Here is a 144,179-nt window from a genome sequence, read left to right on the forward strand (position 1 = left end):
TGAGGCTATATACAGTAGTGAGGCTATATACAGTAGTGAGGCTATATACAGGCACTGGTTAATCGGGCTGATTGAGGTAGATATGGTTAACGTGACTATGCATATATGATGAACAGAGAATCGCAGTAGCGTAAAAGAGGGGTTGGCGGGTGGTGGTTGGGGGGACATTATGCAGATTGTCCGGGTAGCCAATATGCGGGAGCACCGGTTAGCGGGGCTAATTGAGGCAGTATGTACATGAATGTAGACTTAAAGTGACTATGCATATATGATAAACAGAGAGTAGCAGCAGCTTAAAAGAGGGGTTGGGGGGGGGTATAATGCAAATAGTCCATTTGATTAGATGTTCAGGAGTCTTATGGCTTAGGGGTAAAAAAACTGTTGAGAAGCCTTTTGGTCCTAGACTAAGCGCTCCAGTACCGCTTGCCATGCGGTAGCAGAGAGAACAGTCTATGACTGGGGTGGCTGGGGTCTTTGACAATTTTTTTAGGGGCTTCCTCTGACACCGACTGGTGTAGAGGTCCTGGATGGCAGGCAGCTTAGCCCCAGTGATGTACTGAGCCGTACGCATTACTTTCTGTTGTGCCTTGCGGTGGGAGGCCGAGCAGTTGCCATACCAGGCAGTGACGCAACCAGTCAGGCGCTCGATGTTGCAGCTGTAGAACCTTTTGATGCCAAATCTTTTTTGTTTCCTGAGGAGGAATAGGCTTGTTGGTGATGTGGACACCAAGGAACTTGGAGCTCTCAACCTGTTCCACTACAGCCCTGTCGATGAGAATGGGGGCGTGGCTCGCTCCACTACAGCCCTGTCGATGAGAATGGGGGCGTGGCTCGCTCCACTACAGCCCTGTCGATGAGAATGGGGGCGTGGCTCGTTCCTCCTTTTCCTGTTGTTCACAATCATCTGCTATGATTCCTATGTCCATTAATCTATGATGTTGGCTACCTTTGTCCATTCCTATGTCTATGAAGATACTTCACCTGAAGTTTTGACATGAGATGGATCCTATGCCAGCATAAACGAGGCCTATACCCTGGTTTTAGAGTTCAATGATGGATGGGATCAACAAGTGGTAGCCTACATCAGCCATTCTGGACACACATCTATTCTATTCTGGATTCACACGTCTTGCTGTCTTTCTAGGGCTTGTGTAAATGGCATGCAGCTACCACCACCTATTGGCCATGAAACTAAATTGCATTGGTATTACCTCTTCCACAAATGCAATAAGTGGAAAATCAAGACACTTCAGTATTGCTCAATAGTTATTGCCTGTATTTAAGTTAATTTAAGTACAAAATTGCCAGCAAATCAACAGAAATTCCTATCTACTTTATTTTGACGATGTTTAATAAGTGTATGTCATAAAGTATAAAAAATCAAGAGAATCGCACACTCCATATTTAAAGTCCCAGTTATTTATTGGGTAAATCACCAACATTTCGGCATCACTGTGCCGTCTTTACATTTACATTTACATTTAAGTCTTCAGGGTGGGGGTTATATATGGAGTGTGTGACTCTCTTTATTTCATATAGTTTATAGTTTATTCGCCGTTATTCAGTACCTCCACACAAAATCATTGTTCTGGGTGTGCGACCAGCTCATGTTTTGTATTCTAATAAGTGTAAGTCAAAATACAAATGTATCATCAACAATGACAGGACAGACGAATGGGATGATTGTTGTTGTCAAATCCACGTGCCCAGTTCTAAAGTCCCGGTGGCTACTTAATGGTGTTTACCTAAACCTCATACCAAACCAAGTGTTGATCTAAGCTACTGTGGGTCAAAGCTTGTCTGAAAAAAACTGTTCGGTCTTGCTTCCAGTTGTTTTTCTTCTTTAGCCAACTTCCTACTAGATCAGCTAGTCCAATATTCCACACCCTAAAGGAGAACCTAACCTGGGTACTGTTCCTGAATTCCCTGCATCATTGTCTTGACAAACAAAACTAATTAGACAATGGCATGAATTTGGCAATGCAGATGCACACTGGCACTAATGTAGAACCATATCTATACAGTATTCACTGTAGGTTTTTCAATTCAGTTTACTGTGACGTGAACCGAATGCCTCTTTCAATCAAGTGTAAAATCAATTATAGGTTATTGCAAATCCAGGGTTATTGAGTGCTGTCTTAAGGACATATTTACAAACCTTTTGCTCATCTATTTACAGAGCCAAGTCACTGACTAAAGAAAAAAAAATAACTGGGGCTATGTCCCAAACAGCACCTTATTTAACTTAGGGCCCTGGTCAAATGTAGAGCACTATATAGGGAATTTGGGAAGCATTGGAGATGTCATTTGGGACGCATGCTTGGAAATGTTTCATTTTTCAAAATGTAAGAAAAGGGATTTGAAAGGGGATGAACAGGTAATCACATGATCTTCCATTTTCTCCTACAGACATGCCACCCATGATGGACGTAAAGGGCGAGCCAGGGCCCCAAGGAAAACCTGGACCAAGAGGCCCAACTGGGCCCTCGGGACTTCCGGGAAAACCAGGGCTGGGGAAACCAGGTCTCAATGGCCAACCTGGCCTTCAGGGGCCTCCAGGCTTTCCGGGCATTGGGAAGCCAGGACTTCCGGGTCTCCCAGGAAAAGGGGGAATTAAGGGGATGACTGGGAATAATGGCGAGGTTGGACTCCGGGGTGAACCAGGCCCCAGAGGACTTCCAGGTCAACCAGGTCTCCCCGGCCCAGCTGGCCTGTCTCTTAATGGCAAACCTGGCCTTCCAGGTGGGAGTGGCCAACCTGGGTCTCGTGGAGAACCAGGACAGAAAGGTGGGCCTGGAAATCCTGGGGAGCGTGGACTCAAGGGAGAGAATGGCAATGGGAATCCTGGATTGCCAGGAACCAGGGGCCCCAATGGGCTCAGGGGCCCCCCAGGGCCAGCTGGTAATCAGGGCATGGGAAAACCAGGACTTGACGGGCTTCCTGGTCCTTCTGGGCCTAAAGGGGACCAGGGGCTCCCAGGAGGAATAGGAGAGCCAGGGAAGGCTGGAGGTCCAGGGCTGCAAGGCCAGCCAGGATCCGTCGGATTGGGCAAGCCTGGTAATGATGGATTGCCTGGAGGACCCGGTCCACTTGGGCCTAAAGGTGAGCCAGGACAGCGGGGTTCTCCAGGGTTTCCTGGAGGTCCTGGCTATGGCAAACCTGGTCTACCAGGGACAAAGGGAGACAAGGGCCTTTTCGGGGGACCAGGCGTTCCTGGAGATAAGGGAGAGCCTGGGATGGCAGGACAGCCAGGAGACATGGGCCCAGATGGACAGCCAGGACCACCAGGAATACAGGGCCCCATGGGGCTTTCAGGAAAACACGGCATGCCTGGCCTGAAGGGAGATTTGGGTCCACAGGGGCATCCAGGTCTGCCAGGGATCAGAGGGGACCAGGGTCCTGGTGGTATGTCTGGAAAACCAGGCATTCCTGGAGACAAAGGGCTCCCGGGCCCTAACGGGGCTATCGGAAAACCTGGGCCCAAAGGCGAGGCAGGGCACATAGGCCTGCCAGGAAATCCAGGTCTGTTAGGCAATCCTGGACCAAAAGGGGAGCTTGGGTTTGTTGGGTCTCCAGGACCAAGAGGCCAGTCTGGAATCCCCGGTCTGCAGGGGCCTTCAGGGCCAATGGGGCCACAGGGTATCCCAGGTCTGAAGGGCGAACCTGGGCTGCCGGGTCTTCCAGGTCTGGGCAAGCTCGGAGAAAAAGGAGTTCCAGGTCCCCAAGGTCCCCCAGGAAAGCCCGGCAACTCTGGATTCAACGGCAACCCCGGCCCTCCAGGGCCCCCCGGGCCCCCTGGCCCTGCAGGAAACGGACAAACCGGGGTGGCTGGGCTAACGGATTCAGGGCTGGGTGGGGACGAGGTACCAGACGGGAGGAACGGAAAACCACAGTTTGGCCGTGCAGATCTCTCCGCCACCCTGGCTCCCGCGTTTACCGCCATCCTCACCACAGCCTTCCCTCCCTCTGGGACGCCCATCAAGTTCGACAGGACCCTGTACAACGGGCAGAATGCCTACAACCCTGCCACCGGTATCTTCACCAGCCCCATGTCTGGCGTCTACTACTTTGCCTACCACGTGCACGTAAAGGGATTCAGTCTGTGGGTGGCACTGTACAAGAACTATGTTCCAGCCACATACACCTACGACGAGTACAAGAAGGGCTACATGGACCAGGCGTCCGGTAGCGCCGTCCTTGAGCTGAAGGAGAACGACCAGGTGTGGATGCAGATGCCCTCGGATCAGGCTAACGGGCTCTACTCCACCGAATACATCCACTCGTCCTTCTCAGGGTTCCTGCTCTGTCCCACATAATGGCCTGCTAGTCAACTATCACCTAAGGTGCCTTCTGATGTCCCTGTATCAAAACACCGGCAGCCAGAATAACACCACCTGTATAATGTTATCATCAACAACATCAACAACGACAGGAAAAGACGTTGTGAACAGAAGATGGAGAATTCAAAAGCAGGAGAAGGATACTTCATGCTGTGCTCTGTTTTTTATCTCTTTCTTTAAAATGTCTGTTTTTTTATTTTTACTTGTTTGTTTTTTTAGCTTATATTATTATAATTATTATTATTGTCATAATTGTTATTATTATTATTATTTTGTCATCGTTGTCTGTATTGTTGTTGTTTATTGGATTCGGACTATTAAGTACCTTACTTTGTCTAAGTAACATTTATTATGCTGCGTTCATAACTATTTGGGAAGGTGGTAAATACCATTTGGATGCAATCACGTTCTTTGAACTCATTGAGAAACGTCGATTGGCTAACAGCTATCGTGCTTGTAAAATATTATGGTGTTTAAAAACCATATTAATAGCTTGCTTTTTATAAATAATGTTTTGTTGTTGCATTTAACTGTCATAAATACTGTTATAATTTCCTTAGTAGGTGACGTTGGAAGTCAGCATGTGGGAGAAGTCGGAGCTCAGCGATGATAGACGAGTTTCCCACTAGTAATTACCAGTTAGAGGAGCTTTAAATTGTTTTTTTTTTATCCAGTCGTATGTGGTAAATACAACCTTCCCACTTGGTTATGAACGTAGCATTAGACCTACCCATGTGACTGCACATCCTACCCAAATGCTCTGACATCAGTAGGATGAAATCGTCAGACCCTGGGGCTCTGATTGGTTCCCCTGGCTGCAGTCACTTCCTGCACAAAAACCTCCCATTTTCTTCTGTGTGCGCGTCCTTCCTATTTAAATCAATATTTCACATAAAGATGTACCATTACACATACAGTATGAAGTGTATATTCATTAAACAATTCCTTATGTGAAATAATATCCAATACTTTTCACTTTACTTAAAAAAATGTTTTTTAAATGACCTGTTATAGGGATCGATGGATCATTGTTTATCAGTATGCTCTGATGTTTTGACAGTCAACTTCTAGTTGTCTGTTGGGTGCTAATTTTCTGGTTTTGGATCATGGCTATGACTTGACCAATAAGAAGTCATTGCTGGTCATTCTAGAAGGTGACGGTTTTGGATCATGGCTATGACTTGACCAATAAGAAGTCATTGCTGGTCATTCTAGAAGGTGACGGTTTTGGATCATGACTATGACTTGACCAATAAGAAGTCATTGCTGGTCATTCTAGAAGGTGACGGTTTTGGATCATGGCTATGACTTGATCAATAAGAAGTCATTGCTGGTCATTCTAGAAGGTGACGGTTTTGGATCATGGCTATGACTTGACCAATGAGAAGTCATTGCTGGTCATTCTAGAAGGTGACGGTTTTGGATCATGGCTATGACTTGACCAATGAGAAGTCATTGCTGGTCATTCTAGAAGGTGACGGTTTTGGATCATGGCTATGACTTGACCAATAAGAAGTCATTGCTGGTCATTCTAGAAGGTGACGGTTTTGGATCATGGCTATGACTTGACCAATAAGAAGTCATTGCTGGTCATTCTAGAAGGTGACGGTTTTGGATCATGGCTATGACTTGACCAATAAGAAGTCATTGCTGGTCATTCTAGAAGGTGACGGTTTTGGATCATGGCTATGACTTGACCAATAAGAAGTCATTGCTGGTCATTCTAGAAGGTGACGGTTTTGGATCATGGCTATGACTTGACCAATAAGAAGTCATTGCTGGTCATTCTAGAAGGTGACGGTTTTGGATCATGGCTATGACTTGACCAATAAGAAGTCATTGCTGGTCATTCTAGAAGGTGACGGTTTTGGATCATGGCTATGACTTGACCAATAAGAAGTCATTGCTGGTCATTCTAGAAGGTGACGGTTTTGGATCATGGCTATGACTTGACCAATAAGAAGTCATTGCTGGTCATTCTAGAAGGTGACGGTTTTGGATCATGGCTATGACTTGACCAATAAGAAGTCATTGCTGGTCATTCTAGAAGGTGACGGTTTTGGATCATGGCTATGACTTGACCAATAAGAAGTCATTGCTCTATCCAACTTGTGTAAGATCCACACAAAGCAGGGGACACATAGAGACAGCAGTATTAAACATGGAAGAGTAACCATGCTTTCCCCCGTTTTCCTCTTCTTTGAAAAAGCATCAATAGTAACCAGTAACCTAAAGAATTATAAATACTGTATATAGAACACATTAAATAGACAAATAAATAAATCTATGAATAAATGTGTAAGTTAATCATTATATTAATAAATAGATTATGCGTCAGCTAATAGACAGAAATTGTGGGCCAAATGCGTTCGGATCAATGTCATGTTTCCCTGCATCGATCCATTCTGTGGGTATTCCCATTTACTACCTGCATTGCAGCTCCCATGTCACCCTCATTTCGTGCTCTATGGCACACACATATTGATGACATCACTGCTTCTTGTGTCCGCTAACGCCATGGCTGTGGCCGAGCAATCAATGCCCTAGTACCTTTCACATTAACATTTAGAGTGAACGTTCTGAGGGATAGCTCACATTAAAAGCCTCATTCTGTCTACAAACTACAAAGCACATCACAACTACAAATCACATTAACAACTGGCTAAAGGCCATCCAACCTGTTTCTACAGAGTAACCCTTTCAAGGTTCAGATGAAACCCAATGGGTGCATTGGGTGCAGTTCAAATGATCTTACACAACGCTCCCAGTATTTGGTGCTATAGTTATCTCATTGTAATGATAAATGTACAGTAACAATGCATAATCCTCCACAAGCCTCAGTATAACATAAAGGCTATACATTAATTTTCCACCTAAAGATACATCCGCAACTAAAATGGTTTGTCCATTGCTTGGTTAAATGGAACATCTGATGTTGCCACAGTATATTCCTTGTGGAAGTCCTGTGACAGGATATGAAAGGTTAACTTTTGGAAATGACCATACATGAAACTCCATAATAAGTCATGAGAGAGAGAGAGAGAGACAGAGAGAGAGAGAGAGAGAGAGAGAGAGAGAGAGAGAGAGAGAGAGAGAGAGACACTGACAGAGAGGGAGGGAGAGAGAGACACTGACAGAGAGGGAGGGAGAGAGAGACACTGACAGAGAGGGAGGGAGAGAGAGAAAGAGAGAGAGAGAGAGAGAGAGAGAGAGAGAGAGAGAGAGAGAGAGAGAGAGAGAGAGAGAGAGAGAGAGGGAGGGAGTGAGAGAGAGAGAGACTGACAGAGATGGAGGGAGGGAGAGAGAGACTGACAGAGAGGGAGGGAGGGAGAGAGAGAGACTGACAGAGAGGGAGGGAGGGAGAGAGAGACTGACAGAGAGGGAGGGAGGGAGAGAGAGAGAGACTGACAGAGAGGGAGGGAGGGAGAGAGAGAGAGACTGACAGAGAGGGAGGGAGGGAGAGAGAGAGAGACTGACAGAGAGAGAGAGGGAGAAAGAGAGAGAGAGAGAGAGAGAGAGAGAGAGAGAGAGAGAGAGAGAGAGAGAGAGAGAGAGAAAGGAGGGAGAGAGAGAGAGAGAGAGATAAAGAGAGAGGGAGTGAGAGAGAGAAAGAGAGAAAGAGAGAGAGAGACTGACAGAGAGGGAGGGAGGGAGTGAGAGAGAGGCTATGTGGTTGTGAAATTGTTCTTGCATAACAGTTAACATGGCTCTGTTATTTCTGGGAGAAACGGTGGGACAAGGGTGAGAAGGGTGTTTGCTGTGTGTGTTCTCCTAGTGCAGTACAGTGTTTCTGTCTGTATCTATTTTTTAACTCCCAGCCGTTAACATTTTATCTGGGTGAAAGATGAACTGCAGAGACCATAGAACATGCTTTCTGTGTCATGCACTTCTAGTTAATACTCCACCACAGTTTGGAATTGAAGACCTGATGTGGTTCAAATAGGACATGTGTGTCATCATGTATGGTCCTATAGCTTTGGTCAATGCGCAAAGAGAATGATTTGGTTTGGTAGTAGTAGTGGGCTACACATCATGAAGGTTACCCAAATACACATGTATGATCCTATAGCTTGGTCAATGCGCAAAGAGAATGATTTGGTTTGGTAGTAGTAGTGGGCTACACATCATGAAGGTTACCCAAATACACATGTATGATCCTATAGCTTGGTCAATGCGCAAAGAGAATGATTTGGTTTGGTAGTAGTAGTGGGCTACACATCATGAAGGTTACCCAAATACACATGTATGATCCTATAGCTTGGTCAATGCGCAAAGAGAATGATTTGGTTTGGTAGTAGTAGTGGGCTACACATCATGAAGGTTACCCAAATACACATGTATGATCCTATAGCTTGGTCAATGCGCAAAGAGAATGATTTGGTTTGGTAGTAGTAGTGGGCTACACATCATGAAGGTTACCCAAATACACATGTATGATCCTATAGCTTGGTCAATGCGCAAAGAGAATGATTTGGTTTGGTAGTAGTAGTGGGCTACACATCATGAAGGTTACCCAAATACACATGTATGATCCTATAGCTTGGTCAATGCGCAAAGAGAATGATTTGGTTTGGTAGTAGTAGTGGGCTACACATCATGAAGGTTACCTAAATACACATGTATGATCCTATAGCTTGGTCAATGCGCAAAGAGAATGATTTGGTTTGGTAGTAGTAGTGGGCTACACATCATGAAGGTTACCCAAATACACATGTATGATCCTATAGCTTGGTCAATGCGCAAAGAGAATGATTTGGTTTGGTAGTAGTAGTGGGCTACACATCATGAAGGTTACCCAAATACACATGTATGATCCTATAGCTTGGTCAATGCGCAAAGAGAATGATTTGGTTTGGTAGTAGTAGTGGGCTACACATCATGAAGGTTACCCAAATACACATGTATGGTCCTATAGCTTTGGTCAATGCGCAAAGAGAATGATTTGGTTTGGTAGTAGTAGTGGGCTACACATCATGAAGGTTACCCAAATACACATGTATGATCCTATAGCTTGGTCAATGCGCAAAGAGAATGATTTGGTTTGGTAGTAGTAGTGGGCTACACATCATGAAGGTTACCCAAATACACATGTATGATCCTATAGCTTGGTCAATGCGCAAAGAGAATGATTTGGTTTGGTAGTAGTAGTGGGCTACACATCATGAAGGTTACCCAAATACACATGTATGATCCTATAGCTTGGTCAATGCGCAAAGAGAATGATTTGGTTTGGTAGTAGTAGTGGGCTACACATCATGAAGGTTACCTAAATACACATGTATGATCCTATAGCTTGGTCAATGCGCAAAGAGAATGATTTGGTTTGGTAGTAGTAGTGGGCTACACATCATGAAGGTTACCTAAATACACATGTATGATCCTATAGCTTGGTCAATGCGCAAAGAGAATGATTTGGTTTGGTAGTAGTAGTGGGCTACACATCATGAAGGTTACCCAAATACACATGTATGATCCTATAGCTTGGTCAATGCGCAAAGAGAATGATTTGGTTTGGTAGTAGTAGTGGGCTACACATCATGAAGGTTACCCAAATACACATGTATGATCCTATAGCTTGGTCAATGCGCAAAGAGAATGATTTGGTTTGGTAGTAGTAGTGGGCTACACATCATGAAGGTTACCCAAATACACATGTATGATCCTATAGCTTGGTCAATGCGCAAAGAGAATGATTTGGTTTGGTAGTAGTAGTGGGCTACACATCATGAAGGTTACCTAAATACACATGTATGATCCTATAGCTTGGTCAATGCGCAAAGAGAATGATTTGGTTTGGTAGTAGTAGTGGGCTACACATCATGAAGGTTACCTAAATACACATGTATGATCCTATAGCTTGGTCAATGCGCAAAGAGAATGATTTGGTTTGGTAGTAGTAGTGGGCTACACATCATGAAGGTTACCTAAATACACATGTATGATCCTATAGCTTGGTCAATGCGCAAAGAGAATGATTTGGTTTGGTAGTAGTAGTGGGCTACACATCATGAAGGTTACCTAAATACACATGTATGATCCTATAGCTTGGTCAATGCGCAAAGAGAATGATTTGGTTTGGTAGTAGTAGTGGGCTACACATCATGAAGGTTACCTAAATACACATGTATGATCCTATAGCTTGGTCAATGCGCAAAGAGAATGATTTGGTTTGGTAGTAGTAGTGGGCTACACATCATGAAGGTTACCTAAATACACATGTATGATCCTATAGCTTGGTCAATGCGCAAAGAGAATGATTTGGTTTGGTAGTAGTAGTGGGCTACACATCATGAAGGTTACCCAAATACACATGTATGATCCTATAGCTTGGTCAATGCGCAAAGAGAATGATTTGGTTTGGTAGTAGTAGTGGGCTACACATCATGAAGGTTACCCAAATACACATGTATGGTCCTATAGCTTGGTCAATGCGCAAAGAGAATGATTTGGTTTGGTAGTAGTAGTGGGCTACACATCATGCAAAGAGGAGAAATGTCAAATAGACACGTGGGAAATGTATTCAAAGTAAGACGACAGTAATGTTGGAATAAAAACATGAAGGTTTATCGTGAAGACCTTAATTTTACAGTGACATTGGGCTCAATGTTATATCATACAGTATATCACACTCCCTTGCTGTAAGTTTAATGTAGGGGCATCATATAGTATGTTTCCATCATTAGATATATTTACTATTGGTCATCAATGGTGAGAATACACCATTTAGACTGCCCTGATGCTATTCATGGTGGATATAGCAGAATGGTAGGTAGCACCCATTTATTTTCCTAGATTTTGAGTTCTCTTTCTGTAACAATACCCAAGAGTAGAAGTTGTATTCAGATTGAGAACCTGAGGCCAACATTCATTCACAATGGTTATCCAGGTTCCTGTGGTAAATAAGAAGAATAATGACTGTAGGGATATTGCTTTGTTGTCTGCATATTAATACACTTGCTGTATAGCTGTGTCTAAAGAATGATGTTTTTGAAATGTTCTGGAGAAACGGTCATCGGTTTTGACTGAGTTGAGCCTTGTGTCTCACGTTCAGTGTTTTAGGTTTATCCAATGCACTCTCACTAGTCTCGGTGCCCCTAATCCTCTCATCAGAACCTGAACATCCTTAAGCAAAGTTTGTGTATCATTACTGTTGTGTAAGTCTACTAGTCAATTCAAGACTTGTTCTTGTTATGTACTGTATATCAGACATTCGGAAAGCCATTTTTGAGTGGTGTGGTCGGACAGACTGTTACTCTCCTTTTGTCTATTCCTTGTCATAGACAATTTCACTTGGTTTCAGAGCTTGCAGTGTGTGCAAATAATTTTTCCCAAATGTACTGCCTTGATCATAAACCGATTAGACTTGTTTTCTACTCAATGATTAGAAAAACTATAAAAAATACGCCTTGCTTCGGTTTTAAGGGATATTTGTTTGTTATAGTTTGGAGATAGATGTTATAGTTTGGAGAAAGATACAAATGAGATAGATACAAATGGACATTTTAATTTGCACATGACCTTAATGAAGATGTCTTTATACATTTGTGATAATTTAACAGTAACGCCAAAACCGCCCACCGAAGCCTAGATGGTATAAATGGTATTTAACAGCATTGAACGAGATCATTTAGAACACCTAGTTAGCATTCTAGCATTGTTCATGAAGGATTCTTTTTGTGGATTTAAAAAAACATGTTTTTTTTGTGTAATGTACAATGTATCAACCTATAGGATTTTTTTGTCTTATACATGGCTATTGTGTGCCCTCTATGCAATATGGGTATAAACTGCACTCTTTTTGATTGAAAATGTTTTGTCTGCTTATACAAAATCTACAGTACTTGATTGTATTGATACCAAATCAATAAATACTTTATTGTATATCTGTGTTGATTTTTTCTAGATTCCACATCCATGTGAAACACACGTCACATTTGGTTACAGGGAGTATTAGTAGTGTATGCTTACTGTGTCTGGGGCTTAGTATAAAACACTGTACATAGGCTATCCAATTTGCTCTCAGAATGGTATGTACTGTACCAATGAAGATATTGGCCTCAAGTCACTCTGGAGAATAACCAGTAATGTGTATGGTGTCTTATCTAGAAGAGAGCCACCTGATGGTATCAATGTTCCATGGTCTGGTAAGGACTCCACTAGACTGAGCATAACAACCACATCTACATCCATCAAACAGGCGGTGTGTTTTTGCCTGTCACACACACACACACACACACACACACTGGAAGCAAGAGCTGCTACTCTTCACAAAGATGTCCAGTTGGGAAAAGTGGGGTGGCCTTTCTAGTCTGGCTGAAGCCACTCACATGACTCACAAGGAGGGAGAGCTACGACACACTGGTCTGGACAGGAGGCTGTTGTTAATGCAGAATTCACACAGAGTTGTGCTTTTGTTTCTGGCTGAACATTGACTGGTTCTCTCAAATGTATTTTTCTTTCCAGGGAAATTGAGACCTCATGTGGTTTGGATTTGAAAATCCAACAGTTGCATTTGAAGGAGCTGTGTGGTTGTCCACGTGGTTTTGAGTGAGAAAGACACAGAAGAGAACCAATCAGGAAAAAATAACATTCTCCTCATTATTGACGCATCGTGCCGACAACATCAAAATAGCCTTTCCAGACTGAAGTCAGGAGGACTTCGAGTTAGGTGTTAGCAAGACTTTTACCTGATCATAGCGAACGTAGATTACGCAGGCCTAAATCAGCTACAGTAGTTAGCTAGCTAGTTAATTATGATGTCAAAATAATATCATAGCTATTATTTTATTTTATGTGAGTTTGTTCTGCTGCTGTCTCTTAATTGACTACTTCCCTGTACCTGACCACGAGAGACGACAAAACACGCAACTCAGAAGTACTTCCAAGATGATGTAACTTTTATTGGTAATCACCATCTAGTCTCTGTAGACATCCGCGTTGTCTCCCACAATGTTTTTGTTTGTTTGATTACTACTACTACTCACCACCAGGGGGCGTCTGTATCAGCTGTATCCCTTACTGTAGCAGCAGTACACATTCCTTCGGTGAGAGAAGAAAACGGCCGCGTGGGGGACTGGTACATTTCAAAAATTCAAGAGTTTATGTGAAATCAGCCAGTTCAATGGGTAATCTGTTACAACAGAGAAAATATACTAAACATAAAATAAACTGTATTCCATTTTTTTAGTAGTATTATTATTATTTTTTACCAATCTGCGAGGGTGTTCAGTTCAATTAAACGTTTGCTATGTTGCGTGACCGTTTGTACTGAACAACACGTTTCCCCAAAACGTTATTCAACATACTTTGAGTTATGTTTCCTCCTTTTGGTGGGTGTGACTGGAAGCAATGAGTGACGTATTTAAATGGCAGTGGAGCGTTCCCCAAACCACAACCAAACCCCTCTCCGTTTTTCAACTGGTCGTTCAGAACAGTTTCCGTTTCATTGAATGTTGAAATACGTTTTTTTGTACTGAACGCAGCCCTGGGCTCTATCTAATATATAATAATATATGCCATTTAGCAGACGCTTTTATCCAAGCGACTTACAGTCATGTGTGCATACATTCTACGTATGGGTGGTCCCGGGGATCGAACCCACTACCCTGGCGTTACAAGCGCCATGCTCTACCAACTGAGCTACAGAAGGACCTCTATCTGTTCAAGAGTCTGGGTCTCAACCTCATTTTATGTTGATATGGGTGTTTTGGGTGCAAGTAAGCCTATATAGTGTTGGCACATTTGTCAAAAGCTACTTTATTATTTTAATGACAATGACAATGCTTTGTTCAATGTTCTGTTTCTCATAAGAATCCCCATTATAAAGGGACAGTCCAATTGACCACTAGGTGGTGTTTATGTCTCACTAAAAGGTAATATGGACCAAACCAGAGGACCTATTTCGTTAATTGAGAATAATGTCCGAGAATAACATGATTTATCATATTGGATACATATTCACACATGGTTTTACTATTATATTTCCTTTGTTCATAACATGACATTAGATTAATCAATGATGAAGCCATATAGAGAAAAACCAGCTATGGGCTGTGTCTGACCAATATTTCCTATAGCCAATCACACAAAACAAGCGATTACGTCATCGCTTGGCTGTTTGTTATACTCGAACATGGCTAGTAAAACAGGACAAGGCTTGGCTGGAGGTAATCTAACTATGTGGACCAAAATGGGTGCGTTTGAGTTTTAAGGCGAAAGCAACAGCCTGTAGACAAATGTCCAGGATTGAAGTCAGGTGCATCTGCCACAGATGAAAGTTGGACAATAATGTGGTTTCCCAAAAGCAAGGCTCAGATCAACATGGCAGTGTTGCCATTGTTTATAAAAGTTTATCTTTATAATGCCGATTTTTATTTATTTATTTCACCTTTATTTAACCAGGTAGGCAAGTTGAGGCAAGTTGAGAACAAGTTCTCATTTACAATTGCGACCTGGCCAAGATAAAGCAAAGCAGTTCGGATGTCATAAGGTGAATGCACCAATTTGTAAGTCGCTCTGGATAAGAGCGTCTGCTAAAATGACTTAAATGTAAATGATGTAAATGTAATGATACATACAACTACACAGAGTTATACATGGAGTATAAATGGAAATAAAGATGGCTGCATCCCCCATATCACACAGTAACCAATTGAAATCATGTGTGTACATTGTACAATCAATCTGTGAGAAAGAGCATCAAAAATCACATTAATTTGTATATATCAATTGTATACATGAATTGCGGAAAAGTTGGATTCTGTTTCAGTCATGTCTTTGGTCACATTCACATGGGTAAAAAACACACCCGAATGATTGGTTGGCAATTGAGCCTCCCACAATACAGGCGATGGATGCAGGATGACGTTGGTGAAGAGCAACTGCAGAAATTTGCAGTAAAAATTGTATTACTACCTTTGGACCACATTATTAATATTTTTGTCTAATTCATGCACTCAACATATACACATAAGTGGACAACTGGTAAATAATGCTATACACTTTGAAAGGCGTTGAACAACGACGGCCAGACTTGACAAAAATGATCCGCTCGAAAACTCCGAATGGCTCAATTTACCAAATCTTGAGTCCTGATGCTCGTCACTCAGATATTGGTGATGATGAGTCGGAGCATTTATAGTCGGAACAGGTAAAGCGGAAATGTCCGATATGCTGATTCGTTGAACGCGGCACGTGTATAGGTACAACCAGTTACCAAATCGGACATTTCTGAGATTCCTCGTTCGGACTAGCACATGAACGCGGTATTACCATTGCTCAACATGAAATAAAGAATATATCTCGAGGATTCTAGTTTAATATTACAAAAAAAAACGAATATTGCCTATTTGTTATACATTGTTGTTTTGTGATCCCTGGTTTTCTTGCGTTCCGAGTGACGTTAACGAGATTACCACCTTTAACTCCTCCCAACAGTTCTGATGTGAGCTCTCTCACCCACAAGAGGAACTAAAAAGATCTGACAGCAGTTACTGCTCCCCATCCACATTCTCCGGGATAGTCACTGGTTTTCAATGTCCAGCCTGCTCTTTGTAAGTAAGAACGCTTGTTCATATCGTTATACATTGTCACACACACAAAAAAAACAACTATTTCACTACAGCGTCAGTCTTATTGGGAAAAAAGTAGCTAGCTAAGGCTAACCTGCTAACGCTGGGATATGGCAGCTAAATACATCGTTTTCCAACTCTGCAGCTTCGCCGATCTACAGAAAATGTTGGCAAAACACCAAGGTTCGTCAAGTTAAATTAAACATTTTAATGGCGAACGAGTAGTAGGCTTTATCGAAAAAGCCTTAACATCGACAACAGCTAACGTTAGCCAGTCAGCTGCCGGTTTCCTGCGTAACGCCGGTAACTAACGTTCGTTTAGTTAGCATGCAAGCTAACCACGCTAACGGACGCGAGCTAGCGAACTAGCAGGTATTGTGGTTAGTCAACCAACTACGTCAATGTATTACTCGGAACTAGTTTTGTTTCTGTTAATACACCCCGATAGTGCTTTGTTAGTGCTAGCCAGCTATTCGTTTGACCCACACTAACAGTTACAACCCAATGTGTCCCATTTTTATTTTCTGAACTGCCTTGCTTGTAACCGGCTGGTTAGCATAACTTTAGCAGGGTAGCTAGTTGCATGCCTTGACAGACGGAGCAGGGGCTAGTCAACGTTGTTGGGTAAACATTAAAGTTACTTACAAACATCGGCCTATTTTACAAGACATGCGGAACCGTTTCTTGTGTCAATGTTATATTTTGTCCTCTATATGAATTAACTGATCTAGAAGGCTTGCTAGCCGAATATAATTAGCCTGTTTGCTAAGTTGCTAGGTGATGAGTCTACAGTACCCACAGATGTATAGCTATACGTATTGCTTCTAGCTACCTTAGCTACATGTGAACAGGAACAAGGGCAACTATCTGTAGCCTAACTACCCAGTGTTGTACTGGAAACGTCGCTGTCTGGTTTCGATGTACAGATTTTTAGGTCGGTCCTACCGTTGACTATGGACCGGTGTAACATGATAACGTTACCCGAATGCACTTGTCTCCTGTTGCCAAGGCTTCACGCACACTGCCGAGCGCACGGCAACATTGTCAGAGGAAGCGAGATTGGATGTTAAAGGTAACATACACTGTACAAGCTGTCCAATTTTGTATCCCAGGTGTTTAAATCGAAACAAATACATATTTTGAGACATGGTTGTTGTCTTGGGTTCTCATCGGGTAATGTCTGGCTAACTAGTTAGTAGGTAACACTCAAACAAAGGCAAACGTATGTTCTGCTCTCTGGTTTTTGTAACACTCAGTCAACAATTCAGAGACAAGTGGACTTGAGGAAATGCATTTGGGGAGGAAGTTGACTTGAACAGCTGTGAAAGTCATAGCTATCTTGCCATTGAAATCTGCTTAACTAGTTGCCTAAATTGTAAAAAACATCAATCTACACACAATACCTCACATTGACAAAGCAAAGCAGGGTTTTGGACATTTTTGCAAATCTATTCAAAATAATGGAAATATGATATTTCCATAAGTTCAGACGCTACCCTACCTGGGCTGGTAGTTAGCCTAGTAGTTAGAGCGTTGGGCCAGTAACCGTTAGGTTGCTGGATCGAATTCATGAGCTGACAAGGTGCCGTTCTGCCCCTGAGCAAGGCACTTAACCCACTGTTCCCAGGGCACCGACGACATGGATGTCGATTAAGGCACACCTCTCTGATTCAAAAGGGTTGGGTTAAATGCAGAAGACACATTTCAGTTGAAGGCATTGTTGTACAACTGACTCTACTTTGTTGAGGCACCTTTGGCAGCGATTACAGCCTCGAGTCTTCTTTGGTATGATGCTACAAGCTTGGCACACCTGTATTTGGGGAGTTTCTGTGTGTAACTATTTAACTGTACTAGAATGCTTAAATGATCGCAAACATTTTAAATAATTATTATTATTTTTCTTTGCAAGGAAAATATCAGATATCGTAGTGGCCAAAAATGGTCATGTTGGTGCATCCCTAATGGATTCAATAATTTTGTTTAACTCCGGTAGGGCAACATCTGATAAATAGTGTGTACCGGGGCTGGACCAGTCGGCGAAAGCCAACAACATCCAGGACAGAGGACTGTTGATTGTTGACAGAATTCCATTATCTTGGCGTTAATGGGTTTCACCTTTGCGTTGTCTCACTGAAATGTTCTTACTCTTTCAAATGACTACTGGACTTGAACTTTAGTTGTTGGAAGTGTGCGCCTAATATTTTCCTGTTTCTATGTGTAGCGCTGTATTTTTCGTGGCGTCACTATGTCACCTACTTTATATAGGTATGCATGTCAATTTTGACATCGGTTTTGCACATCGGTGTTTAACTAGACATCGGGTCTATGCCAGTGTTGGCATTTTTATCTAATATCGGCAGACTCCGATATGCTCAGTGATATATCGTGCATTCCTGGAATCCGTTTTTAGAATAAGGCTGTAACGTAACAAAATGTGGAAAAAGTCAGTCTGAATGCACTGTATATCATAAATATAATCTGTATCAATTGACTGACTGTAAATCCATTTCCTGTAGGACCATGATAGCTTATTTTATTGTTTCAAGTAGGGTTCTCACGGTACCAGTATCTATGTCAAAAAATAAAACAAAGCAGACAACTCTTTTTGGATCTTTAAAAAAATAAATAAAATAATGCCTGTATTCAAAATATTGTGTGCTATAGTTTGGAAAAGAAACTGTGACATCGGGCTGTTTTGTCTTCAACACCTAGACTGTTTTCCTCAGGAAAGTTTGTTCGCTTCATGTTTTGTTTTCTTTCTACGATACCTCGGAGTATGGATATAATGGTGTCGTGACAACCCTAGTGGGTTTCACTGAACTGCTTTATCATAAAGCTAATTGACGTACAAGGCTGGAGCCAGGAGCTGCTCTGGAAATAGCTCCCTTCAGCCAACCCACATGTATACAGCCTGACGCCAAGGGCAAGCTTTCAACGGCCAGGCATGGAGGGCCTCATTCACCAGATTCCATGCTACGCATACCGGTATCACATCCCACTCCCTGTCTGTATGTCTTCTGCTGTACAGTATATTGCCTTGATTCAGGTTAGCTTCGGGCACAGGATGCATCCCAAATCACCCTGGCCTATTCCCTACTCTACTTTTGATCAGCTCATTTTGAGACACAGCCACACATCTAGGATCATCGCACCTGCCCAAAATTATAGCCTTGAGTTTTTATGGAGGAACATTACAAAAGTGACTGATCAGTCTGGGCTTGAAGTGTTGATCCCTCTCTCTGGGGCTTGGATTGGCAGTAAACATGGTGTGAGTCATCGTGAAAACAAATGTTTGCTCACATGCCGCAACTGAATTGTCTGCTTTGAACACTGATCGTCTTCTCAATGCTGGATGGTACTAGACATTGCTGTGGTCCATTGTCATTTGGTCTACATTACTACTTTAGTTGTTGTGGCCAGAATTGTATATTTTATTGTCAAATAGTGAAGTTTTCTTTTTTTATGGGAACCTGATGGGTGATGTCTGTTGCACAGCCGACACTTTGCTAAATGGTGTGACATTTGGCACACAGAGGAAGGTTCCCCTCTCTCTAGCAGCATAAAGAAAGACGAGCGTGACAACAGGGGAAGTCTTCAGCCTTGGTTACTGTAATTGAGAAAGCTGTGACTAGCTGTGGCAGGTACAGTAACATGAGGCTAGGCAAGGGTCACCGGGGGGGGGGGGGGGCTGCTGTCTGTGTAGCTGGCGCTGGGCCTGGTTTGACCACAGGGTGCCTGTGTCTGATGAAAGGTGGCGTTGATGAGCATGTCATGTCTTCTAGTCTGCCTTGTGTAACAGATTAGCCCATTTATGTGCTCATGCCCCTGGGGCTCTGGCTGGAGTGTTTGAGAGAGGATCTATATCCTCTGGTTTGGTGCGTGTTTTGGGGGAGGAGGGAGTGCTCTGCACTCGCTGGTCCTGAAATCCACTTGGCTCTCTCTCTCCACCATGTCCTCCTATGAACACTCAAGGGAGGCCCACAAGTCTGGGATCAGATTACACCACACTTAATCCTACATTTAACCATTGGCTATATCTACATATCTGATTCTGTGTTTCAGTAGGTAGTGTTTCCCTACACCACGCTGACACTGGCTATTATTCCTCTGCTATTGGTACTGTTTACTGTAGGCTGTCATTGTAAATAAGAATTTGTTCTTAACTGACTTGCCTAGTGAAATAAATACAATTCTCTGGTTATAAAGAGGGAGGGCTAGCCAGCACTGACACCTCTTCTTGATTCTGCTCCCACCTTCTTGTAACAGGAATACAGGATATTCTACTGTGATGGTATTTACAGCAACCATCTTTCCAGTTAGAATCTGGTCCTAAAATTACCACTCAATAGGTAGTTTATTGTGCGCTCTCTGGCAATGGCATTGACAAATTTAGTTTGGCGTTGACACTTTTTGTAGACACGAATGTTTTGCTGTTGTCTTGGTTGGTCTAGACTCTGGTGACTGACTGTGTTTTGGAACAAGCCTGGTTGCTTAAACAATTCTTAAATTGCATTGCCACCACTTTCTCTGCTCTCAGCGGTGGCCTTTTCTATTCAACCAGCTTGTTATTGTTTATTATTAACTCTGCGTTGTTGGGGACACGTAAGTCAGCATTTCACTGTTAGTCTACACCTGTTGTTTACGGAGCATGTGACAAAAATAATGATTTGATTAAGAAGCGAGATGTTTGGCTTCTTACAACCTGTTGCATGGACTTACTGTGGTGCAGACCTGAAGCCCGATCTGTCAGTATCTGCATTTTTACAGCATGTACATAGTAACCAGCAAAATAGAAATCAATCAGGCATTTTATCAAAACGAACACATGAAGTAAATAGCCCACATTATTTAAAACAATTCATGAATTGAGTTTTTCAGGTTTCTGTTTTTTTCTAAATATATATTTTGTGCATTGCACACGGGGGCGTTCTCGTTGCCTCTTCAGAAAGCTTCCATCTGGTAGATGTGTGCATTGCACACGGGGGCGTTCTCGTTGCCTCTTCAGAAAGCTTCCATCTGGTAGATGTGTGCATTGCACACGGGGGCGTTCTCGTTGCCTCTTCAGAAAGCTTCCATCTGGTAGATGTGCCTCTTCAGAAAGCTTCCATCTGGTAGATGTGTGCATTGCACACGGGGCGTTCTCCTTCTTCAGAAAGCTTCCATCTTGTGTGCAGAAAGCTTCCATCTGGTAGATGTGATGCATTGCACACGGGGCGTTCTCCTCTTCAGAAAGCTTGCCATCTTCAGAAAGCTTCCATCTGGTAGATGTGTGCATTGCACACGGGGCGTTCTCGTTGCCTCTTCAGAAAGCTTCCATCTGGAAAGCTAGATGTGTGCATTGCACACGGGGGCGTTCTCGTTGCCTCTTCAGAAAGCTTCTGGTATCTTGCACACGGGGCGTAGATGTGATGTGTGCATTGCACACGGGGCGTTCGTTGCCTCTTCAGAAAGCTTCCATCTGATGTAGATGTGTGCATTGCACACGGGGCGTTCTCTTGCAGAAAGCTTCCATCTGGTAGATGTGTGCATTGCACACGGGGCGTTCTCGTTGCCTCTTCAGAAAGCTTCCATCTGGTAGATGTGTGCATTGCATTGCACGGGGCGTTCTCGGAAAGCTTCCATCTGGTAGATGTGTGCATTGCACACGGGGCGTTCTCGCCTCTTCAGAAAGCTTCCAAGATGTGTGCATTGCACATCTGGCCTCTTCAGAAAGCTTCCATCTGGTAGATGTGTGCATTGCACACGGGGCCTCTTCAGAAAGCTTCCATCTGTTGTGTGCATTGCACACGGGGCGTTCGCCTCTTCAGAAAGCTTCCATCTGGTAGATGTGTGCATTGCACACGGGGCGTTCTCGTTGCCTCTTCAGAAAGCTTCCATCTGGTAGATGTGTGCATTGCACACGGGGCGTTCGTTGCCTCTTCAGAAAGCTTCCATCTGGTAGATGTGTGCATTGCACACGGGGGCGTTCTCGTTGCCTCTTCAGAAAGCTTCCATCTGGTAGATGTGTGCATTGCACACGGGGGCGTTCTCGTTGCCTCTTCAGAAAGCTTCCATCTGGTAGATGTGTGCATTGCACACGGGGGCGTCTTCCTCTTCAGAAAGCTTCCATCTGGTAGATGTGTGCATTGCACACGGGGCGGCTTCCATCTGGTAGATGTGTGCATTGCACACGGGGCGTTCTCGTTGCCTCTTCAGAAAGCTTCCATCTGGTAGATGTGTGCATTGCAGAAAGCTTCCATCTGGGGTGTGCATTGCACACGGGGGCGTTCTCGTTGCCTCTTCAGAAAGCTTCCATCTGGTAGATGTGTGCATTGCACACGGGGCTTCCATCTGGTAGATGTGTGCATTGCACACGGGGGCGTTGCGTTCTCTTCAGAAAGCTTCTCTTCACGCGGGGGCGTTCTCGTTGCCTCTTCAGAAAGCTTCCATCTGGTAGATGTGTGCATTGCACACGGGGGGCGTTCTCGTTGCCTCTTCAGAAAGCTTCCATCTGGTAGATGTGTGCATTGCACACGGGGGCGTTCTCATTGCCTCTTCAGAAAGCTGTGTGCATTCCATCTGGTAGATGTGTGCATTGCACACGGGGGCGTTCTCATTGCCTCTTCAGAAAGCTTCCATCTGGTAGATGTGTGCATTGCACACGGGGGCGTTCTCATTGCCTCTTCAGAAAGCTTCCATCTGGTAGATGTGTGCATTGCACACGGGGGCGTTCTCATTGCCTCTTCAGAAAGCTTCCATCTGGTAGATGTGTGCATTGCACACGGGGTGTGCGTTCTCATTGCCTCTTCAGAAAGCTTCCATCTGGTAGATGTGTGCATTGCACACGGGGCGTTCTCATTGCCTCTTCAGAAAGCTTCCATCTGGTAGATGTGTGCATTGCACACGGGGGCGTTCTCGTTGCCTCTTCAGAAAGTTGCATGAAATTTGAAACCCCCTGATGCATTTTGTTCATGTCTTATGATAAACTTTGGCTAATTAGTAAATGTTCAATACATTTAGTTGATTCCCTACAAATGTCAACACTTTTCTGAATATTGTTGAGTATTTTAAATGGATTCCACTACCTATTGTTCCTGCAGTGATGATTCACCATCTTCTAATGTTTATATAATTTATCTTCAGATAAACGGCAAGAAGCCGTGTGCCTGCTACCAGTAGCCTATGCAAATGAGGGAGCCAAATGAACAGCTCTCTCTCCGATGTGATTCGGTAGGCTACACTGCATGGTGAGACGATTCACTCCAAGTTGAGCATCACTGTCTAGCAATCCACCGACAGCAAAAAAAAAATAGAAAGCATTTTCTTTGGTTTATTTGTCCTGATGCAATACTTTATTCGGGCACCTTTTTATAAACTAGTTAACGCTTGCTGTTCAGTTGTCAGAGTAAATACCCTACTATGCTCTACTACTCTGTGTGGCTGGCTATGTGAAACACAAATAAAATGGTTCTAAATAAATGTGTGAAACAATAAGTTGTGGATTTCAACTCATCGTTACTACTTCCATTACATGGGACTTGATAATTCATGAGCATCATTCCCCTCCATGTAAAGAAATTTGACTGCAACAAGAGATCTGTATATAATGAGGAGATGCTCATGTCTCCACCTTAACAGTGGGAGTGTTTGTCCCAAAGGTGGGAAGGCAGGCGTCAAGCTTTAGGTCCAAAATAAACCCATAGAAATGCATTGGGCTTATTTTGGACCCATTTTTGCGAGTTTAACCTCTCGCTTTTTTTCGTCTGTTTTCCTGTCATCCCTCACTTTGACTGACTGACCGCCTATCCTCTCAATAGATTGTGAGAAGATGCTTATAGTTTATTGTAGTGGGAGAGGGCTCAAAGGATGAGTGAATAGAAACTTTTAAAAGGAAATTAGCCTAGTTAATGTGAAGGGGAAAATGAGTATGTGACCGGCTGATTACTTGACGCCAATGGAAAACACTGGGTTAGGAGCTGTAGGCGGTAAGCTGGTCTTAAAACTGTTGGTAAGCCTTGTCCAAGCCAGGAAGGCTTCTGCCCTATGGGCCAATCTCCTGTTTTATCTAGCGTGAGGCAGCATTATGTAAAAGTACACCCCCTGGACAGGATGCAAAGTCCAATACAGTAGCTTCTCTCTTTTCTCTCGCTGCGCCTCCTGGTGCTGCGCCTCCTGGTGCTGTGCCTCCTGGTGCTGCGCCTCCTGGTGCTGCGCCTCCTGGTGCTGCGCCTCCTGGTGCTGCGCCTCCTGGTGCTGCGCCTCCTGTTTGTCGGTGTTAATATTTTTTTCCCCTGGAGGGACAGGAGCTGGTCCCGATGGAGCTCCTGTCTGTCCACTCCAGAGATACTCACTTGTTATGGCAACAGGCATTCCTTGTTCTGACTGTTTTTGGGTGGCATCTGGAGTCTTCGATCCTCAGGCTGTGATTGCATGGGCTAGGCCAACCGCCAGGCCATGGGAGGATGAATGACTTGAGCAGAGTTGGCTCAAGGCTACTTTCTCAAGGTGATTGGTCATAGGATTATGACGCATAATATAGTCAATCTGAACACTCATACCTGACTGCCACAGGAAGTGGCTGTCACATGTTATGTCTCCCTCCCTGTTAATATTAAGTCCCTTGGTTCTGTTTGGTTATATGAAAACTTGGTCTAAGATCAAACCATAAGGCCTAAATGGTGTGCGTTCGTGCCGTTCTGAAAATGCCTTCAGTAAAATAGGTAACTATCTTAAATTGAAGTGAAAGTTCAAACCAAACCCTGTAGACACGGAACCTCCCAGTCTCTCCTCTTAACATTAGGAAACCCCAGTCCTACTAAAGGTCCAACAGTCTCTTCCAGCCCACGTAGAACAGGACGGCAGACCTGATTTTCAAAATCTATTGAAATAGTTAGAAATACTTCATTTGGGCTTGATTTGAGTTTGCCTTGTGCAAGTCCCAAAATGGCAAACCCCACTCACCTGTCACTCTAAGACCGGCTAAAGAAAACACTGTGGTATTTGAACCCGGGTCTGCAGGAGAGGAAGGTGACCTACCTCCCTTCACTAACTATCTGACCAGGGCTGGTTAGGCAGCCCGACCCGGGATGCCAGCCTTCTGGAAGGGACCTGATTTTAGATTGGTGACTGGAGATTATGACTCATTTAAAAAGCTCAGAGGCAGTTGCCTGGTGACTCCCTTCTAGCCCACTTTCCACCACAATGGCACTGTCTAGCATGCTCTGAGGCAGGGAGGGGAATTGAGTACGAGAGTTCTCACGCCACATGTTGCAGACTACACTATATATACAAAAGAATGTGGACACCAATGTCCCCTCTAATGTTTTCAGGCACTGAGCAAATTTCAGGTCTGCTGAGCGCAAACCTCACCGTTGTGAAAATTCTGTGCAACTGTGGATACAGTGGCTGTACCCGCTTTAAGCCAAGTAGGCTTCTGTGGCTATTTGATTATAATGTAGGCTTACCAGAGTGGCTTACCATCCCAAAGAATGGGAAAAATGCATCCCATAACATTTTAACATGGAAATAGCTGTTCTGTCATTCAGCCTACAGTAGCAGCCAATGTTTGGTGGTCAATGTAGTCCTACATTCCATGAGACCTTTGAAATAAAACATGCAGGACTTGACAATAAGCTGTTCATCCACTTATCCTTCAGACAAGGTGACAGAAAATGTGCTTTGATGCAATAAACCATAGCATTATTACCGAGAATCAAACAAATGATACTACCCTTTGCTTATTGGCTGCTTAGCTTATTCAAGGCTGTCGCCAAATATAACACTGCCCACTGACTCTCTTTTAAAAGATGTCTATAATTCACTCTTGCTGTCCACAAATGATCTATAACTGGGCTAAGAACTCACAAACTAGCAAAGGGTATGTGCACATGTGGTTACATGCAGCTCTTGCTTTTATCTCAAAACAAGCGCGTTTACTCAGGACCTCCGCTGTAAACACAGTCCAGTTCAAAGTGAATGGCACAGATCCATACATGGCAATGGTCTATTTGCAGATAGGCCTACTGAAGCGCTGATTGGTTATGCCGCACCGGTCTGTGTAGAGCACCGTTTGAGTCGTGAGCAATAGAATTAGAATCCTATGCCGACACGCGTTCTGCCTACAACAAAATCTCTCCCACAATTAGTTTTTTGTTTCGGGTTATGTTGCATTGAAAGTGGATAATATTGCGTTGATTCGATCGAAATTGCCACAGTAATGGGAAACGTTAATGGTGTTAACTAACGGGGAAAATGAGTGAAGTTCAGACTTGTGCTTCTCTCCGTTGGCAGATATTTCTCCTGTGCTCTGCAGAATGGGGTGTAGTCTAATGGGAATAGTCTCGGGCTACTGCGTGCCCACTCACATGCAGCTTAGAGGTAACATTGGTGGACACCTCTTCAAATGAGTAGATTTGGTTATTTCAGTCACACCTGTTGCCGACAGGTGTATAAAATTGAGCACCTAGCCATACAATCTCCCTAGACACACACTGCAGTAGAATGGCCTTACTGAAGAGCTCAGTGACTTTCAATGTGGCACCGTCATAGGATGCCACCTTGCCAACAGGTCAGTTTGTCAAATGTATCCCCTGCTAGAGCTGCCCTGGTCAACTGTAAGTGGAAATGTTTAGCAGCAACAACGGCTCAGCCGCAAAGTGGTAGGCCACACAAGCTCACAGAAAAGGACCGGAAGAGTGCTGAAGTGCGTAGCGCGTAAAAATCACTTGTCCTCTGTTGCAACACTCACTACCAAGTTCCGAACTGCCTCTGGAAGCAGTGTCCGCACATCTGTTCATTGGGAGCTTCAGGAAATTGATTTCCATGGCAGAGGAGCTGGAGGAATAATGGTCTGGGGCTGTTTTCCATGGTTTGGGCTCCTTGGTTCTAGTGAAGGGAAATCTTAATGCTACAACATACAATGATGGTTCTGTGCTTCCAACTTTGTGGCAACAGTTTGGGGAAGGCCCTTTCCTGTTTCAGCATGACAATGCCCCTGTGCACAAAGCAAGGTCCATACAGAAATGGTTTCTCGATCGGTGTGGGAGAACTTGACTGGCCTGCATCAGTGCCTGGCCTCACCAATGCTCATGGCTGAATGGAAGCAAGTCCCCACAGCCTCGTTCCAACATGTAGTGGAAAGCCTTCCCAGAAGAGTGGAGGCTGTTCTTGCAGCAAAGGGGTGGACCAACTCCATATTAATGCTCGTGATTTTTGGAGTGAAATGTTTGACGAGCAGGTCACTTTTGGTCAGGTAGTGAACTTTGACAAGTGTAGCTTGTTCCTCTTTCACTTTCACGCCCCCTTTCAGTCACTGGGGTCGTTCACGCCCCCTTTCAGTCACTGGGGTGGTTTTCACGCCCCCTTTCAGTCACTGGGGTGGTTTTCACGCCCCCTTTCAGTCACTGGGGTGGTTTTCACGCCCCAGTCACTTCAGTCACTGGGGTGGTTTTCACGCCCCTTTCAGTCACTGGGGTGGTTTTCACGCCCCCTTTCAGTCACTGGGGTGGTTTTCACGCCCCTTTCAGTCACTGGGGTGGTTTTCACGCCCCCTTTCAGTCACTGGGGTGGTTTTCACGCCCCCTTTCAGTCACTGGGGTGGTTTTCACGCCCCCTTTCAGTCACTGGGGTGGTTTTCACGCCCCCTTTCAGTCACTGGGGTGGTTTTCACGCCCCCTTTCAGTCACTGGGGTGGTTTTCACGCCCAGTCACTTTCAGTCACTGGGGTGGTTTTCACGCCCCCTTTCAGTCACTGGGGTGGTTTTCACGCCCCCTTTCAGTCACTGGGGTGGTTTTCACGCCCCCTTTCAGTCACTGGGGTGGTTTTCACGCCCCCTTTCAGTCACTGGGGTGGTTTTCACGCCCCCTTTCAGTCACTGGGGTGGTTTTCACGCCCCCTTTCAGTCACTGGGGTGGGGTGGGTTTCAATAGTGGTTTAGTAAAAACCCTGGGGGTGAAACTCTGGTTGTTCTGCTCAGGATGAAACACGTCAACAGTGACCTGGTGTTCCTTTAGAAATGTTAGAACTTTCAAATCACTCCGACCTGGGACAGGTGAATGTGGCAACTGTGCTGCTTCCCAAATTGCATTCTATTCTATTCTCAATTTTTGTTTTATACGGTTACATATCGGGATATTATCTTTGACGATGTTTTGACTATCGCTATTATTTTTGTGCTAGTTGTCTGTACCTGCACCAAAACTCCAGTATTTGTCTGTCATAGCTTGTTCTCCATCTTCTTTTTTTAAATAGGGAGCCAATTTGTTTTAGGCACTTTTTTTGCATGACTGATCAACACTGGTTTTCTCATGGCTCTCTTGTCATTCTGCAGCAGACATGTGGTGAGCAATAGGTTTGGAACACAGAATCCCAATAAAATCATAGTATCAAATTGTTTTATATATATATATATAATCAAGAGAAGTGCAATACATATTGTATAGTCACTTCGGTATTGTGAGGTCCCTAGCAATTTCCAGCCCTACTGTTCCCTATACAGTGTACTGCTTTTGACCAGTAACCTTTCTCTCCAGTCCCGGCAGTGCGAGGCATTACTTGTTTTTTCTCCTCATGTTTTTGTAGTAAATATTTCAGTTCATTTTTTTATTCCTGTGACCACCAACCTGGGATCTCCTCAAAGAAGGATTCTAAGGCACTCACAGAATGCAGTCAGGCAGGCCTCTGGAATGGGTGTGTTGTCACAACACCAGAACTTTGACTTTGATACCAGGTTTAGTATCACTTTACTCAATACCAAAACTATACTCGATGCTAAAATGATACCATGGCAAAAGACAGATTTCCCACAGGTTTTTCAGGTTTCTGCTCTCAAAGCATACTTTTTAATAGAAACACATTGCCTATTCTAAATCCACAAGAATGCTTGAACCACTTCAGGGGACCACTTTTGAGTCCCGGGGGGGATCGGGCAGGAGAAAGGTCGGGCCCGGGGAGGGGGTGAACCAAATAATCAAAACATTTTGTAAACATTTTGTCACATGTGCCGAATACAACAAGTGTAGACCTTAGTGACATGCTTACTGACAAGCCTTTAACTAACAATGCAGTTTTAAGAAGAAGAAAAAAGTATTTACTATAAGAAATGAAGAATAATAATGTAGAAAATAAGAAATATAACAAGTCATTCGAACTAGAGGTCGACCGATTTATGATTTTTAAATGCTGATACCGATTATTGACAATTACAATACTGAATGAACAATGAACACTTATTTTAACTTAATACATAAAATCTATTTAGTCTCAAATAAATAATGAAACATGTTTGTTTTAAATAATGCAAAAATAGTGTTGGAGAAGAAAGTAAAAGTGCAATATGTGCCATGTAAAAACACTGTTTAAGTTGATTGCTCAGAACATGAGAACATATGAAAGCTTGTGGTTCAATATTCCCAGTTAAGAAGTTTTAGGTTATAGTTATTATAGGAATTATGACACGTCGACTATTTCTCTCTACTATTTGTATTTCATATACCTTTGACTGTTGGATGTTCTTACAGGCACTTTAGTATTGCCAGCCTAATCTCGGGAGTTGATATGCTTGATGTCATAAACAGCGTTGTGCCTCAAGCATTGCTAAGAGCTGCTGGCACATGCAGTAAACTGCTGTTTGAATGAATGCTTACGAGCCTGCTGATGCCTACCACTGCACAGACTGCTCTATCAAATCATATATAATAAATACACAGAAATTCGAGCCTTAGACATTAATAATGATCAAATCCGTTAAACTATCATTTCGAAAACAAAACGTCTAAATATTGCTGTTACATTGCACAATCTTCAATGTTATGTCAAAATTATGTAACATTATGGCAAATTAATTACTGTCTTTGTTAGGAAGAAACACAGTTCGCTATGAGCCAGGTGGCCCAAACTGTTGCATATACCCTGACTGTGAACGCAAGAAGCAGCACAATTTACATGCTAACATGCATTTATTTTAACTAAGTATGCAGGTTTAAAAATATATACTTCTGTGTATTGATTTGAAGAAAGGCATTGGTGTTTATGGTTAGGTCTGGCCATGCAGCCTTGTCAATGTTGACCTATTTAAAGGGTTTACTTGGCTAAGGAGAGCGTGATCACACAGTCATCCAGATCATCTGATGCTCCCATGCAAGCTTCAGTGTTGCTCCCATGCAAGCTTCAGTGTTGCTCCCATGCAAGCTTCAGTGTTGCTCCCATGCAAGCTTCAGTGTTGCTCCCATGCAAGCTTCAGTGTTGCTCCCATGCAAGCTTCAGTGTTGCTCCCATGCAAGCTTCAGTGTTGCTCGCATGCAAGCTTCAGTGTTGCTCGCATGCAAGCTTCAGTGTTGCTCCCATGCAAGCTTCAGTGTTGCTCCCATGCAAGCTTCAGTGTTGCTCGCATGCAAGCTTCAGTGTTGCTCGCATGCAAGCTTCAGTGTTGCTCGCATGCAAGCTTCAGTGTTGCTCGCATGCAAGCTTCAGTGTTGCTCGCATGCAAGCTTCAGTGTTGCTCGCATGCAAGCTTCAGTGTTGCTCGCATGCAAGCTTCAGTGTTGCTCGCATGCAAGCTTCAGTATAGTAGTTATTTAGCTTGTCTGGTAGGCTTGTGTCACTGGGCAGCTTGCGGCTGTGCTTCCCTTTGATTCGTAATAGTTTGCAAGCCCTGCCACATCCGACAAGCGCCATAGCCGGTGTAGTATGATTAAATCTTAGTCCTGTATTGGTCCGTAAGAGGGTATAGTGGATTTCTTGTAAGAGTCCTGCCACTTGTTGCTCAGTGAGGATGTTGCCTATAATTCATGGCTTCTGGTTGGTGTATGTATGTATGTTCACTGTGGGGATGAAGCCAGTGACTGATGTGGTGTACTCCTCAATGCCATCGGAAGAATCCCAGAACATATTCCAATCTGTGATAGCAAAAACAGTCCTGTAGCTTACCATCTGCGTCTGACCACTTCTTTATTGAGTGAGTCACTGGCATTTCCTGCTTTTAATTTTTTCCTTGTAAGCAGGAATCAGGAGGCTAGAATTATGGTCAGATTTGCCAAATGGAGGTCAATCAAGGGAGAGCTTTGTAAGTGTCTATGTATGGAGTAAAGGTGGTCTAGAATTATTATTTTTTTCCTCTGGTTCCACATCAAACATGTTGGTAGAAATGAGGTTAATCGGATTTGAGTGTCCCTGCATTGAAGTCCCGAGCCACTGGGAGTGCCGCCTCTGGATGAGTGGTTTTCTTATGGCCATATACAGTTCATTGAGTGCGGTCTTAGTGCCGGCATCGGTTTGTGGTGGTATGTAGATGGCTACAAAAATACAGATAAACTCTGGTATAAACTCTTGGTAAATAGTGTGGTCTACAGCTTATCATGAGATACTTTACCTCAGGCGAGCAAAACCTCCAGACTTCCAAAATATTAGATTTTGTGCACCAGCTGTTATTTACAAATATACACAGACCTCCACGCCTTGTCTTACCGGAGGCAGCTGTTCTGTCTTGCCGATGGACCGAAAACCCCGCCAGCTATCTAGGTCGTTGTTCAGCCACTACTCGGTAAAACACACAATATTACAGTTCTTAATGTCCCGGTGGTAGAATATATTTGATTGTAGCTCATCCAGTTTGTTATCCAATGATTACACATTGGCTAATAGGACTGATGGTAGAGGGGGATTACTCACTCGCCGTCGGATCCTTACAAGGCACCCTGACCTACGTTCCCAAAATCTCTTTTCTTCATGCGAATCACAGGGATTTGGGCCTTGTCGGAAGTCTGAAGTAAATCTGTCGCATCCGACTCATTAAAGAAAAAACCTTTGTCTAGTTCGAGTTGAGTATTCGCTGTCCTGATATTCAGAAGCTCCTTTCAGTCATAACAAACGGTGGCAGAAACATTATGTACAAAATAAGTTACAAATAATGTGGAAAAACCGCACATAATAGCACAATTTGGTTAGGAGCCCGTAAAACGGCAGCCATCTCCTCCTGCGCCATCTCTAATATATTGGTAAAATGATTTGACAAATTTGACCATGCATATAGCCTTTGCATGGTCCATATTATCAGGTATGCTATTAGCAATACACTTTATCACCTGTAGCCCAACTGATGCAACATAGCGGCTATAAATAAATAGGCTGGATGGGGTTGCCTATTGGAATAATCATTAGTAGATTAGCAGCAAAACAGCAAAAAAAATCAGCTGGCTGATGGAATGAAAACAACATTTCAACGCTTTGGTTGGCTGGTGGTTCAGACAATTACATTGCAGATTGGAAACATTAACATTTTGCGAATTCCATTCTGTGCGGGCATTGCAAAATTAATTTATGCATGTAATTTATTCATTTCATCCAAACTGCTCATGAGCGCCTTTATAGCCTGGCGCTAAAATAGAACTTGGTTCTATTAGTGATGCTTGATGCGCTGCAAGTCCCGCCTCTCCCATCTCATTGGTTTTAAGAGCACATACCCACGTGGTTGATTGAAAGATGAACTGTGGTCCATACTCCAGTATAGTTGGTGGTGGTAATATACCTTAAATTTGGTTTTGAACCTCCAGAAGAAGAAGTTTGGTTTCCCCCTTAATCTGTGGATTGTCAGAGTAGAGAACAAAATGGGTAAAAATTCTACAAAGATCCAGAAAAAAAGGTTAGTGTTTTTCAGGTAAATTAACAACCCAGTGTTTTATTTCCCAGGCCAGGTTGTCTAGCAACAGTAAGCTAGCTAGCTAAATGGCCATGAATGTGTCATGTGTTTCGAACTGTCCCCAAATTAAAATAGTTGGTTCATAGTTTTTGGTATTTCTACCTACGTGTCCTGATCACATCTGGTGTGGATGGTCAAAATCAACATGTGTCAACATGTCCGGTCTAGTCAGCATGTGACATAAGGCTACCAGCCATTCATGCATTTGAGTGTGTGGAGCCGTGAACTGTACATTATTTATGTGTTGCTAAAATTTTCTAATTTGTCCATGCGTAGAGTTTATGTTCCCTCTGCAAATGTGAGATTATGACACGTTGCCAAGTTCACTGTCCCTGGATAGCCTAGCACGTGCAACAATAGCCTAGCACGTGCAACAATAGCCTAGCACGTGCAACAATAGCCTAGCACGTGCAACAATAGCCTAGCACGTGCAACAATAGCCTAGCACGTGCAACAATAGCCTAGCACGTGCAACAATAGCCTAGCACGTGCAACAATAGCCTAGCACGTGCAACAATAGCCTAGCACGTGCAACAATAGCCTAGCACGTGCAACAATAGCCTAGCACGTGCAACAATAGCCTAGCACGTGCAACAATAGCCTAGCACGTGCAACAATAGCCTAACCGTAGACATAGAGGTTATGATAAGGGTATAGGCTACAACATCACCGTGGAAACAGGTGATGCGTGGTGAAATCCCCAGTTTTGAAGGACAACGTGGTAGATGGTTACATTGCCACCACAAAGTACAAGCCAGGTAGGTCTGTTTGTTTTTGATAACTGTCTTTTGTTCCTAAATATATAAAAAATGCCACTTCATGAAAAGTGACAATCACAAGAGGGTAGAGCATATTTCTTAGGTTGCTTGTTAGTTGCAGAATTTCAGTGTAGCAATTTCAATGCTTTTATTAGCATTTAGGAGTTTGTACTACACAAATTGAATCATTGAATTCCTAAATTGAACTTGTATTTCATGATTTGAAAGTTAATTGAATGAATATTGCATTCAGTTTAATTTAGTTGAATATTTTATATATTCAATGTCAGTATTTTAAATATTGCATTCATAGTTTGCAAACTTAATACAGACAATCATTTCAACTTCTCAGATTGTTTTCCAAGTTCAGTTCCCTCAATTCAGTTTCAAAACCAGAGACAACTTCTGGGTACTTTGCCAGCAAGAAATGGTAGAAGAGAACAGATATAATCAAACACTCAATTTGTTTAAAAATGTTTCTGCCGGTTTCTGAAGCAAATGTATGCTGAGATATATTTTCTTCATATGAATTTGGCTCTGCCGTTTGGGCGTTAAGCTTATTGTGACTCCATTTCTGACAGTGAAGACTCCTTTAACGTGGTCGTGCCTTCTGTTCCCCTCTTATGTTAGAAGGGACACGTCAGAAGGGAGTGTGTCAAAAACGTAACTCGGCCCCTTAAACAATACAGTTGAATATCCCTGTCATAGCACTTCTAAGGATGGCTGTTCCACTCACTATTTAATGTTGCTCTTGTGAATGGCTGGGTTTGAACCGGGTGTCTTGCATGTCTAGGGACTGTTAGCCCAATTAGCTAAAGCTGCTAGAATGTTTTTGTTACCAACCCGGCAGTGGCTACTTTGTTCTAAGAACCAGCCTACATTCTCTGTCACAGAGGAATTCAATAAACAAAACAAGAGGCCCCCTCAAAATTCCTATCATTCAGTCACACAACTATCGCTTTCAGCCGGAGACACCTGTATGCTAATCCTCAACGTCCAATCTGTTGACTTCATTCAGAGGCGTTGCTAGACTAGTGCGACAGTTCGTTGTTTCTCTCTCAGCCTGTGTGCTGCTGCAGGTGTGTTGTGGGGTGGGCAGTCCTGCTCATGTTCTGACATGTCTCCTTTCTTATTCCCTCACTGTCATGAGGGAGTGAGTGAGGGAGGAAACAAAAAAAGGTTTGACGGGAGGGAGTGAAACCGGACGATGTGTGCAGTCCTTGGTTGATCCTAAATGCTTCCAGGAAGGCAGGGGGTGGGGCAGTCAATAGTACAACTTCCTGCAAGTGTTTGCATTTCCCCATGGTGACATGTCAACACGCCTGCCTGCTCACGTTCCACCCCGCTCTGCTCCTCTCTGGACTCTCAGCCCAGCTGGAACAAAAACCTTGTCTTTATGAAGCGTAGGTCTTTTTCCGCTCTTTTGACCCAGTAGTGGCATTTGTCCCTCACTCGTGTTGCGTTTTGGCTGCAGTCGACTGAGCAAAGACATGACTGAAACAGGAACCAACTTGCTGCGATTTATGTATACAGTGGCTATATACAAATAAATGTCATATTTGAGGCTCTCACTAATTGACTGTACAACACAGATTATATTATGATTCCCGTTTGTGGGTGTGATATGGGTGTTTATTTCAACGTTATAAAGAAAGCATTTTTACATACAATGTCAACACTGCAATGCTGATCTGAGCCTTGCTGTTGGAAAACCACATTCGTGTCTGCCTTTTGGCTGTAGCAGATGCACCTCTCTCGACTTCCTGTCTTACCACTCAGTATCTGCACTGCTGCTCGTGGCAACGTCTTCTCGCTGAGTTTGTCTTTATAACTTAAAGGTAATCTCAATGTGACCCACCTGATTCAGAAGATTTTAAAACTTCATTAGAAGAAAAAAACAGATTAAACCCCATTAGATTTGAGTCAAGATAATAGTTTCAGTAGTTTTTTCCCCCCCAAACAGGTTAGTTTTTGTTGTATAATAACCTTGGTGTGAACCACAGCCGTATCAGTCTGCCTCGTGTTATTTGCCATCTGTCTCCTGTGCACTCGTTTGCAGCATCTTTCTCGGTCTTGTGCCAATGCTCTTTTGAGCAATCTTGTTCCTTCGTGTTCCCTTTTCTTTTTAAGTTTATTTCTCTCTCATTCCTTTTGAAGTTTATTTCTCTCTCATTCCTTTTGAAGTTTATTTCTCTCTCATTCCTATCTCGCTCGCTCCCATCTTGTGTAAAATGGCAAGAGTATGTTGACTACACAGATACTGTAGGAGTAGAATTCCATTGGAATGAAGTGCACCCTACCAGTCTGTCCTCCATCCTTGGGTTGTAGCCTATTCACTAGGCACGCTGTATGAAAACGTTTTACAAATGAAAATTAGCAGGTTGTCTAATCCCTGCTTGTTCCAGTCCCTTTTTTAAATTCTGTTTTGGCGCTTAATCATTACGAAGAACCTGTGCCGTTCTGAAGGGCCAGCTAGTTGCTGCTTGTTAAACAAAATTACATAAAAAATAACAATTTAGTCAGTTCGCAGATATTATACAGAGCAGATACATTTTCATACTGTCCCCCAGACCTTGCAGGATCCCCGTGGAGGCCTCGATCTACTGTAGTCCTATCAGAGCACTCCAGGAGAATGTTCCTTGTCACCTTGGCTGCAGTGAAGGGTTACATACACTGGCCTGGCTATATATTTTTGAGTGAATATCTATGTCCTTAATCCGTATAAAGGAGGACATGTTACTTACTTGTTGAGCAAAGTCAAAGTTGTAATGCATCCTGATGTCTGCCTGCTGGTTCAAGACTACAAAACCACAGGTCTTATCAGGTGGTCTTGCAGTCAGCAACCATCTTTTGGTAGACAGACCACTAACTCTGAACAAGCAGGATATGCTGCTCTTGCTTCTTCAGCTTGGCTGACTTAACAGCTCCTGGCAGATCAGGTCTGAAGACCTGATCATTGTTCCTCTGGCACTGCCAGAACAGGTCTGTCCTGGGCTTAGTGCTTTAGATGTGGGGCAGCAACATTTCTCCACAGGTTCCTGAAGGAAGACAGCCCGACTACACTTACCTCTGGAAAATACAGAAATACTTTGAGGTCAATAAACGTAGTGCCAATCATGTTAGACATCAATTAAATAATCATACCAAGTGTTGTCATTGATTCCTTGTAGACATGCCACACTGCTGTTTTTGTCACATGGGATGGCAGCAGCTTTCCACCAAGGTGTTTCTCCTGGGTGGTGTCCTGGTAACACTATTGCATTATCCTCTGTGTAGTTCTTGAAGTTCACCACTCACTACAAATTCTCATACTTCAGGTGTAATCGGTGCTTGATTGGGCCAGCTCTTTTTGGTGGGAGGCATGAGACCATTCTCCTTGTATGACTGGTGGAGGAGAGACGGGCGTGTTCTGCTGCTGAAAGACACATTTCAGATACAAATATTTTAGCATTATTATGCAATAGATAGCCATAATTACTGACACACACCTGGCTAACCTAATGGGTCATCAGCTAGCTAGCTAACTTGGGTTATTTTGTTTAGACATGTAGCTAGCTAGCTAAACAATGAACCATAGAGTATTAGCAATACAAACCGTTTGTCACAAGTTAACCAAAAAGTTTCAATGTTAGCGAGCTAACATTAGGCTCCAACTAGCAATGCGAAATGGAATTCTGAGGTAACATTACTACACACAGATCATACATGTAATGTCAGCTAGCTATCTAACAGTAAACGTTAACTTTCTGACAATTAGACCCGTATAATATCTAAAACTGTAGCTAGACTCTTACCAGTAAACATGGATGGTAGACTGCAACCCCTTTTGTTAAATAAGACATCCTGTGTCGTTTCCATTTTGTTGGTACAGCTTGTTTGGCCCGTTGTGTCAAGCCACTCTGGTTCACACTGACCGTGTGCATTGCCATAAGAATCCTCTTAAGTTTCAGCCCCCACCCAAACTCTGACCATTTTACTCGCCCTAGCAGAGCTGGTTAGGCTGTTTTTCATGTTCTCCAGAGCGTTGGTGACTGTGTGCTCCAGGCAACAATTTTAATTCCGCTTTGTTTGCTGACCATAACTATCACCGGCCATATTTAACGGGTGTTGAGCGTTGGTAAATTCATCAGTTGTTCTGCGCTCTGGCACACTGAGACGAGAGTGCTCTGAAACAGTTGTTGCAGTGACGTTCTATTGAAATGGATGCTTGCATAGTGGAGTCGTAAGTTTTACTACGCAGTACTTTATTTTTAGACAGGATTGCCTACACATACTGACCAGCTCAAGTAGACAGAAGCACGCTATAGGGCAGAGCAATACAAACTCATCTCTCGGCATGTCCAGCCCACTCATTAGCTCAGCCAATCATGGCTAGAGGGAAGGTTGCTCTCTTTGTTGCTTAACCAAATAGGCTCATAATTTAACAATGCTATTCATATTTACGGATGGCATACACGTTTGTTAATTAGGCACATTAAAGTTCACATGTACGAGAAGGCAGTTCTGCCCCCAAAAAACTTTGCAAATAAAGTTACTTTCAAACAGTTTGATCTAGTGACCTGCGACATGCCTAGTTTCCTGAAACGGGTCACATGACTATAGATTCTGTTTTTTTCTCCCCCATAACTATCTGGTAGTGCTAGTTTGTATTCATTTGAAAGTCAACAAATGCGTAGTGCTATTTCAGTATCTGAATACATAAGCCTTTCCTGTTGCCTTTTTGTTTCTGTAAGATTTGTCTGCTGACCTACCTAGTTACCCATGTTATTTACATTTTTCGCTAATGCCCTACAAGAGCAATTAGTCAAGTGCCTTGATCAAAGGCACATCAACAGATGTTTCACCTAGTCTGCTTGTGTGTTTGAACCAGCCAGCTTTCCGTTACTGGTCCAACACTATTCACTGCTAGGATACCTACTTAGACCCACAATGTTATCGTGACCTAAACCCATGTTCCAGCAGATTCCTCTTGCCTAAATCTTCAGCACAGCACAGCCACCATAGGAACCTGGTCAAAAGTAGTGTACAATGTAGGGAATAGGGTGCCCTTTGGGACTTGGGTCCGTGCCAGTGGCTCAGCTGGATTTGTAGTAAAGATATGGGGGATCTGAGGAAGGGGATTGGGGGACTGTGGTGGATATATTAGTTATTCAAAACCCCTACTGATCCCATATGTTTCTCCCTGTTCAGGGATGTCTGAGGTGTAGAGAGGAGGGTTGACATGGTAATCTCAGGTGGTTTGTGTTTCACTCCTCATAGATGTTAGCTAGGCTATAGCCTAGCATATTGTAGCTTGAAATCCCACAGCATTTATCCCTTTCACGTAGAGAATACGTAAGAGATGTCAACAGCAGTGTTCTGGATGCTGATTTGGATGAGCAATGTTCCAAGTCGTGCTGTGTTGGCTGTCAGACACCTATGCCTGCTAACAGTTCCATCTGAAAATGATCACTGTGCCTCTTCACAATATCCTATTCATGTTGTCTGAATCATCTCTCGTATATATCTCCTCTCACTCATTATTTCCCCTTGCTTCCAGCCTAGCATTTAGTGTGGTACAGTGGGGTGAGTATAAGCCTAGCATGTAGTATGGTACAGTGGGGTGAGTATTAGCCTAGCATGTAGTGTGGTACAGTGGGGTGAGTATTAGCCTAGCATGTAGTGTGGTACAGTGCGGTTAGTATAAGCCTAGCATGTAGTATGGTACAGTGGGGTGAGTATTAGCCTAGCATGTAGTGTGGTACAGTGCGGTTAGTATAAGCCTAGCATTCAGTGGGGTTAGTATAAGCCTAGCATGTAGTATGGTACAGTGGGTTGAGTATTAGCCTAGCATGTAGTATGGTACAGAGCGGTTAGTATAAGCCTAGCATTCAGTGGGGTTAGTATAAGCCTAGCATGTAGTATGGTACAGTGGGTTGAGTATTAGCCTAGCATGTAGTGTGGTACAGTGCGGTTAGTATAAGCCTAGCATTCAGTGGGGTTAGTATAAGCCTAGCATGTAGTATGGTACAGTGGGTTGAGTATTAGCCTAGCATGTAGTATGGTACAGAGCGGTTAGTATAAGCCTAGCATGTAGTGGGGTTAGTATAAGCCTAGCATTTAGTGTGGTGCAGCGGGGTTAGTATAAGCCTAGGATGTAGTATGGTACAGAGCGGTTAGTATAAGCCTAGCATGTAGTGGGGTTAGTATAAGCCTAGCATTTAGTGTGGTACAGTGGGGTTAGTATTAGCCTAGCATTTGGTGTGGTACAGCGGGGTTAGTATTAGCCTAGCATTTGGTGTGGTACAGCGGGGTTAGTATTAGCCTAGCATGTAGTGTGGTACAGCGGGGTTAGTTTTACATTTACATTTAAGTCATTTAGCAGACGCTCTTATCCAGAGCGACTTACAAATTGGTGCATTCACCTTATGACATCCAGTGGAACAGTCACTTTACAATATTGCATCTAAATCTTAAAGGGGGGGTGAGAAGGATTACTTATCCTATCCTAGGTATTCCTTAGGTATTAGCCTAGCATGTAGTGTGGTACAGTGGGGTTAGTAATTAGCCTAGAATTTAGTGTGGTACAGTGGGGTTAGTATTAGCCTAGCATTTAGTGTGGTACAGCGGGGTTAGTATAAGCCTAGCATTTAGTGTGGTACAGTGGGGTTAGTATTAGCCTAGCATTTAGTGTGGTACAGTGGGGTTAGTATTAGCCTAGCATTTAGTGTGGTACAGAGCGGTTAGTATTAGCCTCGCTGTCTGCCTGCCTGACTTCGGAATCAATGTTTCACGTTTGAATTTCTATCTCTGTGGTACCATACATTGAGTGAACGGTGCCTAGAAAAAAATTCTTATCCAGTCGAAATCATGCATCATCACCATTATCATAGATATATCCAAGTAAATGCCAATAGGGGCGAAAACTCACAGAACTGCAGCTAGTAAGGTGTCATTCAAGGTTCAGTGTTTGACATGACTGCGTTAGCGGAAGTTGGCTGGCTAGCTAGCAAGTGACAACCATTTTGTTTAGAATGGACGACCAGTTCTTTTGCATAGCAACTATGCAAAAATAATGAATGATTTTGTTGCGCCTGTAGCAATATGACCAAAATAACTAATAACCAGCTTTTTGTCTGGACTATATCTTCTGATGGAAGAATGAAATAGTTTGAATTGACTTGGTTTGAATGAAGATGTGTGTCATTGTTATTTGAGTAGGTTGGTACAAAAGCAAAAAGGCATGCGAAACAGTGCTGCATCATGAATACAGTCATGGGGCGGCAGGGTAGCCTAGTGGTTAGAGCATTGGACTAGTAACCGAAAGGTTGCAAGTTCAAATCCCCGAGCTAACAAGGTACAAAATCTGTCGTTCTGCCCCTGAACAGGCAGTTAAGCCACTGTTCCCAGGCCGTCATTGAAAATAAGAATTTGTTCTTAACTGACTTGCCTGGTTAAATAAAGGTTTAAAAAAAAAAAAATGGGTAAATGCTATCGTGTCGTGCCGATCAACGCCATTTACCTGTGACTGTAATCCTGATACAGCACCGCCTCTTACCTGTGACTGTAATCCTGATACAGCACCGCCTCTTACCTGTGACTGTAATCCTGATACAGCACCGCCTCTTCTGCTTAATTGTTAGTCGATTAGTGTTCCATTGAAGTAGGTCTTTCCTGTGGTTTTGTCTTCCTGGCAGTCTTTCTCACTGGCACCTATCCCACTGCTGATCATGCCAGCCTAGTACATGTGACCTGTCAAACACACAACTCACTCACCACTGCTTACCTTACTAACATGCAAATAAACCTCAGTCCCATTATTTCTCCGTCAGTCAGTTGTTTTGTAATTAGGCTAGGACTCTCGGTTTTATATATATCACACACATTTACATTTACATTTAAGTCACACACACGGCTGCTTTGCCTTCATATCTAACCTAGTTTTCCCCAGCCAGGTGCCCCTGGCTGAACTCCTGTCTTTGTCATTACCTGTTGGTTGTTCTCTGATACTGGGCTCATTCTCACCCTCTATACACCTACTTGTGCTGAGCTATTTGTGCTTTTTGAGGTTGGTTTGGTTCTGGTTGGATTATGAAGAAATTCACGGATTTCAGTTTCAATGTATTATATTTTTACATTAAATGCACTTCATTGTGGGTTGAATGCTGTAACACTGTCAATAAGAGTTCCATGATGACTGTGACTAAATTATGGTTATCAGTTAATAACTATTTATTCACATTACTTGAATAAAATATTTCAAGTGTATATTATGTTTGATTTGATGACTTTATTATTAATATATAATAATAATAATAATAATAATATATGCCATTTAGCAGACGCTTTTATCCAAAGCGACTTACAGTCATGTGTGCATACATTCTACGTATGGGTGGTCCCGGGGATCGAACCCACTACCCTGGCGTTACAAGCGCCATGCTCTACCAACTGAGCTACAGAAGGACCAAGTCATCTCATCTCTATAGAGCTGCAGCCGATGCTGTCTGACAAAATCACCATTTTAGTTCTTTGAAGTAAATAAGGCATTCTAATATTACTGCTGAATACCATCCATCAATATCTTAGATACCTCGCGGAGCATCTGCTCTCAATCAGGCTCGCAATGCATTCTGGTCATTGTGTAGTTAACACATTTTCTGCTCTAAATTGTGTAGAATATTAGCCTGTTGGAAACGGCTCTCTACTAAATCACACAGTTTGGGTTGATCTGATTGATCTCTAAAGAAACTGCAGTGAGAAAATGCACATTGAGCTCACAGGAAGAAAAAAAATGAAATTCAAATAATTGAACCTTCGTCAAAAAATAATAATAACCAACATGTTGTTTAATGGCTCAGCACTAGCCACTACCCTCCCCGTTTTGTTTTAATGTATTTTTCACTCCCCTGCCGCCCCTCCCTCAGTGTGTGATATTGTCCTGAGAGTGGCCAGCCAATTGAGGCTGGTGGGTCTACTATGCTCCCTGCCTAGCAGTGTCGTACAGTGCAGGCCCACCAGGGGAGCACGTGACTGCAGATCGACTGTCTCTGGGCTGAGCTGACTATGCCGCGGCGTCTACGTCCAAAACTCAAAAGCACATCCTATTCCCTTTATGCTGCACTACTTCTACCAAGGGGAATAGGGTTTAATTTGTGACGCAGCCAGGGCCTGTCTCAGCTAGGCCCCAGTACTGCAAGTTTACTCACTCACTTTTCTCCCAGTTTAGCTTCTATAGGCAAGGGGGGGTGAATGTGCAACCTAGCTGTTCTTTCTCAGGATAAGTGTGGCTATTTTAGTGGTGTGTGTGTGTGTTGTACTATTCTTCCTAGGTTCATATAGACCTAGGCTAAGCCTCATATCTCTAGGTATCAGGTGAAGGAAAATAATGTAGCTAGTTGAACTATTTGTTAAAGTGCTGAGTGGACACACAATGTGTACCCAACAACATTCAGTCCAGCTGAAAAACAAAGAGACGTGTTGGAACTACAAACGGGGGAACTGGTTATGGTGTATGTGGAACATAGCAGGATAACTGATCAGCTTGTGACTTTTTGTTCTCCTTCATGAAGACTTTGGCAGTAGCTGTGAGGTAATGACACGTTATGCTAATCATAAAGTAGTCTAATTATATAAGTTGTAGGTTAGACAGAAAGAATGAAGCGCTCCTAACTCAGTTGAACTGAATGCTGTTGTTTTGTGTGTAGGCCTAGCTGTCTTGGCCATTTCAGTTTTTTTTTTTTTTTGTTAAAATGAGTTAATGGAAATTGACCAATATTGACTTTTTAAATGATATTAGTCTAGGCCTGTCTTTGTCATCTACGTATGATTAGGCTACAGGATTCTGCCTGATGTCAGTCAGTTTCACACCCACAGTGTTCCTATCCCTACAGTACGTGTTGTATTTCCTGTGTGGTAAAAAACACATGGTCTTTACAGACTGACTTGATGTGTTTGCTCTCCGCTCCATCTGTGCGGACAGCTGGGTGTAATTGCAGAAGTACTAGTTTGCAAATATGGCAGAGTTATTTGCATGAGTTTCCGGCAATGTTGTGGAAGCAGGGCTGGTCTGGCCTTACCACAATGTGGCTGCCATGGGCTGGTCCTCTAGCTAGTGCCACGCAGAGAGACAGGCCATGACTGGGGGCTGGTCCTCTAGCTAGTGCCACGCAGAGAGACAGGCCATGACTGGGGACTGGTCCTCTAGCTAGTGCCACGCAGAGAGACAGGCCATGACTGGGGGCTGGTCCTCTAGCTAGTGCCACGCAGAGAGACAGGCAGGCCATGACTGACTGGGGGCTGGTCCTCTAGCTAGTGCCACGCAGAGAGACAGGCTATGACTGGGGGCTGGTCCTCTAGCTAGTGCCACGCAGAGAGACAGGCTATGACTGGGGGCTGGTCCTCTAGCTAGTGCCACGCAGAGAGACAGGCCATGACTGGGGGCTGGTCCTCTAGCTAGTGCCACGCAGAGAGACAGGCTATGACTGGGGGCTGGTCCTCTAGCTAGTGCCACGCAGAGAGACAGGCTAGAGGGGGCTGGTCCTCTAGCTACCACGGCTATGACTGGGGGGCTAGTGCCACGCAGAGAGACAGGCTGACTGGGGGCTGGTCCTCTAGCTAGTGCCACGGCTATGAGAGACAGGCTATGACTGGGGGCTGGTCCTCTAGCTAGTGCCACGCAGAGAGACAGGCTATGACTGGGGGCTGGTCCTCTAGCTAGTGCCACGCAGAGAGACAGGCTATAACTGAGGTTCCTTGGCTTCCTCTCCTTTCCTCCATATTAACCTGAGACATCTAGGGGACTATTATTAGGGAGAGAGGACCTTGACACATGGAAGTCTATATGCTGACACCACTTATCTGGTGAGTAGAGCCCAACCCCTGTATTCTCATGTTTGAAGACACTCCAAGCTGTGGAGTGTCTACAGGCTGTGTTTTGCAGTGCATTATGCTTAGTGCTCTTTGGAGCTGGTAATTAAAGGCGTCGGGGAGAGATTTACTCTAGAGAACTAGTGTCTCCTTTGAACAGTGGCACTGATGCTGGCACCAGGAGATTATACATCTAATCAATGTATGTCACATGTGCCAAATACGAGTGTAGACCTTACTGTGAAATGCTTGGTTTCCATCAATGTAATTATGTGCGCCATTTCCAATTCCCATATTTAAAAAAAATACATTTTCCTATATTATTTTCCCCTAACCCTATCACCCCTTCCCTAATTGGAGTAAACTAATGGACAACATCACTTATGCTTATACATACTATATACATTTTATGGACACAATACATTTTAGTCATTTTTTGATCCCAGCCTTCAGCTCCACTCAACCCCTCCCGTCTATCTCTTAACACCATCTATTTTTATTCTATTAGCCAGATCTTTTTCAACTGTGATGTTTCACAAAAGTTCTGAATGTTTCTACTTATAGCAAATATTTGCTATATTTAATTTACAAAGAGAATTATCGATCGATTTGACTGACTCGCACAGCAGTGCTATTTTCAGGGTTAGCTCCAACTTTCTATAAAAATGTATTGTAATAAGAATTTCTTTCTTTGGGATATGTATACTGAATATGTCCACATCCCCATCAGACCACACTTTATTGGTCAACTACACGGTAATGTCAATGTTTCATTTTTTTTTTCGTGATAAATGTACTATTTTACGTATTGATCATAATTTGGTTGTAACCCAGAGAGGTTAAAGTATCTAGATCCTCAGACTGACGGTTGTTCTGTTCTTGGCTCAGTGGGCGAGACGACTGCTCTACACCGGCGCCTCGACAGATTGAGAAAGATGTGAGGAGAGCTAAAATTATCTATTTCACTTGCTTTGGCAATGTAAACAGATGTTTCCCATGCCAATAAAGCCCTTTGGATTTAGAGATGGGAAGATGTAGAGGCCTGTGGGGAAAGGAGGAAGACACTAGTTGAATTGGAACATATTGCTCCCAAAGATAAAACATTAAATAAATGGGAGAATGAATGTAGTGAAGCGATGGGAGACCCGAAAAGGAGATGTGCTGAGTGAGGGATGAAAAGAGAAGGAGAAAGACTGAGGGACGGGGAGGTGAACGGGGGACCGTGGGAATGTGACAGTCTGCTGGTGTGAATCACTGCTGACCCATAATCCTCACCTTGTGACTACTGCTTTAGACACTGCTGCCGAGGTCCAACCTCTGTCTCCCTCTCTTTTGCTCTCCTCCACTCGCTCTCACCTCTCCCCTCCCTTTCCTTCCAACCCCTACTTTCACCCTCCAACCCCTCTCTTCTTCCCTCCTCTCCCCCAACCCCTCTTCTTCCCCACTCCCTCACCCTCGTAGTGTGTGTGACTAGCCAGTTTGTGGCGGCTGTGTCCAGACGCTTCAGATCTTGGCTGATGATCAGCCGGTTAGAGGTGAGGGCAGGCCGTAAATGATTTATGAGAGGCTCTCTTGAAGCCAAGAGCTCATGGGTGTCTGTGTTGTCTGTCTGCATGATCAGGCTGTGTGTGGCTGGATACAAAGTCAGAAATAATAGGTCATTATAACACCTTAGTACAAAGCTGATAATGGTTCTGATAATGGGGTTAATAGCCTCCACATGTGGAGTCATATTTCTGATGTAATGAGTTTCTCCAGTTTCCCCAACAAGATTTCTCTGCGTCGTCTTGCTCTTTAAGAACTTCAAGAGTGCCTTGCTAAAAGGTGCCTGTGTTGTCTATTTCAGTTTACCAAACCACATTATACTCTCTCCTCCTCCCTCTCATTTTCTCTCCTCCACATCCTCTGTCTGTCTGTCTCTCTCTCAATTCAATTCAAGGGCTTTATTGGCATGGGAAACATGTTAACATTGCCAAAGCAAGTGAGGTAGATAATATATAAAGTGAATATATATCAAGTGAAATAAACAATAACAATTAACAGTAAACATACGGAAGTTTCAAAACAATAGACATTACAAATGTCATATCAGTGTTTTAACAATGTACAAATGGTTAAAGGACACAAGATAAAATAAATAAGCATAAATATGGGTTGTATTTACAATGGTTTGTTCTCTCTCTCTCTCTCTCTCTCTCTCTCTCTCTCTCTCTCTCTCTCTCTCTCTCTCTCTCTCTCTCTCTCTCTCTCGCTCTCTCGCTCTCTCTCTCTCTCTGCAGTGTTATAAGCATAAATATGGGTTGTATTTACAATGGTTTGTTCTCTCTCTCTCTCTCTCTCTCTCTCTCTCTCTCTCTCTCTCTCTCTCTCTGCAGTGTTATAAGCATAAATATGGGTTGTATTTACAATGGTTTGTTCTTCACTCTCTCTCTCTGCAGTGTTTCTGTGTTGATTTGGACCATCCATATATGGCGAATGTGAGCGTCAGTGGAGACTTCTGCCAGGCACAGCACCTCGCCTTCGTGGACAAGTGAATCGTCCGCCCCCCTCAGGACTACGCTACCCAGAAGCCCCCCTGAAGCCAGCACACTGGGAACCTCTGTCTCCTCCAACGTCCCCTGGGATATCGCGTAGTCCAAGGCCAAATTGCCCAGCTCTGTCCCCTGAGCGGCCAATAAGAAAACTGCCTAGTTCTCCTCTACTTCCTGCTTTCTCTCCCAGAAGCCAATCACATACCACTCTCCTGAATGGGGTAAAATCTGAATGTCCGATTGGATGACTGGTGGATAGTCTCTGCATTAGTTTTTATTTTAGTTTATTTATTTTGAAATATTTTTTTACACCCCCCCGTGGAGTCTTGTGGACAAGATCATCCAGTTTTTTGTTGCCCCACTTTTTATGTAAACCTTCTTGTTGCCGTCCACACGCGTTTCCCACACCATCCTCCACCTCTTCCCTTCGTTGTCCTGTTTTTATTTATTTTTTTAACCTACAGAATTCTACAAGTCCTTGCTGACATCTGAGCCAAAAGTAGTCATCCTTCTTGCAAGAGAGATTCTAAGTATTTAATTGTAATTGTTTTCAAAGCCGTCTCGCCAACATGAACCGCCCTGCAGCAGTGGAGATTACCTACGAGGGCATGAGGTTCCTCATCACACACAACCCCACCAACGCCACGCTCAACAAGTTCACTGAGGTGAGGCCGCCGTGTGTGTACATGTATAACCATTCAACGCTCAAGTTCACTCTGGAGAGACTTACACATACATCTGACGACGTGCATCAATATCCTCACCAATACCGACAATAACAAACTCACTTCAACCAACAATTAAACAAGCATTTTAGAGTATACGTTTTTTTCTCTCTCTCTCCCTCGCTGTGTCTCCCTCGCTGTGTCTCCCTCGCTGTGTCTCCCTCGCTGTGTCTCCCTCGCTGTGTCTCCCTCGCTGTGTCTCCCTCGCTGTGTCTCCCTCGCTGTGTCTCCCTCGCTGTGTCTCCCTCGCTGTGTCTCCCTCGCTGTGTCTCCCTCGCTGTGTCTCCCTCGCTGTGTCTCCCTCGCTGTGTCTCCCTCGCTGTGTCTCCCTCTCCCTCGCTGTGTCTCCCTGTGTCTCCTCGCTGTGTCTCCCTCGCTGTGTCTCCTCGCTGTGTCTCTCTCGCTGTGTCTCCTCTCGCTGTGTCTCTCTCGTGTGTCTCCCTCGCTGTGTCTCCTCGCTGTGTCTCCTCGCTGTGTCTCCTCGCTGTGTCTCTCTCGCTGTGTCTCCTGTGTCTCGCTGTGTCTCCTCGCTGTGTCTCCTCGCTGTGTCTCGCTGTGTCTCCCTGTGTCTCTCTCGCTGTGTCTCCTCGCTGTGTCTCTCTCGCTGTGTCTCTCTCGCTGTGTCTCTCTCGCTGTGTCTCTCTCGCTGTGTCTCTCTCGCTGTGTCTCTCTCGCTGTGTCTCTCTCGTGTCTCTCTCTGTGTCTCTCTCGCTGTGTCTCTCTCGCTGTGTCTCTCTCGCTGTGTCTCTCTCGCTGTGTCTCTCGCTGTGTCTCTCGCAATCGCTGTGTCTCTCGCAATCGCATCGCTGTGTCTCTCTCGCTGTGTCTCTCTGTGTCTCTCTCGCTGTGTCTCTCTGTGTCTCTCGCAATCGCTGTGTCTCTCGCAATCGCTGTGTCTCTGTGTCTCTCGCTGCTGTCTCTCTCGCTGTGTCTCTCGCAATCGCTGTGTCTCTCTCGTGTCTCTCTCTGTGTCTCTCGCAATCGCTGTGTCTCTCGCAATCGCTGTGTCTCTCTCGCTGTGTCTCTCGCAATCGCTGTGTCTCTCTCGCTGTGTCTCTCGCAATCGCTGTGTCTCTCTCGCTGTGTCTCTCGCAATCGCTGTGTCTCTCTCGCTGTGTCTCTCGCAATCGCTGTGTCTCTCTCGCTGTGTCTCGCTGTGTCTCTCGCTGTGTCTCTCGCAATCGCTGTGTCTCTCTCGCTGTGTCTCTCGCTGTGTCTCTCTCGCTGTGTCCCTCGCAATCGCTGTGTCTCTCTCGCTGTGTCTCTCGCAATCGCTGTGTCTCTCTCGCTGTGTGTGTCTCTCGCTGTGTCTCTCGCTCGCTGTGTCTCTCTCGCTGTGTCTCCGCAATCGCAATCGCTGTGTCTCTCTGTGTCGCTGTGTCTCTCTGTGTCTCTCTCGCTGTGTCTCTCTCGCTGTGTCGCTGTGTCTCTCTCGCTGTGTCTCTCTCGCTGTGTCTCTCTAATCGCTGTGTCTCCAATCGCTGTGTCTCTCTCGCTGTGTCTCTCTGTGTCTCTCTCGCTGTGTCTCTCTCGCTGTGTCTCTCTCGCTGTGTCTCTCTCGCTGTGTCTCTCTCGCTGTGTCTCTCTCGCTGTGTCTCTCTCGCTGTGTCTCTCGCAATCGCTGTGTCTCTCTCGCTGTGTCTCTCTCGCTGTGTCTCTCTCGCTGTGTCTCTCGCAATCGCTGTGTCTCTCTCGCTGTGTCTCTCTCGCTGTGTCTCTCGCAATCGCTGTGTCTCTCTCGCTGTGTCTCTCGCAATCGCTGTGTCTCTCTCGCTGTGTCTCTCTCGCTGTGTCTCTCGCAATCGCTGTGTCTCTCTCGCTGTGTCTCTCGCAATCGCTGTGTCTCTCTCGCTGTGTCTCTCGCAATCGCTGTGTCTCTCTCGCTGTGTCTCTCTCGCTGTGTCTCTCGCAATCGCTGTGTCTCTCTCGCTGTGTCTCTCTCGCTGTGTCTCTCTCGCTGTGTCTCTCTCGCTGTGTCTCTCTCGCTGTGTCTCTCGCAATCGCTGTGTCTCTCTCGCTGTGTCTCTCTCGCTGTGTCTCTCTCGCTGTGTCTCTCTCGCTGTGTCTCTCTCGCTGTGTCTCTCTCGCAATCGCTGTGTCTCTCTCGCTGTGTCTCTCGCAATCGCTGTGTCTCTCTCGCTGTGTCTCTCTCGCTGTGTCTCTGCAATCGCTGTGTCTCTCTCGCTGTGTCTCTCTCGCTGTGTCTCTCGCAATCGCTGTGTCTCTCTCGCTGTGTCTCTCGCAATCGCTGTGTCTCTCTCGCTGTGTCTCTCTCGCTGTGTCTCTCTCGCTGTGTCTCTCTCGCTGTGTCTCTCTCGCTGTGTCTCTCTCGCTGTGTCTCTCTCGCTGTGTCTCTCTCGCTGTGTCTCTCTCGCTGTGTCTCTCTCGCTGTGTCTCTCTCGCTGTGTCTCTCTCGCAATCGCTGTGTCTCTCTCGCTGTGTCTCTCGCAATCGCTGTGTCTCTCTCGCTGTGTCTCTCGCAATCGCTGTGTCTCTCGCAATCGCTGTGTCTCTCGCAATCGCTGTGTCTGTCTCTCAGGAGCTGAAGAAGTTTGAGGTGAACACGCTGGTGAGAGTGTGTGACGCCACCTACGACAAGGCCCCAGTGGAGAAGGAGGGGATTGAAGTTATGGTGAGGATAACACGAATGCGTGCACACACACTCCTTGAGGGCAGTCAGAATTTATACTGAACCAAAACCGGATCCCTTTGTTTCCTTCCGAGGAATTGAGGGTAGTTGGATACACTTTCTTTTTCATGGAATGTCAAATAAAACAGGTGGGGTTGCCCCTCTGGAGAAATTCTGTTAGTTGAGAACAGAGGAAGTCTGCCTCCCGCAGTGTGCTGAGCGAATGGGTGGAGGAAAGGAAGGAATCTCTGGCTCAGATCCAGATGAATTGGGCTCCACCCAGGCCTTCTTGCTCTGTGTGTTTCTCTCTTACTGTATTGTACAACATTATTTTATTCAGCTGTCCCACAGGTGATTCAGGAAAACCAGAGACCCTTTGTGTTTGGGAGAGTCCTTGATAGTGATCACCACCCCTGGTCCTGGAGTGTTCCTCTCCCCATTCTGCCTGTCACTCTCCAATGCATTGGATGAAATGTTTGAGAAGGATAGCAGAATTTTGAAAGCATGGCTGATTGGCAAACTACAGTGAAAAGCAATTAGTAACACAACCCTTTCAGTTCTTGTCTTTGTCACTTTTCAAATATGAAACAGGATCTGTGACAGTTGCCTACATAAAACTGGCCCATGATATCATAGGACAGACAGAGAGAGAGAGAGAGAGAGAGAGAGCGAGAAGGCTGCGACAGGCAGAGGATGATATGGGAGAGCGAGATGTGCTAAGCCATAGCTGAGACTGAGTCAGCACAAGTACAGAGGCTCAGATGGTCAGGCTGTCTGCCAGCACACACACACACACACACACACACACACACACACACACACACACACACACACACACACAGTACTTCAGCATATCAAGCTTCCCAACTTAGACACACATGATACAGCTGCTCTGCTTCAATCAGGCTTTGAATCCTGCACTGCCTTTGAGCATTGTGCACTGGTTAATCTTTAAGTCTGTTGACTCACCCGTGGGTCAATCTAAGTAACATTAATAAATACATCTGTCTATTTAAGATAGAGATGGGGTTGCGTCTCCATCCACCGCAGCAGCCTACGGCGGGCTTCCGTATTTGCGGTGGAAGGTGGCCGTGTTTCAGCGGTGTTTGTCAGACCATGAGACTTCCTGAAAATTGGCCTTCTCACAACTTCTGTAGCATCCAAACAGTTTGACTTATAAAACTATTATGACCCCTCTATGGAAAGGGGAGACTCTCACAAACATGATGGAGTTCACCGTTTTGCTCTATGACCCCCACAAATGTCACGAGACTAACCAGAAGGTAACCCCCACAAACAAATGGAAGTATGGCGGTAGTTTTAAGCAAACAAAGATATTTCCTTAGTTTTCTTATAAACTCGGCAAACTTAATGTGTAAATATTTGTATGAACATAAGACTCAACAACCTGAGACAAAAGCTGAACAAGTTCCACAGACATGTGACTAACAGAAATGGAATGTGTCCCTTAACAAAGGGGAGGTCCAAATCAAAAGTAACAGTCAGTATCTGGTGTGGCCACCAGCTGCATTAAGTACTGCAGTACATATTTTCCTCATGGACTGCACCAGATTTGCCAGTTCTTGCTGTGAGATGTTACCCCACTCTTCCACCAAGGCACCTGCCAGTTCCCGGACATTTCTGGGGGGAATGGCCCTAGCCCTCACCCTCCGATCCAACAGGTCCGATACGTGCTCAATGGGATTGAGATCAGAGTTCTTCGCTGGCCATGGCAGAACACTGATATTCCTGTCTTGCAAGAAATCACACACAGAACGAGCAATATGGCTGGTGGTATTGTCATGCTGGAGGGTCATGTCAGGATGAGTCTGCAGGAAGGGTACCACATGAGGGAGGAGGAAGTCTTCCCTGAGGATGTCTTCCCTGTAACACACAACGTTGAGATTGCCTGCAATGACAACAAGCTCAGTCAGATGATTCTGTGACCCACCGCCCCAGACCATGATGGACCCTCCACCTCCTAAATGAATCCCGCGCCAGAGTACAGGCCTAGACGGAACGCTCATTCCTTTGATGATAAATCCGACCATCGCCCCTGGTGAGACAAAACCGCGACTTGTCAGTGAAGAGTACTTTTTGCCAGTCCTATCTGGTCCAGCGACGGTGGGTTTGTGCACATAAGCGACGTTGCCGGTGATGTCTGGTGAGGACCTGTCTTACAACAGGCCTACAATCCCTCAGTCCAGCCTCTCAGCCTTTTGTGGACAGTCTGAGCACTGATGGAGGGATTGTGCGTTCCTGGTGTAAATCGGGCAGTTGTTCTTCCCATCCTGTACCTGTCCCGCAGGTGTGATGTTCGGGTTTTCCGATCCTGTGCAGGTGTTGTTACACGTGGTCTGCCACCGTGAGGACGATCAGCTGTCCGTCCTGTCTCACTGTAGCGCTGTCTTAGGCGTCTCACAGTACGGACATTGCAATTTATTGCCGTGGCCACATTTGCAGTCCTCATGCCTCCTTGCAGCATGCCTAAGGCACGTTCACGCAGATGAGCAGGGACCCTGGGCATCTTTCTTTTGGTGTTTTCCAGAGTCAGTAGAAAGGCCTCTTTAGTGTCCTAAGTTTTCATAACTGTGACCGTAACGTCTCTAGGCTCGATGGGGCGCTATCCGGACGTGAAAATACCTCCCTCTAGACTAGAGGTTCATTGCCTACCATCTGTAAGCTGTTAGTGCATGTTCATTCATTGTTTAACGGTTCATTGAACAAGTATGGGAAACCGTGTTTAAGCCCTTTACAATGAAGATCTGTGAAGCTTTTTTGGATTTAAGAATTACCCTTGAAAGGCGGGGTCCTTCATCTCCTAGATATAGGACACATATTATTCATTTTCTGGCTGTGTTTTTTGCCATTTATGAAAATTATTCAATGTGTTTCTATGGCCTATAGTAGGGAAGGCCAAATTAAATATTTTATTCAATTTAAATGTATATTTTTATACTTAAAGGGTTCTAAAAATGTAAAATCAAATTGCTAAATTATCTATGGTAAGACCATCTTCAAACAATTCCATATGTTAGCTTAGTACCTAGCCCTTGGTTTGATCCATGTTGACGTTCTTGTCCCTCTTCCTCTGCAGGACTGGCCCTTTGACGATGGTGCCCCACCCCCCACCAAGATAGTGGACGACTGGTTGAACCTGCTTAAGACCAAGTTCAGAGGCGAGCCTGGCTGCTGTATTGCCGTGCACTGTGTGGCGGGGCTGGGTCGGTGAGTGTGTTAACCTGGTTAAGTGTCTAAGTGGGCCAGGTGAGTTTAATGAGTAAGTGGCCTTGATTACAATGTTTCATGTTAAGCCTGGTTCTCTGTGGTCTCCAGGTTCCATGATCTGCTCTGTTCTGTTGGCTTCTCTCTTTAGCCTACATATCCCCCATGTCTTACCAATCTGTCTATTAACCTGCTAGCAATAGACTGGTGCTTCTGTGGTTCTACCGGCTATTCTCATCCCCACTTTATAGCTAGCTTCTCTGCTGTCGGCACCACTGTCTCTGTTAAGCTATCCTGCTATTCTTTTTCTCCAGTGTATGCGCTTGATTCATTCTCTCTGTTAGTGTTGGCCTCTGTCTCGCTTTGTCATACTGGTTCTCCAGGCTAGAGTATGCTTTAGCCTCCTCATCCTCTCTATAGCTTCTGTGTGATTAGGTTTAGCCTCCTCATCCTCTCTATAGCTTCTGTGTGATTAGCTCTGGCCTCCTCATCCTCTCTCTATAGCTTCTGTGTGATTAGCTTTAGCCTCTTCACCCTCTCTCTATATCTTCTGTGTGATTAGCTTGAGCCTCCTCATCCTCTCTCTATAGCTTCTGTGTGATTAGCTTTAGCCTCCTCATCCTCTCTATAGCTTCTGTGTGATTAGCTTGAGCCTCCTCATCCTCTCTATAGCTTCTGTGTGATTTAGCTTTAGCCTCTTCATCCTCTCTATAGCTTCTGGGTGATTTAGCTCTGGCCTCCTCATCCTCTCTCTATAGCTTCTGGGTGATTAGCTCTGGCCTCCTCATCCTCTCTCTCTAGCTTCTGGTTGATTAGCTCTGGCCTCATCCTCTCTATAGCTTCTGGGTGATTAGCTCTGGCCTCCTCATCCTCTCTCTCTAGCTTCTGGGTGATTAGCTCTGGCCTCATCCTCTCTCTCTAGCTTCTGGGTGATTAGCTCTGGCCTCATCCTCTCTCTAGCTTCTGGGTGATTAGCTCTGGCCTCTCTCATCCTCTCCCTGTTAGCCTGGTTCTCCAGGGTGTGCTGCTGTACACCATTCCACAGAGGGCTGTGTGTCTGCGGGTTTTTGCTTCTCCCCTGTACTCTAGGTCTTAATTTAATAGAAAAAGAAAAACAGCCCTCCGTGGAATGAGTTTGACACCCCTGCCATAGAGATACCCCTTCCCGCAGTCTGCCAAGACGGGTTCCACACTACTCACGCCTGTCCAGGGTTATTGATTCAGTGCATTGCTTAGACCTGTATTTCCCACCTCCAGTAACCCCAACAGCCCACCTCCAGTAACCCCAACAGTACACATTTTTGTTGTAGCCCCAGACAAACATACCTGATTCAACTCATTGAGACCCTGATGATTAGTTGACAACTTGAATCAGGTGTGCTTGTTTCCTTGTGGGGACCAGCGAAATGTCCCCACTTGTCCAAATGGTCCTTGTTTGACTATCCTTGTGGGGACTTCTGGTGCACACACACACACACACACACACACACACACACACACACACACACACACACACACACACACACACACACACACACACACACATTGCTGTGGGCTCTGTAAGCAGTGGTGCTGGTCAGACAGACCTGTTTTTCTACATGAATCTCCTGGTGCTGTGTTTACTGCAATCCTCAGGGCCGGCAGCATTCTGATGCTCTTATTCACGCCAGCCAGCCACAGCCTTTAGAGACTCAGGGCGTGGGAGGGGTTGTTAGTGGTTGTTTCTCTCTCTCTCTCTCTCTCTCTCTCTCTCTCTCTCTCTCTCTCTCTCTCTCTCACTCTCACTCACTCTCACTCTCACACTTGCACCTTCTCACTTTCTATCTCGTGTCTGCCAGGGTTTCCGTTAGCCGGTAATTGCCGGTATTGAGCGATACATTAAAAGCCGATTTTAAATAAGGTTGCTGTCGGCTAGTCAAAACAATCCTGTTGCGAAGTCATTTTATTAATTAATGTAAATATCAGTGGATGTAAATACATTTGACCGTCATGCTTATTGGTCTATAGGTTAATTATTTTTTTAAATTTTCGTTAGTCATGTTAATGCTGCGCGCATAGCATATAGCGCTTATTTTAGCATATAGCGCTTATTTTAGCATATAGCGCTTATTTTAGCATATAGCGCTTATTTTAGCATATAGCGCTTATTTTAGCATATAGCGCTTACTTTAGCATGTAGCGCTTACTTTAGCATGTAGCGCTTACTTTAGCATGTAGCGCTTACTTTAGCATGTAGCGCTTACTTTAGCATGTAGCGCTTACTTTAGCATGTAGCGCTTACTTTAGCATGTAGCGCTTACTTTAGCATGTAGCGCTTACTTTAGCATGTAGCGCTTACTTTAGCATGTAGCGCTTACTTTGAGTGGAATATCTTGTCAGACAGCGCTAGCGCTACTGCTACTGCTGCTTTTATAAGCCCAGTCATTGCGCAACCATTCTAAATGCAATTGTATGTTAACTGTTTTTATGGCCATGATTTGAAAAGAGCTACTATTTTTATTTCTCAACTGGTAATTGAAGTGCGCCTCCGATTCGCCATTCAAGTGCAAAGGCAATGGTTGGCAGGCTATCAGCACATCACCCACCACCGTGCAATGTGAGCTGGAGGTAGTATGCATTTTGAAAACATATACTTAATTGTTTTACTTCATTATTAGGCATGGCTTGTGTTAAAGTAGGCTAGGCAAAATCTGACCATAGAAAGGCAATTAATTTATCAAAACTTACTCATATGCCATGCCTTCCCATGTCTGGAAAACACTGCCATCAGACACACACAACTGACTCACCTATCACAATTTCACAAAAACATGAAGACATGGCTAAAGGTCAGTCAGATTTGTGAACATAACCCCTAGCTGCTTTCCATGTTGTCTGTTGTCTATAGCTTGTGAGGTGTGGAAATAATTTGTTGCTTTTATGGGTTTTGTCTTTTTGTGCTATGTTGCTCTGTCTGCATACCATGTTGCTCTGTCTGCATGCGTATGTCCCATGTTGCTCTGTCTGCATGCGTATGTCCCATGTTGCTCTGTCTGCATGCGTATGTCCCATGTTGCTCTGCGTTTGCTCACTGCTCATTGATTGTATTGTAATTATTTGTAAAAACCTGCCCAGGGACTGTGGTTGAAAATTAGCCGATTGGCTAAAACTGGCACTTTTACTGAAACGTTGATTAATGTGCACTGTCCCTATAAAAATAAATACAAAGTCAAAAAATGAATTGCTATTGGTTTTCATATCAACTTTCATTGTCCAGAAGCCAAAGGCCCAATCTTAGTCATATTAGCAACCCATTGTAGTTGTTGCCTGTTTAGATTACTATTCTAAGTTTCTGACAGATGTATCTGACACGTGGAACTGCTTGCATCAGGTGCTCTGTTTACAATGGTGTTTCCCCGCAAATTAGTTTGAAAATTATGTTTTATTGGCTGATCATTACAGGAGTTGCATGTTCTGTTTAGCTAAATTACCATCATCAAAATGTGATTTCTGTCATTCTGCGCAACGTGGGTAGAATCCCTAATGGTTTTATGCACCCAAAGTATTGACTTAACTCATTTTGTTACGTTAAAGCCTTATTCTAAAATGGATTCAATTGTTTTTGTCAATCTATAAACACTACCCCATAAACAAAAACACTAAGATTTCTTTTCTCTCATTTATGCAAAATAAAAAACTGATCACATTTATATCAGACCTTGTACTTTGAAGCAGCTTTGGCAGTGATTACAGCCTCGAGTCTTCTTGGGTATGATGCTACAAGCTTGGCACATCTGTATTTGGGGAGTTTCTTCCATTCTTCTCTGCAGATCCTCAAGCTCTGTCAGGTTGGATTGGGAGTGTTGCTGCACAGCTATTTTCAGGTTTCTCCAGAGATGTTAGTCTGGGCACTGGCTTGGCCACTCAAGGACATTGAGATTTGTTCTAAAGCTACTCATGCGTCGTCTTTGCTGTGTGCTTAGGGTCGTTGTCCTGTTGGAAGGTGACATTTCGCCCCAGTCTGAGGTCCTGAGCGCTCTGGAGTAGGTTTTCGTTAAGGATCTCTGTACTTTTCTCTGTTCCTTTCCCTCGATCCTGACTATTTTCCCAGTTCCTGAAAAACATCTACACAGTATGCTACCGCCACCATGCCAGGTTGCCAAGCGTCATGTCTGGAGGAATTCAGGCCAAAGAGTTCAATCTTGGTTTCATCAGACCCGAGAATCTTGTTTCTCATGGTCAGAGTCCTTTAGGTGCATTTTGGCAAATTCCAAGCGGGCTGTCATGTGGCTTCTGTCTGGCCACAAAGGCCTGATTGGTGGAGTGCTGCAGAGATGGTTGTATGTCAGTGACCATTGGGTTCTTGTCACTACCCTGACCAAGGCCTTTTTCTCTCGATTGCTCAGTTTGGCTGGGCGGCCAGCTCTAGGAATTATTGGTGGTTCCAAACTTCTACCATTTAAGAATGATGGAGGCCACTGTGTTCTTGGGGACCTTCAATGCTGCAGACTTTTTTTGGTACCCTTCCCCAGATCTGTGCCTCGACACAATCCTGTCTCGGAGCTCTACAGACAATTCCTTCGACATCATGGTTTGGTTTTTGCTCTGACATGCACTGTCAACTGTGGGACCTTATATAGACGTGTGTGCCTTTCAAAATCATGTCCAATCAATTGTATTTACCACAGGTGGACTCCCAAGTTTTAGAAACATCAAGGATGATCAATGGAAACAGGATCCACCTGAGCTCAACTTCGATTCTCATAGCAAAGGGTCTGAAATACTTGTGTAAATAAGGGAATTATTTTATTTATATATCTCAGCAAACAAAAGAGTCCCTTTTTCAGGACCCTGTCTTTCGAAGGTAATTATTTTAAGTCCAAATAACTTAACAGATCTTTATTGTAAAGGGTTTAAACACTGTTTCCCATGCTTGTTCAATGAACCATAAACAATTTATGAACATGCACCTGTGGAATGGTCGTTAAGATACTAACAGCTTACAGACGGTAGGCAATGAACCTCTAGGCTAGAGGGAGGTATTTTCACATCCGGATAGCTTCCCATTGAGCCTAGAGTCACAGTTATGAAAACTTATGACACTAAAGAGGCCTTTCTACTGACTATGAAAGATGCCCAGGGTCCCTGCTCATCTGCGTGAACGTGCCTTGGGCCTGCTGCAAGGAGGCATGAGGACTGCAAATGTGACCTGAGCAAGAAATTGCTATGTCCGTACTGTGAGACGCCCAAGACGGCACTACAGTGAGACAGGACGGACAGCTGATCGTCCTCACGGTGTAACAACACCTGCACAGGATCGGAAAACCCGAACATCACACCTGTGGGACAGGTACAGGATGGCAAGAACAACTGCCCGAGTTACACCAGGAATGCACAATCCCTCCATCAGTGCTCAGACTGTACGCAATAGGCTGAGAGAGGCTGGACTGAGGGCTTGTAGGCCTGTTGTAGACAGGTCCTCACCAGACATCACCGGCAACAATGTCGCCTATGGGCACAAATCCACAATCACTCGACCAGACAGGACTGGCAAAAAGTGCTCTTCACTGATGAGTCGCGGTTTTGTCTCACCAGGGGCGATTGTCGGATTTTTGTTTATCGTCGAAGGCATGAGCATTACACCGAGGCCTGTACTCTGGAGCGGGATCGATTTGTAGGCGGAGGGTCCGTCATGGTCTGGGGCGGTGTGTCACACAGCATCATCGGACTGAGCTTGTTGTCATTGCAGACAGTCTCAACGCTGTGCGTTACAGGGAAGACATCCTCCTCCCTCATGTGGTACCCTTCCTGCAGGCTCATCCTGACATGACCCTCCAGCATGACAATGTCACCAGCCATACTGCTCGTTCTGTGCATGATTTCCTGCAAGACAGGAATGTCAGAGGAGAAGATGCACTGTAGTACTTAATGCAGCTGGTGGCCACACCAGATACTGACTGTTACTTTTGATTTGACACCCGCTTTGTTCAAGGACACCTTATTCCATGTATTCACATGTCTGTGGAACTTGTTCAGTTTGTCTCAGTTGTTGAATCATATGTTCATACGAATATTTACACATGTTAAGTTTGTTGAACATAAACGCAGTTCACAGTGAGAGGATGTTTTTTTTTTTTTTTTGCTGAGTTTAAACATACATTTGCAAAAAAAAATCTAAACCGGTTTTCGCTTTGTCATTATGGGGAATTGTGTGTAGATTGTAAAAAATCTCTTTAATCCATTTTAGGAAAAGGCTGTGGGAAAGGAAGGCATGAATACTTTCCATATGTGCTATAGGTCCACATTTCTCCATTCTTCCCAGTCACGTTGTCCAGCTCCACATTTTCCTAACGGAAACCCTGGAATGCACAAAAGGGTGCTCGTTCTCATATTCCCTCTATCACTGTCCCTCCTCTCCCTCTTCTCTCCTTCTCTCTGAAAACCCACACAAGAATGCTCTGTCAGCTTTGAGTTTTGACATTCCGGGCAGTCTGTCTGGGAATTTAAGTTGCGGTGCATTTTTTTTCTTCTTGAGAGGTTTGCTTACAGTAACACTTATCACACTTTGTGTGAATGTGATGCCCCAGCGGGGTTGCAGTGAACCCAGGCCACCCCCTGTGGGTTTCCCAGGCCAGTGTCTCAGCTTTACACTACACTGCTACCTACATAACCATGACACAACATGCTTTACACTACATCCCTACATAACCATGAAATAGCATGCTTTACACTACACTGCTACCTACACAACCATGACACAGCATGCTTTACACTACACAACCATGACACAGCATGCTTTACACTACACAACCATGACACAGCATGCTTTACACTACACAACCATGACACAGCATGCTTTACACTACACAACCATGACACAGCATGCTTTACACTACACAGCCATGACACAGCATGCTTTACACTACACAACCATGACACAGCATGCTTTACACTACACAGCCATGACACAGCATGCTTTACACTACACAGCCATGACACAGCATGCTTTACACTACACAACCATGACACAGCATGCTTTACACTACACAACCATGACACAGCATGCTTTACACTACACAACCATGACACAGCATGCTTTACACTACACAGCCATGACACAGCATGCTTTACACTACACAACCATGACACAGCATGCTTTACACTACACAGCCATGACACAGCATGCTTTACACTACACAGCCATGACACAGCATGCTTTACACTACACAACCATGACACAGCATGCTTTACACTACACAACCATGACACAGCATGCTTTACACTACACAACCATGACACAGCATGCTTTACACTACACAACCATGACACAGCATGCTTTACACTACACAACCATGACACAGCATGCTTTACACTACACAACCATGACACAGCATGCTTTACACTACACAACCATGACACAGCATGCTTTACACAACAACCATGACACAGCATGCTTTACACTACACAACCATGACACAGCATGCTTTACACTACACAACCATGACACAGCATGCTTTACACTACACAACCATGACACAGCATGCTTTACACTACACAACCATGACACAGCATGCTTTACACAACAACCATGACACAGCATGCTTTACACTACACAACCATGACACAGCATGCTTTACACTACACAACCATGACACAGCATGCTTTACACTACACGACCATGACACAGCATGCTTTACACTACACAACCATGACACAGCATGCTTTACACTACACAACCATGACACAGCATGCTGGCTGGTATTTGTTGCTTGCTCATTTGACATGTATATTGTGTCTGTGCTGTAGAGCTCCAGTCATGGTGGCCTTAGCGCTGATTGAAACTGGGATGAAGTATGAGGATGCGGTGCAGTTCATACGACAGTAAGTACCACTAACTTCCACACCAATGGAGGCGGGGGAGGCTTGTATGATATCAAACACATGTTAGATACTGTTCCACTCCAGCTGTTACTATGAGCCTGTCCCTCTGATTTTAAGTGCCATTAGCCACCACTGTTCCACACAGGGCATGGAGCCTAACCAATGTTTCTGTGCTGTCGAACATGTACTGTCATGTATTCTCTTCATTAGTTTGTTAGAATTTGCCCAGGGCACATATTGATTTGTGTGGATATTGTTGCATATGTGCTGCATGGTCTCTTGTGACATTATGAGACCACCTTGTTGTTTTTCCTCCCTCCCCTCAGGAAGAGACGTGGAGCGTTCAACTCCAAGCAGCTTCTTTACCTGGAGAAATACAGACCCAAGATGCGTCTGCGGTTCAAGGATGCCAACGGCCCCAACTGTTGTGTCCAGTAAAGTGTCTGTGCAGCGTCTCATCAAGAATACAGCAGCTAGTGGGAACAACATTATTCCAACCAAGGGGAGAGAGGACCTATCAGTAATTATTGTGATTTGTTACCACTGAGACATGGCTAATTGATCACAGAATCAATTAATCAATGAGCGAACGATTACATTTGAATGAATGCAAATCTAGGGGTCCAACCAGCCGAACCAATGAACAAGAAGGTCAACGCACACAGATATAGGCCCGCCTCAAAGTTACCAGTGTCATAACACGGGCACATAATTTTTTCAGCATTTTTATTTTCAGCTTTGAATCATGGGATAGCTCTTTATTTTACACCTACATGGAAGTTTAACAAACAAAATCTACAAATGTTAAAATGGTATCAATATTGACGATTTGTTTATTTTTCTATTAATGATATGAATTATGGATTTGCCCAGGGTTATGTACCTTTTTTTAAATGTTTGTAAACCCTTCAGCACATTAGAAGAAAAATGACAAATTACTGTCCATTTGGCTATTGATGTATTTTTGTACAACACAAAATCTCTGAAAAGTTCCACTGAAAATGCAGTAATATTTTTCTCTCTACCCCACTTGCTTGATGTCACTTTTTAATTACTGGGTTGGCTGGGTTTTAAATATGTCCGCTGTATTTATTCACTGGCTGTAACTAGCAAGGCAGTCTGGGGTTGGGGGCAAGGACACTTTTCTGTTTCTCATTTTATTCTAGAGCCATGTTTTCATTTTCTTAAAAAAATAATTAAATACAATCTTGCGGGAGTGCAATATTCAGTCCACCTCGGAAAAGACCCCGAACCCCCTTATGACCATCACACACAGAGCCAGTTTCACAGGAAGACACTTGACTAGTCTTACTGTAGGTACTTTTTTCTATTCACCAAGGCTGCTTACTGGGTTTCCAATAGGACTTTCCTACAATGACTGTGCATGCGCGCGCACACACACACACACACACACACACACACACACACACGCATGCACACACACGCATACAATGATCTCAACCGTTAATCCCTAGTCTCACTCTGAAGGAAAAGAAAGCAAATGGTCAGTTTCTTTTTATCATCTTACCCATTTTGAAGATATCCTCAATTCCTATTGGTTTTAAAAGAAATAAAGAAATGGAAATAAGATTTACCTTGTATGATGTTTCCTCACCTTTTCCACATTTTAGAGCATTTGAAACGACCACCTATATTTTGTTTGGTCTACTTGTCTTTTCCATTCCTGCATAACATTTTGTGGCATGAGGAATTGAGGAGTCACGCTATCATGGCAAATGTATCAATCATCTCTTTGATATGGATCACATCTCATCACCAGGCAAGGTGATCCTGAACGCGCGGCAGGTAACCAAGTGGTTAAGAGCATTGGGCCCATAACCGAAAGGTTGGCTGGTTCAAATCCCTGAGCTGACTAGGTGGGAAATCTGTCTGTGCCCTTGAGCACAGCACTTAACCCTAAATGCTCTGGATAAGCGTGTGTGCTAAATGACTTGAATGTTACCCACAAGTCAAAAGGAACAGAGGACATTCAACCAATACTTGGGAGGCCCGGAGCTTCAGGCTAATGTATGGAAAACCACCATGGGGTGTGAACAGCTGGGGGCCTTTATCAACTGTGCGTAAATCTCTTATTCTGGCGCGCATGGAGAGTAGGATTTGCATGCGCAACAAATTATTAGGATTGATCAAACTGTCTTGTGCAACATACGCATGCTTTCATTCACAGAATACTATAACACCCCCCCCCCCACCACCACCACCACCTAGAAAAACCCTGCATTCACATGATGGTAACCACCACAACGCCGTAATTTGCTTTAGAAAAAGCTGTTTATTCTATCAAGAAACGAGCATCACTAGGACAGCTGGAGCGAACCTGATTGGTAGAGTTTGGCATTACTGATTTAAGGAATAAACGAAAGGAGGGTGGTTTGGTGTATAATGCAAACATCTAGCAACCCAAAAGGTTGTGCGTTCGAATCTCCATAGACAATTTTGGCAACTTTGTAAACGCATGCTATTTCAAATCAAATTTTATTTGTCACATACACATGGTTAGCAGATGTTAATGCGAGTGTAGCGAAATGCTTGTGCTTCTAGTTCCGACAATGCAGTGATAACCAACAAGTAATCTAACTAACAATTCCCAAACTGTCTTATACACAGTGTAAGGGGATGAGGAACATGTACATAAGGATATATGAATGAGTGATGGTACAGAGCAGCATACAGTAGATGGTATCGAGTACAGTATATACATATGAGATGAGTGTGTAGACAAAGTAAACAAAGTGGCATAGTTAAAGTGGCTAGTGATACATGTGTTACATAAGGATGCAGTCGATGATGTAGAGTACAGTATATACATATGCATATGAGATGAATAATGTAGGGTAAGTAACATTATATAAGGTAGCATTGTTTAAAGTGGCATAACATTTTAGAAATCTACTTAGCGTGTTAGCTAACCTTTCACCTAATCCGTTTAGCTAACCCAATCGTAACCTTAACCCTCTTAAATATAATTAGCGTCATAAAAAAATCCCAATTAAAAAATGTGTTTTAAGCTAGATATCTCAATGTACTGCATCCACTGATATCTGCATCTTCGGTGGAAGTTGGCAGCGCTACAGCAGTGTTTGTTAGACCATGAGACATCCCGAAATCGATCTTATGAAAAGGTCTGTAGCGTTATGCCCCCTGCCCTCTATGGAAAGGTTAGACTCTCACCTACATGTTGGTGGTTTTGCTCTATGGACCTCACAAGCTTCACAGGAAGCATTTGATGTCGGTACCGCCGATCGGTCAACTTCTGTCGAACGTCCGGATAGTTAGGGCTACACTAATATATGACCCCTTTAAGGAAAGGTGAGTCTCTACCACGTTGTTTTGCTCTAGGACACACACAAGCCTCGGCTGAAGGTGTCCAGGCACCAGTTCCAAAAAACGAATGGAAGTAGTTCAGGGGCAAAATATGTGTACGTGTTTAAAAAAAAATAGTTTTCTGATCTTTCAGATATAGGGCAGACAGACCATAGACTACAACATATGGACGATGACATCACCCTATTGCTTCCTATGACAATGCTCAGTGGCGTATTTAATAATCAGGAAGTTTTATTTCAGCGTGTCGCCATCTTGCTATATGGAGGGATAAGGTGAGGGGTTGGCTAACAAGTAGTCCATATTTTGTACAGTCTATGGGCTGTCTGAGAGAATTAAGATCCGGAAACAAATGTTTGTACACATTTCAAATCAAATATTATTGGTCACATACACATGGCTTCCACAACTGCATAATACACACAATTCCAAAAGGGATGGAATAATATGTACATAAATATATGGATGAGCGATGGCATAGGCAAGATGCAATCGTTGGTATAAAAGACAGTATATACATATGAGATGAGTAATGTAAGATATGTAAACATTATTTAAGTGGAATTATTTAAAGTAGTGATCCATTTATTAAAGTAGCCAATGATTTGAGTCTATGTAGGCAGCAGCCTCTCTGTTAGTGATTTAAACCCTTTTTACTAAACTACTTCCATATATCCTTCCATTCATTTTTTAAAATTGGTACCGGGATACCGTCAGGCGAGTCTTGTGAAGCTTGTTGGCATCCTAGAGCAAAACAACATGTACATGTTCGTGAGAGAAACATTGCATGCACAGTTTGAGCTACTATAAGAACTGACGTTGCAGGCTAGCTCAGTGCTGCCCCCTCTGACGTATCTCAATGTGAAGGTCAACCGAGGTACTGCAAGCTAGCTCAGTGCTGCCCCCTCTGACGGAGTATCTCAATTTGAAGGTCAACCGAGGTACTGCAGGCTGTCATAACCCACGAAACTGTCTTTATAAAGTAATCGGTTCAAGGACAAACATCTGGGGAAATAGAAGCAATTATTGGTACCATGATTGTATAAAACAAATATCCACAAATATTAAGCACGAAGATAGCTATTTCCCCATTCACTAAAATCAGAGATCCAGTTTTCTGGAAACAACACCTGCAGTACCAAGGTCGGTCTTCAACTTGACATCCTCAATGTGAGGGGACAGACACCTTCAAAACCAAATCCCTTTAGATTTTTTGGGGACTCTGTTTTTCCATGTATGAATCTGTTATTCAATGCGATTCTATGGGCTCATAGCGGTAAGGCCAAATTCAATGTTTCTACATGATCCTTAGTTTTACCATCTTAAAACAATCAATATCCTAGCTTAGAATAGTAGATACACTTTCCCTTCATGTTCAACAAAGATAAATACTAACCTTTGCACAAAAACTGGCACAGTCGTCTTTGATAAATGAGCCCCCTGGAGAAGACTGCCCAGAACGGAGTGCTATGGAGAGTTGTCAACCTATATTCCCTGTGGAGCAATGGGACTAATAAGTAAGCTTCACATCAAACACAAACACTTCCTCTCAAGTAGCCTATTTATTTGCAGTTTAAGTATCTACAGGTTGGACGAGGGTCAGCCATCATATTATTGGCCAAATATGGTGTACTCCTTTAGTGGGTCTTTCTGTCCACAATATGTGTTTGTGAAAGGTTAGGGTTTTGAGTTTATACATTAATTGATGATTTAAAGAGGTAGGCTAGGTAGTGCGGTTGAACCTCAAGTAGAAGTTACCTGAAGTTGGGAATGACAACCTAACAAGTGATATTTTGCCTTTTCCGTCACTTTCTGATTAGCCTGTCTGACGCGCGACCCACGTGACTACAAAGCCATCTGTCTTCGGGAGCTGGCGTCCGCTCGGACTTTCTGATATCAATGAGGACCAACCGCCCTCTGCTGTTTGTACAATGAATTACCAAGGCTGACGCTACTTCATTTGCGATCTCTCAGCTCAATATCCATGAACAAATGCCTGTTTTAATAATGAATTAGCCCTCCTGATAAAGGATACTGTTTGATATATCTGAACATCTTTAAAAATGTCATAGGTCATCGCTTTATTCGTAGTCAAAATGCAACAACCAAGGGCATGCCCGCCACACCTCACCTTGTCAATGATTTATCTTCCAACTTCCAACTATAATGGCTTGGTGGCACCTTAATTGGTGAGAACGGGCTCGTAATGACGAAATATATGGAATGGTATGAAATACATCAAACGCATGGTTTCCATGGTTTCCAGGTGTTTGATGCCATTCCATTTGCCCCATTCTGGACATTATTATGTGCTGTTCTTGTGCTTGATAGTCCACGTCACTCTCTGACCTCGTTTGCAGCCACTCCTCTTTTCCCGGTATTTCCCGGGCTCTCCCTGTGCTCGTTGTTATGTTCGTCACTTGTGTCCTTGCCCTCCGGACCGGTGACTCACCACGTGAAGCGCTAGGGACACCGGCAGACGCTGACGGGAGAATGAGTCATCGTATCAGCACTCACTGCGAGCCAAGACCACCTACAAGCGGAACGCGCGTTGCTCTGAGGCGGAAATAATACAAGTCGAGACTAGATGTATGAATAATAGTATCCTACAATAATAGTGGGCCATAGGCCTCTACAGGTTTTGCAATCCGTGACGCAGTAGGCTAATGAAATCCTAAAACGTAGTTTATTCTAGCATGGAATTTATGGTATCCCATTACTGTCATGAAGTTACCTGTGGTTCATTAAAACAGTTGCTTTACTCCTTGTTGTGCCACATATGGGAGAGGCTATAAGGACACTACAGACCTGAAAAACGACTAACCAAAACTTAAAATTGACCCTTACCTTAACCTAATTTGAAGGAATTCTGAAATTAAATATCGGTTTGCAGGTCAGGAGTATCCATATAGCCTTTACTGTCATGGATCACTGTGTCATGTTGGATAATGAGAATGTGGGTAAGCAAGGCAGGGGCCCTGTTTCAATACGATAGTTTAAAATGCATCCATCCTTCCTTGTATCAGGCGCTGTGGGCTATGTATTCATCGTCTCAGAGTAGCAGAACTGATATATTATCAGTTTCCCCAGTCTGTTTAAATCAAATCAAATTTGATTGGTGGTGTACACATATTTAGTAGATGTTATTGCGGGTGCAGTGAATGCTTATGTTTCTAGCTCCAACAGTGCAGGATACCTAACAATACAAAACAATACACACCAAAAAAATGTCAAGAAAGAAATGAAGAAATATCAGAAAGAGAAATGTCAGAATCCAGAATATATATGTCCAATTTGTAAGTCGCTCTGGATAAGAGCGTCTTCTAAATGACTTAAATGTAAATGTAAATATGTGAAATAATGCATATTTATATTCCGGATATTGCTCATTGTGTGTGTGTGTGTGTGTGTGTGTGTGTGTGTGTGTGTGTGTGTGTGTGTGTGTGTGTGTGTGTGTGTGTGTGTGTGTGTGTGTGTGTGTGTGTGTGTGTGTCTGTGTGTCTGTGTGTCTGTGCGTGTCTGTGCGTGTGCGTGTGCGTGTGCGTGTGTGTGTGTGTGTGTGTACAGATCATTCGGAAAGTATTCAGACCACTTTACTTTTTCTACAGCCTTATTCTAAAATGGATTAAATTATACTTTTTTTTCGTCATCAATCTATGCACAATACCCCATAATGACATCACAATACCCCATAATGACATCGCAATACCCCATAATGACATCGCAATACCCCATAATGATATCACAATACCCCATAATGACAAAGTGAAAATAGGTTTGTAGAATTTTTTAGCAAATTTAAAAAACAGAAATACCTTATTTACTTAAATATTAAACATTTCCGAATGTACTGTATAATGTAGAAGTTTCTCAGAGCACATAAGACAGAAACAATTGATCAAAACATACTACTTAATCTGTGTTTTATATATTAATTTCCTGCATCAAATATTGATGACAATAAACGCGTTTGCTTTTCAAATTAGGAAGAGGCTATCAAATATTTCAGACACACAGCTCATTATGGTCTAAAACGCAAAACTGTTCTTATATCAGCACACTTACTCCGAGGGCTTTATGAATGCTTCCCCTGACTTGTATTTCATTGGGGTCAAATATTAAGTGGATTCCTTCATTCCACCACATTTCCGGTCCTCTTAGGAGCAATGACTTAATTGAAGGGAGGAAGGAGGGATACATTTTCTAAGTATCCCAACAGATCCTATGTTTGGGTTTGGGCCTGATTTGATACAGTCATAAACACACAGTGTTTAGCATTAGCATAATGCAGAGCACAATTATAGGTAGCTATAACAGTTACACTGTGAATCCATCCTGCCCCTTAAAAAATTCATGCTCGCTCTCGGCTTCTTTCCCTTAATGAGGTGTGTGTCAGAAATATTTGATAGCCTCTTCCTCATTTGAAAAAGAAATGCGTTTATTGTCATCAATATTTGATTCAGAAAATGAATATATGTAAAACACATAGATTAATTAGTATGTTTTGATCAATTGTTTCTGTCTAATGCGCTCTGACTACTTCTGCAGTAGAACTCCCTGCAGGCTAAGCTGGCAGGCTGGCACGTTTCATTCTCTGGCGCTGCGGAGCAAAACCATTTCATTTTCAAAGCGTGTTTTAGCATCTTTAAAGACTCCACACAGTCAAAATTTAAATGATTGGTTTACCCATACCGGGGGTAAATATACATTTTGTTCTGTGAAGTGGATGTTTCTCATATAGTGGAATTGTCGCTGGAAGGGGGAACATAATAAATACCCAAATATGAGACTAGATACTTATGTCTGTTTGTCTGGCTTCCATAGACATACACTATGTCAGTTAGCCTAAGGCTGTGTCAGTTAGCCTAAGGGTTAAGAGCGTTGGGCCAGTAAGGTTGCTGATTCCAATCCCTGAGCTGACGAGGTGAACAATCTTTTGATGTGCCCTGTAAATTGCGCTGAATAAGACCATCTGCGAAATGACAAAAATGTGTAACGTCATCTCCCTTTTCATCCTCATTGACATGTAGTAGCAATGTGTGAATATAGATCATCTGCTAGTAATCAGGTGAAGACCTGGAAAGTCCATATTGACTGTATTGAAATAAACCATTTCAGATTAATATCCTTATTGATTCCAATGCAATTTGTTGCATATTTGTTTTTTAAACCACAAAATAAAATGTTAACAGCAGAACCCAAGCTGACCTCAACCTATTGGGAACAGGTCTGCTGCGTAGTAATTTACCATGTGTATCAATAGGACTGGGAGTTTGTCCCGGGGTAAATTACCATGTGTACCTATAGGACTGGGAGTTTGTCCTGGGGAAAATTACCATGTGTATCAATAGGACTGGGAGTTTGTCCTGGGGTAAATTACCATGTGTATCAATAGGACTGGGAGTTTGTCCTGGGGTAAATTACCATGTGTATCAATAGGACTGGGAGTTTGTCCTGGGGTAAATTACCATGTGTATCAATAGGACTGGGAGTTTGTCCTGGGGTAAATTACCATGTGTATTAATAGGACTGGGAGTTTGTCCTGGGGTAAATTACCATGCGTATCAATAGGACTGGGAGTTTGTCCTGGGTTAAATTACCATGTGTATCAATAGGACTGGGAGTTTGTCCTGGGGTAAATTACCATGTGTATCAATAGGACTGGGAGTTTATCCCGGGGTAAATTACCATGTGTATCAATAGGACTGGGAGTTTGTCCTGGGGTAAATTACCATGTGTATCAATAGGACTGGGAGTTTGTCCTGGGGTAAATTACCATGTGTATCAATAGGACTGGGAGTTTGTCCTGGGGTAAATTACCATGTGTATCAATAGGACTGGGAGTTTGTCCTGGGGTAAATTACCATGTGTGCCAATAGGACTGGCAGTTTGTCCCGGGGTAAATTACCATGTGTATCAATAGGACTGGGAGTTTGTCCTGGGGTAAATTATCATGTGTATCAATAGGACTGGGAGCTTGTCCTGGGGTAAATTACCATATGTATCAGTACAACTGGGAGTTTGTGCTGGGGTAAATTACCATATGTACCAATAGGACTGGGAGTTTGTCCTGGGGTAAATTTCCATGTGTATCAATAGGACTGGGAGTTTGTCCTGGGGTAAATTACCATGTGTATCAATAGGACTGGGAGTTTGTCCTGGGGTAAATGACCATGTGTATCAATAGGACTGGGAGTTTGTTGAGGGATACATTACCATGTGAATCAATAGGACTGGGAGTTTGTCCTGGGGTAAATTGCCATGTGTAACAGTAGGACTGGGAGTTTGTCCTGAGGTAAATTACCATGTGTATCAATAGGACTGGGAGTTTGTCCTGGGGTAAATTACCATGTCTATCAATAGGACTGGGAGTTTGTCCCGGGGTAAATTACCATGTGTATCAACAGGACTGGGAGTTTATGTCGGGATAAATTACCATGTGTATCAATAGGACTGGGAGTTTGTCCTGGGGTAAATTACCATGTGTATCAATAGGACTGGGAGTTTGTCCTGGGGTAAATTACCATGTGTATCAATAGGACTGGCAGTTTGTCCTGGGGTAAATTACCATGTGTATCAATAGGACTGGGAGTTTGTCCTGGGGTAAATTACCATGTGTATTAATAGGACTGGGAGTTTGTCCTGGGGTAAATTACCATGTGTATCAATAGGACTGGGAGTTTATCCCGGGGTAAATTACCATGTGTATCAATAGGACTGGGAGTTTGTCCTGGGGTAAATTACCATGTGTATCAATAGGACTGGGAGTTTGTCCTGGGGTAAATTACCATGTGTATCAATAGGACTGGGAGTTTGTCCTGGGGTAAATTACCATGTGTAACAGTAGGACTGGGAGTTTGTCCTGAGGTAAATTACCATGTGTATCAATAGGACTGGGAGTTTGTCCTGGGGTAAATTACCATGTCTATCAATAGGACTGGGAGTTTGTCCCGGGGTAAATTACCATGTGTATCAACAGGACTGGGAGTTTATGTCGGGATAAATTACCATGTGTATCAATAGGACTGGGAGTTTGTCCTGGGGTAAATTACCATGTGTATCAATAGGACTGGGAGTTTGTCCTGGGGTAAATTACCATGTGTATCAATAGGACTGGCAGTTTGTCCTGGGGTAAATTACCATGTGTATCAATAGGACTGGGAGTTTGTCCTGGGGTAAATTACCATGTGTATTAATAGGACTGGGAGTTTGTCCTGGGGTAAATTACCATGTGTATCAATAGGACTGGGAGTTTATCCCGGGGTAAATTACCATGTGTATCAATAGGACTGGGAGTTTGTCCTGGGGTAAATTACCATGTGTATCAATAGGACTGGGAGTTTGTCCTGGGGTAAATTACCATGTGTATCAATAGGACTGGGAGTTTGTCCTGGGGTAAATGACCATGTGTATCAATAGGACTGGGAGTTTGTCCTGGGGTAAATTACCATGTGTATCAATAGGACTGGGAGTTTGTCCTGGGGTAAATTACCATGTGTACCAATAGGACTGGGAGTTTGTCCTGGGGTAAATTACCATGTGTGCCAATAGGACTGGGAGTTTGTCCCGGGGTAAATTACCATGTGTATCAATAGGACTGGGAGTTTGTCCTGGGGTAAATTATCATGTGTATCAATAGGACTGGGAGCTTGTCCTGGGGTAAATTACCATATGTATCAGTATAACTGGGAGTGTGTGCTGGGGTAAATTACCATATGTACCAATAGGACTGGGAGTTTGTCCTGGGGTAAATTTCCATGTGTATCAATAGGACTGGGAGTTTGTCCTGGGGTAAATTACCATGTGTATCAATAGGACTGGGAGTTTGTCCTGGGGTAAATGACCATGTGTATCAATAGGACTGGGAGTTTGTCCTGGGGTAAATGACCATGTGTATCAATAGGACTGGGAGTTTGTCCTGGGGTAAATGACCATGTGTATCAATAGGACTGGGAGTTTGTCCTGGGGTAAATTACCATGTGTATCAATAGGACTGGCAGTTTGTCCTGGGGTAAATTACCATGTGTATCAATAGGACTGGGAGTTTGTCCTGGGGTAAATTACCATGTGTATCAATAGGACTGGGAGTTTGTCCTGGGGTAAATTACCATGTGTATCAATAGGACTGGGAGTTTATCCCGGGGTAAATTACCATGTGTATCAATAGGACTGGGAGTTTGTCCTGGGGTAAATTACCATGTGTATCAATAGGACTGGGAGTTTGTCCTGGGGTAAATTACCATGTGTATCAATAGGACTGGGAGTTTGTCCTGGGGTAAATTACCATGTGTACCAATAGGACTGGGAGTTTGTCCTGGGGTAAATTACCATGTGTGCCAATAGGACTGCGAGTTTGTCCCGGGGTAAATTACCATGTGTATCAATAGGACTGGGAGTTTGTCCTGGGGTAAATTATCATGTGTATCAATAGGACTGGGAGCTTGTCCTGGGGTAAATTACCATATGTATCAGTATAACTGGGAGTGTGTGCTGGGGTAAATTACCATATGTACCAATAGGACTGGGAGTTTGTCCTGGGGTAAATTTCCATGTGTATCAATAGGACTGGGAGTTTGTCCTGGGGTAAATTACCATGTGTATCAATAGGACTGGGAGTTTGTCCTGGGGTAAATGACCATGTGTATCAATAGGACTGGGAGTTTGTTGAGGGATATATTACCATGTGAATCAATAGGACTGGGAGTTTGTCCTGGGGTAAATTGCCATGTGTAACAGTAGGACTGGGAGTTTGTCCTGAGGTAAATTACCATGTGTATCAATAGGACTGGGAGTTTGTCCTGGGGTAAATTATCATGTGTATCAATAGGACTGGGAGCTTGTCCTGGGGTAAATTACCATATGTATCAGTATAACTGGGAGTGTGTGCTGGGGTAAATTACCATATGTACCAATAGGACTGGGAGTTTGTCCTGGGGTAAATTTCCATGTGTATCAATAGGACTGGGAGTTTGTCCTGGGGTAAATTACCATGTGTATCAATAGGACTGGGAGTTTGTCCTGGGTTAAATGACCATGTGTATCAATAGGACTGGGAGTTTGTCCTGGGGTAAATTACCATGTGTATCAATAGGACTGGGAGTTTGTCCTGGGGTAAATTACCATGTGTATCAATAGGACTGGGAGTTTGTCCTGGGGTAAATTACCATGTGTATCAATAGGACTGGTAGTTTGTCCTGGGGTAAATTACCATGTGTATCAATAGGACTGGGAGTTTGTCCTGGGGTAAATTACCATGTGTATCAATAGAACTGGGAGTTTGTCCTGGGGTAAATTACCATGTGTATCAATAGGACTGGGAGTTTATCCCGGGGTAAATTACCATGTGTATCAATAGGACTGGGAGTTTGTCCTGGGGTAAATTACCATGTGTATCAATAGGACTGGGAGTTTGTCCTGGGGTAAATTACCATGTGTATCAATAGGACTGGGAGTTTGTCCTGGGGTAAATTACCATGTCAATCAATAGGACTGGGAGTTTGTCCTGGGGTAAATTACCATGTGTATCAATAGGACTGGGAGTTTATGTAGGGATAAATTACCATGTGTATCAATAGGACTGGGAATTTGTCCTGGGGTAAATTACCATGTGTATCAATAGGACTGGGAGTTTGTCCTGGGGTAAATTACCATGTGTATCAATAGGACTGGGAGTTTATGTAGGGATAAATTACCATGTGTATCAATAGGACTGGGAGTTTGTCCTGGGGTAAATTACCATGTGTATCAATAGGACTGGGAGTTTGTCCTGGGGTAAATTACCATGTGTATCAATAGGACTGGGAGTTTGTCCTGGGGTAAATTACCATGTGTATCAATAGGACTGGGAGTTTATGTAGGGATAAATTACCATGTGTATCAATAGGACTGGGAGTTTGTTGAGGGATAAATTACCATGTGAATCAATAGGACTGGGAGTTTGTCCTGGGGTAAATTACCATGTCTATCAATAGGACTGGGAGTTTGTCCTGGGGTAAATTACCATGTGTATCAATAGGACTGGGAGGTTATAAGTCGCTCTGGATAAGAGCGTCTGCTAAATGACTTAAATGTAAATGTAAATGTTTATGTAGGGATAAATTACCATGTGTATCAATAGGACTGGGAATTTGTCCTGGGGTAAATTACCATGTGTATCAATAGGACTGGGAGTTTGTCCTGGGGTAAATTACCATGTGTATCAATAGGACTGGGAGTTTGTCCTGGGGTAAATTACCATGTGTATCAATAGGACTGGGAGTTTGTCCCAGGGTAAATTACCATGTGTATCAATAGGACTGGGAGTTTGTCCCGGGGTAAATTACCATGTGTATCAATAGGACTGGGAGTTTGTCCTGGGGTAAATTACCATGTGTATCAATAGGACTGGGAGTTTGTTGAGGGATAAATTACCATGTGAATCAATAGGACTGGGAGTTTGTCCTGGGGTAAATTGCCATGTGTAACAATAGGACTGGGAGTTTGTCCTGAGGTAAATTACCATGTGTATCAATAGGACTGGGAGTTTGTCCTGGGGTAAATTACCATGTCTATCAATAGGACTGGGAGTTTATGTAGGGATAAATTACCATGTGTATCAATAGGACTGGGAATTTGTCCTGGGGTAAATTACCATGTGTATCAATAGGACTGGGAGTTTGTCCTGGGGTAAATTACCATGTGTATCAATAGGACTGGGAGTTTGTCCTGGGGTAAATTACCATGTGTATCAATAGGACTGGGAGTTTGTCCTGGGGTAAATTACCATGTGTATCAATAGGACAGGGAGTTTGTCCTGGGGTAAATTACCATGAGTATTAATAGGACTGGGAGTTTGTCCTGGGGTAAATTACCATGTGTATCAATAGGACTGGGAGTTTGTCCCGGGGTAAATTACCATGTGTATCAATAGGACTGGGAGTTTGTCCCGGGGTAAATTACCATGTGTATCAATAGGACTGGGAGTTTGTCCCAGGGTAAATTACCATGTGTATCAATAAGACGGGGAGTTTGTCCTGGGGTAAATTACCATGTGTATCAATAGGACTGGGAGTTTATGTAGGGATAAATTACCATGTGTATCAATAGGACTGGGAATTTGTCCTGGGGTAAATTACCATGTGTATCAATAGGACTGGGAGTTTGTCCTGGGGTAAATTACCATGTGTATCAATAGGACTGGGAGTTTGTCCTGGGGTAAATTACCATGTGTATCAATAGGACTGGGAGTTTGTCCTGGGGTAAATTACCATGTGTATCAATAGGACTGGGAATTTGTCCTGGGGTAAATTACCATGAGTATTAATAGGACTGGGAGTTTGTCCTGGGGTAAATTACCATGTGTATCAATAGGACTGGGAGTTTGTCCCGGGGTAAATTACCATGTGTATCAATAGGACTGGGAGTTTGTCCCGGGGTAAATTACCATGTGTATCAATAGGACTGGGAGTTTGTCCCGGGGTAAATTACCATGTGTATCAATAGGACTGGGAGTTTGTCCCGGGGTAAATTACCATGTGTACCAATAGGACTGGGAGTTTGTCCAGGGGTAAATTACCATGTGTACCAATAGGATTGGGAGTTTGTCCCGGGGTAAATTACCATGTGTATCAATAGGACTGGGAGTTTGTCCTGGGGTAAATTACCATGTGTATCAATAGGACTGGGAGTTTGTCCTCGGGTAAATTACCATGTGTATCAATAAGACGGGGAGTTTGTCCTGGGGTAAATTACCATGTGTATCAATAGGACTGGGAGTTTATGTAGGGATAAATTACCATGTGTATCAATAGGTCTGGGAGTTTGTCCTGGGGTAAATTACCATGTGTATCAATAGGACTGTGAGTTTGTCCCGGGGTAAATTACCATGTGTATCAATAGGACTGGGAGTTTGTCCCGGGGTAAATTACCATGTGTATCAATAGGACTGGGAGTTTGTCCTGGGGTAAATTACCATGTGTATCAATAGGACTGGGAGTTTGTCCTGGGGTAAATTACCATGTGTATCAATAGGACTGGGAGTTTGTCCTGGGGTAAATTACCATGTGTATCAATAGGACTGGCAGTTTGTCCTGGGGTAAATTACCATGTATATCAATAGTTTGTCATGAGGTAAATTACAATATCTATCAATAGTTTGTCATGAGGTAAATTACTATATCTATCAATAGTTTGTCATGAGGTAAATTACTATATCTATCAATAGTTTGTCATGAGGTAAATTACCATATGTATCTACAGAACAAGGACTTTGTCCTAAGGTAAATTACCTTATGTATCTACAGAACAAGGAGTTTGTCCTGGGGTAAATTACCATGTGTATCAATAGGACTGGGAGCTTGTCCTGGGGTAAATTACCATGTGTATCAATAGGACTGGGAGCTTGTCCTGGGGTAAATTACCATATGTATCTACAGAACAAGGAGTTTGTCCTGGGGTAAATTACCATGTGTATCAATAGTTTGTCCTAAGGTAAATTACCATATGTATCAATAGTTTGTCCTGCGGTACACTATATATGGTACACTATATATACAAAAGTATGGAGACACCCCTTCACATTAGTGGATTCGGCTATTTCAGCCACATCCATTGCTGACAGGTTTATAAAATCTAGAACTCCATAGACGAACATTGGCTGTAGAATGGCATTACTGAAGAGCTCAGTGACTTTCAACGTGACACCGACATCGGATGCCACCTTTCCAACAGGCCAGGTTGTCACATTTCTGCCCTGCTAGAGCTGCCCCAGTCAACTGTAAGTGCTGTTATTGTGAAGTAGAAATGTATTGGAGCAACAACGGCTCAACCGCAATGTGGTAGGCCACACAAGCTCACAGAATGGGAACACTGAAACGCATTGCGTGTGAGAATAATCTCTCCTCGCTTGCAACACTCATTACTGAGTTCAAAACTACCTCTGGAAGCAACCTCAGCACAATAACTCTTTGTCTGGAACTTCATGAAATGGGTTTCCATGGCCGAGCAGCCGCATACAAGCATAAGATCACCATGCAAAATGCCAATCGTAGGCTGGAGTGGTGTAAAGCTCGCTGACATTGGACTCTGAAGCAGTGGAAACACATTCTCTGGGGTGATGAATCACACTTCAGCATCTGGCAGTCTGACGGACCAAGCAGGGGTTGGCGGATGCCAGGAGAATGCTACCTGCCCGAATGCATAGTGCAAACTATGAAGTTTGTGGAGGAAGAATATAGGAATGGGACTGTTTTTCATGTTTCGGGCTTAGCCCCTTAGTTCCAGTGAAGGGAAAGTTTAACGCTACAACAATTCTGTGATTCCGACTTTGTGACAACATTTTGGGGAATGCCCTTTCCTGTTTCAGCATGACAATGCCTTCGTGCACAAAGGGAGGTCCTTATAGAAATGGTTTGTTGAGATCAATGTGGAAGAACTTTACTGGTCTGCACAGAGGCCTGACCTCAACCCCATCAAACACCTTTGGGATGAATTGGACCACCGACTGTGAGCTAGGCCTACTCGGCCAACATCAGTGCCCAACCTCATTAATGCAATTGTGGCTGAATGTTCCAACATCTAGTGCAAAACCTCAGCAGTAGAGTGGAGGCTGGTATAGCAGCAAAAGAGGGGCCAACTCCATATTAATAATTATGATTTTGGAGATGAGATATTCGATGAGCAGGTGTCCACGTACTTTTGTAGTGTAAGTTACAATATGTATCAATAGTTTGTCCTGAGGTAAATTACCGTATGTATCAATAGGAATAAGAGTTTGTCTTGAGGTAAATTACCATATGTATCAATAGTTTGTCTTGAGGTAAATTACCATATGTATCAATAGTTTGCCTTGTGGTAAATTACCATATGTATCAATAGTTTGCCTTGTGGTAAATTACCATATGTATCAATAGTTTGCCTTGTGGTAAATTACCATATGTATCAATAGTTTGTCTTGTGGTAAATTACCATATGTATCAATAGTTTGTCTTGTGGTAAATTACCATATGTATCAATAGTTTGTCTTGTGGTAAATTACCATATGTATCAATAGTTTGTCTTGTGGTAAATTACCATATGTATCAATAGTTTGTCTTGTGGTAAATTACCATATGTATCAATAGTTTGTCTTGTGGTAAATTACCATATGTATCAATAGTTTGCCTTGTGGTAAATTACCATATGTATCAATAGTTTGTCTTGTGGTAAATTACCATATGTATCAATAGTTTGCCTTGTGGTAAATTACCATATGTATCAATAATTTGCCTTGTGGTAAATTACCATATGTATCAATAGTTTTCCTTGTGGCAAATTACCATATGTATCAATAGTTTGCCTTGTGGTAAATTACCGTATGTATCAATAGTTTGTCTTGTGGTAAATTACCATATGTATCAATAGTTTGTCTTGTGGTAAATTACCATATGTATCAATAGTTTGCCTTGTGGTAAATTACCATATGTATCAATAGTTTGTCTTCTGGTAAATTACCATATGTATCAATAGTTTGCCTTGTGGTAAATTACCATATGTATCAATAATTTGCCTTGTGGTAAATTACCATATGTATCAATAGTTTTCCTTGTGGCAAATTACCATATGTATCAATAGTTTGCCTTGTGGTAAATTACCGTATGTATCAATAGTTTGTCTTGTGGTAAATTACCATATGTATCAATAGTTTGTCTTGTGGTAAATTACCATATGTATCAATAGTTTGCCTTGTGGTAAATTACCATATGTATCAATAGTTTGTCTTGTGGTAAATTACCATATGTATCAATAGTTTGTCTTGTGGTAAATTACCATATGTATCAATAGTTTGCCTTGTGGTAAATTACCATATGTATCAATAATTTGCCTTGTGGTAAATTACCATATGTATCAATAGTTTGCCTTGTGGTAAATTACCATATGTATCAATAGTTTGCCTTGTGGTAAATTACCGTATGTATCAATAGTTTGCCTTGTGGTAAATTACCGTATGTATCAATTGTTTGCCTTGTGGTAAATTACCATATGTATCAATAGTTTGCCTTGTGGTAAATTACCGTATGTATCAATAGTTTGTCTTGTGGTAAATTACCGTATGTATCAATAGTTTGCCTTGTGGTAAATTACCGTATGTATCAATAGTTTGCCTTGTGGTCAGGGAACACAAATAACAGAAATAATACAAATACAGTGTATTTGGAAAGTATTCAGACCCATTGACTGTTTCCACATTTTGTTACATTACAGCCTTGTTCTAAAATATGTTTCCCACCAATCTTTACACAATACCCCATAATGACAAAAATATACATTTTATTAAAAAAAATTGCAAATAATAAACGGAAATATCAGATTTTCATAATTATTCAGACCCTTTACTCAGTACTTTGTTGAAGCACCGTTGGCAGCTATTACAGTGTTGAGCCTTCTTGGGTATCACGCTACAAGTTTGGTACACCTGTATTTGGGGAGTTTCTACCATTCTTTTCTGCAGATCCTCTCAAGCTCTGTCGGTTAGGATGGGAGCGTCGCTGCACAGCTATTTTTAGGGTCATTGTCATTCATCAATGATCTCTCTGTACTTTGCTCTGTTCATCTTTCCCTCGATCCTGACTTGTCTCCCAGTCCCTGCTGCTGAAAAACGTTCCCACAGGACGATGCTGCCACCACCATGCTTCACCGTAGGGATGATGCCAGGTTTCCTTCAGACATGATGCTGCCACCACCATGCTTCACCGTAGGGATGGTGCCATGTTTCCTCCAGACATGATGCTTGGGATTCAGGCCAAAGGGTTCAATCTTGTTTTTCATGGTCTGAGAGTCCTTCAGGTGCCTTTTGGCAAACTCCAAGCGGGCTGTCATCTGCCTTTTACTGAGGAGTGGCTTCTGTCAGGACACTCTATCATAAAGGCCTGATTGGTGGAGTGCTGCAGAGATGGTTGTTCTTCTGGAAGGTTCTCCCATCTCAACAGAGAAACTCTGGATATCTTTCAAAGTGACCACTTTGAAAGTGGTCACCTTCCTGACCAAGGCCCTTCTCCCTCATTTGCTCAGTATGGCTGGGCGCCCAGCTCTAGGAAGTCTCTTGGAGGTTCCAAACTTCTTCCATTTAAGAATGATGGAGGCCACTGTGTTCTTGGGGACCTTATATCCTGCAGAACCTTTTTGGTACACTTCCCCAGATCTGTGCATCAACACAATCCTGTCTCGGAGCTCTACGGACAATTCCTTCCACTTTATGACTTGGTTTTTGCTCTGACCTGCACTGTCAACTATAGGACCTTATATAGAAAGGTGTGTGCCTTTCCAAATCATGTCCAATCAATTGAATTTTCCACAGGTGGACACCAATCGAGTTGTAGTTATATCTCAAGGATGATCAATGGAAACAGGATGCACCTGAGCTCAATTTCATGAATCATAGCAAAGGGTCTGAATACTTATGTAAATACTGTATATCTCTTTTATTTTAAATATGTTTGCAAAAATGTCCGAAGCTGTTTTCGCTTATTTTATTATGGGGTATTGTGTATAGATTGATGAGGATTTTTTTTCAATTCATTTTAGAATTAAGCTGTAATGTAACAAAATGTGGAAAAAGTCAAGATGTCTGAGTATTTTCAAACAACAACGTGATATTTGTTGCAAACAACAATCTGTATCTCATGAGAGAGAAAAATATAGAAAAATATGTTTTTGAAGCTGATCTGGTCTTTTTTGTCCAAAAAAGGCCAGTCAAAAGTGGCACAATAAATGGCAGTATGCAATCCATCACATTGCCACTAGATGGCAGTATGCAACCTGTCACACAGCCACTAGATGGGGATATGCAATCCATCACATTGCCACTAGATGGCTGTTTGCAACCAATGACATAACCGCCAGATGGCAGTAGCAGCACATGAGAATGAATGAAGGTTCAGCGAAATGCAGCACTCAGGAAGAGGAGTCTTGTGTTGAAAACTGTGATGCATCATCCCTGGTAGCACATTGGACACTGCCAATCTGGCAAGTCATACTTACCACTGTATCCACGGCGATGTTAGCTGTTAGCATTCAGCAGTCAAGCCTTCCTGGTAATCAATTACCACCATTTAGATTAGTTTACGGCACTGCAACCAGCTTGCAGGCTATCAAACAACCACAGTATTATTTACAGTAAGATAAGGTCCACATAACTGTAGATGGTTCACAGTGAACTTTCTACAGCTTATACATTGTGGAATATCATTTGAATAATACATTGAGCTATTGTTGGAAATGCTTGTCTGTAGGAGTAGACTAATGTCATCAATGATACTCATTGTAGTTGTCATCTGTAGAATTATTAACCATAACCTATTTATTTAATTAACAGAAAAGACAGTAATATCTCTCTCTCTCTCTCTCTCTCTCTCTCTCTCTCTCTCTCTCTCTCTCTCTCTCTCTCTCTCTCTCTCTCTCTCTCTCTCTCTCTCTCTCTCTCTCTCTCTCTCTCTCTCTCTCTCTCTCTCTCTCTCAGGAAGAGAACATTAGAGAAAACATTTTAAAATATATTTTAGATTCTTCAAAGTAGACATCCTTTGCCTTGATGACAGCTTTGCACACTCTTGGCATTCTCTCAACCAGCTTCACCTGGAATGCTTTTCCAACAGTCTTGAAGGAGTTCCCACATATGCTGAGCACTTCTTGGCTGCTTTTCCTTCACTCTGCGGTCCAACTCATCCCAAACCATCTCAATTGGATTGAGGTCGGGTGATTGTGGAGGCCAGGTCATCTGATGCAGCACTCCATCACTCTCCTTCTTGGTCAAATAGCCCTTACACAGCCTGGAGGTGTTTTGGCTCATTGTCCTGTTTAATTACAAATGATAGTCCCACTAAGCGCAAACCAGATGGGATGGCATATTGCTACAGAATGCTGTGGTAGCCATGCTGGTTAAGTGAGCCTTGAATGTGGAGGTCATCCATTCACCTATTCTGCGTCTCACAAAGACACGGCGGTTGGAACCAAAAATCTCGAATTTGGACTCATCAGACCAAAGGACAGATTTCCACCGGTCTAATGTCCATTGTTCGTGTTTCTTGGCCCAAGCAAGTTTCTTCTTATTATTGGTGTACTTTAGTAGTGGTTTCTTTGCAGCAAATCAACTATAAAGGCCTGTCTCCTCTGAACAGTTGATGTTGAGATGTTACTCTGTGAAGCATTTATTTGGGCATCCTTTCCTGTGGTGGTCCACATGAGAGCCAGTTTCATCATAGCACTTGATGGTTTTTGCGACTGCACTTAAAGAACCTTTAAAGAACCAATGTTCTGTTTTGACTGACCTTCATGTCTTAAAGTAATGATAGACTGTTATTTCTCTTTGCTTATTTGAGCTGTTCTTGCCATAGTATTGTCTTGGTCTTTGTTGTCTGTATACCACCCCTACCTTGTCACAACACAACTGATTGGCTCAAAAGCATTAAGAAGGAAAGCTATTCCACAAATTTACTTTTAACAAGGCATGCCTGTTAATGGAATTGCATTCCAGGTGACTACCTAATGAAGCTGGTTGAGCGAATGCTACGGGTGTGCAAAGCTGTCATCAATGCAAAGGGTGGCTACTTTGAAGAATCTCAAATATAAAATATATTTTGATTTGTTTAACACTTTGTTTTTGGTTACAACATGATTCCATATGTGTCATTTCAGAGTTTTGATGTCTTCACTATTATTATGCAATGTAGAAAATAGTAAAAATAAAGAAAAACCCTGGAATGAGTATGTGTATCCAAACTTTTGACTTCTACTGTATGTAATATCCTGTGTTGTAATGCCCTGTGTTGTGTGTTGGTTGGATCTATGTAATATAACCTATGGTCTTGTTGCTTGTTGTCGCCATGGTATTTAATAACATGTTAGGCATATTATTTCCCAGCGGAGATACAGTCAACTAAAGTCATCTCATTTAGAGACTGTGTATATGCTTTTTCCTTTAATGCACTCTAATAGGCGGCCATATCAATAGGTCTGCTGCAGCCATCAGAGGCAAGTCCATTGTGACACGCCGTTTGTTAGATGGTTGACTTAACGAACGTGCTCGCTAATTGGCCATTTGTTGGATCTCTATTCATTAGCGGCTGGGGTCAGCCAGGCCCAACAGGCAGGTGTCCACTCTACAGAGCATGTTTTTCTCTCTCTCTCTCTCTCTCTCTCTCTCTCTCTCTCTCTCTCTCTCTCTCTCTCTAAGGTGGTTCTCAGTACGGCACGTCGCCACAGACCTTTCCACTTCAGTACACACCTCCTCTCATCTCTCCCACTGTCTAATTAGCCGCTGTTCCGTCTCTCACTCCCACTGGTGTCTAAATAAAAGGATGCAGGGCACACAGCCTTGACTGGAAGAGAGAGGGTTTGTGTTTTAAAGTTGAACTTTTACTGGTCGTATGTACAAGGTACAGATGGTGTACACCATCCAACTAAGTGCTTGCTAAATGGTCCACAGGGAGTCAAACAACCTGCCACACCTCCATATCGCCTTCTCTCTCTCTCTCTCTCTCTCTCTCTCTCTCTCTCTCTCTCTCTCTCTCTCTCTCTCTCTCTCTCTCTCTCTCTCTCTCTCTCTCTCTCTCTCTCTCTCTCTCTCTCTCACACACACACTCAATCAATCAATCAATCAATCAACGATCATACTACTGTTTTCTAACAATCCTGTCTCCTTTGACCTGAAGATGTGTAGATGGCACTGCAGAGATGGATATCTGCAGTCACACAGGCTCCTTTCCTAGGATAGCTCTAGACATCAAATCAGCTTCAAAAACAACCTCTATCTGGATAAAGATTTCGAATTCCACAAGTCAGCAACTGTAGATGCACTGCTCATCCTGTACCAGGCCCTCATCCCTGGGATTTAAAAAGGAAGAGATGGCGCTATAGAGGCAACCGAGCAGTCTCCATGACGACACTACATTGTGACGACACTACGCCTCTACCCTCCGTTCTATTGGCGAACATGCAATCACTAGAGAGCAAACTGGACGAGCTCCGTTGGAGACCATCCTATCAACGGGACCTGAAGAACTGTAATATCCTGTTTCTCCGAGTCGTGGCTGAACAAGGACATGGATCATATACATCAAGCTGTTTGTTTCTATGCATCGTCAAGACCGAACGACAGCTTCGGGTAAGGTTAAGGGAGGTGGTGTGTGCCTCTTTCTTACCAGCTGGTGCGCAATCTCTAATGTTAAGGAAGTCATTAAGGTTTTGCTTGCGTGAGTGAGAACACCTAAAGGTAGTTTTCAGTCTATATATTTTTTAGTTGGACGAGAGCACCTACGTGAGAATGCTGTTCATTGACTACAGCTCAGTGTTCAACATCATAGTGCCCTGCAACAACACACCCACCATGCTGACCCTCAACACGGGGGCTCCTCAAGGGTGCATGTTTAGTCCACTCCTATATTCCCTGTTCACCCACAACTGCGTGGCCGTGCACGACTCCAACACCATCATTAAGCTTGCTAAAGACATGACGAGGATTGGCTTGTTCAGCGGCAATGATGAGACCGCGTATAGCAGGGGTGGGCAACTCCAGTCCTCGAGGGCCTGATTGGTCGCACACTTTGTCTCCATCCCTAGCAAACACAGGTGATTAATCAAATTGCATTCTAAACTGATGATCATGATTAGTTAATTATTGGAGTCAGGTGTGTTAGCTGGGTCTGGGGCAAATCTGTGACACCAATCAGGCCCTCGAGGACTGGAATTGCCCATCCCTGGCCTATAGGGAGGAGGTCAGTGACCTGGCAATGTGGTGCAAGGAAAACAACCTCTAGCTCAACGTCAGCAAGACAAAGGAGGTGATCATAGACTACAGGAAACGGAGGGCTGAGCACGTTTCAAGTTCCTCTGTGTCCACATCACTAAGAAATGTTCATGGTCCACACATACCAACACAGTTGTGAAGATACAACAACACATACAACAACAACACCTCTTCCCCCTCAAGAGGCTGAACATTTTTGCATGGGCCCTCACATCAAGTTTTACAGCTGCACCATTGAGATCATCTTGACTTTCTGCATCACCACTTTGTATGGCAAATGCTTGGCATCCGACCGCAGGGCACTACAGAGGGTAGTGCGTATGGCCAAGTACGGGGGTTGAGCTCCCTGCTATCCAGGACCTCTATACCAGGCGGTGTCAGAGGAATGCTATAAAAATTCTCAAATAATCCAGCCACCCAATTCATAGACTGTTCTCCCTGCTACTGCACGGCAAGTTATGCCGGTGCAACAAGTCTGGAACCAACAGGACCCTGAACAGTTTCTACCTCCAATTATATTGTTAGTAGTGGTGGTTAACTATTTATCTGTCTGCATTGACCCTTTTTGCAGTTACTAACTATTGTTTATGGTCTATCCTGTTGCCTAGTCACTTTATCGCTACCTACAGTTCATTAGTATTCAGACCCCTTGACTTTTTCCACATTTTGTTACGTTACAGCCTTATATATATAAAAAAAATGTAATTGGTTTTGTCCCTCATCAATCTACACACAATACCCCAGAATTGTTTGCAAGAAATACAAAAAAAAGTACTCAGACCCTTTACTCAGTACTTTGTTGAAGCACCTTTGGTAGCGATTACAGCCACAAGTCTTCTTGGGTATGACATAACAAGCTTGGCACACCTGTGTTTGGGGAGTTTTTCCAATTCCTCTCTGAAGATCCTCTCAAGCTCTGCCAGGTTGAATTGGGAGCGTTGCTGCACAGCTATTTTCAGGTCTCCCCATAGATGTTAGATCAGATTAAAGTATGGGCTCTAGCTGGACCACACAAGGACATTCAGAGACTTGTCCCGAAGCCACTCCTGCTTTGTCTTGGCTGTGTGCTTCGGGTCGTTGTCCTGTTGGAAGGTGAACCTTCACCCCAGTCTGAGGATCTGCGCTCTCTTGCAGCAGGTTTTCATCAAGGATCTCTCTGTACTTTGCTCCGTTCATCTTTCCCTCGATCCTGATTAGTCTCCCAGTCCCTCCCGCTGAAAAACATTGACACAGCATGATGCTGCCACCACCATTCTTCACCGTAGGGATGGTGCCTGGTTTCCTCCAGACATGACGCTTGGCATTCAGGCCAAAGAGTTTAATCTTGGTTTCATCAGACCAGAGAATCTTGTTTCTTACTGTCTGAGAGTCCTTTATGTACCTTTTGGAAAACTCCAAGCGGGCTGTCATGTGCCTTTTACTGAGGAGTGGCTTACGTCTGGCCACTCTACCATAAAGGCTTGATTGGTGGAGTGCTGCAGAGATGGTACTCAGTACTGGTACCCCTGCACATAAACTCAGTACTGGTACCCCTGCACATCGACTCAGTACTGGTACCTCTGCACATCGACTCAGTACTGGTACCCCTGCACATTGACTCAGTACTGGTTCCCCTGCATATCAACTCAGTACTGGTTCCCCTGCACATCGACTCAGTACTGGTACCCCTGCATATCAACTCAGTACTGGTACCCCTGCACATAAACTCAGTACTGGTACCCCTGCACATTGCCTCAGTACTGGTACCCCTGCACATCGACTCAGTACTGGTACCCCTGCATATCAACTCAGTACTGGTACCCCTGCACATAAACTCAGTACTGGTACCCCTGCACATTGCCTCAGTACTGGTACCCCTGCACATCGACTCAGTACTGGTACCCCTGCACATTGACTCAGTACTGGTACCCCTGCATATCAACTCAGTACTGGTACCCCTGCATATCAACTCAGTACTGGTACCCCTGCACATTGCCTCAGTACTGGTACCCCAAAACATTGACTCTGTCTGTACTGCTACCACGTGTATATCGGAAAGTTATCATTAATCATTGTGGGGGTTTTCTATTTTCTCTGTTGCATTGTTGGGAAGGACCTGTAAGCATTTCACTGTTATTCTACACCTGTTTTTTTACCAAGCATGTGACAAATAACATAAAATGTTTTGACCTAATTGTACTCTCCCATGTATAATCTTCCTATCTCCATTGATTGCTAGGTGATGCGTTGCCCATTGACTGCCAGTCAACCTGCCACGGTAAGTGCTGGTGCGTAAAGTGGATGAGAGAGATTGAGGATATCGATAGAGAGGAGATCCCTGCATTGTTCCATTGTGGGTAGATCAAAGTGCTGTTTTTATGATCCTACCCTAGAATATACTGACCACCAGACAGAATGAAAAGCCCCTTAAGCCAGTCCATTATGGGATAAAGGGACGTGGGGGAGGAAAGATGGGAGATCTACGGTGTAATTACAGCCAGAGCCTTCCACACAGCCTTGGACATCCAGAACATCTGTATTACTACACTAGCTGCTTCCCCTACTTCTCAAGCTCATTCTTTTGGTCATATCTCATGTTATTTGTCACATGCTTGGTAAACAACAGGTGTAGATTAACAGTGAAATCTTTACTTATGGTTCCTTTTCCAACAATGCAGAGTTAAAGATAAAAAATAGAAACAGTGACACAATGAATAAATACACAGTAAAAACAAAAATGAGTCAAAATACTATACAGTATAGGGAGTAGAAAATAACATGGCTATATACAGGTAGCACCAGTAGGGGTATGAGGTAATTGAGGTGTAGGGGTATAAGGTAATTGAGGTGCAGGGGTGTGAGGTAATTGAGGTGCAGGGGTATGAGGTAATTGAGGTGTAGGGGTACGAGGTAATTGAGGTGCAGGGGTATGAGGTAATTGAGGTGCAGGGGTATGAGGTAATTGAGGTGCAGGGGTATGAGGTAATTGAGGTGCAGGGGTGTGAGGTAATTGATGAACCCGTTGTAGGTGTTCCTCAGTGCGTCTCAGATGAACCCATTCTAGGTGTTCCTCAGTGCGTCTCTGATGAACCCGTTCTAGGTGTTCCTCAGTGTGTTTCTGATGAACCCGTTCTAGGTGTTCCTCAGTGCGTCTCTGATGAACCCGTTCTAGGTGTTCCTCAGTGCGTCTCTGATGAACCCGTTCTAGGTGTTCCTCAGTGTGTCTCTGATGAACCCGTTCTAGGTGTTCCTCAGTCTGTCTCTGATGAACCCGTTCTAGGTGTTCCTCAGTCTGTCTCTGATGAACCCGTTCTAGGTGTTCCTCAGTGCTCATTCTAGCTTCTTTTATAGAATAAAGCAGACGCAGGGATGCGTTCAGTCAGTGACAGACATCTGTTCCGATACGTCTTTGTACATCAATGCCAAATTCAAATCTCTCTTCTGCATCAGAGCCTCCAGAAAGTTATAATCAAAATGACCCCTTTGAACTTCGAGGACCAACAAAGTAACAAAATTAAAAAAACTTATGAACTCGAGTTCATATTTTTGCTTTGTTACTGTAAAGAATAAGTTGTAAATGGGTTATTTGATGTGCTTTTTTACTGTAAAGAATAAGTTGTAGATGGGTTATTTGATGTGCTTTGTTACTGTAAAGAATAAGTTGTAGATGGGTTATTTGATGTGCTTTGTTACTGTAAAGAATAAGTTGTAGATGGGTTATTTGATGTGCTTTGTTACTGTAAAGAATAAGTTGTAGATGGGTTATTTGATGTGCTTTGTTACTGTAAAGAATAAGTTGTAGATGGGTTATTTGATGTGCTTTGTTACTGTAAAGAATAAGTTGTAGATGGGTTATTTGATGTGCTTTGTTACTGTAAAGAATACGTTGTAGATGGGTTATTTGATGTGCTTTGTTACTGTAAAGAATAAGTTGTAGATGGGTTATTTGATGTGCTTTGTTACTGTAAAGAATAAGTTGTAGATGGGTTATTTGATGTGCTTTGTTACTGTAAAGAATAAGTTGTAAATGGGTTATTTGATGTGCTTTGTTACTGTAAAGAAAAAGTTGTAAATGGGTTATTTGATGTGCTTTGTTACTGTAAAGAATAAGTTGTAGATGGGTTATTTGATGTGCTTTGTTACTGTAAAGAATAAGTTGTAGATGGGTTATTTGATGTGCTTTGTTACTGTAAAGAATAAGTTGTAGATGGGTTATTTGATGTGCTTTGTGACACAGCTTCACAATGAGTTGAGTACAGCGGGATATCATCTCAGTTTCTTCTTTTTCTATAGTTGATAGCGGTTTCTAAAAACACATTTATACACTATGGAGCTGCTTTGAACTTGTGTCCTATTAGGAAAATACAGATACATTAGAATACTTCCCAGAGTGTTTTAGCCATAGGGTATCACAGGGTACTGCGTATCCACCTGCCAATTTAGTCAAAGCATCATCCATTCTATCCAATATTTATGGGTTCTGTGTGTGTGTGTGTGTGATATTTTGTGCACCAGTGTGTGTCGTGTGTGAGAGAGCTGTAAACACAGGCATCATTAAGTGATTGCTGATGGCGAATGTAGCACACAGAGAAACACTTGCATAGTTAATGTGGTGAGTCAGGACTGCAGGTTACAATCAGAGACGGGTTAAGGGATAATAGAGGAGAGAGAGAGGGAGGAATGAGAGAGAGGGATGGATGAAGAGGGGGAGCATGGGATGGAGGGAGGGCTATTCAAATAATGGAGCCACATTATACAAGTTAGGAGGACTGATAGGGGAGGAAAGAGGATATTGTAATTTGCAACTGATTTTGCATCTCATACTCCACAACTACTTTAGTTGTGACACACAAACACACTCATGCTTAAGATGTCCTCATGCTTCCCACCCGAAAAAGTTCATGCATATGACATTTTGTGACGTTTTTTTGTTTGTGAACACAAATATTTTCTCAAGGCAAGCCGGAGTTGCTAGCCCAAAGTCAGTAGCCTCTTAGGTGATTGGTAAACAGTAGGAATACTTGTCATTCAACGAGATGCAGCGTTTTCATGCACACTTTTTCACTTGATAAATACTGAACCCCAAAAGAAATACAAATGTTTATAGATTCATTCGGACTATTTGAGGAAGTGAACACTGGTTATGGCATCTCAAGATGGACAAACAGTACTATTGCCGCTTTTTTCAAGAAAATGTATTGTATCAGGATCAAGGGTGTGAGGTTTCCACATTACCAAGTTTAATAACAAAACAGGCACTAGTAGCACAAGTAGAATGCTAAGGGGAAGTTTATTTTTGTACACGGGGAAAGAAGGTCAATTCACCAATCACCTCACAGTCCACAAGCCGTTCTCTTTGTCCTTTCCTTTTCCTAGGGCTAATTCTCACACTTGGGTTCTCAGCCAATCCGGTCCGGTACACAAGAGTCCTGACAGTCCAGGTCCCAACGTGTAATCTCACAGATAGTATGCTCTCTTCTCCCACTCTTCTCACATTCTTCTCCCACTCTTCTCCCACTCTTCTCCCACTCTTCTCCCACTCTTCATATCGAGCATGGTTCTCTCCTTATCTTCACTGTTGTGCAGGCTGCTTCCTCCTTTTATCCCCAAACCCTCCCTGGCTTAACGAGTTAGAGTCTTGCCTCGTTGGGGCAGGAGGTCCATATAAGGCCCGGAGGTGGAGCCAACGGACTGTCAGATATCTCCTTCAATCACCACTCCCCTCACCTCTCCCTGCCAGCTGCCACAGTATTTTAAGGGAGTATGTGAGCACGCTGGTTCGGTTCGCCTTGTTGATGGTAATAGGAGGGGGTGGTGGTTGTAGGGCAGATGGAGTTTCCTCCATGCAAATGTGGCATTAGTGTATTCAGCAATGTATTCCCGGGTGTGACCTTGCCTTGCTGCTAATATGCAAGGGCCCTGGTGATATTGGAGGCAATTTCCTTCCTGAGCCAGAAACCAGATGTAGAAATTAACAGCAGAGAGAAGGGAGGATCAAGCAGAGAGAGATAGAGGGGTCTGTCGGTGCATGCTTTTGTGTGTGTGTTCTGCATTTGTGTGTGTGTGCGCATGTACCTTTATGTATGTGTCTGCCTTTATAATGTTATTTAATTGTCTATCTAATAACACATCCTTCACACTGAGCTCATTCTATTGTGCATTCTGTTACTGCCACAGTGTGAGTCAGAAGAGGTCTTGGTCCCCGTGTGTCTCATCGGGCCCTCAATGCAGGACTCTTGTCTTATCAAGGCCCTGTGTGTCTCATCAGTCCCTCTCTGCAGGCATCTTATCTTATCAAGGCCCTGCGTGTCTCATCAGTCCCTCTCTGCAGGCATCTTGTCTTATCAAGGCCCTGTGTGTCTCATCAGTCCCTCTCTGCAGGCATCTTGTCATTTTATTCCAAAGAGAACCTGCGTCCCAAACGGTACCCTATTCCCTTTGGGTCCTGGTCAAAAGTAGTGCACTATAGAGGGAATAGGGCTCTGGTCAAAAAGTAGTGCACTATAGAGGGAATAGGGCTCTGGTCAAAAGTAGTGCACTATAGAGGGAATAGGACTCTGGTCAAAAGAGGTGCACTATAGAGGGAATAGGACTCTGGTCAAAAGTAGTGCACTATAGAGGGAATAGGGCTCTGGTCAAAAGTAGTGCAACATAGAGGGAATAGGACTCTGGTCAAAAGTTGTGCACTATAGAGGGAATAGGGTGCCATTTGGGACAGCAACACAACCCACTGGGCTCAGATGTCAATTCAATGTGTATTCCACATTGGTTCAATGTAATTTCATTAAAATGATGTGGAAACCAGATTGATTCAACCAGTGTGTGCCCAGTGGGATTATGGATACCCATTATTCCATGACTTTCTAGATGAGTACAATGTGCACCGTAACCTACAACGCAGTGCTTTTTATTGAAGTGATTTCTCGGAGGGAAAGCTTATTGATAACATATGACATGGAATGGCATAGTCTCTCTCAAACTTTTTCTCAACATCCTCCCTCACTCACTCGCTTAACCGTGTTTCCCTAATCCCCGGCTCTGGCTCCACTGAGGGGAAGATAGTAATGGCTGGTACGGAGTGAATTAAATGGGGTCAAACACATGGCAACCATGTGCTTGATGTGTTGGATAACATTCCCTTCACTCCGTTCCAGCCATTACTATGAGCCAGTCCTCCCCAATTAAGGTGCCACTAGCCACCTGTGTCTTGCTCCTAGTGTCACTCCTCTCCTCCTCTCATTAGCTTTGAGCTGTAAACAGACTGGCTATAAACTGTGATAAACCGAGGGGACTGTGTGCAGAGGCCTTCACTCCCGAAGGGCCCTCAGGAGTAACCCACAGTACGGTGACAAGGTGTGGACTTGACTAAGTGACAGGAGAGAAGCTCTAGGGTGTGGATGTGTGTGTATCTGTGTGTTTCTGGAGTTGTCTCAGTTGACACGAGAGGAGCTTTAGGCAACCATGACAACCTGTGACTGACTGGCAAAGTCCAGGATTAGAACTAGCAATTCATTACTGTCAAGGAACACTCACTAGTTCATTGTTGTGGGGGAAATGTATGTTAAGGAATTGTTAGAAAATACTGTAGGAGAATGTTTCTCCATATGGCCTCGTATATGGGCCAAGGGAAGTCAGAATAAACACAGTTTTGTGTAACACATTGTAAAATAAAATAAAAAATACAAAAAAATGTGGTGTATAAGAGTTGTCAAACACGGCAGAAAAATCCCATCTCACACAAGTTTGTACTGCAAAGAAAAAGGAGAAAGAAGTTCTACCACGTGTCCCACTAGTACTACAGTCAGTAAATATCAGAGACAATCTCTCCCAACCTCTATTCCTCTATTCCTCCTGGTCTCCTTCCTTCCCTCTCTATCAGACAGCCTCGAAGTCTGGGAAGAAGCAACACATTATCCGATTCCTGCTGTCACATCCCTCAACACACACACACAGCTGACAGCATCTCACTGCTCTCCCGGCACTATATATATTTCATAACATGGCGTGTAGCCTTGTGAGATATGGGAACTGATTGTATTTGTGGGAAGCCTTGGTGGGCCCCTTATCACAGTGATTGAAATACCACAGTTGGCATAAAGACACCAACTACAGACTGACCTCGTACATGTAAACAGCTAATAGAGCGTCTGAACAAGTCTATGTAGGTCTCTGTACCTTTTCAATGTTCCATCACTATGTTGTTACACTCTATGACCTGTGTACCTGTATAATGTAAACACAGAAGAAGCTAATGCCTATTGTAACAGGTAAGGTTTCTGAAAAACATACGGTATGTTGCTTGTCATATACAGTGGAAGTCGGAAGTTTACATACACCTTAGACAAATACATTTAAACTCAGTTTTTTCACAATTCCTGACATATGATCCTAGTAAAAATGCCCTGTCCTAGGTCAGTTAGGAATACCACTTTATTTTAAGAATGTGAAATGTCAGAATAATAGCAGAGAAGATGATTTATTTCAGATTGTATTTCTTTCCTCACATTCCCAGTGGGTCAGAAGTTTACATATACTCAATTAGTATTTGGTAGCATTGCCTTTGAATTGTTTAACTTGGGTAAAACGTATTAGGTAGCCTTCCACTAGCTTCCCACAATAAGTTGGGTGAATTTTGGCCCATTCCTCCTGACAGAGCTGGTGTAACGGAGTCAGGTTTGTAGGCCTCCTTGCTCGCACACGCTTTTTCTGTTCTGTCCACAGATTTTCTATTGGATTGGTGTCAGGGCTTTGTGATGGCCACTCCAATACCTTGTCCTTAAGCCATTTTGCCACAATTTTGGAAGTATGCTTGGGGTCATTGTCCATTTGGAAGACCCATTTGCGACCAAGCTTTAACTTCCTGACTGATGTCTTAAGATGTTGCTTCAATATATCCACATCATTTTCCTACCTCATGATGACATCTATTTTGTGAAGTGCACAAGTCCCTCCTGCAGCAAAGCACCCCCACAACATGATGCTGCCACCCCCGTGCTTCATAGTTGGGATGGTGTTCTTCAGCTTGCAAGCCTCCCTCTTTTTCTTCCAAACATAACAATGGTCATTATGGCCAAACAGTTCCATTATGGTTTCATCAGACCAGAGGACATTTCTCCAAAAAGTACAATATTTGTCTCCATGTGCAGTTGCAAACCGTAGTCTGGCTTTTTTAAAACGGTTTTGGAGCAGAGGCTTCTTCCTTGCTGAGCGGCCTTTCAGGTTATGTCGATATAGGACTCGTTTTATTGTGGCTATAGATACTTTTGTACCTCTTTCCTCCAGCATCTTCACAGGGTCCTTTGCTGTTGTTTTGGGATTGTTTTGCACTTTTCGAGCCAAAGTACTTTCATCTCTAGGAGACATAATGCATCTCCTTCCTGAGCGGTATGCCGGCTACGTGGTCCCATGGTGTTTATACTTGCGTACAATTGTTTGTACAGATTAACGTGGTACCTTCAGGAATTTGGAAATTTCTCCCTAGGATGAATCAGACTTGTGGAGGTCAACATTTTTTTCTGATGTCTTGGGCGATTTCTTTTGATTTTCCCATGATGTCAAGCAAAGATGCACTGAGTTTGAAGGTATTCCTTGAAATACATCCCCAGGTACACCTCCAATTGACTCAAATTATGTCAAATTAGAATCAGAATCAGAAGCTGTTTAAAGACAGTCAACTTAGTATATGTAAACTTCTGACCCACTGGAATTGTGATACAGTGAATTATAAGTCAAATAATCTCTGTAAACAATTGTTGGAAAAATGACTTGTGTCATGCACAAAGTAGATGTCCATACCAACTTGCCAAAACTATAGTTTGTTAACAAGAAATATATGGTGGTTGAAAAACTAATTTTAATGACTCCAACCTAAGTGTATGTAAACTTCCGACTTCAACTGTAAATACTGTATCTCGTGTGCATGCTGGCACGTTGACGAGTGGGAGGCAGTAGCAGTGTGTGGCGAAAATCAGTGGGGAAGCCAATTCAGGAAGAAAATGGCATTATTATCGTGTAGTAATAATTGCGGTGTTTGCTCCACAAACCCTGTTAGTTCATACGCCACCTGTGATATATACTGTAGGCCTAAGGCCCAGACAATAAGAAGACACAGTGGCAGAATAAAGTAAACCACACCTTTTTTGAATCACAAAACCGGATAGTAGCCGCTGTCCGGTGAAGTCCACAAAGAATATTGTATGTAACAAACAGTTACATGACATACAGCATGATCAAGCAAGGTAATGTTTCTGACATTGTTAGACTACTGAACAACAATTGATTTAAAATAGGATCTTCCTCCACTATTCTCAGCACCATTTCAACTTCAACATTGTCCCTATGCTAAGACTAATACAGTGACAACATTTCCAATCAAGATAAGCTAAATATGCGCAAACATGTGCAAGTCAAAAAACATCTTGACTCACCCTAGTTGTAGAGAAACACCAATGCCATCTTCCTCTTTCATGTTGAGTAAACAGTCCATGACTGTCATACAGTACACGCTTTTAGATTTTGTTGTCCTAGGATAACATGCTTGCTCGCTAGCCTAACTTCCATTCATGGGCAATGTTAGCTACTTAACATTAGTCTTCTAGCTACATATTGAACTTCCATCTTCTTAGGCCAGCGTCACAATGTATGAATCAATAGTTGGATCAGAATCATTATTATCATCATTGGCCAGTACAGAGAATTAACTCCAACCCCAAGTCCAAATCCTTATCTCCATCCATGGCTAATTGAGGAAAGGGACAATGTTAGCTAGCTGGCTAAATAGCCACGGGAGGACAATGACACAACGAGATGCAACAATTCAAGTTTTTTCTGTCAATGTTTTGCTTTTGATGTGATGTGATTGGTGTGAAGCCAAAACCAAACTGGCTTCCATTGACACTTCACAGTTGTGCTCACTCAGTTTGGCTCAACACTGATTGCCTATTATATTATACTTTTTTTATCAAGGGATGTTCGCTGGCATCTCCTCCGTTCAATACTACAGGCATCAACAATGTCATACTCTTTTGGACCAGAGAGGATCAGACTGATGGGCTACACAGATAGAGACAGAGGGGCGCTGTTTCACTCGCTAGGATGCTTCCTCCAGTGCGATACATACAGCCTTTCTCCAGTGAGATACATACAGCCTCTCTACAGTGAAATACATACAGCCTTTCTACAGTGAAATACATACAGCCTTTCTCCAGTGAGATACATACAGCCTTTCTCCAGTGAGATACATACAGCCTTTCTCCAGTGAGATACATACAGCCTTTCTCCAGTGAGATACATACAGCCTTTCTCCAGGGAAATAGATTGAAGGAAAATTATGAAACGCAGAGAGACGAAAGGTAAATTATTTTATAGTTTTTTTTGGGGAAGCCTGGCTTAAGTAGGGGGCGGCCGGTGTGGGTGGGTGTCTATTTAAAATATATCCATTGAATATACACGATCACAAAGAAATACATTATTAATTTGTTTTAGGCAGGTCCTAAGACAAATGACAAGACTAATAAAATGCATTTCAAAAGAATAGATGAGCATATTTTGAGTTAAATGATGTTACTGGTCTGTGCAGCCTATGTGCTACATGGCTTGTGTCATGTAAATGAAATCAATAGTTAGTTATTTTCTTCATTAAATAGACAAGAGACACACTTCGCCTATATTCCCCTGCACTAATTACAGTCAACACACATGTATTTTATAGTAAGAATATAGCAGAATCAAATATAAAGAATCATTTCCCCACACCACCAATCATGGGACTGTGTGGGACTGCTGTCATATAACAATAAAAAGTCATATTTTGAAACGGAGCCAATGCCCCCATTTTATTGTTTGTAGGTACTCGTATGTATTTTTATTAATAGTATCAGTAGACAGTTATCTGAATAGGACTAAACATAGCAAAACATTCTCACCATATACAGTATGTCCATCAACATATTGTAGCCAATAGCTTTTTACCACTCCAGTAGAAGAGGCATAGCGGGAGCGGCTTCCATAATTGTGCACGAGCTCATCTGGAAAAGAGAGGCTAAATGTGTAGCTGAAGAAGCTCATTAATATTAATCTATTATTTGCCGGCTAAATATTAGGCCTAATACTAGAAACCTACGCACATTAACCTATCATCAGAAGATGAAACGGCATTGTGTGTTCTCCCGGGCTAAATGCCAAAGCATTTCTGTTGCAACAGACAAGAACAGCTCAAGGACATAAATGAAACAAAATGCATTAAAAGCTTTTATATAAAGCTTTGTGATTGACAAGGACAAGTTTGATGTCAGACAACAAATAATAATTGTTAATGTTTTAATGCGCGCCAAAGCCAGTAAGATGAAAGGCCACGTTTTACTGAGGTGTTGCCGGACATAACACCCTACCACAATCATGACTAGGTCGGTTGGCGGGACATAACAACCTACTACAATCAGGACTAGGTCGGTTGGCGGGACATAACACCCTACCACAATCATGACTAGGTCGGTTGGCGGGACATAACAACCTACTACAATCAGGACTAGGTCGGTTGGCGGGACATAACAACCTACTACAATCAGGACTAGGTCGGTTGGCGGGACATAACAACCTACCACAATCATGACTAGGTCGGTTGGCGGGACATAACAACCTACCACAATCATGACTAGGTCGGTTGGCGGGACATAACAGCCGCAATCATGACTAGGTCGGTTGGCGGACATAACAACCGCAATCATGCCTAGGTCGGTTGGCGGGATATATCAACCTACCGCAATCAGGACTCGGTCGGTTGGCGGACATAACAACCGCAATCATGCCTAGGTCGGTTGGCGGGACATAACAGACTACCGCAATCATGACTAGGTCGGTTGGTGGGACATAACAGACTACTGCAATCAGGACTAGGTCGGTTGGTGGGACATAACAGACTACTGCAATCAGGACTAGGTCGGTTGGCGGGACATAACAGACTACCGCAATCATGACTAGGTCGGTTGGTGGGACATAACAGACTACTGCAATCAGGACTAGGTCGGTTGGTGGGACATAACAGACTACCGCAATCATGACTAGGTCGGTTGGTGGGACATAACAGACTACCGCAATCATGACTAGGTCGGTTGGTGGGACATAACAGACTACTGCAATCAGGACCAGGTCGGTTGGCGGGACATAACAACCTACTGCAATCATGACTAGGTCGGTTTGCGTACATAACAACCTACCGCAATCAGGACTAGGTCGGTTGGTGGGACATAACAACCTACCGCAATCATGACTAGGTCGGTTTGCGTACATAACAACCTACCGCAATCAGGACTAGGTCGGTTGGTGGGACATAACAACCGCAATCAGGACCAGGTCGGTTGGCGGGACATAACAACCTACCGCAATCAGGACTAGGTTGGTTGGCGGACATAACAACCGCAATCATGCCTAGGTCGGTTAGCGGGACATAACAGACTACCGCAATCAGGACTAGGTCGATTGGTGGGACATAACAGACTACCGCAATCAGGACTAGGTCGGTTGGCGGGACATAACACCCTACCTCAATCATGACTAGGTCGGTTGGCGGGAAATAACACCCTACCACAATCAGGACTAGGTCGGTTGGCGGGACATAACAGCCTACCGCAATCATGACAAGGTTGGTTCCTGGGACATAACAGACTACCGCAATCATGACAAGGTTGGTTGCTGGGACATAACAGCCGCAATCATGACTAGGTCGGTTGGCGGACATAACAACCGCAATCATGCCTAGGTCGGTTGGCGGGATACAACAACCTACCCCAATCATGACTAGGTCGGTTGGCGGACATAACAACCGCAATCATGCCTAGGTCGGTTGGCGGGATATATCAACCTACCGCAATCAGGACTCGGTCGGTTGGCGGACATAACAACCGCAATCATGCCTAGGTCGGTTGGCGGGACATAACAACCTACCGCAATCAGGACTAGGTCGCTTGGTGGGACATAACAACCTACCACAATCCGGACTAGGTCGGTTGGTGGGACATAACAACCGCAATCAGGACCAGGTCGGTTGGCGGGACATAACAACCTACCGCAATCATGACTAGGTCGGTTGGCGGACATAACAGACTACCACAATCAGGACTAGGTCGGTTGGCGGGACATAACAGCCTACCGCAATCATGACTAGGTCGGTTGGCGGGACATAACAGCCTACCGCAATCATGACTAGGTCGGTTGGCGGACATAACAACCGCAATCATGCCTAAGTCGGTTGGCGGGACATAACAGCCACAATCAGGACTAGGTCGGTTGGCAGGACATAACAACCGCAATCATGACTAGGTCGGTTGGTGGGACATAACAACCTACTACAATCAGGACTAGGTCGGTTGGTGGGACATAACAACCGCAATCATGACTAGGTCGGTTGGTGGGACATAACAACCTACTACAATCAGGACTAGGTCGGTTGGTGGACATAACAACCTACCGCAATCATGACTAGGTCGGTTGGTGGGACATAACAACCGCAATCATGACTAGGTCGGTTGGCGGGACATAACAACCGCAATCAGGACTAGGTCGGTTGGTGGGACATAACAACCGCAATCATGACTAGGTCGGTTGGCGGACATAACAACCGCAATCATGCCTAGGTCGGTTGGCGGGATATATCAACCTACCGCAATCAGGACTAGGTTGGTTGGCGGACATAACAACCGCAATCATGCCTAGGTCGGTTAGCGGGACATAACAGACTACCGCAATCAGGACTAGGTCGATTGGTGGGACATAACAGACTACCGCAATCAGGACTAGGTCGGTTGGTGGGACATAACAGACTACCACAATCATGACTAGGTCGGTTGGTGGGACATAACAACCGCAATCATGCCTAGGTCGGTTGGCGCGATATAACAACCTACCACAATCATGACTAGGTTGGTTGCTGGGACATAACAGCCGCAATCAGGACTAGGTAGGTTGGCGGGACATAACAGCCTACCGCAATCATGACTAGGTAGGTTGGCGGGACATAACAGCCTACCACAATCATGACTAGGTTGGTTGCTGGGACATAACAGCCGCAATCAGGACTAGGTAGGTTGGCGGGACATAACAGCCTACCGCAATCATGACTAGGTCGGTTGGCGGACATAACAACCGCAATCATGCCTAGGTCGGTTGGCGGGATATAACAACCTACCCCAATCATGACTAGGTCGGTTGGCGGACATAACAACCGCAATCATGCCTAGGTCGGTTGGCGCGATATATCAACCTACCGCAATCAGGACTCGGTCGGTTGGCGGACATAACAACCGCAATCAGGACTCGGTCGGTTGGCGGGACATAACAACCTACCGCAATCAGGACTAGGTCGCTTGGTGGGACATAACAACCTACCACAATCAGGACTAGGTCGGTTGGTGGGACATAACAACCGCAATCAGGACCAGGTCGGTTGGCGGGACATAACAACCTACCGCAATCATGACTAGGTCGGTTGGCGGACATAACAGACTACCACAATCAGGACTAGGTCGGTTGGCGGGACATAACAGCCTACCGCAATCATGACTAGGTCGGTTGGCGGGACATAACAGCCTACCGCAATCATGACTAGGTCGGTTGGCGGACATAACACCCGCAATCATGCCTAAGTCGGTTGGCGGGACATAACAGCCACAATCAGGACTAGGTCGGTTGGCGGGACATAACAACCGCAATCAGGACCAGGTCGGTTGGCGGGACATAACAACCTACCGCAATCATGACTAGGTCGGTTGGCGGACATAACAACCTACCGCAATCAGGACTAGGTCGGTTGGTGGGACATAACAACCGCAATCATGACTAGGTCGGTTGGTGGACATAACAACCTACCGCAATCATGACTAGGTTGGTTGGTGGGACATAACAACCTACCGCAATCATGACTAGGTCGGTTGGTGGGACATAACAACCTACTACAATCAGGACTAAGTCGGTTGGTGGACATAACAACCTACCGCAATCATGACTAGGTCGGTTGGCGGGACATAACAACCGCAATCAGGACTAGGTCGGTTGGTGGGACATAACAACCGCAATCATGACTAGGTCGGTTGGCGGACATAACAACCGCAATCATGCCTAGGTCGGTTGGCGGGATATATCAACCTACCGCAATCAGGACTAGGTTGGTTGGCGGACATAACAACCGCAATCATGCCTAGGTCGGTTAGCGGGACATAACAGACTACCGCAATCAGGACTAGGTCGATTGGTGGGACATAACAGACTACCGCAATCAGGACTAGGTCGGTTGGTGGGACATAACAGACTACCACAATCATGACTAGGTCGGTTGGTGGGACATAACAGACTACCGCAATCATGACTAGGTCGGTTGGCGGGACATAACAACCGCAATCATGACTCGGTCGGTTGGCGGGACATAACAGCCGCAATCATGACTTGGTCGGTTGGCGGGAAAAAAAGTTAAGGCTTTTTTTATATAAAAAAAGTTGGCAAAAAGTTGGCAGCATGCTGAAGTTGGTGGGTTTTGTCTTGATGTAAAAAGGGTAAAAGGCTCAGAGTGTGTGTACTTGGGAACAATATAACATTGTTTACTCCAAGAATCTGTCCAAGTTAGATATTCACATCCTTGCTGCCAGTTGATGTGTTTTCTCTTGAGATAATATTCTGTTTTTGTGGGCTATTTTTCTGATCTCTTATGCCTTTTGTTTTTGTACTAAATTAATTTATGAAGTTAAATGTTATCAGATCCAGTCCAATTTTTTTCCCTCCAGAAAAATAACTTGTTGTTTCCGTGGGGACTCATATATTAGACGCGCGACTACAGCTGGTTCATCAGAGGGACAGTGTATCACTGTAACCCCCTGTGGGAGTGTGTTTTCAAAAAGGCCACAATTTTGTTCAGATATTAGGATGTTACAAAATATTACACTTTGCAGTTTTAAGAGATAGATGAAAATAGCATCATACCACTGCCTCCCCATCCCTCTCTTTACCTCCATCACCACACCTTTTACATTTTTATTTCACTAGACAAGTCAGTTAAGAACAAATTCTTATTTACAATGACGGCCTACCCCAGCCAAACCTGGACGACGCTGGGCCAATTGTGTGCCGCCCTATGGGACTCCCAAGCACAGCCGGTTGTGATACCTCCTGGATTCAAACCAGGGTGTCTATAGTGACACCTCAAGCACTGAGATGCAGTGCCTTAGACCGCTGCACCACTCGGGAGCCCACACCTTTCTCTCTCTCACCATTCTCATGAAAGCTTGCCTTATTAAGCTTGACTCAACGCACCAACCAGTGTGTGAGTGATTTCATGTGAAAACTGCAGAAACCACTGAAAAACTACAAAACACATTTTCCAGGAAGGGAGACAGCAGGGGGATGAGTGAGGGGGATTTCTCTCTGTCTGTCTCTGTGTGTGAATCTGTCTCTGTGTGTCTCTGTCTGTCTGTGTCTGTGTGTATCTCTCTCCCTCTCCCTCTCCCTCTCCCTCTCCCTCTCCCTCTCCCTCTCCCTCTCCCTCTCCCTGTCTGTCTCTGTCTCTCTCTCTCTTTCTCTCTCTCTCTCTCTCTCTCTCTCTCTCTCTCTCTCTCTCTCTCTCTCTCTCTCTCTCTCTCTCTCTCTCTCTCTCTGTGTCTCTGTCTGTCTCTGTCTGTCTCTCTCTGTCTCTCTCTGTCTCTGTGTGTCTCTGTCTGTCTCTGTGTGTGTATATCCCTCTCCCTCTCCCTCTCCCTCCCTCTCCCTCTCCCTCTCCCTCTCCCTCTCCCTCTCCCTCTCCCTCTCCCTCTCCCTCTCCCTCTCCCTCTCCCTCTCCCTGTCTGTCTCCGTGTGTGTATCTCTCTCTCTCTCTCTCTCTCTCTCTCTCTCTCTCTCTCTCTCTCTCTCTCTCTCTCTCTCTCTCCGTCTGTCTCTGTCTGTCTGTCTGTCTGTCTGTCTGTCTGTCTGTCTGTCTGTCTGTCTGTCTGTCTGTCTGTCTGTCTGTCTGTCTGTCTGTCTGTCTGTCTGTCTGTCTGTCTGTCTGTCTCTGTCTGTCTCTGTCTGTCTCTGTTTGTGCGCACATGTGATCCTAAAAATGTTAGATAAACGGCCGCTAAAGTGTAAAAATAACAGTATTTTGTATAATTTACACTTATGCAAGAGGCTACTGTTTCCACCTTTAGAAACTCTTGCAGAAAATGTCAGGTTAACCTCAGAGAAGTGTGTCTGTCTGTTTGTCTGACTACACAGAAATTGGAACCGACTAACACTGCGCTGTAGGTTCTGACTCTCCATTTTAGAAACACAGAGAGATAGAACACAGAGGAGGACTGAGGAGAAGGAGAAAAGGAGGGAACGTGGCATGACAGAGCAAGGGTGAGCAGAGGAGAAAAGGAGGGAACGTGGCATGACAGAGCAAGGGTGAGCAGAGGAGAAAAGGAGGGAACGTGGCATGACAGAGCAAGGGTGAGCAGAGGAGAAAAGGAGGGAACGTGGCATGACAGAGCAAGGGTGAGCAGAGGAGAAAAGGAGGGAACGTGGCATGACAGAGCAAGGGTGAGCAGAGGAGAAAAGGAGGGAACGTGGCATGACAGAGCAAGGGTGAGCAGAGGAGAAAAGGAGGGAACGTGGTATGACAGAGCAAGGGTGAGCAGAGGAGAAAAGGAGGGAACGTGGCATGACAGAGCAAGGGTGAGCAGAGGAGAAAAGGAGGGAACGTGGCATGACAGAGCAAGGGTGAGCAGAGGAGAAAACAGGTGTCTGACTACTTTCATTTTATTAAGGAAGCTGTGACTTTTATCAATCATAAACATGCCTCCCTTTCTCCTTATCATAGGGAAGTAGGGCGCTGCAGCATGAAACTAGTGTACGGGGCCTTTACTTCTCCTGTATTAGTGGACCGATACAGCCATCTGCAACGCACAGAGAAATGGACTAACCATCTGTTATTGAATGTTGTGTCGTTTCTACTTAATCTAATCAGATGGTCCAGTGTAAAACACGAACTGCGAGACACAACAAAGTCAAAACTGTTGATGTTGTCAACATATGGGCCGGCATAAGGAGACGAGCATATTTAGACAGCTTAGAGAAGTGTTCACTGTTTTTCTGTTTCTGAAACATCAAGATGTGGCAAGAAATGGAGAGCGAGAAGGGTGGATGAGACACAGAGAGAGAGAGTTGAGACTAAGCAGATTTAATTCAACTCTGACCACGTCATTCAATTTGGCCATCTGACCACTTTTCCTCTAAAGGGACGTAACAAGTTCAGGATATTTTGAGATGGCTGTGGAGATTTTCATTTATTTGACCTTTATTTAACTAGGTAATTGAAAAACACATTCGTATGTTCAGATACTTCAGAAGTGTTGCCTTGTGACAGATAGACACACACAGAAAAACTAAAACACACACAGACACACACAGAAAAACTAAAACACACACAGACACACACAGAAAAACTAAAACACACACAGACACACCAAAAAATGTTGGTTTTGATCAGAGTAGAACCGTCTTATTGTGAGAGTGAGAACATAAGGGCTCGTTCTAACAGTCCTCTCAACAACATCTTCAATGTAATCTACATCTCACTGCCTTCATAAATGATAGCAGCTGGAAAAACACAAGCCATGCTCACACTAAATAAAGCCATTCAAATTCAAACCACACACTCCTGATCCCTAGTTTGAATTGAGGACACTGCCTTCCTTTTCGTCAGTTTGTATTCCTTCTCTTTCTCCTTCTCCCCTCCGACCTCTATCTCTCTTCCTGTGCCTCAGTCTGCATGCTCCCTTTAGTGCCTCGCTGCCTCTGCATAAGTAACCCGTTCATGCAAGCCATATGGTGATGACTCTGAGTGCAGATATAGAGTTTTAATATTTGAAATTATTCCGTAATTTCAAACTAATGCGTGACTAATAGCTTTTCTTCACTCTTTTTCCCTCTCCTCCCTCTCCTACCTCTCCTTCCTCTCCTCCCTCTCCTTCCTCTCCTTCCTCTCTTCCCTCTCCACCCTCTTCTTCCTCTCCACCCTCTCTCCCTCTCTTCATGATGCTCTTTGACTCTTAATGGCCTGCGTTAGAGGTCCTTTCCCTGCAGTTTGTTAGGGAGATGTGGCAAAAACACGGAGAAGAAGAAAACCCCAGCCGCTTCGCCAAAGAAAGTTTTAATAGGATCCCTGGGGAGAGGAGGGAGGTCGTCATGTTTTGCATATCAACTACCTATGTGGAGGCAGAGAGTGGCTGCATGGAGCTGGAGAATAGTCACATGGAGCGTCTATGTAGACAACAATTTAAAAGGCCTCTTGTTGTAGGGTCCATGTTTAGCACTGAGCCCATTTGTATTTTCATGATTCTGATTCTGGAATGGAGGTGGTTGTTGTTTTGGGCGGGTTAAAGATTTCAGTGGGTTGGAAGTCGTTGCAGTGAGCTGTGCGGTACGCTGTGCTGTGGGCTGTGTTGTACGCTGTGGGATGCGCTGTGGGCTGTGTTGTACACTGTGTTGTCTGCTGTGGGATGCGCTGTGGGCTGTGTTGTACAATGTGTTGTCCGCTGTGGGATGCGCTGTGGGCTGCGCTGTGGGCTGTGTTGTACGCTGTGTTGTACGCTGTGGGCTGCGCTGTGGGCTGTGTTGTACGCTGTGTTGTACGCTGTGGGATGCGCTGTGGGCTGTGTTGTATGCTGTGTTGTACGCTGTGTTGTACGCTGTGGGATGCACTGTGGGCTGTGTTGTACGCTGTGTTGTACGCTGTGTTGTACGCTGTGTTGTACGCTGTGGGATGTGCTGTGGGCTGCGCTGTGGGCTGTGTTGTATGCTGTGGGATGCGCTGTGGGCTGTGTTGTACGCTGTGTTGTACGCTGTGTTGTACGCTGTGTTGTACGCTGTGTTGTATGCTGTGGGATGCGCTGTGGGCTGTGTTGTACGCTGTGTTGTACGCTGTGTTGTACGCTGTGGGCTGTGCTGTGGGCTGCGCTGTGGTCTGCGCTGTGGGCTGTGTTGTATGCTGTGGGATGCGCTGTGGGCTGTGTTGTACGCTGTGTTGTACGCTGTGGGATGCGCTGTGGGCTGTGTTGTACGCTGTGTTGTACGCTGTGTTGTACGCTGTGGGATGTGTTGTACACTGTGTTGTACGCTGTGGGATGCGCTGTGGGCTGTGTTGTACGCTGTGTTGTACACTGTGGGCTGCGCTGTGGGCTGTGTTGTATGCTGTGTTGTACGCTGTGTTGTACGCTGTGGGCTGCACTGTGGGCTGTGTTGTATGCTGTGTTGTACGCTGTGGGCTGCGCTGTGGGCTGTGTTGTACGCTGTGGGATGCACTGTGGGCTGTGTTGTATGCTGTGGGCTGCGCTGTGGGCTGTGTTGTACACTGTGGGCTGCGCTGTGGGCTGCGCTGTGGGCTGTGTTGTACGCTGTGGGCTGCACTGTGGGCTGTGTTGTATGCTGTGTTGTACGCTGTGGGCTGCGCTGTGGGCTGTGTTGTACGCTGTGTTGTACGCTGTGGGCTGCGCTGTGGGCTGTGTTGTACGCTGTGTTGTACGCTGTGGGCTGCGCTGTGGGCTGTGTTGTACGCTGTGGGCTGCGCTGTGGGCTGCGCTGTGGGCTGCGCTGTGGGCTGCGCTGTGGGCTGTGTTGTATGCTGTGTTCGACGCTGTGGGCTGCGCTGTGGGCTGTGTTGTACGCTGTGGGATGCGCTGTGGGATGCGCTGTGGGCTGTGTTGTATGCTGTGTTGTACGCTGTGTTGTACGCTGTGGGCTGCACTGTGGGCTGTGTTGTATGCTGTGTTGTACGCTGTGGGCTGCGCTGTGGGCTGTGTTGTATGCTGTGGGATGCACTGTGGGCTGTGTTGTATGCTGTGTTGTACGCTGTGGGCTGTGTTGTACGCTGTGTTGTACGCTGTGTTGTACGCTGTGGGCTGCGCTGTGGGCTGTGTTGTGCGCTGTGGGCTGCGCTGTGGGCTGCGCTGTGGGCTGTGTTGTATGCTGTGTTGTACGCTGTGGGATGCGCTGTGGGCTGCGATGTGGGCTGTGTTGTACGCTGTGTTGTACGCTGTGGGCTGTGTTGTACGCTGTGTTGTACGCTGTGGGCTGTGTTGTACGCTGTGTTGTACGCTGTGTTGTACGCTGTGGGCTGTGTTGTACGCTGTGGGCTGTGTTGTGGGCAGTGCTGTGGGCTGTGTTGTACGCTGTGGGCTGCGCTGTGGGCTGTGTTGTACGCTGTGTTGTACGCTGTGGGCTGTGTTGTACGCTGTGGGCTGCGCTGTGGGCTGTGTTGTACGCTGTGTTGTACGCTGTGGGCTATGTTGTACGCTGTGGGCCGCGCTGTGTTGTACGCTGTGGGCTGTGTTGTACGCTGTGGGCTGTGTTGTACGCTGCGTTGTACGCTGTGTTGTACGCTGTGTTGTACGCTGTGTTGTACGCTGTGGGCTGTGTTGTACGCTGTGTTGTACTCTGTGGGCTGTGTTGTACGCTGAGGGCTATGTTGTATGCTGTGTTGTACGCTGTGTTGTACGCTGTGTTGTATGCTGTGGGCTGTGTTGTACGCTGTGGGCTGTGTTGTACGCTGTGGGATGCGCTGTGGGCTGTGTTGTATGCTGTGTTGTATGCTGTGTTGTACGCTGTGGGATGCGCTGTGGGCTGTGTTGTATGCTGTGGGATGCGCTGTGTTGGCTGTGTTGTACGCTGTGTTGTACGCTGTGTTGTACGCTGTGTTGTACGCTGTGGGATGCACTCTGGGCTGTGTTATACGCTGTGGGCTGTGTTGTATGCTGTGGGATGCGCTGTGATCTGTGTTGTACGCTGTGTTGTACGCTGTGTTGTACGCTGAGTTGTACGCTGTGGGCTGCGCTGTGGGCTGTGTTGTACGCTGTGGGATGCGCTGTGGTCTGTGTTGTACGCTGTGTTGTACGCTGTGTTGTACGCTGTGGGCTGCGCTGTGGGCTGCGCTGTGGGCTGTGTTGTACGCTGTGTTGTACGCTGTGGGCTGCGCTGTGGGCTGTGTTGTGTGTTGTACGCTGTGTGTGTACGCTGTGGGCTGTGTTGTACGCTGTGGGTGTTTGTACTGTGTTGGCTGTGTTGTACGCTGTGGGCTGTGTTGTACGCTGTGGGCTGTGTTGTACGCTGTGTTGTACGCTGTGTTGTGCGCTGTGGGCTGTGTTGTACGCTGTGGGCTGTGTTGTACGCTGTGTTGTACGCTGTGGGCTGTGCTGTACGCTGTGGGCTGTGTTGTACGCTGTGGGCTGTGTTGTACGCTGTGGGCTGTGTTGTGGGCTGTGTTGTACGCTGTGTTGTACGCTGTGTTGTACGCTGTGGGCTGTATTGTACGCTGTGGGCTGTGTTGTACGCTGATGGCTGTGTTATACGCTGTGGGCTGTGTTGTACGCTGTGGGCTGTGTTGTGGGCTGTGTTGTACGCTGTGTTGTACGCTGTGTTGTACGCTGTGTTGTACGCTGTGGGCTGTGTTGTACTCTGTGTTGTACGCTGTGTTGTACGCTGTGGGCTGTGTTGTACATTGTGGGCTGTGTTGTGGGCTGTGTTGTATGCTGTGTTGTACGCTGTGGGGCTGTGTTGTGTTGTATGCTGTGGGCTGTGGGCTGTGTTGTACGCTGTGTTGTACGCTGTGGGATGCTGTGGGCTGTGTTGTATGCTGTGGGCTCTGTTGTACACACTGTGGGCTGTGTTGTACGCTGTGTTGTACGCTGTGTTGTACGCTGTGGGCTGCGCTGTGGGCTGCGCTGTGGGCTGTGTTGTATGCTGTGGGATGCGCTGTGGGCTGTGTTGTTGTACGCTGTGTTGTACGCTGTGGGATGCGCTGTGGGCTGTGTTGTATGCTGTGGGATGCACTGTGGGCTGAGTTGGCTGTGGGCTGCACTGTGGGCTGTGGGCTGTGTTGTATGCTGTGTTGTACGCTGTGGGCTTGTGTGTTGTACGCTGTGGGCTGCGCTGTGGGCTGTGGGCTGTGTTGTATGCTGTGTTGTACGCTGTGGGCTGCTGTGGGCTGTGGGCTGTGTTGTACGCTGTGTTGTACGCTGTGGGCTGCGCTGTGGGCTGTGTTGTATGCTGTGTTGTGGGCTGCTGTGTTGTACGCTGTGGGATGCACTGTGGGCTGTGTTGTACGCTGTGTTGTACGCTGTGGGCTGTGTTGTACGCTGTGTTGTTGTACGCTGTGGGATGCGCTGTGGGCTGTGTTGGCTGTGTTGTATGCTGTGTGGGCTGTATGCTGTGGGCTGAGTTGTACGCTGTGGGCTGCGCTGTGGGCTGTGTTGTACACTGTGTTGTGCGCTGTGGGCTGCGCTGTGGGCTGTGTTGTACGCTGTGTTGTACGCTGTGGGCTGCGCTGTGGGCTGTGTTGTATGCTGTGTTGTACGCTGTGGGCTGCGCTGTGGGCTGTGTTGTACGCTGTGGGTGCGCTGTGGGCTGCGCTGTGGGCTGTATGTGTGTACGCTGTGTTGTACGCTGTGGGCTGCGCTGTGGGCTGTGTTGTACGCTGTGGGCGCTGTGGGCTGTTGTATGCTGCTGTGGGCTGCGCTGTGGGCTGTGTTGTATGCTGTGTTGTACGCTGTGGGCTGCGCTGTGGGCTGTGGCTGTGTTGTACGCTGTGGGCTGCGCTGTGGGCTGCGCTGTGGGCTGGGCTGTGTTGTATGCTGTGTTGTTGTACGCTGTGTTGCTGTGGGCTGCGCTGTGGGCTGTGTTGTATGCTGTGGGATGCGCTGTGGGCTGTGTTGTATGCTGTGGGATGCTGTGGGCTGTGTGGGTTGTATGCGCTGTGGGCTGTGTTGTGGGCTGTGTTGTATGCGCTGTGGGCTGCACGCTGTGGGTGGGCTGTGTGGGCTGTGTTGTATGCTGTGTTGTACGCTGTGGGCTGCGCTGTGGGCTGTGTTGTATGCTGTGGGCTGCGCTGTGGGCTGTGTTGTATGCTGTGTTGTACGCTGTGGGCTGCGCTGTGGGCTGTGTTGTACGCTGTGTTGTACGCTGTGGGCTGCGTGGGCTGTGTTGTATGCTGTGTTGCTGCGCTGTGGTACGCTGTGGGCTGTGTTGTACGCTGTGGGCTGCGCTGTGGGCTGCGCTGTGGGCTGCGCTGTGGGCTGTGTTGTATGCTGTGTTGTGCGTGCTGCTGCGCTGTGGGCTGTGTTGTACGCTGTGTTGTATGCGCTGTGGGATGCGCTGTGGGCTGTGTTGTATGCTGTGTTGTACGCTGTGTTGCTGCGCTGTGGGCTGCACTGTGGGCTGTGTTGTATGCTGTGTTGTACGCTGTGGGCTGCGCTGTGGGCTGTGTTGTATGCTGTGGGATGCACTGTGGGCTGTGTTGTACGCTGTGGGCTGTGTTGTACGCTGTGGGATGTACGCTGTGTTGTACGCTGTGTTGTGTGGGCTGCGCGCTGTGTTGTACGCTGTGGGCTGTGTTGTACGCTGTGTTGTACTCTGTGGGCTGTGTTGTACGCTGTGTTGTACGGGCTGTGGGCTTGTATGCTGTGTTGTACGCTGTGTTGTACGCTGTGTTGTATGCTGTGGGCTGTGTTGTACGCTGTGGGCTGTGTTGTACGCTGTGGGATGCGCTGTGGATGCTGCTGTGGGCTGTGTTGTATGCTGTGTTGTATGCTGTGTTGTGCGCTGTGGGATGCGCTGTGGGCTGTGTTGTATGCTGTGGGATGCGCTGTGGGCTGTGTTGTACGCTGTGTTGTACGCTGTGTTGTTGTACGCTGTGTTGCGCTGTGGGCTGCGTGGGCTGTGTGTTGTACGCTGTGGGATGCACTGTGGGCTGTGTTGTACGCTGTGGGCTGTGTTGTATGCTGTGGGCTGCGTTGTGATCTGTGTTGATGCGCTGTGTTGGCTGTGTTGTACGCTGTGTTGTACGCTGTGGGCTGCGCTGTGGGCTGTGTTGTACGCTGTGGGATGCGCTGTGGTCTGTGTTGTACGCTGTGTTGTACGCTGTGTTGTACGCTGTGGGCTGCGCTGTGGGCTGCGCTGTGGGCTGTGTTGTACGCTGTGTTGTACGCTGTGGGCTGCGCTGTGGGCTGTGTTGTACGCTGTGTTGTACGCTGTGGGCTGTGTTGTACGCTGTGGGCTGTGTTGTACGCTGTGGGCTGTGTTGTACGCTGTGGGCTGTGTTGTGCGCTGTGTTGTACGCTGTGTTGTGCGCTGTGGGCTGTGTTGTACGCTGTGGGCTGTGTTGTACGCTGTGTTGTACGCTGTGGGCTGTGCTGTGTTGTATGCTGTGTTGCTGTGGGCTGTGTTGTACGCTGTGGGCTGTGTTGTGGGCTGTGGGCTGTGTTGTGGGCTGTGTTGTACGCTGTGTTGTACGCTGTGTTGATGCGCTGTGGGCTGTGTTGTACGCTGTGGGCTGTGTTGTACGCTGATGGCTGTGGGCTGCGCTATGGGCTGTGTTGCACGCTGTGGGCTGTGTTGTACGCTGTGGGCTGTGTTGTGGGCTGTGTTGTGCGCTGTGTTGTACGCTGTGTTGTACGCTGTGGGCTGTGTTGTACTCTGTGTTGTACGCTGTGTTGTACGCTGTGGGCTGTGTTGTACATTGTGGGCTGTGTTGTGGGCTGTGTTGTATGCTGTGTTGTACGCTGTGGGCTGTGTTGTACGCTGTGGGCTGTGTTGTACGCTGTGTTGTACGCTGTGGGCTGTGTTGTACGCTGTGGGCTCTGTTGTACACTGTGGGCTGTGTTGTACGCTGTGTTGTACGCTGTGTTGTACGCTGTGGGCTGCGCTGTGGGCTGCGCTGTGGGCTGTGTTGTATGCTGTGGGATGCGCTGTGGGCTGTGTTGTACGCTGTGTTGTACGCTGTGGGATGCGCTGTGGGCTGTGTTGTATGCTGTGGGATGCACTGTGGGCTGAGTTGTACGCTGTGTTGTACGCTGTGGGCTGTGTTGTACGCTGTGTTGTACGTTGTGGGCTGCGCTGTGGGCTGCGCTGTGGGCTGTGTTGTACGCTGTGTTGTACGCTGTGGGCTGTGTTGTATGCTGTGTTGTACGCTGTGGGATGCGCTGTGGGCTGTGTTGTATGCTGTGTTGTACGCTGTGTTGTACGCTGTGGGATTCACTGTGGGCTGTGTTGTACGCTGTGTTGTACACTGTGTTGTACGCTGTGTTGTACGCTGTGTTGTACGCTGTGGGATGCGCTGTGGGCTGTGTTGTATGCTGTGGGATGCACTGTGGGCTGAGTTGTACGCTGTGTTGTACGCTGTGGGCTGTGTTGTACGATGTGTTGTACGCTGTGGGCTGCGCTGTGGGCTGTGTTGTACGCTGTGTTGTACGCTGTGGGCTGCGCTGTGGGCTGTGTTGTACGCTGTGTTGTACGCTGTGGGCTGCGCTGTGGGCTGTGTTGTACGCTGTGGGCTGCGCTGTGGGCTGCGCTGTGGGCTGTGTTGTATGCTGTGTTCGACGCTGTGGGCTGCGCTGTGGGCTGTGTTGTACGCTGTGGGATGCGCTGTGGGATGCGATGTGGGCTGTGTTGTATGCTGTGTTGTACGCTGTGTTGTACGCTGTGTGCTGCACTGTGGACTGTGTTGTATGCTGTGTTGTACGCTGTGGGTTGCGCTGTGGGCTGTGTTGTACGCTGTGGGCTGCGCTGTGGGCTGCGCTGTGGGCTGTGTTGTATGCTGTGGGATGCGCTGTGGGCTGTGTTGTATGCTGTGTTGTACGCTGTGGGATGCGCTGTGGGCTGTGTTGTATGCTGTGGGATGCACTGTGGGCTGAGTTGTACGCTGTGTTGTACACTGTGTTGTACGCTGTGGGCTGTGTTGTACGCTGTGTTGTACGCTGTGGGATGCGCTGTGGGCTGTGTTGTACGCTGTGTTGTACACTGTGGGCTGCGCTGTGGGCTGTGTTGTATGCTGTGTTGTACGCTGTGTTGTACGCTGTGGGCTGCACTGTGGGCTGTGTTGTATGCTGTGTTGTACGCTGTGTTGTACGCTGTGGGCTGTGTTGTACGCTGTGTTGTACGTTGTGGGCTGCGCTGTGGGCTGCGCTGTGGGCTGTGTTGTACGCTGTGTTGTACGCTGTGGGCTGTGTTGTATGCTGTGTTGTACGCTGTGGGATGCGCTGTGGGCTGTGTTGTATGCTGTGTTGTACGCTGTGTTGTACGCTGTGGGATTCACTGTGGGCTGTGTTGTACGCTGTGTTGTACACTGTGTTGTACGCTGTGTTGTACGCTGTGTTGTACGCTGTGGGATGCGCTGTGGGCTGTGTTGTATGCTGTGGGATGCACTGTGGGCTGAGTTGTACGCTGTGTTGTACGCTGTGGGCTGTGTTGTACGATGTGTTGTACGCTGTGGGCTGCGCTGTGGGCTGTGTTGTACGCTGTGTTGTACGCTGTGGGCTGCGCTGTGGGCTGTGTTGTACGCTGTGTTGTACGCTGTGGGCTGCGCTGTGGGCTGTGTTGTACGCTGTGGGCTGCGCTGTGGGCTGCGCTGTGGGCTGTGTTGTATGCTGTGTTCGACGCTGTGGGCTGCGCTGTGGGCTGTGTTGTACGCTGTGGGATGCGCTGTGGGATGCGATGTGGGCTGTGTTGTATGCTGTGTTGTACGCTGTGTTGTACGCTGTGTGCTGCACTGTGGACTGTGTTGTACGCTGTGGGCTGCGCTGTGGGCTGCGCTGTGGGCTGTGTTGTATGCTGTGGGATGCGCTGTGGGCTGTGTTGTATGCTGTGTTGTACGCTGTGGGATGCGCTGTGGGCTGTGTTGTATGCTGTGGGATGCACTGTGGGCTGAGTTGTACGCTGTGTTGTACACTGTGTTGTACGCTGTGGGCTGTGTTGGACGCTGTGTTGTACGCTGTGGGATGCGCTGTGGGCTGTGTTGTACGCTGTGTTGTACACTGTGGGCTGCGCTGTGGGCTGTGTTGTATGCTGTGTTGTACGCTGTGTTGTACGCTGTGGGCTGCACTGTGGGCTGTGTTGTATGCTGTGTTGTACGCTGTGTTGTACGCTGTGGGCTGCACTGTGGGCTGTGTTGTATGCTGTGTTGTACGCTGTGGGCTGTGCTGTGGGCTGTGTTGTACGCTGTGTTGTACGCTGTGGGCTGCACTGTGGGCTGTGTTGTATGCTGTGTTGTACGCTGTGTTGTACGCTGTGGGCTGCACTGTGGGCTGTGTTGTATGCTGTGTTGTACGCTGTGGGCTGCGCTGTGGGCTGTGTTGTACGCTGTGGGATGCACTGTGGGCTGTGTTGTATGCTGTGTTGTACGCTGTGGGCTGTGTTGTACGCTGTGGGCTGCGCTGTGGGCTGTGTTGTACACTGTGGGCTGCGCTGTGGGCTGCGCTGTGGGCTGTGTTGTACGCTGTGGGCTGCGCTGTGGGCTGTGTTGTATGCTGTGTTGTACGCTGTGGGCTGCGCTGTGGGCTGTGTTGTACGCTGTTTGTACGCTGTGGTCTGCGCTGTGGGCTGTGTTGTACGCTGTGTTGTACACTGTGGGCTGCGCTGTGGGCTGTGTTGTACGCTGTGTTGTACGCTGTGGGCTGCGCTGTGGGCTGTGTTGTACGCTGTGTTGTACGCTGTGGGCTGCGCTGTGGGCTGTGTTGTACGCTGTGGGCTGCGCTGTGGGCTGCGCTGTGGGCTGCGCTGTGGGCTGTGTTGTATGCTGTGTTCGATGCTGTGCGCTGCCCTGTGGGCTGTGTTGTACGCTGTGGGATGCGCTGTGGGATGCGCTGTGGGCTGTGTTGTATGCTGTGTTGTACGCTGTGTTGTACGCTGTGGGCTGCACTGTGGGCTGTGTTGTATGCTGTGTTGTACGCTGTGGGCTGCGCTGTGGGCTGTGTTGTATGCTGTGGGCTGCGCTGTGGGCTGTGTTGTACGCTGTGTTGTACGCTGTGGGCTGCGCTGTGGGCTGTGTTGTACGCTGTGTTGTACGCTGTGGGCTGCGCTGTGGGCTGTGTTGTACGCTGTGGGCTGCGCTGTGGGCTGCGCTGTGGGCTGCGCTGTGGGCTGTGTTGTATGCTGTGTTCGATGCTGTGCGCTGCGCTGTGGGCTGTGTTGTACGCTGTGGGATGCGCTGTGGGATGCGCTGTGGGCTGTGTTGTATGCTGTGTTGTACGCTGTGTTGTACGCTGTGGGCTGCACTGTGGGCTGTGTTGTATGCTGTGTTGTACGCTGTGGGCTGCGCTGTGGGCTGTGTTGTATGCTGTGGGATGCACTGTGGGCTGTGTTGTATGCTGTGTTGTACGCTGTGGGCTGTGTTGTACGCTGTGTTGTACGCTGTGTTGTACGCTGTGGGCTGCGCTGTGGGCTGTGTTGTGCACTGTGGGCTGCGCTGTGGGCTGCGCTGTGGGCTGTGTTGTATGCTGTGTTGTACGCTGTGGGATGCGCTGTGGGCTGTGTTGAATGCAGTGGGATGCACTGTGGGCAGTGTTGTACGCTGTGGGACACGCTTTGGTATGCGCTGTGGGCTGCGCTGTGGGCTGTGTTGTACTCTGTGGGATGTGCTTTGGGCTGTGATGTACGCTTTGCTGTGGGCTGTGTTGTACGCTGTGCTGTGTAATGTGCTGTGGGTTGTTGTATGCTGTGCTGTGGGCTGTGTTGTGGGCTGTGCTGTACACTGCTGCCTCTCAACATTTCATTAGCTTGTGTCTCGGATTAGCTACACTTCAGATGACAGTGGACTATAGCTGTGCTGTTGGCTGTGCGATGTGCTGTGGGCTGTGAGATGTGCTGTGAGCTGTGCTGTGGGCTGTGCGGTGAGCTGTGCTGGAGGCTGTGCGGTGAGCTGTGGGCTGTGCTGTGAGCTGTGCTGTGGGCTGTGTTATAGTGAAAATGCCTGCAGTCAAATCACAAAACATAGAGGTAAACTATGAGCTAAATTAAAAGGCTCTTGAGTTGTATATTACTTCTAAAAGTAATTGATTTCAGAAGCTATGTAAGCAAGAGTGAAGCTCTCCAGTTGAAGTCTTAACTATTCGTATCTGGAACATCTAATTAGTGGTAGTACTTACATGTACTTGTAACAAGGTAAGGGCAATTATTCATTCCCACTATAGATAACATAGTAATACATAATTTTACTAGGTAAACCTTTATAAAATGCACATTTAACCTAAAATGTTTATTGCCTGCTCCTCTCCTCTCCTCCAGTTACATTTAAACAAGTTCCCTCTCTCCATCCCTCGCTCCGTCCCTCACTCCGCCCCTCACTCCGTCCCTCACTCCCTCCACCCCCCTTAGTCCCTTTTCAGTGTCGTTTGTGTTTCATACACATATCAGGCCGTATTGAGTTTCTGTCTGCTAACCCTGCAAACTGCCAACGATGCTGAGGCCTAAACTCAAAAGAAACTTCCATCAAAGCCTGGGGTATGGAGAGAACTGACCCAAACAACAATGGCGACGGAAGGGGAGTCACCTTGTGACAAGCCCCACTGTCACTAAGAATAATTGCCTGTCTTGTTCCTTACTCTTTTATTTTCAATAGAACCCTTGAATTTCCCTGAAATTCATTCAAGTTAAGCAGGAGTGGTGCAAGGTTGCGACACATATCCTGTCAAGGGAGGGATAAATGAATACCACACCTAGGCTGTATGGTCCCAATAGCTACTGCAGTATAAAGATAATAGGGTGTAGTGACCTATAGGGTAGGATGCCATTTGGGATCAAATCAAATGTAATTTGTCACATGCTTGGTAAACAACAGGTGTAGACTAACAGTGAAATGCTTACTTATGGGTCATTTTCCAACAATGCAGAGCTAAAGATAAGATATATATATATATACACACTGCTCAAAAACATAAAGGGAACACTAAGATAAAGATAACACATCCTAGATCTGAATAAATGAAATATTCCTATTAAATACTTTACATAGTTGAATGTGCTGACAACAAAATCACACAAAAATTATCAACGGAAATCAAATGTATCAACCCATGGAGGTCTGGATTTGGAGTCACACTCAAAATTAAAGTGGAAAACCACACTACAGGCTGATCCAACTTTGATGTAATGTCCTTAAAACAAGTCAAAATTAGGCTCAGTAGTGTGTGTGGGATCCATGTGCCTGTATGACCTCCCTACAATGCCTGGGCATGCTCCTGATGAGGTGGCGGATGGTCTCCTGAGGGATCTCCTCCCAGAGCTGGACTAAAGCAACCGCCAACTCCTGGACAGTCTGTGGTGCAACGTGGCGTTGGTGAATGGAGCGAGACATGATGTCCCAGATGTGCTAATTAGATTCAGGTCTGGGGAAAATCAAATCAAATCAAATCATATTTTATTTGTCACATACACATGGTTAGCAGATGTTAGTGCGAGTGTAGCGAAATGCTTGTGCTTCTAGTTCCGACAATGCAGAAATAACCAACAAGTAATCTAGCTAACAATTCCATAACTACTACCGTATAGACACAAGTGTAAGGGGATAAATAATATGTACATAAAGATATATGAATGAGTGATGGTACAGAGCAGCATAGGCAAGATACAGTAGATGGTATTGAGTGCAGTATATACATATGAGATGAGTATGTAAACAAAGTGGCATAGTTAAAGTGGCTAGTGATACATGTATTACATTAGGATGCAGTAGATGATATAGAGTACAGTATATACGTATACATATGAGATGAATAATGTAGGGTATGTAAACATTATATTAGTTAGTATTGTTTAAAGTGGCTAGTGATATATTTTACATAATTTCCCATCAATTCCCATTATTAAAGTGGCTGGAGTTGAGTCAGTGTGTTGGCAGCAGCCACTCAATGTTAGTGGTGGCTGTTTAACAGTCTGATGGCCTTGAGATAGAAGCTGTTTTTCAGTCTCTCGGTCCCAGCTTGGATACACCTGTACTGACCTCGCCTTCTGGATGATAGCGGGGTGAACAGGCAGTGTCTCGGGTGGTTGTTGTCCTTGATGATCTTTATGGCCTTCCTGTGACATCGGGTGATGTAGGTGTCCTGGAGGGCAGGTAGTTTGCCCCCGGTGATGCCTTGTGCAGACCTCACTACCCTCTGGAGAGCCTTATGGTTGTGGGCGGAGCAGTTGCCGTACCAGGCGGTGATACAGCCTGACAGGATGCTCTCGATTGTGCATCTGTAGAAGTTTGTGAGTGCTTTTGGTGACAAGCCAAATTTCTTCAGCCTCCTGAGGTTGAAGAGGCGCTGCTGCGCCTTCTTCACGATGCTGTATGTGTGGGTGGACCAATTCAGTTTGTCTGTGACGTGTACGCCGAGGAACTTAAAACTTACTACCCTCTCCACTACTGTTCCATCTATGTGGATAGGGGGGTGTTCCCTCTGCTGTTTCCTGAAGTCCACAATCATCTCCTTAGTTTTGTTGACGTTGAGTGTGAGGTTATTTTCCTGACACCACACTCCGAGGGCCCTCACCTCCTCCCTGTAGGCTGTCTCGTCGTTGTTGGTAATCAAGCCTACCACTGTTGTGTCGTCCGCAAACTTGATGATTGAGTTGGAGGCGTGCATGGCCACGCAGTCGTGGGTGAACAGGGAGTACAGGAGAGGGCTCAGAACGCACCCTTGTGGGGCCCCAGTGTTGAGGATCAGTGGGGTGGAGATGTTTTTGCCTACCCTCACCACCTGGGGGCGTCCCGTCAGGAAGTCCAGTACCCAGTTGCACAGGGCGGGGTCGAGACCCAGGGTCTCGAGCTTGATGACGAGCTTGGAGGGCACTATGGTGTTAAATGCCGAGCTGTAGTCGATGAACAGCATTCTCACGTAGCTATTCCTCTTGTCCAGATGGGTTAGGGCAGTGTGCAGTGTGGTTGAGATTGCATCGTCTGTGGACCTATTTGGGCGGTAAGCAAATTGGAGTGGGTCTAGGGTGTCAGGTAGGGTGGTGGTGATATGGTCCTTGACTAGTCTCTCAAAGCACTTCATGATGACGGAAGTGAGTGCTACGGGGCGGTAGTCGTTTACCTCAGCTACCTTAGCTTTCTTGGGAACAGGAACAATGGTGGCCCTCTTGAAGCATGTGGGAACAACAGACTGGGATAGGGATTGATTGAATATATCCGTAAACACACCAGCCAGCTGGTCTGCGCATGCTCTGAAGGCGTGGCTGGGGATGCCGTCTGGGCCTGCAGCCTTGCGAGGGTTGACACGTTTAAACGTTTTCTTCACGTCGGCTCTAGTGAAGGAGAGTCCGCATGTTTTAGTTGCGGGCAGTGTCAGTGGCACTGTATTGTCCTCAAAGCGGGCAAAAAAGTGATTTAGTCTGCCTGGGAGCAAGACATCCTGGTCTGTGACGGTGCTGGTTTTCTTTTTGTAATCCGTGATTGACTGTAGACCCTGCCACATACCTCTTGTGTCTGAGCCGTTGAATTGAGATTCTACTTTGTCTCTATGCTGACGCTTAGCTTGTTTGATTGCCTTGAGGAGGAAATAGTTACACTGTTTGTATTCGGTCATGTTTCCAGTCACCTTGCCCTTATTAAAAGGAGTGGTTCACGCTTTCAGTTTCACGCGAATGCTGCCATCAATCCACGGTTTCTGGTTTGGAAATGTTTTAATCGTTGCTATGGGAACGACATCTTCAACGCACGTTCTAATGAACTCGCACACCGAATCAGTGTATTCGTCAATCTTTTAATCTGGCGCAATACGGAACATATCCCAGTCCACGTGATGGAAGCAGTCTTGGAGTGTGGAATCAGATTGGTCGGACCAGCGTTGAACAGACCTCAGCGCGGGAGCTTCTTGTTTTAGTTTATGTCTGTAGGCAGGGATCAACAAAATGGAGTCGTGGTCAGCTTTTCTGAAAGGAGGGCGGGGCAGGGCCTTATATGCGTCGCGGAAGTTGGAATAGCAATGATCCAAGGTTTTTCCAGCCCTGGTTGTGCAATTGATATTCTGATACAATTTAGGGAGTCTTGTTTTCAGATTAGCCTTGTTAAAATCCCCAGCTTCAATGAATGCAGCCTCCGGATATATGGATTCCAGTTTGCAAAGATTCAAATAAAGTTCGTTCAGAGCCATCGATGTGTCTGCTTGGGGGGAATATATACGGCTGTGATTATAATCGAAGATAATTCCCTTGGTAGATAATGCGGTCTACATTTGATTGTGAGGAATTCTAAATCAGGTGAACAGAAGGACTTGAGTTCCTGTATGTTGTTGTGGCCACACCATGTCCCGTTAACCATAAAGCATACGCCCCCGCCCCTCTTCTTACCAGAAAGATGTTTGTTTCTGTCGGCGCGATGCGTGGAGAAACCAGCTGGCTGCATCGTCTCCGATACCGTCTCTCCAGTGAGCCATGTTTCCGTGAAGCAAAGAACGTTACAGTCTCTGATGTCCCTCTGGAATGCTACCCGTGCTCGGATTTCATCAACCTTGTTGTCAAGAGACTGGACATTGGCGAGGAGAATGCTAGGGAGTGGTGCACGATGTGCCCGTCTCCGGAGTCTGACCAGAAGACCGCTTCGTTTTCCCCTTTTTTGAAGTAGTTTTTTGGGGTCGCCAGCTGGGATCCATTCCGTTGTCCTGGGTGAAAGGCAGAACGCAGGATCCGCTTCGCGAAAGTCATATTCTTGGTCGTAACTGATGGTGAGTTGACGCTGCTCTTATGTTCAGTAGTTCTTCTCGACTGTATGTAATGAAACCTAAGATTACCTGGGGTACCAATGTAAGAAATAACACGCAAAAAAAAAAAAAAACTGCATAGTTTCCTAGGAACGTGAAGCGAAGCGGCCATCTCTGTCGGCGCCGAAAGGATTTTACCAGTCCATAGCATCAATGCCTTCCTCTTGCAGGAACTGCTGACACATTCCAGCCACATGAGGTCTAGCATTGTCTTGCATTAGGAGGAACCCAGGGCCAACCGCACCAGCATATGGTCTCACAAGGGGTCTGAGGATCTCATCTCGATACCTAATGGCAGTCAGGCTACCTCTGGCGAGCACATGGAGGGCTGTGCGGCCCCCCAAAGAAATTCCACCCCACACCACGACTGACCCACCACCAAACCGGTCATGCTGGAGGATGTTGCAAGCAGCAGAACATTCTCCACGGTGTCTCCAGACTGTCACGTCTGTCACATGTGCTCAGTGTGAACCTGCTTTCATCTGTGAAGAGCACAGGGTGCCAGTGGCGAAATTGCCAATCTTGGTGTTCTCTGGCAAATGAAAAACGTCCTGCACGGTGTTGGGCTGTAAGCACAACCCCCACCTGTGTACGTCGGTCCCTCATACCACCCTCATGGAGTCTGTTTCTGACCATTTGAGCAGACACATGCACATTTGTGCCCTGCTGGAGGTCATTTTGCAAGGCTCTGGCAGTGCTCCCCCTGCTCCTCCTTGCACAAATGTGGAGGTAGCGGTCCTGCTGCTGGGTTGTTGCCCTCCTACGGCCTCCTCCATGTCTCCTGATTTACTGGCCTGTCTCCTGGTAGCGCCTCAATGCTCTGGACACTACGCTGACAGACACAGCAAACCTTCTTGCCACAGCTCACATTGATGTGCCATCCTGGATGAGCTGCACTACCTGAGCCACTTGTGTGAGTTGTAGACTCCGTCTCATGCTACCACTAGAGTGAAAGCACTGCCAGCATTCAAAAGTGACCAAAACATCAGCCAGGAAGCATAGAAACGGAGAAGTGGTCTGTGGTCCCCACCTGCAGAACCACTCCTTTATTGGGGGTGTCTTGCTAATTGCCTATAATTTCCACCTGTTGTCTATTCCATTTGCACAACAGCATGTGCAATTTATTGTCAATCAGTGTTGCTTCCTAAGTGGACTGTTTGATTTCACAGAAGTGTGATTGACTTGGAGTTACATTGTGTTGTTTAAGTGTTCCCTTTATTTTTTTGAGCAGTGTAAATATATAGTGGGGCAAAAAAAATATTTAGTCAGCCACCAATTGTGCAAGTTCTTCCACTTAAAAAGATGAGAGAGGCCTGTAATTTTCACCATAGGTACACTTCAACTATGACAGACAAAATGAAGAAAATCCTGAAAATCACCTTGTAGGATTTTTTATGAATTTATTTGCAAATTATGGTGGAAATTAAGTATTTGGTCAATAACAAAAGTGTATCTCAATACTTTGTTATATACCCTTTGTTGGCAATGACAGAGGTCAAACGTTTTCTGTAAGACTTCACAAGGTTTTCACACACTGTTGCTGGTAGTTTGGCCCATTCCTCCATGCAGATCTCCTCCAGAGCAGTGATGTTTTCGGGCTGTTGCTGGGCAACACGGACTTTCAACTCCCTCCAAATATTTTCTATGGGGTTGAGATTTGTAGACTAGATAGGCCACTCCAGGACCTTGAAATGCTTCTTATGAAGCCACTCCTTCGTTGCCAGGGCGGGGTGTTTGGGATCATTGTCATGCTGAAAGACCCAGCCACGTTTCATCTTCAATGCCCTTGCTGATGGAAGGAGGTTTTCACTCAAAATCTCACGATACATGACCCCATTCATTCTTTCCTTTACACGGATAAGTCGTCCTGGTCCCTATGCAGAATAACAGCCCCAAAGCATGATGTTTCCACCCCCATGCTACACAGTAGGTATGTGGTCTTTGGATGCAACTCAGCATTCTTTGTCCTCCATACACGAAGAGTTGAGTTTTTACCAAAAAGTTATATTTTGGTTTCATCTGACAATATGACATTCTCCCAATCTTCTTCTGGATCATCCAAATGCTCTCTAGCAAACTTCAGACGGGCCTGGACATGTACTGGCTTAAGCAGTAGGACACGTCTGGCACTGCAGGGTTTGAGTCCCTGTCGGCATAGTGTGCCACTGATGGAAGGCTTTGTTACTTTGGTCCCAGCTCTCTGCAGGTCATTCACTAGGTCCCTCGTGTGGTTCTGGGATTTTTGCTCACCGTTCTTGTGATCATTTTGACCCCACGGGGTGAGATCTTGCGTGGAGCCCCAGAACGAGGGAGATTATCAGTGGTCTTGTATGTCTTCGATTTCCTAATAATTGTTCCCACAGTTGATTTCTTCAAACCAAGTGGCTTACCTATTGCAGATTCAGTCTTCCCAGCCTGGTGCAGGTCTACAATTTTGTTTCTGGTGTCCTTTGACAGCTCTTTGGTCTTGGCCATAGTGGAGTTTGAAGTGTGACTGTTTGAGGTTGTGGACAGGTGTCTTTTATACTGATAACAAGTTCAAACAGGTGCCATTAATACAGGTAACAAGTGGAGGACAGAGGAGCTTCTTAGAAAAAGTTACAGGTTCTGTGAGAGCCAGAAATCTTGCTTGTTTGTAGGTGACCAAATACTTTCCACCATAATTTGCAAATAAATTAATAAAAAATCCTACAATATGTTTTTCTGGAGAAAAAAAATCTAATTTGGTCTGTCATAGTTGAAGTGTACCTATGATGAAAATTACAGGCCTCTCTCATCTTTTTAAGTGGGGAGAACTTGCAAAATTGGTGGCTGACTAAATACTTTTTTGTCCCACTGTATATACAGTTGAAGTCGGAAGGTTACATACACCTTAGCAAAATACATTTAAACTCAGTTTTTCCACAATTCCTGACATTTAATCTAAGTAAAACTTCCTTGTCTTAGGTAAGTTAGGACCACCACTTTATTTTAAGAATGTGAAATGTCAGAATAATAGTAGCGAGAATGATTTATTTCAGCTTGGGTGAATTTTGGCCCATTTCTCCTGACAGAGCTGGTGTAACTGAGACATGTTTGTAGGCCTCCTTGCTCGCACACGCTTTTTCAGTTCTGCCCACAAGTTTTTTATGGGATTGAGGTCAGGGCTTTGTGATGGCCACTCCAATACCTTGACTTTGTTGTACTTAATGTCACAGCTTCTAGGAGTAATGGTTGGAGGAGTCAGGCGCAGAGAGCAGGGTTAGTTCAACCGTGGGTCTCTATTCCAGGAACAGAGTAACGGTCACGCCAAACACAAGGGCACATAATACCAAGTCCAACAAACAGGACGAAACCGTCCGGAAAAAGGAATCCACATAAACAAAAAAAACAAGCCCGCACAAAAGCAGGCGGGCCTACCGGGTTTAAATAGCCCAAAACAAAACCCAAACAAGAAACAGGTGAAACTAACTGAAACAGAAAAGGGGATCGGTGGCGGCTAGTACGCCCCCCGAACAGGAAGAAGAACCATCTTTTGCGGGATTCGTGACAGTACTCCCCCCTGACTCGCGGCTCCCGCAGCGTGCCGACCCCGGCCTCTCGAGGGCGACCCAGAGGGCGAGGCGCAAGGCGATCCGGATGGAGGCGATGGAACTCCCTAGGTAATGATGGATTCAAAATGTCCCCCACAGCTTTTTTCCATCTACGTAACATTGCAAAAATCAGAAACTTTCTGTCCAAAAATGATGCAGAAAAATGAATCCATGCTTAACTTACTTCTAGGTTAGACTTCTGCAATGCTCTACTTTCCGGCTACCCGGATAAAGCACTAAATAAACTTCAGTTAGCGCTAAATACGGCTGCTAGAATCCTGACTAGAACCCCAAAATGTGATTATATTACTCCAGTGATAGCCTCTACACTGGCTTCCTGTTAAGGCTAGAGCTGATTTCATGGTTTTACTGCTAACCTACAAAGCATTACATGGACTTGCTCCTACCTATCTCTCTGATTTGGTCCTGCCGTACATACCTACACGTACGCTACGGTCACAAGACGCAGGCCTCCTAATTGTCCCTAGAATTTCTAAGCAAACAGCTGGAGGCAGGGCTTTCTCCTATAGAGCTCCATTTTTATGGAAAGATCTGCCTACCCATGTGAGAATGGTCTGCCTACCCAGACTCGGTCTCGACCTTTACTGAAGATTAATCTCTTCAGTAGGTCATATGATTGAGTGTAGTCTGGCTCAGGAGTGTGAAGGTGAATGGAAAGGCTCTGGAGCAACAAACCACCCTTGCTGTCTCTGCCTGGCCAGTTCCCCTCTCTCCACTGGGATTCTCTGTCTCTAACCCTATTACAGGGGGTGAGTCACTGGCTTACTGGTGCTCTTCCATGCTGTCCCTGGGAGGGGTGTGTCACTTGAATGGGTCACTGACGTGGTCTTCCTGTCTGGGTTGGCGACCCCCCTTGGGTTGTGCCTCGGTGGAGATCTTTGTGGGCTATAGTCGGCCTTGTCTCATGATGGTAAGTTGGTGGTTGAAGATATCCCTGTAGTGGTGTGGGGGCTGTGCTTTGGCAAAGTGGGTGGGGTTATATCCTGCCTGTTTGGCCCTGTCTGGGGGTATCATCTGATGGGGCCACAGTGTCTCCTGATCCCTCCTGTCTCCACCTCCAGTATTTATGCTTCAGTAGTTTATGTGTCGGGGGGCTAGGGCCAGTCTGTTATTAGATTCTTCAAAGTAGCCATTCTTTCCCTTCATGTCAGCTCTGCACACTCTTACCATTCTCTCATCCAGCTTCACCTGGACTGCTTTTACAACAGTCTTGACGGAGTTCCCACATATGCTGAACACTTGTTGGCTGCTTTTCCTTCACTCTGCAGTCCAACTCATCCCAAACCATCTCAACTGGGTTGAGGTTGGTTGATTGTGGAGGCCAGGTCATCTGATAAAGCACTCCACACATACAGAGATCATCTGTTCACCTATTCTGCGTCTCACAAAGACATGGTGGTTGGGAACCAAAAATCTAAAATTTTGACTCTTCAGACCAAAGGACAGATTTCCACCAGTCTAATGTTCATTGCTCTTGTTTCTTGGCTTAAGCAAGTCTCTTCTTATTATTGGTGTCCTTTAGTATTGGTTTCTTTGTAGCAATTCGACCATGAAGGCCTGATTCACGCAGACTCCTCTGAACAGTTGATTTTGAGATGTGTCTGTTATTTTAACCCTGTGAAGCATTTTGCAATTTCTGAGGCTGGTATCTCTAATCTTCTTCAGCAAAGGTAACTCTGGGTCTTGCATTCCTGTTGCGGTCCTCATGAGAGTCAATTTCATCAAAGCGCTTGATCGTTTTGCAACTACACTTGAAGAAAGTTATTGAAATTTTCTGGATTGACTGACCTTCATGTCTTAAAATAACGATGGACTGTGGTTTCTCTTTGCTTATTTGAGCTGTTCTTGCCATAATATGGACTTGGTCTTTTACCAAATAGTGTTATCTTTTGTTTACCACCCCTACCCAGTGATGCCAACTTAGCAATGTTGCTGTTAGATTTAGCAACTTTTCAGACTACCCTGGCAACTTTTTTTCAAACATCACCTAGCAACAAATTGAGCAACTTTTAAAAATGTGTTTGGAACTTTTAGCAACTTTTGAAAAGTGACTCAAATGCCAAAATGAAAGCATTTTCCCTCTAAATGACACAAAAAACGATTTTCTCTGTCACACACTCAGTCACAACACACATGCCTGGCTGCAAAAGTGCATTGTGAGTGATGTCAGCAGAAGGCCAGCAGAATTTCAGCAAATTGCAAAATGTTGTTGGCTGACTGCAGCAGCAGTAGTATGGGTTCGACGAGCCAAACCCAATTAATATAGTTGGTCACAAATGTTTGATCTTGAACAGAACTTACAACATCAATCAACATACCTCAATCAAAAATGTACATCCAGAAGTACATAAAAGAGTGGGAGTCTGTACCTGAACAAATGTCAAATCATATTTTTTGCCGAGACGGCCAGTCATTTTGAGTAACGTTATTGTATATTCTAGGTAAATAAGCAGTTTTATGTTATCACGCAATGGCACGACAACGTCATTTAGCAACTAATCAACCTGCCTCTAGCAACTTACCCTGAAAATTAGTTGGCAACACTTCCCCTACCTTTTTTCAACCAAACTGGCTTTATATAGGGAGTAGAAAAAATGGCTTTAAATAGGGAGTAGAAAATAACATGGCTATATACAGGGAGTAGAAAATAACATGGCTATATATAGGGAGTAGAAAATAACATGGCTTTATATAGGGAGTAGAAAATAACATGGCTATATATAGGGAGTAGAAAATAACATGGCTATATATAGGGAGTAGAAAATATCATGGCTATATATAGGGAGTAGAAAATATCATGGCTTTATACAGGGAGTAGAAAATATCATGGCTTTATATAGGGAGTAGAAAATATCATGGCTTTATATAGGGAGTAGAAAGTAACATGGCTATGTATGGGGAGTAGAAAATATCATGGCTATATATAGGGAGTAGAAAATATCATGGCTTTATATAGGGAGTAGAAAATATCATGGCTATATATAGGGAGTAGAAAATATCATGGCTTTATATAGGGAGTAGAAAATATCATGGCTTTATACAAGTTTATACAGGAGTAGAAAATATCATGGCTTTATACAGGATGTCCTTTAGAAAAGTAACATGGCTATAGGCTTTATATAGGTCCAGTAGAGCCATAACATACATGGAGTAGAAAGTAACATGGCTTTATATAGGGAGTAGAAAATATCATGGCTTTATATAGGGAGTAGAAAATATCATGGCTTTATACAGGGAGTAGAAAATATCATGGCTTTATACAGGGAGTAGAAAATATCATGGCTATATATAGGGAGTAGAAAATAACATGGCTTTATACAGGGAGTAGAAAATATCATGGCTTTATACAGGGAGTAGAAAATATCATGGCTATATATAGGGAGTAGAAAATAACATGGCTTTATACAGGGAGTAGAAAATAACATGGCTTTATACAGGGAGTAGAAAATATCATGGCTTTATATAGGGAGTAGAAAATAACATGGCTATATACAGGGAGTAGAAAATAACATGGCTATATATAGGGAGTAGAAAATAACATGGCTTTATATAAGGAGTTAAAAGTAACATGGCTATGTATGGGGAGTAGAAAATAGCATGGCTATGTATGGGGAGTAGAAAATAGCATGGCTATGTATGGGGAGTAGAAAATAACATGGCTTTATACAGGGAGTAGAAAATAACGGCTATGTATGGGGAGTAGAAAATATCATGGCTATATAAAGGGAGTAGAAAATATCATGGCTTTATATAAGGAGTTAAAAGTAACATGGCTATAGATAGAGAGTTTTAAATAACATGTCTATAGACAGAGAGTTTTAAATAACATGTCTATAGACAGAGAGTTTTAAATAACATGTCTATAGACAGAGAGTTTTAAATAACATGTCTATAGACAGAGAGTTTTAAATAACATGTCTATAGATAGAGAGTTTTAAATAACATGTCTATAGACAGAGAGTTTTAAATAACATGGCTATAGACAGAGAGTTTTAAATAACATGGCTATAGACAGAGAGTTTTAAATAACATGTCTATAGACAGAGAGTTTTAAATAACATGTCTATAGATAGAGAGTTTTAAATAACATGTCTATAGACAGAGAGTTTTAAATAACATGGCTATAGACAGAGAGTTTTAAATAACATGACACAGAGTTTTAAATAACTATAGACAGAGAGTTTTAAATAACATGTCTATAGATAGAGAGTTTTAAATAACATGTCTATAGACAGAGAGTTTTAAATAACATGGCTATAGACAGAGAGTTTTAAATAACATGTCTATAGACAGAGAGTTTTAAATAACATGTCTATAGACAGAGAGTTTTAAATAACATGTCTATAGACAGAGAGTTTTAAATAACATGTCTATAGACAGAGAGTTTTAAATAACATGTCTATAGATAGAGAGTTTTAAATAACATGTCTATAGACAGAGAGTTTTAAATAACATGTCTATAGACAGAGAGTTTTAAATAACATGTCTATAGACAGAGAGTTTTAAATAACATGTCTATAGACAGAGAGTTTTAAATAACATGTCTATAGACAGAGAGTTTTAAATAACATGTCTATAGACAGAGAGTTTTAAATAACATGTCTATAGACAGAGAGTTTTAAATAACATGTCTATAGACAGAGAGTTTTAAATAACATGTCTATAGACAGAGAGTTTTAAATAACATGTCTATAGACAGAGAGTTTTAAATAACATGTCTATAGACAGAGAGTTTTAAATAACATGTCTATAGACAGAGAGTTTTAAATAACATGTCTATAGACAGAGAGTTTTAAATAACATGTCTATAGACAGAGAGTTTTAAATAACATGTCTATAGACAGGGCATTTGGAAATATTCAGACCCCTTGACATTTTCACATTTTGTTATGTTACAGCTTTATACTAAAATTGATTACGCGTTTCACCTCATCAATTTACACTTAATATCCCATAATGACAAAGTGAAAACAGGTTTTTATCAATTTTAGCAAATTTATGGAAATGTTTAAACAGATATTATTTACATAAGTATTCCAGCCTTTGCTATGAGACTCTAAATTGAGCTCTGCTGCATCCTGTTTCCATTGATCATCCTTGAGTTGTTTCTACAACTTGATTGGAGTCCACCTGTGGTAAATTCAATGAAATGGATATGACTTGGAAAGCACGCACCTGTCTATATAAGGTCCCAGCTACGTTCGTCGTTTGAATGAGGATACCAAGGTGCAGCATGGTAGGTGTACATCTTTCTTTTATTCAAATGAACACAGAAAAACAACAAAATAAAAAACGAACATAATGTTCTGCAGGCTACACAGCAACTATACAAAAACAACATCCCAGAAACTACATGTGGAAAAAGTCTGCCCAAGTAATCAGAGACAACTATAGCCTCTGATTGGGAACCATACCCGGGCAGCAAAGAAATAGAAAACATAGATTGCCCACCCTAGTCACACCCCGACCTAACCAAATAGAGAATTAAAAGGATCTCTAAGGTCAGGGCTTGACAGTTAGCTCCAGGGCTTGACAGTTGTCAGAGCAAAAGTCAAGCCATGAGGTCGAAGGAATTGTCCGTAGAGCTCCGACACAGGATTGTGTCGAGGCACAGATCTTTGAAATGGTATCAAAAAATGTCTGAAGCATTGAAGGTCCCCAAGAAAACACTGGCCTCCATCATTCTTAAATGGAAGAAGTGTGCTTCCACCAAGACTATTCCTGGAGCTGGTCGCCCGGCCAAACCGAGCAATCAGGGGAGAAGGGCCTTGGTCAGCGAGGTGACAGGAATCCGATGGTCACTTTGACAGAGCTCCAGAGTTGCTCTGTGGAGATGGGAGAACCTTCCAGAAGGACAACCATCATTGTAGCACTCCACCAATCAGGCCTTTTTGGTGGAGTCACCAGACTGAAGCCGCTCCACAGTAAAAGGCACATGACAGCCCGCTTGGAGTTTGCTAAAAGGCACCTAAAGACTCATAGACCATGAGAAACAAGATTCTCTGGTCTGATGAAACCAAGATTGAACTCTCTGGCCTGAATGCCAAGCATCACATCTGGAAGAAACCTGGCACCATCCCTACTGTGTTGCATGGTGGTGGCAGCATCATGTCTGGAGGAAAGCTGGCACCATCCCTACTGTGAAGCATGGTGGTGGCAGCATCATGTCTGGAGGAAACCTGGCACCATCCCTACTGTGAAGCATGGTGGTGGCAGCATCATGTCTGGAGGAAACCTGGCACCATCCCTACTGTGAAGCACAATGTTTTTCAGGGACTGGGAGAATAGTCGAGGGAAAGATGAATGGAGCCAAGTACAGAGAGATCCTTGATGAAAACCTGCTCCAGAGCGCTCAGGACCTCAGACTGGGGTTAAGGTTCAACTTCCAACAGGACAACGACCCTAAGCACACAGTCAAGACAACGCAGGAGTGTCTTCGGTACAAGTCTCTGAATGTCCTCAAGTTGTCCAGCCAGAGCCCGGACTTGAACATATCTGGAGATGTTGAGACCTGAACATAGCTGTGCAGCGACCCTCCCCATCCTATCTGACAGAGCTTGAGGAGATCTGCAGAGAGGAATGGGAGAAAGTCTCCAAATACAGGTGTGCCAAGCTTGTAGCATCATACCCAAGAAGACTTGAGGCTGTAATCGCTGCCAAATGTGCTTCAACAAAGTACTGAGTAAAGGGTCTGAGTTCTTATAGTATGTAAATGTGATGTTTCCTTTTTTAAATACAATTGCAACAATTTCTAAAAACCTGTTTCTGCTTTGTCATTATTGGGTATTGTGTGTAGATTGATAAGGGGAAAAAAACAAGTTAATACATTTTTTGAATAAGGCTGTAACGTAACAGAATGTGGAAAAAGTCAAGGGGTCTGAATACTTTCCGAATGTACTGTATATCATTTAATCTCTCCTCCCTCAGCCATCTCTCCAGCATCGTCTCTCCTTCCATCCCACCCCATTAAAATACAAGTGGACAACAGATGGGTAATTTCAGCTCTTCTATCTTTTAAAGCATACTGAGGGGTGCATTGAGACTGGAGCTATCCTCTCTCTCTCTCTCTCTCTCTCTCTCTCTCTCTCTCTCTCTCTCTCTCTCTCTCTCTCTCTCTCTCTCTCTCTCTCTCTCTCTCTCTCTCTCTGTACCACTCTTCCTATCTCTCGTTCTCTCTCTCTCTCTCCTGCATGTTTTTTTACATCTTATGTTGAATAATAGATGGCTAGTGGAGCTGGGTCTGGGTGTGCATATATATGGTGCTGCGCAGGTTGTTTTGGAGTTGATGAGGAGAGTCTAAAGGAGGAAAGGAAGAGGGGAGGGAGATAGAAAAGACAAGTGAAAGGAGAAATGGAGTGAAAGTTAGAGGGACAGGCTGGATGGAGGAGAGCACAGGGGGAAGGAAGTAGAAGACTGTATGGAGGGAGGAGAGGACAGGGGGAGGGAGGAGGGGACAGGGGGAGGGAGGAGAGGATGGGGAGAGAGGAGAGGATGGGGAGGGAGGGAGGAGAGGACAGGGTAAGGAGGGAATGAGGCAGGGACGGATGAGAGGACAGGGGGAGGGGACGGGGGAGGAGAGGACGGGGGAGGGAGGAGAGGACAGGGACGGGGGACGGGGGAGGAGAGGACGGGGAGGGAGGAGAGGACAGGGACGGGGGACGGGGGAGGAGAGGACGGGGGAGGGAAGAGGGGACGGGGGGGGGAAGGACGGGGGGGGGGGAGGGAGGAGAGGACAACAGGGGAGGGAGGAGAGGAGAGAACAGGGGATGGAGTAGAAGACATGGGGAGGGAGGAGAAGACAGTGGGGAGGGAGGAGAGGACAGGGGGAGGAGAGGACAGTGGGGAGGGAGGAGAAGACAGTGGGGAGGGAGGAGAGGACAGGGTGGAGGTAGGAGAAGACATTGAGTGGGGAGGGAGGAGAGGACAGGGGGATGAGAGGATGGGGGAGGGAGGAGAGGACGGGGGAGGGAGGAAAGGACGGGGGAGGGAGGAGAGGACGGGGGAGGGAGGAGAGGACGGGGGAGGAGAGGATGGGGGAGGGAGGAGAAGACAGCGGGGAGGGAGGAGAAGACAGGGTGGAGGGAGGAGAAGACAGCGGGGACGGAGTAGAAGATAGCGGGGAGGGAGTAGAAGATGGCGGAAGGAGGAGAGGATTGGGGAGGGAGGAGAGGACATTGTGGAGGGAGGAGAAGACAGCGGGGAGGGAGGAGAAGACAGCGGGGACGGAGTAGAAGATAGCGGGGAGGGAGTAGAAGATGGCGGAAGGAGGAGAGGATGGGGGACAGAGGAGAGGACAGGGGGAGGGTGTAGCGTTAAGGAGAGGAGGAATGGTGGGAGGGGTATAGGTGGAGGTGAGGAGGAGAAGAGAGTGGTGGAAGGATGTAGAAAGGGTACATAAAGGTGGGTGAGAGAGGGATGGAGGAGCAGAAGCGTAATGTACATCTGTTACAAACCTCATACTGTAGCATAGCCCAGGTCAGCAGAGACTTCTGCAGAATCCCCTATGAGAGAGAGAGAGAGAGAGAGGGGGAGAGAGAGAGAGAGAGAGAGAGAATGAGAGAGAGAGAGAGAGAGAGAGAGAGAGAGAGAGAGAGAGAGAGAGAGAGATACAAAAAAATTGTAGCAGAAAGCCTAAGAAACTAACAATGACAAATGGTTTGATGAAGAATGCAAAAACCTAAGAAAGAAATTGAGAAACCTATCCAACCAAAAACACAGAGACCGAGAAAACCAGAACCAAAGCCTTCACTATGGTACAGAAATACACTAAGAAAAAAGAAGGAACAGCATGTCAGAGAACAGCTCAGTGTGGTTGAAGAATCAAATCCCTTCTCCGTATAAAAAAGAAACCAAGCGCAAAAACATGTACAGTTGAAGTCGGAAGAATACATACACTAAAACTCGCTTTGCAACCACTCCACACATTTCTTGTCAACAAACTATAGTTTTGGCAATGTCACGTTCTGACCTTAGTTCCTTTGTTATGTCTTTGTTTTAGTATGGTCAGGGCGTGATTTGGGTGGGTTGTCTATGTTCTTTTTTCTATAATTTGGGATTTTCTGTGTTCGGCCTGGTATGGTTCTCAATCAGAGGCAGCGGTCAATAGTTGTCCCTGATTGAGAATCATACTTAGGTAGCCTGGTTTCACTTTTGAGTTGTGGGTGTTTATTTTCTGTTCTGTGTTTTGTTGCACCGTTCAGAGCTGTACGTTTGTCGTGTATTGTTTTTGGTTTCGAGATTCATTCTTTATTAAATTACAATGAATACCTACCACGCTGCACCTTGGTCCTCTCTTTCTCCCGATGACAACCGTTACAGGCAAGTCGGTTAGGACATCTACTTTGTGCATGACACAAGTAATTTTTTCAACAATTGTTTACCAAAAGATTATATCACTGTATCACAAATCCAGTGGGTCAGGGGATTAGTGCCTTTAAACAGCTTGGAAAATTCCAGAAAATTATGTCATGGTTTAGAAGTTCTTGATAGGATAATTGACATAATTTGAGTCAATTGGAGGTGTACCTGTGGATGTATTTCAAGGCCTACCTTCAAACTCAGTGCCTCTTTGCTTGACATTATGGGAAAATCCAAATAAATTAGCCAAAAAAGTTGGAGACCTCCAAAAGTCTGTTTCATCCTTGGGAGCAATTTTCAAATTCCTGAAGGTACCACGTTCACCTGTACAAACAATAGTACGCAAGTATAAACACCATGGGAATAGATAGCCATCATACCGCTCAGGAAGGAGATCTGTCTCCTAGAGATGTACATACTTTGGTGCGAAAAGTGCATATCAATCCCAGAACAGCAGTAAAGTTCCTTGTGAAGATGCTGGAGGAAACAGGTACTAAAGTATCTATATCCACAGTAAAATGAGTCCTATATCGACATAACCTGAAAGGCCGCTCAGCAAGGAGGAAGCCATTGCTCCAAAACCACCATAAAAAAGGTAGACAATGGTTTGCAACTGCACATGGGGACAAAGATAATACTCTTTGGAGAAATGTCCTCTGGTCTGATTAATTTAAAAAAAAACTGTTTGGCCATAATGATCATCGTTATGTTTGGAGGAAAAAGGGGGAAGGCTTGCAAGCCGAAGAACACCATCCCAATCGTGAAGCACGGGGGTGGCAGCATCATGTTGTGGGGGTGCTTTGCTGCAAGAGGGACTGGTGCACTTCACAAAATAGATGGCATCATGAGGTAGGAAAAGGATGTGGATATATTGAAGCAACATCTCAAGACATCAGTCAGGAAGTTAAAGCTTGGTCGCAAATGGGTCTTCCAAATGGACAATGACCCCAAGCATACTTCCAAAGTTGTGGAAAAATGGCTTCAGGACACCAAAGTCTAGGTATTGGAGTGGCCATCACAAAGCCCTGACCTCAATCCCATAAAAAATATGTGGCCAGAACTGAAAAAGCGTGTGTGAGCAAAGAGGTCTACAAACCTGATTCAGTTACACCAGCTCTGTCAGGAGGAATGGGCCAAAATTCACCCAACTTATTGTGGGAAGCTTGTGGAAGGCTACCCGAAACGTTTGTCCCAAGTTGAATAATTTAAAGGCAATGCTACCAAATACTAATTGAGTGTATGAAAAAATTCTGACCCACTGGGAATGTGTTGAAAGAAATAAAAGCTGAAATATATCATTCTCTCTACTATTATTCTGACATTTCACATTCTTAAAATAACGTGGTGATCCTAACTGACCTAAGACAGAGAATTTTTACTAGGAATAAATGTCAGGAATTGTGAAAAACTGAGTTTAAATGTATTTGGCTAAGGTGTATGTAAACTTCCGACATCAACTGTACATTATCATTATCAAAACTTAAAATCAGCTATTAAAGACTACCAGAACCCACTGGAATCTCCATTTACATTGGATGAGCTACAGGACAAAATACAAACCCTCCAACCCAAAAATGCCTGTGGTGTTGATGGTATCCTAAATGAAATGATGAAATATACAGACCACAAATTAGAATTTGCTATTGTTAAACTCTTCCACACTATCCTTCGCCCTGGCATCTTCCCCAGTATTTGGAACCAAGGTCTGATCACCCCAATCCACAAAAGTGGAGACAAATTTGACCGCAATAATTTGCTGTCAAATCTGCGCGAACACTAACCTTGGAAAAATCCTCTGCAATATCCTCAACAGCATACTCCAACATTTCCTCAGTGAAAACAATGTCCTGAGCAAATGCCACACTGTTGGCATTCTCTCAACAAGCTTCATGAGGTAGTCATGCATTTCAACTAACAGGTGTGCCTTCTAAAAAGTTAATTTGTGGAATTTCTTTCATTCTTTATGCGTTTGAGCCAGTCAGTTGTGTACAAGGTGGGGGAGTAAACAGAAGATACCGTATGTCACGCCTTGGTCATAGTGTTTTGTGTTTTTGTTATATATTTGGTCAGGCCAGGGTGTGACATGAGTTTAATATGTTGTGTTTCGTATTGGGGTTTTGTAGGCATTGGGCTGAGTAGGGGTGTAGCATAGGTTTGGCTGCCTGAGGCGGTTCTCAATCAGAGTCAGGTGATTCTCGTTGTCTCTGATTGGGAACTATATTTAGGTAGCCGGGGTTTCACTGTGTATTTCGTGGGTGATTGTTCCTGTGTCCGTGTTAGTGTTCACCAGACAGGCTGTATAGGTTTTCACGTTCTGTTTGTTGTTTTTGTATTTATTATAGTTATTTCATGTATCGCGATCATTCATTAAAGAACATGAGTAACAACCACGCTGCATTTTGGTCCGACTGTCTTTCGACAAACGAACGCCGTTACACCGTAACCCGATTTGGTAAAATAGTAAGTCCATATTATGGCAAGAACAGCTCAAATAAGCAAAGAGAAACAACAGTTCATCATTACTTTAAGACGTGAAGGTCAGTCAATACGCAAAATCCATCAAGCGCTATGATGAAACTGTCTCTCATGAGGACCCCCACAGGAATGGAAGACCCAGAGTTACCTCTGCTGCAGAGGATACGTTCATTAGTTACCAGCCTCAGAAATTGCAGCCCATATCAATGCTTCACAGAGTTCAAGTAACAGACACATCTCAACATAAACTGTTCAGAGGAGACTGCATGATTCAGGCCTTCATGGTCGAATTGCTACAAAGAAACCACTACTAAAGGACACCAATAAAAAGAAGAGACTTGCTTGGGCCAAGAAATACAAGTAATGGACATTAGATCGGTGGAAATGTGTCCTTTGGTCTGGAGTACAAATTGGAGATTTTTGGTTCCAACAGTCATGTATTTTTGAAACGCGGTGTGGGTGAACAGATGATCTCTGCATTTCCCACTGTGAAGCATGGAGGAGGCGATGTTATGGTGTGGGGGAGCTTAGCTGGTGACACTGTCAGCGATTTATTTAGAATTCAAGGCACACATAACCAGCATGGCTACCACAGCATTCTGCAGCGATACGCCATCCCATCTGGTTGGGCTTAGTGGGACTTTTATTTGTTTTTCAACAGGACAATGACCCAAAACACACCTCCTGTAACGGCTGTTGTTGGTGGTAGAAGGTACGGACCAAAGTGCAGCGCGGTACGTGTTCATCTTTAATGAAAACTGAACACTGAATAACAAAAACAATAAAGAAACAACCGAAACAGTTCTGTCTGGTGCAAACACACAAAGACTGAAAACAACCACCCACAAAACACAATCAAAAACAGGCTACCTAAATATGGTTCTCAATCAGGGACAATGATTGACAGCTGCTTCTGATTGAGAACCATACCAGGCCAAACACAGAAATAGAAAATCATAGACAACCCACCCAACTTACGTCCTGACCATGCTAAAACAAAAGTCAAAACAAAGGAACTAAGGTCAGAACGTGACAGTACCACCCCCCCCTCAAAGGTGCGGACTCCGGCCGCAAAACCTAAACCTATAGGGGAGAGTCTGTGTGGGTGTCTGTCCGCGGTGGCGGCTCTGGCGCAGGACGTGGACCCCACTCCACCATAGTCCTTCTCCGCCTCTCTACCCGCCTCCGTGGCCTCTTTAACTCGGCGACCTTCGCAGCAGACCTCGGACCCAAACCATGGGTCCTGAATGGACATGAAATTCCGGCAGCACCGGACGGACGGGAGATTCCGGCAGCGTCGGCGTGACGGACGGCTATGGCAGCTCCAGGCTGACTGATGGCTCTGGCAGCTCCTGGCTGACTGACGGATCTGGCAGATACTGGCTGACTGGCTGCTCTGGCAGCTCAGGACAGACTGGCGGCTCTGGCAGCTCAGGACAGACTTACATTTTACAGCTTTATCTGTTTGAAACCTTTGAGTGCAATGATTTTTAATGTACTTATTTTTAATTTTTTTGTTTCTCGGACCTTTGTTTTTTTATTTCACTTTCTCACAAGAGAGAGAGCGAGAGAGAGAGAGAGAGACAGAGAGAGAGACCTATGGCCACAAAGCAGTGGTCCTGACAGTTCCGATGAATCTATGATGGAGAGAGACAGTCTGAGACGTCCATATCAAGTCAGGTAGAAAGCATTTCCATCCTGCTGTATTTATCAACCCACGTCTGGGGTATATAGAACATCACCTCCCCATCAAGGGTATATAGAACAACACCTCCCCATCAGGGGGTTATAGAACAACACCTCCCCATCAGGGGTATATTGAACAACACCACCCCGTCAGGGGTATATAGAACAACACCTCCCCGTCAGGGGTATATTGAACAACACCTCAGTGTCTGGGGTATATAGAACAACACCTCCCCGTCAGGGGTATATTGAACAACACCACCCCGTCAGGAGTATATAGAACAACACCTCCCCATCAGGGGTATATAGAACAACACCTCCCCATCAGGGGTATATAGAACAACACCTCCCCATCAGGGGTATATAGAACAACACCTCCCCATCAGGGGTATATAGAACAACACCTCCCCATCAGGGGTAAATAGAACAACACCTCCCCGTCAGGAGTATATTGAACAACACCTCCCCATCAGGGGTATATAGAACAACACCTCCCCGTCAGGGGTATATAGAACAACACCTCCCCATCAGGGGTATATAGAACAACACCTCCCCGTCAGGGGGATATAGAACAACACCTCAGTGTCTGGGGTATATAGAACAACGCCTCCCCGTCAGGGGTATATTGAACAACACCTCCCCATCAGGGGGTTATAGAACAACACCTCCTCATCAGGGGTATATTGAACAACACCTCAGTGTCTGGGGTATATAGAACAACGCCTCCCCGTCAGGGGTATATTGAACAACACCTCCCCATCAGGGGTATATAGAACAACACCTCCCCATCAGGGGTATATAGAACAACACCTCCCCGTCAGGGGTATATAGAACAACACCTCCCCGTCAGGGGGATATAGAACAACACCTCCCCGTCAGGGGTATATAGAACAACACCTCCCCGTCAGGGGTATATAGAACAACACCTCAGCGTCTGGGACATATAGAGGCTTTTCTCTCTGTGGCCATATTAGATTGCATATGTCTCAATCAAAGACTTTTCTGCAGTGGTGAAGACAGCCATTGATCAAATCAAATCGAATCTTATTAGTTACATGCACCAAATACAGCAGGTACAGTGAAATGCAAATACAGCAGGTACAGTGAAATGCAAATACAGCAGGTACAGTGAAATGCAAATACAGCAGGTACAGTGAAATGCAAATACAACAGGTACAGTGAAATGCAAATACAACAGGTACAGTGAAATGCAAAAACAACAGGTACAGTGAAATGCAAATACAACAGGTACAGTGAAATGCAAATACAACAGGTACAGTGAAATGCAAAAACAACAGGTACAGTGAAATGCAAATACAACAGGTACAGTGAAATTCAAATACAACAGGTACAGTGAAATGCAAATACAGCAGGTACAGTGAAATGCAAATACAGCAGGTACAGTGAAATGCAAATACAGCAGGTACAGTGAAATGCAAATACAACAGGTACAGTGAAATGCAAATACAACAGGTACAGTGAAATGCAAATACAACAGGTACAGTGAAATGCAAATACAACAGGTACAGTGAAATGCAAATACAGCAGGTACAGTGAAATGCAAATACAACAGGTACAGTGAAATGCAAATACAACAGGTACAGTGAAATGCAAATACAACCGGTACAGTGAAATGCAAATACAACCGGTACAGTGAAATGCAAATACAACCGGTACAGTGAAATGCAAATACAACCGGTACAGTGAAATGCAAATACAACCGGTACAGTGAAATGCAAATACAACCGGTACAGTGAAATGCAAATACAACAGGTACAGTGAAATGCAAATACAACCGGTACAGTGAAATGCAAATACAACCGGTACAGTGAAATGCAAATACAACAGGTACAGTGAAATGCAAATACAACAGGTACAGTGAAATGCTTCCTTACGAGCCCCTAACCAACAGTGCAGTTTCAAAAAATAAGAGTTGAGAGTAACAAGTAATTAAAGAGCAGTAGTAAAAAAGAACAACATATACAGCACCGGTTAGTTGAGGTAATATGTACATCTAGGTAGAATTAATCAAAGTGACTATGCATAGATGACAACAGAGAATGGCAGTGGTGTGGAGAGGGGGGGAGGGAGAAATAGTCGGGTAGCCATTTGACTAGATGTTCAGGAGTCTTATGGCTTGGGGTTAGATGCTGTTTAGAATCCTCTTGGACCTAGACTTGGTGCGCCAGTACCGCTTGTCTTGCGGTAGCAGAGAGAAGAGTCTATGACTGGGGTGGCTGGAGTCTTTGACAATTTTTAGGTCCTTCCTCTGACACCGCCTGGTATAGAGGTCCTGGATGGGAGGGAGCTTCTCCCCAGTGATGTACTGGGCCGTTTGCACTACCCTCTGTAGTGCCTTGCGGTCGGAGGCTGAGCAGTTGCCATACCAGGCAGTGATGCAACCATGCTCTCGATGGTGCAGCTGTAGAACCTTTTGAGGATCTGAGGACCCATGCCAAATCTTTTCAGTCTCCTGATGGGGAATAGGTTTTGTCGTGCCCTCTTCATGACTGTCATGGTGTGCTTGGACCATCTTAGTTTGTTGGTGATGTGGACACCAAGGATCCTGAAGCTCTCAACCTGCTCCACTATAGCCCCGTCGATGAGAATGGAACACCTACAGCGTGTTCTGTCCTCTTTTTCCTGTAGTCCACAATCATCTCCATTGTCTTGGTCACCTTGAGGGAGAGGTTGTTGTCCAGGCACCAAGCTCCCTCACCAAACGGCCAGCTTTCTGTTCTCCTCCCTATAGACTGTCTCATTGTTGGTGATCAGACTTGACACTGTTGTGTCATTGGAAAATGTTATGATGGTGTTGGAGTCGTGCCTGGCCGTGCAGTCTTGAGTGAACAGGGAGTACAGGAGGCGACTGAGAATGCACCCGAGGTGCCCCTGTGTTGAGAATCAATATGGCAGATGTGTTGTTACCTACTCTTACTACCTAGGGGGCGGCCTGTCAGGAAGTCCAGGGTCCGGTTGTAGGTGTTAATGTGTTTAGGGAGGTGTTTAGTCCCAGGGTCCTTAGCTTATTTATGAGCTTTGAAGGCACTGTGGTGTTGAACACTGAGCTGTAGTGAATGAATAACATTCTCACATAGGTGTTCCTTTTGTCCAGGTGGGAAAGGGCAGTGTGGAATTCAATAGAGACTTCATCATCTGTGGATCTGTTGGGGCGGTATGCAAATTGGAGTGGGTCTAGCGTTTCTGGGATAATGGTGTTGATGTGAGCCATGACCAGCCTTTCAAAGTATTTCATGGCTACAGATGTGAGTGCCTTCACTTCCTTGGGCACAGGGACTATGGTGGTCTGCTTAAAAAAATGTTGGTATTACAGACTCAGACAGGGAGAGGTTGAAAATGTCAGTGAAGACATTTGCTAGTTGGTCAGCATATGTTTGCAGTACACAACCTGGTAATCCGTCTGGCCCTGCGGCCTTGTAAATTCTGACCTGTCTAAAGGTCTTACTCACATCGGCTGCGGAGAGATTGATCCTACAGTCTTCTGGTACAGCTGGTGCTCTCATGCATGTTTCAGTGTTATTTGCCTCAAAGCGAGTATAGAAGTAGTTTAGCTCGTCCGGTAGGCTCGTGTCACTGGGCAGCTCTCAGCTGTGCTTCCCTTTGTAGTCTGTAATGGTTTGCAGGCCCTGCCACATCCCACGAGCGTCAGAGCCGGTGTAGTACGACTCGATCTTAGTCCTGTATTGACGCTTTGCCTGTTTGATGGTTTGTCGGAGGGCATAGTGGGATTTCTTATCAGCTTCCGGGTTAGAATCCCACTCCTTGAAAGCGGCAGCTCTAGCCTTTAGCTTAGTGTGGTTGCTGCCTGTTATCCATGGTTTCTGGTTGGGTATATACATACGTTCACTGTGGGGAGGACGTCATCGATGCACTTATTGATGAAGCCAATGACAGATGTGGTTTACTCCTCAATGCCATTGGAGGAATCCTGGAACATATTCCAGTCTGTACTTTCAAAACAGTGCTGTAGCTTAGCATCTGCTTCATTTGACCACTTTTTTATTGATCTAGTCACTGGTGCTTCCTGCTTTAATTTTTAGCTTGTAAGCAGGAATCAGGAGGATGGAATTATGGACAGATTTTCCAAATGGAAGGCGAGGGAGAGCTTTGTATGCATCTCTGTGTGTGGAGTATACTGTAGGTGGTCCAGAGTTATTTTCCCTCTGGTTGAACATTTAACATGCTGGTAAAATTTTTTGGTAACACTGATTTAAGTTTCCCTGCATTAAAGTCACTGGCTAATAGAAACGCCGCCTCTGGGTGATCGTTTTCTTGTTTGCCTATGCGGAAAACAGCTCATTAAATGCTATCTTAGTGCCAGCCTCTGACTGTGGTGGCATGTAAACAGCTACAAAGAATACAGATGAAAACTCTCTCTGTAGGTAGTGTGGTCTACAGCTTGTCATGAGAAACTCTACATCAGGCAAGCAATAACTCGAGACTTCATTAGATATCGTGATCAGCTGTTGTTTACAAAAATATATAGACCGCCGCCCCTTTTCATACCAGAAGCCGCTGTTCTATCCTGCCGGTACATCGTGTAACCAGCCAGCTGTATGTTAACATTGTCGTCGCCCAGACACGACTCCGTGAAGCATAAGATGTTACAGTTGTTAATGTCCCGTTGGTAGTTTAATCTTCACAGTAACTCATCCATTTTATTGTCCAAAGATTGCATGTTTGATAGCAGAATTGAGGGGAGTGGGGGTTTATTCGATTGCCTCCAACTTCTCAGAAGGCAGCCCGCTGTCCGGGCCTCTCTTTCTCTGCCTCCTCTTCACGCATTTTCCTGGGGTCGGGGCCTGTTCCCGAGGGGCCGTATGTCCTCCACGTCAGAAGTGTCAATGAAGAAAAATAATTCTGCTATTCCGTGGTGAATAATCGCAGTCCTGATGTCTAGAAGTTATTTTTGGTCCTAAGAGAAGGACCAACAACGCAGATAAATGAATAAAAAACACTATTGTTTGGGAGCACAAAAAACATCTGCCTTCTGTTCCTGCGCCATCTTACATTGATGGTAAACTCTTCAGGTGTCACCACTGTAAGGTGATGAATAGATTTTCGTCAAAGTAACACTTTCTCGTAAAGAAAAAGTAAAGTTTGGAAGTTGACTTTTTTTGATTAGAGGGAAGTTGAGTATTGCTGACACTATATAAAAATGTATATCAAGACATTTCAACGTGCTCCCTGAAGATGTACTTTTCAGAAACTAGAACTCCTGTAAAATGACAGTTTCCAATAAATGCTGAGCCTTTTGGGAGAGGAGTTTTCTGATCCACATGATGTACGGTGTGTTTGTGTGTGCATATCTGTGTGTGTGTGCATATCTGTGTGTGTGCATATCTGTGTGTATGCGTGAGCGGACCAGAAGTCCCCACAAGAATAGTCAACAAACAAAAATGTGACTAACTGGGGGGCATTGGTCTCCACAAGGTCAAATGCTATTTCTAGGGGGTTTAGGGTTAATGTTAGAAATAGTGTTAGGGTTAAAATTAGGTTTAGGGTTAGGAGCTAGGGTTAGGTTTAGGGTTAGGTTTAAGGTTAGGAGTTAGGGTAAGGGTAAGGGTAATAGTACAGGTTAGGTAGGGTTAGGGTAAGAGTATGGGTTAGAGTTAAGGAAAATATGATTTTTAATGGGACTAAATTAAATGGCTAGCTGTACAATACTGTGTTTGTTTGTGTGTGTGTATGTGTGTGTGTGTATGTGAGAGAGAGAGAGAGAGAGAGAGAGAGAGAGAGAGAGAGAGAGAGAGAGAGAGAGAGAGAGAGAGAGAGAGAGAGAGAGAGAGCGTCTGTGCATGCATACTTGTGTATGCATACTTGTGCGTGCGTGTGTGTGTGTTTGTCATATATATATATATACAAACACTATCTATGACCATAATGAAATCTACATATTTCCTGTGTAGAGCTGTCAGCTGTCATTATAGTGGAGGCTCCTAACAGCCTGAAGCGTATTTCTACATCATTCTCCATTTGGTTTTTATTTTTCTCCTCCCTTTCTTTTTAATTCATTACTTTGCAAATGGTGAGAATAGGACACAGTGGATGGGACATTGCTCACATTCCTTCACTGCTTCACGGAAAGAGAGACGGAGCTGTTGATTTTCAAATCTACACCTGTGTAAGAACACATTCCTCAAAAAAATGTCCTGTTCCGGAATGAATTTTTCTCTGTGTTAATGGGACATGAGACTCCAGTCGTATTTGCTGCATTTAGAAATATATTTGTTTTTACATTTCAGAAATGTATGACAAAAGTGCTTTTGAAGAATTACTATGAAGCCAAAAAGATTATCCAA

At 44.8% G+C, this 144,179-nt stretch overlaps 2 protein-coding genes across 5 annotated transcripts in view; both read left to right on the plus strand.

The window, feature by feature from the left end:
• LOC124043192 (collagen alpha-2(VIII) chain-like) overlaps positions 1–7,445 on the plus strand; it is a 104,974-nt gene extending 97,529 nt beyond the window's left edge. Inside the window, exon 3 of the mRNA XM_046361484.1 lies at positions 2,410–7,445. Coding sequence (XP_046217440.1) covers positions 2,410–4,316 — 1,907 coding nt within the window. The 3' untranslated portion in view covers positions 4,317–7,445. The remainder of the gene's footprint in view (positions 1–2,409) is intronic.
• An 8,124-nt stretch (positions 7,446–15,569) lies between these two features.
• Positions 15,570–62,749, plus strand: LOC124043193 (protein tyrosine phosphatase type IVA 2-like). 4 transcript variants are annotated; one of them, XM_046361486.1, is made up of 8 exons: positions 15,586–15,604; positions 15,777–15,892; positions 46,628–46,941; positions 47,277–47,385; positions 49,985–50,077; positions 53,172–53,302; positions 61,085–61,159; positions 61,486–62,749. In XM_046361486.1, the coding sequence occupies exons 3-8, from the start codon at positions 46,937–46,939 to the stop codon at positions 61,595–61,597; spliced, it is 525 nt and encodes a 174-aa protein (XP_046217442.1). In that variant the 5' UTR covers positions 15,586–15,604; positions 15,777–15,892; positions 46,628–46,936; the 3' UTR covers positions 61,598–62,749. The 4 variants fall into 4 exon arrangements, with proteins under 4 accessions (XP_046217443.1, XP_046217441.1, XP_046217442.1 ...); XM_046361487.1 differs by having other exon boundaries at positions 15,570–15,896; XM_046361485.1 differs by having other exon boundaries at positions 15,570–15,892.
• Positions 62,750–144,179: the final 81,430 nt, after the last annotated feature.

Source organism: Oncorhynchus gorbuscha, linkage group LG09, assembly GCF_021184085.1.
Source record: "Oncorhynchus gorbuscha isolate QuinsamMale2020 ecotype Even-year linkage group LG09, OgorEven_v1.0, whole genome shotgun sequence".
Classification (NCBI taxonomy): domain Eukaryota; kingdom Metazoa; phylum Chordata; class Actinopteri; order Salmoniformes; family Salmonidae; genus Oncorhynchus; species Oncorhynchus gorbuscha.

Excerpts from the sequence above, each read along its gene's own strand:
- LOC124043193 (XM_046361487.1), top strand. Across the intron at positions 47,386-49,984 it reads CGCTCAACAAGTTCACTGAG|GAGCTGAAGAAGTTTGAGGT; the intron begins GTGAGGCCGCCG and ends TCTGTCTCTCAG. Across the intron at positions 61,160-61,485 it reads GCGGTGCAGTTCATACGACA|GAAGAGACGTGGAGCGTTCA; the intron begins GTAAGTACCACT and ends CCCTCCCCTCAG.